The sequence below is a fragment of the Somniosus microcephalus genome, unplaced genomic scaffold (genome assembly GCF_052327205.1).
Source record: "Somniosus microcephalus isolate GS21.2 unplaced genomic scaffold, FLI_Smic_1.0 unresolved_chr4, whole genome shotgun sequence".
In the NCBI taxonomy this organism is placed as follows: Eukaryota; Metazoa; Chordata; class Chondrichthyes; order Squaliformes; family Somniosidae; genus Somniosus; species Somniosus microcephalus.
This window is the reverse complement of record NW_028225182.1, coordinates 13,629,083-13,773,261: the sequence shown is the minus strand read 5'-3', so window position 1 is coordinate 13,773,261 and position 144,179 is coordinate 13,629,083. Positions and strand designations below refer to the sequence as shown.

At 48.8% G+C, this 144,179-nt stretch overlaps 1 protein-coding gene and 3 non-coding genes across 4 annotated transcripts; 3 read left to right on the top strand and 1 right to left on the bottom strand.

The window, feature by feature from the left end:
- The first annotated feature begins 30,598 nt into the window (after window positions 1-30,598).
- Window positions 30,599-119,915, top strand: LOC147089687 (NACHT, LRR and PYD domains-containing protein 3-like). Its single transcript, XM_085977187.1, has 13 exons — window positions 30,599-30,924; window positions 32,213-32,384; window positions 70,607-70,771; window positions 80,076-80,171; window positions 83,684-83,850; window positions 91,460-91,631; window positions 91,737-91,802; window positions 102,796-104,533; window positions 113,112-113,198; window positions 113,341-113,511; window positions 113,654-113,824; window positions 113,960-114,127; window positions 114,275-119,915. Exons 4-13 carry the CDS (start codon window positions 80,108-80,110, stop codon window positions 114,360-114,362), a joined length of 2,892 nt encoding a protein of 963 aa, XP_085833313.1. The 5' UTR covers window positions 30,599-30,924; window positions 32,213-32,384; window positions 70,607-70,771; window positions 80,076-80,107; the 3' UTR covers window positions 114,363-119,915.
- trnae-cuc (transfer RNA glutamic acid (anticodon CUC)) lies at window positions 38,568-38,640 on the top strand. Its single transcript has one exon. It is a non-coding gene; the product is annotated as a tRNA-Glu (tRNA).
- trnaf-gaa (transfer RNA phenylalanine (anticodon GAA)) lies at window positions 39,522-39,593 on the top strand. The gene has a single exon. It is a non-coding gene; the product is annotated as a tRNA-Phe (tRNA).
- Window positions 119,916-139,645: 19,730 nt separating the features above from the next.
- On the bottom strand, window positions 139,646-139,719 carry trnan-guu (transfer RNA asparagine (anticodon GUU)). The gene has a single exon. It is a non-coding gene; the product is annotated as a tRNA-Asn (tRNA).
- Window positions 139,720-144,179: the final 4,460 nt, after the last annotated feature.

Here is a 144,179-nt window from a genome sequence, read left to right as displayed (position 1 = left end):
GATTGTTTAAATAACATTGTAGCCATTGTATCCCTCGCTTTCACCGTCTGCAACCCCCCTGCTGTATAGTTTTACAATTTTACTGTGTTCGTGTGGGATAGTTTGATATTGTGATTATAGTTTCTTTTAGTTAATAAAGCTTGATTTTGTTCTCTCATCCAAACCACTTGTTCCGTTTAATATCATTAATTATAAGTTCCTCCACTCAGAACTAAAGGAGGGGTAGCGAGTTGAAACCGCTGTTTGTAAATTGGTTTAGAGTGCAGCAGCAAAAAGACTGCTGGCCAGGTAGATTACCTTAAACCAGTTAAAGGAAGCCCCTGGAATCCTTACAACAACATCCAGAGAAAAACACAGGAGGAAATCGATTTCAAGTGGATGCCTACCCGCACTTGGTGCCGTGCTTTCGCGAACACATCTGTTGTGTTCTCATTTAAAATATATAATTTTGTCCGAACAGTTTGCCTGGCGCGAAAGGATCTCAATTGCAAAGGAGCAGGCATGAAAAGCTGCGTTGATGTGCTTGCTGCCAGGAATCTGGCTGGAGCTTCCCTGGTGGTCTAGTAGTTAGGATTCGGCGCTCTCACTGCCGCATCCTGGGTTCGATTCCCGGTCAGTGGTAACAGTGCCTTTTGGGGCTGCTTGAATAGCCACCGTGCAACGCACCCTTACAGAGCAATGCTCTGCCCCTGATTCAGCTTTCAACATCACTCTTCATACAGCGATACAAAATACACATACTTGATTTCTGTAAAATGCGTGCTGTTTCAAAGTCAGCAGGAATTGATTTCTGTCATATTTAGACTGGCTGACTTTAAATGTTGCCAACATTTAACTGCAGCTCACAGTGTCAGGGCAGTCACGGTTTTTATCAGTCTTCCGTGTATCTTCTTGCCCACTGCATCTCCCTAACAAACTTAGCTTATCACAGGCACGGCTATCGATTAATTCATTGCCAGTGTGAAAAATGCAAATTTTGAAACTTACCAACGTGTGCAAGCCTGGAATCAGAGAGTCCGTGGCCCGTGATAACTTGAGCATTAAGATGTTCATTAGCCCTTCCTGTATTGCTCAGTAGCCCACTGTGTGAGGAACTAAGAACCACGGGCATTTTCACTTCTGTGTGGGGCTCAGCACCATACCTGAAGATTGAACTTGATTTGGCTCGTGATCAGTGCGGCTCAGTGAGACTTCGGCCCGTCTCTCCCTTCACAACCCATCAGTGTGGAGAAAAGAACAGGGAATTTTACACATGTGTAGTGCTCTGTAACTTTATTTGAACATGTCATTGCATTTCACGCTGTGTCCAACATGGTGAGTTCCCCCGTGCTGTGTCAGCATTGTATCTTTATCAACACTGCAGCTTTACATTAACACAACCTGAGCCCCGAGATCTGGTCGTGTCACATTGCCTGAAGTGAGGAATGAGCGAGAGGGGCAATTCCACCCGGTGATAGAAAATCCTCCAAAAGAACGACAGAATACTGCATTTGATGTGAAGCCGAAATAGCTCAGTTGGGAGAGCGTTAGACTGAAGATCTTAAGATCCCGGGTTTCGGTAGGTTTTAGTTACTTTCTGTCTCCTTCACGACAAGAGGAGCGAATCAGGAGAAATTTTACGCTCCTGATGCCGCGTTTCCCAAACGAATGTGATTGAAACCACATCGGACATGCTGGATCCGGCTCCAACCGTCCGCTGCAGGTTGGAATCCAGTCGGGGTCCCGCCGTCTGCTTTTATACCGGGAGAGTGTTTGTGGGAGGGGCTGTGGTGCGATAATAAATTTTAGAATGAGGATTGTTAGACCATAGCGCTGTCTTTCTTTTACTTTCGATTTACACTCTGCCCAGTTATATATACGAACAGTTAACAATGTTTAAGCGATGTGGTGTGTTCAATGTTTATGCAGTAACTCGGTCACCCAGTGTGAGCCTGAAAAACAATCTCCCAGCCTGGGTTCAAGCCTGGCCAACGGCAGTGTTGTGGCCGGTTAGCGCTAGTTGGTGAGAGCGTGGTGCTAATAATGCCAAGGTCGCAGTTTCGATACCCGTATGGGCCATCAGGATGTTTTCATAATTTTACGCTTTTCCCGCACATTTCCATTACAAACTTTATAAGGAAGCCAATGCACACAGACTCTCACGGGGGATATATTTGGATTAACATCCTTTGCCACCGGGGCTCAGAGACACGTCTTTCTGTTTATTTGTCTTTCTGGGTTTGCTGTTGAATGTTGAACAGGCGGCCTGTTCCCGATAAGGGTCACAGGCAGGTAATAGACAGACAGAGCGGCTCTGATGCCGCAAGATGGGCAAAAGGCTTCAGTTCAGGACAAATGCATCAATGAATTGTTTGCCCAGCACCGAGAGAGATAACATCCAGAGAAAAACACAGGAGGAAATCGATTTCAAGTGGATGCCTACCCGCACTTGGTGCCGTGCTTTCGCGAACACGTCTTTTGTGTTCTCATGTAAAAAATATAATTTTGTCCGAACAGTTTGCCTGGCGCAAAAGGATCTGAATTGCAAAGGAGCAGGCAGGAAAAACTGCATTGATGTGCTTGCTGGCAGGCGGTTTGCTACAGCTTCCCTGGTGGTCTAGTGGTTAGGATTCGGCGCTCTCGCCGCCATGGCCTGGGTTCGATTCCCGATCAGGAAACAGCGTGTTTTGGGGCTGTTTGAATTGCCACCATACAAGGCACCCATATGGAGCAATGCTCGCCCCTGATTCAACTTTCCACAACGATGCTCAACATCACTCTTCATACAAAATACACATCTTTGATTTCGGTAAAATGTGTGCTGTTTCAAAGTCAGCAGAAATTGATTTCTGTCAAATTTAGAACTGGCTGACTTTAAATGTTGCCAACATTTAACTGCAGCTCACAGTGTCAGGGCAGTCACGGTTTTTATCAGTCTTCCGTGTATCTTCTTGCCCACTGCATCTCCCTAACAAACTTAGCTTATCAATTAATTCATTGCCAGTGTGAAAAATGCAAATTTTGATACTTACCAACGTGTGCAAGCCTGGAATCAGAGAGTCCGTGGCCCGTGATAACTTGAGCATTAAGATGTTCATTAGCCCTTCCTGTATTGCTCAGTAGCCCACTGTGTGAGGAACTAAGAACCACGGGCATTTTCACTTCTGTGTCGGGCTCAGCATCATACCTGAAGATTGAACTTGACTTGGCTCGTGATCAGTGCGGCTCAGTGAGACTTCGGCCCGTCTCTCCCTTCACAACCCATCAGTGTGGAGAAAAGAACAGGGAATTTTACACATGTGTTGTGCTCTGTAACTTTATTTGAACATGTCATTGCATTTCACGCTGTGTCCAACACAGTGAGGTCCCCCGTGCTGTGTCAGCATTGTATCTTTATCAACACTGCAGCTTTACATTAACACAACCTGAGCTCCGAGATCTGGTCGGGTCACATTGCCCGAAGTGAGGAATGAGCGAGAGGGGCAATTCCACCCGGGGATAGAAAATGCTCCAAAAGAACGACAGAATACTGCATTTGATGTGAAGCCGAAAAAGCTCAGTTGGGAGAGCGTTAGACTGAAGATGGTCCCTGGTTCGATCCCGGGTTTCGCAGGTTTTAGTTACTTTTTGTCTCCTTCACTACAAGAGGAGCGAATCAGGAGAGATTTTACGCTCCTGATGCCGCGTTTCCCAAAAGAATGGGAGTGAAACCACATCGCACGTGCTGGATCCGGCTCCAACCGGCCGCTGCAGGTTCAAATCCAGTCGGGGTCCCGCTGTCTGCTTTTATTCTGGGACAGTGTTTGAGGGAGTGGCTGTGGTGCGATAATAAATTTTAGAATGAGGTTTGTTAGACCATAGAGCTGTCTTTCTGTTACTTTGGATTTACACACTGCCCAGTTGTGTATACGAACAGTTAACAATGTTTAACCGATGTGGTGTGTTCAATGTTTGTGCAGTAACTCGGTCACCCAATGTGAGCCTGAAAGACAATCTCTCCAGCCCGGGTTCGAGCCTGGCCAACTGGGAGCATTGTGGCCGGATAGCTCAGCTGGTGAGAGCGTGGTGCTAATAACGCTCAAGGTCGCGGGTTCGATCCCCGTACGGGCCCGCGTTACAGGGCCTGCTCTGTGACTTAGGATCAGAAACAGGATCATTGCCCGGGTTACAGGGAACGTTCTCTGTGACTGATGGTCAGATACAGGATCATTGCCCAGGTTACAGGGACTGCGCTCTGTGACTGTGGGTCAGAAACTGGATCATTGCCCAGGTTACAGGGGCCACGCTCTGTGACTGAGGGAACTCTGCTCCATTCAGCACACGGCCCGCAAGCGCGACTGCTCAGCCCGAGTTTAGATCAGAGCGAGGGAGGGAGGGGCTTCACAGTGTCACAGCTCTGGTTTGTAACTCCGCAGAGAAACGGAGGGGAGATTCCTGTCAGCATCAGCTCCCGGGAAATGTGCTGAACTGGCTCACAATACAGGGGCTGGTCCGGGGGTGGAGGGTTAGGTGGATTAATCTGAACCCGGGGAATAAGCTGAACCAGCTCACAATACAGGGGCTGGTCCGGGGGTGGAGGGCGCGGTGGGTTCATCAGGTCCCGGGAAATGAGCTGAGCCAGCTCACAATACCGGGGGTGGAGGGCGCGGTGGGTTCATCATGTACTGGGGAATGAGCTGAACCGGCTCACAAGACAGGGGTTGTTCCGGGGGTGGAGGGTGCGGTGGGTTCATCAGGTCCTGGGGATTGAGCTGAACCGGCTCTCAAAACAGGGGCGGGTGCGGTGGGTTCATCATGTACTGGGGAATGAGCTGAACCGGCTCACAATACAGGGGCTAGTCCGGGGGTGGAGGGCACGGTGGGTTCATCAGGTCCTGGGGATTGAGCTGAACTGGCTCACAATACAGGGGCTAGTCCGGGGGTGGAGGGCGCGGTGGGTTCATCAGGTCCCGGGAAATGAGCTAAACCAGCTCAAAATACAGGGTCTGGTCCGGGGTGGAGGGGGCGGTGGGTTCATCAGGTCCTGGGGATTGAGCTGAACCGGCTCACAATACAGGGGCTGGTCCGGTGGTGGAGGGCGCGGTGGGTTCATCAGGTCCCGGGGAATGAGCTAAACCGGCTCACAATACAGGGACTGGTCCGGGGGTGGAGGGCGCGGTGGGTTCATCAGGTCACGGGGAATGAACTGAACGGGCTCACAATACAGGGACTGGTCCAGGGGTGGAGGGCGCGGTGGGTTCATCAGGTCACGGGGAATGAACTGAACGGGCTCACAATACAGGGGCTGGTCCGGGGGTGGAGGGCGCGGTGGGTTCATCAGGTCACGGGGAATGAGCTGAACGGGCTCACAATACAGGGACTGGTCCGGGGGTGGAGGGCGCGGTGGGTTCATTGGCACTTTGGACAGAAAATGGCACATTTCCGCCCAGAGCAGCGAAAATGGGGAACTCTCAGGCGTCTGGAACTCTACTGTGAGGAAAATCTCCAAATTTAATACACAGCCCCGTAATTGAGAGTTTGGAGAGAGGAGTGAGTTAGAATGAAAATAACAGTGAGATCAGACAGTGATTTACCCGGTGTGGATGGACCCAGTGTGATCAGACAGAGTGTAACCCAGGGAGGATGGGCCCAGTGAGATCAGACAGTGTGTAACCTGGGGAGGATGGGCCCAGTGTGATCATACAGTCTGTAACCCGGGGAGGATGGGTCCAGTGAGATCAGACAGTGTATAACCCGGGGAGGATGGGCCCAGTGAGATCAGACAGTGTGTAACCCAGGGAGAATGGGCCAGTGAGGTCAGACTGTGTGTAACCCAGGGAGGATGGGCCAGTGAGATCAGACTGTGTGTAACCCGGGGAGGATGGGCCCAGTGTGATCAGACAGTGTGAAACCCGGGGAGGATGGGCCCAGTGAGATCAGACAGTGTGTAACCCGCGGAGGATGGGCCCAGTGAGATCAGACAGTGTGTAACCCCGGGAGGATGGGCCCAGTGAGATCAGACTGTGTGTAACCCAGGGAGGATGGACCAGTGAGATCAGACTGTGTGTAACCCGGGGAGGATGTGCCCAGTGTGATCAGACAGTGTGAAACCCGGGGAGGATGGGCCCAGTGAGATCAAACAGTGTGTAACAAGGGCCGGATGGGACCAGTAAGATCAGATTCTGAAACCAGGGGAGGATGTGCCCAGTGAGGTCAGACAGTGTGTTACCCATGGAGGATGGGCCCAGAGAGATCAGGGAGTGTGTAACCCAGGGAGGATGGGCCCAGTGAGATCAGACAGTGTGTAACCCGGGGAGGATGGGTCCAGTGAGATCAGACTGTGTAACCCGGGGAGGATGGGTCCAGTGAGTACAGACAGTGTGTGACCTGGGGAGGATGGGCGCAGTGAGATCAGACGGTGTGTAACCCGGGGAGGATGGGCCCAGTGAAATCAGACAGTGTGTAACCCGGGGAGGGATGGGCCCATTGAGATCAGACAGTGTGTAACCCGGGGAGGATGGGCCCAGTGGGAACAGCCCATGTGTAATCCAGGGAGGATGGGCCCAGTGAGATCAGACAGTATGTAACCGGGGAGGATGGGTCCAGTGAGTTCAGACAGTGTGTAACCCGGGGAGGATGGGCCCAGTGAGATCAGACAGTGTGTAACCCGGGGAGGATGGGCCCAGTGAGATCAGACAGTGTGTAACCCGGGGAGGATGGGCCCAGTGAGATCAGACAGTGTGTAACACAGGGAGGATGGGCCCAGTGAGATCAGACAGTATGTAACCCGGGGAGGATGGGCCCAGTGAGATCAGACAGTGTGTAACCCGGGGAGGATCGGCCCAGTGAGATCAGACGGTGTGTAACCCGGGGAGGATGGGCCCAGTGAGATCAGACAGTGTATAACCCGGGAAGGATGGGCCCCATGAGATCAGGCAATGTGTAACCCGGGGAGGACGGGCCCAGTGAGATCAGACAGTGAGTCACCTGGGTAGAATGGGCCCAATGAGATCAGACAGTGTGTAACCCGGGGAGGATCGGCCCAGTGAGATTAGACGGTGTGTAAACTGGGGAGGATGCGCCCAGTGAGATCAGACAGTGTGCAACCCGGGGAGGATGGGCCCAGTGAGATCAGACAGTGTGTAACCCGGGGATGATGGTCCCAGTGAGATCAGACAATGTGTAACCCGGGGAAGATGGGCCCAGTGTGATCAGACAGTGTGTAACCAAGGGAGGATGGCCCCAGTGAGATCAGGCACTTTGTAACCTGGGGAATATGGGCCCAGTGAGATCAGACAGTGTGTAACCCGGGGAGGATGGGCCCCGTGAGATCAGACAGTGTGTAACATTGGGAGGATGGTCCCAGTGAAATCAGACAGTGTGTAACCCGGGGAGGATGGGCCCAGTGAGATCAGACAGGGTGTAACCCGTGGAGGATGGGCCCAGTGAGATCAGATAGTGTGTAACCCGGGGAGGATGGCCCCAGTGAGATCAGACAGTGTGTAACCCGGGGAGGAAGGGGCCAGTGAGATCAGACAGTGTGTAACCCGGGGAGTATTGCCCCAGTGTGATCAGACAGTGTGTAAGCCCGGGAGGATGGGCCCAGTGAAATCAGACAGTGTGTAACCCGGGGAGTATGGCCCCAGTGAGATCAGACAGTGTGTAACCCGGGGAGGATGGGCCCAGTGAGATCAGACAGTGTGTTACCCGGGGAGGATGGGCCCAGTGAGATCAGACAGTGTGTATCCCAGGGAGGATGGGCCCAGTGTGATCAGACAGTGTATAATCCGTGGAGGATGGGCCCAGTGAGATCAGACAGTGTGTAACCCGGGGAGGATGGGCCCAGAGAGATTAGACAGTGTGTAACCCGGGGAGGATGGGCCCAATGAGATCAGGCAGTGTGTGTCATGATATCAGCAAATAATGATGTTGTTTGCCTGTTTGATTATCATGCCTTACCAGCATAATTGCATGTATTGATTGCTTATGCCTGACCAGCAGAGGGCATGTGACCGAGACAAGCACGGCAGTTGAGTTTAGTTTCAGTTTCGTTATAGATGCATCACTAGCTTGATGTCTCCTGTAAATGCTGTATAAAGAGTTGAACAGACTTTAGATTAAAAGACCTTCTCTTTCATAAATGTCTCGTCATTGAACCCACAAAGAAATCAATACATGGTGTCAGAAGTGATTGAAAGAGATGAAGAGGAAACATCTGAAGTTAAATCAGCTCTCCACAGATTAGCAAGCCAAAAGAGAACATCATTACTTACCATTAGAGAATAGCTAACGAAGTGAAAAATGGAAGGTTTACTCCCACCGGCGAAGCTTTAGTTGACAGGTAATGTGGCTGAAAATTGGAGAAGGTTCAAACAACGTGTGGGGTTGTATTTATCAGCAATCGGAGCTGACGAGAAAAGTATTAAAAGGAAATCGTCACTGTTCTTACATGTCGTGGGTGATGAAGCGCTGGAGGTGTATAATAACTTCACATTCGCTGCTGATGGAGACAAAATGAAGCTAGAGAAAATAATGGAACAGTTTGAGGCCTACTGCATACCTAAACATAACGTGACGTTTGAGAGGCACAGATTTTTCACATGTGTACAGAAAACGGGTGAGCCTATTGATCAGTATGTGACTGAACTGAGAAACAGAAGCAAATCGTGTGAATTTGGGGGACTGACAGACTCGCTGATAAAAGACAGACTGGTGTGTGGTATTCCGGATAATGGTCTAAGGGAAAGACTGCTAAGAGAGCAAGATCTAGACCTTGGAAAAGCCATAGCACTGTGTAGGGCTACAGAGACTGTGAAGTTGCAGGCAAAGGAGCTGTTCAGTGACAATAGCTGCAACGTGGATGCAGTGAGAAAGAACGGATACAAACCGTTTAACAAAACGAGCGCCAATGTGAAAAAAGAGGCGTGGCCAGCAAACGAAAATGAAAGGGACAATCAAAAGTCATGTAGTCGATGCGGTACACAGCATGCACCAAGAAAGTGTCCAGCATATGGTAAAACATGCAATAGTTGCAACAAAAACAACCATTATGCCCGTTGCTGTAAGAACCAAGTGCAACAAAGCAAGGTCCATACAGTAGATGAAAGCGAGATAGAGGAGTTCAATGTAGATGTTGTGTCTGAAAACAAAGAAGAAAAAAGAGACTGGATGTTGACACTAAAAGTGAATGACATACACATTCCATTTAAATTGGATACTGGAGCACAGGTTAATGTGATATCGGAGACTGATTTTAAGAAAATTAGACCCAGACCAAAGACACATGGAATCAAAGTGAAAGTGACAGGATACACAGGTACTGATATACCAGTGAAAGGAAAATGCATTGTCAAAGTAACACACAAGGACAGAGAGCACACGCTAGCATTAATCGTGGTGCCAAAGGATGTGCAAGCCATACTAGGTTTAAAAGCCTGTGCGAGACTGAACCTGGTAAAGAGAGTCCACATTGTGGAAAGCGAAGGAGAGACAGTCTATGATGAACTGAATGTTGCGTACACACCGGGTAAGCTGATGTATACAGCAGACACGTTGTCCAGAGCTGTTGACCCAGGAGAGCCCGCAAACACAGTGAAAAGACTGATTTACAAGGCAAAAGACAGTGGAACTAACTTCTACCAAAGCATGCTTGTATACCGCACAACGGCGCTCGAGTGTGGTAAGTCACCAGCCCAACTCCTGATGGGACGTCGGCTAAGGTCAAACCTACCCATCCCGGAGAACCTCCTGAAAACAAAAGAGGGGGAGAAAGTGAGGAAGTTCAAAGAACAACAGAAAGAAAAGCAAAAGTACTACTATGACAGAGGCACACAAAACCTACCTGAACTCCACACTGGTGACCAAGTAAGGTTCAAAGACAAAACAAACACATGGACTCAGAAGGGAACTGTCCTGAGTGAAGTTCAACCAAGATCATACACCATTCAGACAGATGAGGGTGCTGTTCTGAGAAGAAATCGTCGAGATCCTCTCATGGGACCAGCCACAGCAGGTCAAGAGACTGATACTGTTGAACAACCTGATCACACAGCTGAGAACCAATCATCTGAGGCAACAACTCAGATTCAAGGACAATCAATCAGAAAATCCTCAAGACACGTGAAGCATCCTGAGAGACTCATTGAGCAAATTTATGGACTATTGTTAGAGAAGGAAGTAATGTTATCTTATTCTTTCTCCAAGTTCTAGTGTATTGACATATTTCATGTGAACACACAAAGCAAGGTTAAAAAACCTTGATCATGATAATGATAATGTAAGTTCATTAAGTGTTACAGTAAAAATGCAGATTAATACAAAGAAAACATGTTGTTAGTTAAAAGTAAAATACTTTTGTTTTAAGAAAGGGAGATGTAATGATATCAGCAAATAGTGATGTTATTTGCCTGTTTCATTATCATGCCTTACCAGCATAATTGCATGTATTGATTGCTTGTGCCTGACCAGCAGAGGGCATGTGACCGAGACAAGCAAGGCAGTTGAGTTTAGTTTCAGTTTCGTTCTAGATGCATCACTAGCTTGATGTCTCCTGTAAATGCTGTATAAAGAGTTGAACAGACTTTAGATTAAAAGACATTCTGTTTCATAAATGTCTCATCATTGAGCCCACAAAGAAATCAATACAGTGTGCAACCCGGGGAGGATGGGCCCAGTTAGATCAGACAGTGCGTAACCCGGGGAGGATGGGCCCCATGAAATCAGACATTGTGTAACCCGGGGAGGATGGGCCCAGTGTGATCAGACAGTGTGGAAACCGGGGAGGATGGGCCCAGTGAGATCAGACAGTGTGTTACCCGGGGAGGATGGGTCCCGTGTGATCAGACAGTGTGTAACCCGGGGAGGATGGGCCCAGTGTGATCAGACAGTGTGTAACCCGGGAAGGATGGGTCCAGTGAGATCAGACTGTGTGTAACCCGGGGAGGATGGGCCCGGTGAGATCAGACAGTGTGGAAACCGGGGAGGATGGGCGCAGCGAGATCAGACAGTGTGTAACCCGGGGAGGATGTGTCCAGTGTGATCAGACAGTGTGTAACCCGGGGAGGATGGGCCCAGTGAGATCAAACAGCGTGTAAGCCGGGGAGGATGGGTCCTGTGAGATCAGACAGTGTTTAACCGGGGAAGGATGGGCCCCATGAAGTCAGACATTGTGCAACCCGGGGAGGAAGGGCCCAGTGAGATCAGACAGTGTGTAAACCGGGGAGGATGGGCCCAGTGAGATCAGACAGTGTGTAACCCGGGGAGGATGTGCCCAGTGTGATCAGAAAGTGTGTAACCCGGGGAGGATGGGCCCAGTGTGAACAGACAGTGTGTAACCCGGGGAGGTAGGGCCCAGTGTGATCAGGCTGTGTGTAACCCGGGGAAGATGGGCCCAGTGTGAACAGAGAGTGTGTAACACGGGGCTGTAGGGACCAGTGTGATCAGGCAGTATGTAACCTGGGGAAGATGGGCCCGGTGAGATCAGGCAGTGTGTAACCCGGGGAGGATGGGCCCAGTGAGATCAGACAGTGTGTAACCCGTAGAGGATGGGCCCAGTGAGATCAGACAGTGTGTAACCTGGGGAGAATTGGCCCAGTGAGATCAGACAGTGTGTAACATTAGGAGGATGGGCCCAGTGAGATCAGACAGTGTGTAACCCAGGGAGGATGGGCAATGTGAGATCAGACAGTGTGTAACCCGGGGAGGATGGGCCCAGTGAGATCAGACAGTGTATAACCCGGGGAGCATGGGCAACATGAGATCAGACAGTGTGTAACCCGGGGAGATTGGGCCCAGTGAGATCAAACAGCGTGTAACCTGGCGAGCATGGGCCCAGTCAGATCAGACAGTGTGTAACCCGGTGAGGATGGGCCCAGTGAGATCAGACACTGTGTAATCGGGGGAATATGGGCCCAGTGAGATCAGACAGTGTGTAACCAGGGGAGAATGGGCCCAGTGAGATCAGACAGTGTGTAACCAGGGGAGGATGGCCCCAGTGAGACCAGGCAGTGTGTAATCCGGGGAGATTGGGCCCAGTGAGATCAGACGGTGTGTAACTCGGGGAGGATGGGCCCAGTGAGATCAGACTGTGTGTAACCCAGGGAGGATGGGCCCAGTGAGATCAGACAGTGTGTAACATTGGGAGGATGGGCGCAGTGAGATCAGACAGTGTGTAACCCAGGGAGGATGGGCCCAGTGAGATCAGTCAGTGTGTAACCCGGGGAGGATGGGCCCAGTGAGATCAGACAGTGTGTAACCCGGGGAGGATGGGCCCAGTGAGATCAGACAGTGTTTAACCCGGGGAGATGGGCCCAGTGAGATCAGACAGTGTGTAACCCGGGGAGGATGGGCCCATTGAGATCAGACACTGTGTTAGCTGGGGAGGATGGGCCCAGTGAGATCAGACAGTGTGTTAGCTGGGGAGGATGGGCCCAGTGAGGTCAGACAGTGTGTGACCCAGGGAGGATGGGCCCAGTGAGAGCAGACAGTGTGTAACCCGGAGAGAATTGGCCCAGTGAGATCAGGCAGAGTGTAACCCAGGGAGGATGGGCAACGTGAGATCAGACAGTGTCTTACTCAGGAGGATGAGTCCAGTGAGATCAGACAGTGTGTATCCAGGAAGGATGGGCCCAGTGAGATCAGACAGTGTAAAACATGGGGAGCATGGACCCAGTGAGATCAGACACTTTGTAATCCGGGGAATATGGGCCCAGTGAGATCAGACAGTGTGTAACCCGGGGAGGATGGGCCCAGTGAGATCAGACATTGCGTAACCCGGGGAGGATGGCCCCAGTGAGATCAGGCAGTGTGTAACCCGGGGAGGATGGGCCCAGTGAGATCAGACAGTGTGTAACCCAGGGAGGATGGGCCCAGTGAGATCAGACATTGTGTAACCCTGGGAGGATGGGCCCAGTGTGATCGGACAGTGTGGAAACCGGGGAGGATGGGCCCAGTGAGATCAGACAGTGTGTAACCCGGGGTGGATGGGTCCAGTGTGATCGGACAGTGTGTAACCCGGGGAGGATGGGCCCAGTATGATCAGACAGTGTGTAACCCGGGGAGGATGGGTCCAGTGATATCAGACTGTGTGTAACCCGGGGAGGATGGGCCCGGTGAGATCAGACAGTATGGAAACCGGGGAGGATGGGCGCAGCGAGATCAGACAGTGTGTAACCCGGGGAGGATGGGTCCAGTGTGATCAGCCAGTGTTTAACCCGGGGAGGATGGGCCCAGTGAGATCAAACAGCGTGTAACATTGGGAGGATGGGTCCTGTGAGATCAGACAGTGTTTAACCCAGGAAGGATGGGCCCCATGAAATCAGAAATTGTGCAACCTGGGGAGGACGGGCCCAGTGAGATCAGACAGTGTGTAACCCGGGGAGGATGGGCCCAGTGAGATCAGGCAGAGTGTAACCCGGGGAGGGTGGGCCCAGTGTGATCCGACAATGTGTAACCCAGGGAGGATGGGCCCAGTGAGATCAGAGAGTGTGTAACCCGGGGAGGATAGGCCCAGTGGGATCAGACAGTGTGTACCCCATGGAGAATGGGCCCAGTGAGATCAGACAATGTGTAACACGGGGAGGATGGGCTCAGTGAGATCAGACAGTGTGTAACCCGGGGAGAATGGGCCCAGTGAGATCAGACAGTGTGTTAGCTGGGGAGGATGGGCCCAGTGAGATTAGACAGTGTGTGACCTGGGGAGGATGGGCCCAGTGAGATCAGACAGTGTGTAACCCGGGGAGAATGGGCCCAGTGAGATCAGACAGCCTGTAACCCGGGGAGGATGGGCCCAGTGAGATCAGACAGTGTATAACCCGGGGAGCATGGGCAACATGAGATCAGACAGTGTGTAACCCGGGGAGATTGGGCCCAGTGAGATCAAACAGCGTGTAACCTGGCGAGCATGGGCCCAGTCAGATCAGACAGTGTGTAACCCGGTGAGGATGGGCCCAGTGAGATCAGACACTGTGTAATCGGGGGAATATGGGCCCAGTGAGATCAGACAGTGTGTAACCAGGGGAGAATGGGCCCAGTGAGATCAGACAGTGTGTAACCAGGGGAGGATGGCCCCAGTGAGACCAGGCAGTGTGTAATCCGGGGAGATTGGGCCCAGTGAGATCAGACGGTGTGTAACCCGGGGAGGATGGGCCCAGTGAGATCAGACTGTGTGTAACCCAGGGAGGATGGGCCCAGTGAGATCAGACAGTGTGTAACATTGGGAGGATGGGCGCAGTGAGATCAGACAGTGTGTAACCCAGGGAGGATGGGCCCAGTGAGATCAGTCAGTGTGTAACCCGGAGAGGATGGGCCCAGTGAGATCAGACAGTGTGTAACCCGGGGAGGATGGGCCCAGTGAGATCAGACAGTGTTTAACCCGGGGAGATGGGCCCAGTGAGATCAGACACTGTGTTAGCTGGGGAGGATGGGCCCAGTGAGATCAGACAGTGTGTTAGCTGGGGAGGATGGGCCCAGTGAGGTCAGACAGTGTGTGACCCAGGGAGGATGGGCCCAGTGAGAGCAGACAGTGTGAAACCCGGAGAGAATTGGCCCAGTGAGATCAGGCAGTGTGTAACCCAGGGAGGATGGGCAACGTGAGATCAGACAGTGCCTAACTCAGGAGGATGAGTCCAGTGAGATCAGACAGTGTGTATCCAGGAAGGATGGGCTCAGTGAGATCAGACAGTGTAAAACCTGGGGAGCATGGACCCAGTGAGATCAGACACTTTGTAATCCGGGGAATATGGGCCCAGTGAGATCAGACAGTGTGTAACCCGGGGAGGATGGGCCCAGTGAGATCAGACATTGCGTAACCCGGGGAGGATGGCCCCAGTGAGATCAGGCAGTGTGTAACCCGGGGAGGATGGGCCCAGTGAGATCAGACAGTGTGTAACCCAGGGAGGATGGGCCCAGTGAGATCAGACATTGTGTAACCCTGGGAGGATGGGCCCAGTGTGATTGGACAGTGTGGAAACCGGGGAGGATGGGCCCAGTGAGATCAGACAGTGTGTAACCCGGGGTGGATGGGTCCAGTGTGATCGGACAGTGTGTAACCTGGGGAGGATGGGCCCAGTATGATCAGACAGTGTGTAACCCGGGAAGGATGGGTCCAGTGATATCAGACTGTGTGTAACCCGGGGAGGATGGGCCCGGTGATATCAGACAGTGTGGAAACCGGGGAGGATGGGCGCAGCGAGATCAGACAGTGTGTAACCCGGGGAGGATGGGTCCAGTGTGATCAGCCAGTGTTTAACCCGGGGAGGATGGGCCCAGTGAGATCAAACAGCGTGTAACATTGGGAGGATGGGTCCTGTGAGATCAGACAGTGTTTAACCCAGGAAGGATGGGCCCCATGAAATCAGAAATTGTGCAACCTGGGGAGGACGGGCCCAGTGAGATCAGACAGTGTGTAAACCGGGGAGGATGGGCCCAGTGAGATCAGGCAGAGTGTAACCCGGGGAGGGTGGGCCCAGTGTGATCCGACAATGTGTAACCCAGGGAGGATGGGCCCAGTGAGATCAGACAGTGTGTAATCCGGGGAGGATGGGCCCAGTGAGATCAGAGAGTGTGTAACCCGGGGAGGATAGGCCCAGTGGGATCAGACAGTGTGTACCCCATGGAGAATGGGCCCAGTGAGATCAGACAATGTGTAACACGGGGAGGATGGGCTCAGTGAGATCAGACAGTGTGTAACCCGGGGAGAATGGGCCCAGTGAGATCAGACAGTGTGTTAGCTGGGGAGGATGGGCCCAGTGAGATTAGACAGTGTGTGACCTGGGGAGGATGGGCCCAGTGAGATCAGACAGTGTGTAACCCGGGGAGAATGGGCCCAGTGAGATCAGACAGCCTGTAACCCGGGGAGGATGGGCCCAGTGAGATCAGACAGTGTATAACCCGGGGAGCATGGGCAACATGAGATCAGACAGTGTGTAACCCGGGGAGATTGGGCCCAGTGAGATCAAACAGCGTGTAACCTGGCGAGCATGGGCCCAGTCAGATCAGACAGTGTGTAACCCGGTGAGGATGGGCCCAGTGAGATCAGACACTGTGTAATCGGGGGAATATGGGCCCAGTGAGATCAGACAGTGTGTAACCAGGGGAGAATGGGCCCAGTGAGATCAGACAGTGTGTAACCAGGGGAGGATGGCCCCAGTGAGACCAGGCAGTGTGTAATCCGGGGAGATTGGGCCCAGTGAGATCAGACGTTGTGTAACCCGGGGAGGATGGGCCCAGTGAGATCAGACTGTGTGTAACCCAGGGAGGATGGGCCCAGTGAGATCAGACAGTGTGTAACATTGGGAGGATGGGCGCAGTGAGATCAGACAGTGTGTAACCCAGGGAGGATGGGCCCAGTGAGATCAGTCAGTGTGTAACCCGGGGAGGATGGGCCCAGTGAGATCAGACAGTGTGTAACCCGGGGAGGATGGGCCCAGTGAGATCAGACAGTGTTTAACCCGGGGAGATGGGCCCAGTGAGATCAGACACTGTGTTAGCTGGGGAGGATGGGCCCAGTGAGATCAGACAGTGTGTTAGCTGGGGAGGATGGGACCAGTGAGGTCAGACAGTGTGTGACCCAGGGAGGATGGGCCCAGTGAGAGCAGACAGTGTGAAACCCGGAGAGAATTGGCCCAGTGAGATCAGGCAGTGTGTAACCCAGGGAGGATGGGCAACGTGAGATCAGACAGTGTCTAACTCAGGAGGATGAGTCCAGTGAGATCAGACAGTGTGTATCCAGGAAGGATGGGCCCAGTGAGATCAGACAGTGTAAAACCTGGGGAGCATGGACCCAGTGAGATCAGACACTTTGTAATCCGGGGAATATGGGCCCAGTGAGATCAGACAGTGTGTAACCCGGGGAGGATGGGCCCAGTGAGATCAGACATTGCGTAACCCGGGGAGGATGGCCCCAGTGAGATCAGGCAGTGTGTAACCCGGGGAGGATGGGCCCAGTGAGATCAGACAGTGTGTAACCCAGGGAGGATGGGCCCAGTGAGATCAGACATTGTGTAACCCTGGGAGGATGGGCCCAGTGTGATTGGACAGTGTGGAAACCGGGGAGGATGGGCCCAGTGAGATCAGACAGTGTGTAACCCGGGGTGGATGGGTCCAGTGTGATCGGACAGTGTGTAACCTGGGGAGGATGGGCCCAGTATGATCAGACAGTGTGTAACCCGGGAAGGATGGGTCCAGTGATATCAGACTGTGTGTAACCCGGGGAGGATGGGCCCGGTGATATCAGACAGTGTGGAAACCGGGGAGGATGGGCGCAGCGAGATCAGGCAGTGTGTAACCCGGGGAGGATGGGTCCAGTGTGATCAGCCAGTGTTTAACCCGGGGAGGATGGGCCCAGTGAGATCAAACAGCATGTAACATTGGGAGGATGGGTCCTGTGAGATCAGACAGTGTTTAACCCAGGAAGGATGGGCCCCATGAAATCAGAAATTGTGCAACCTGGGGAGGACGGGCCCAGTGAGATCAGACAGTGTGTAAACCGGGGAGGATGGGCCCAGTGAGATCAGGCAGAGTGTAACCCGGGGAGGGTGGGCCCAGTGTGATCCGACAATGTGTAACCCAGGGAGGATGGGCCCAGTGAGATCAGACAGTGTGTAATCCGGGGAGGATGGGCCCAGTGAGATCAGAGAGTGTGTAACCCAGGGAGGATAGGCCCAGTGGGATCAGACAGTGTGTACCCCATGGAGAACGGGCCCAGTGAGATCAGACAATGTGTAACACGGGGAGGATGGGCTCAGTGAGATCAGACAGTGTGTAACCCGGGGAGAATGGGCCCAGTGAGATCAGACAATGTGTTAGCTGGGGAGGATGGGCCCAGTGAGATTGGACAGTGTGTGACCTGGGGAGGATGGGCCCAGTGAGATCAGACAGTGTGTAACCCGAGGAGAATGGGCCCAGTGAGATCAGACAGCCTGTAACCCGGGGAGGATGGGCCCAGTGAGATCAGACAGTTTGTAACCCGGGGAGGATGGGCCCAGTGAGATCAGACAGTCTGTAACCCGGGGAGGATGGGCCCAGTGAGTTCAGACAGTGTATAACCCAGGGAGGATCGGCCCAGTGTGATCAGACAGCGTGTAATCCGGGAAGAATGGGCCCAGTGAGATCAGACAGTGTGTAACCCGGGGAGGATGGGCCCAGTGAGATCAGACAGTGTGTAACCCGGGAAGAATGGGCCCAGTGAGATCAGACAGTGTGTAACCCGGGGAGGATGGGCCCAGTGAGATCAGACAGTATGTAACATTGGGAGGATGGGCCCAGTGAGATCAGACAGTGTGTAACCCTGGGCGGATGGGTCCAGTGAGATCAGACAGTGTGTAACCCGGGGACGATGGGCCCAGTGAGATCAGACAGTGTGTAACCCGGGGAGAATGGGCCCAGTGAGATCAGACAGTGTGTAACCCGGGGAGGATGGGCCCAGTGAGATCAGACAGTTTGTAACCCGGGGAGGATGGGCCCAATGAGATCAGACAGTCTGTAACCCGGGGAGGATGGGCCCAGTGAGATCAGACAGTGTATAACCCAGGGAGGATGGGCCCAGTGAGATCAGACAGTGTGTAACCCGGGGAGGATTGGCCCAGTGTGATCAGACAGCGTGTAATCCGGGAAGAATGGGCCCAGTGAGATCAGACAGTGTGTAACCCGGGGAGGATGGGCCCAGTGAGATCAGACAGTGTGTAACCCGGGGAGGATGGGCCCAGTGAGATCAGACAGTGTGTAACCCGGGGAGGATGGGCCCAGTGAGATCAGACAGTGTGTAACCCGGGGAGGATGGGCCCAGTGAGATCAGACAGTGTGTTGTAATGATCAGTAAACTGTCATTCTGGAATGGTACACTATGTGGTGCTGTATGTATATAAGAGTGTGCTACCCACAATGCACCAGGCAACCCACAAGGTAGCAGTCATGATGGATGCCTTTACAGATACTGTACCTAGTCCACATGTGCTCAATAAAGTGTCTAGCAAAAGCTAGATGTTCCTAATAAAAACGAATAGTTATTAATGAACATAACATGGTACCAGGATTGGTAAGATCTGTTGAATATTGTGCAACGCAACATGGAGAATTTGAAGCCACCAGAGCATTTGAAACTCACAGGAAATATCGACTACAATTGGCAGACTTTTAAACAACAATTCGAACTCTACATTGCTGCCATCGGGTACGGTACGAAGCCAGACGCAAGGAAAATAGCGTTGCTGCTCACGGCTGCAGGCCCACAGGCGATAGAGGTATTTAAAACATTTCTATTTAATCCAGAGCAGAACAGAGAAAAATTAGATGATGTGCTAAATATGTTTGATACACATTGTTCTCCCAAAAAGAATGAAACCTATGAGAGGTACATCTTCCATTTTCTGACACAGCAGCAAAATGAGACTTTTGATAGCTTTATGACTGATCTGAAACTGAAAGCACAGACATGTAATTTCTCTGAGCTGAAAGCATCCATGATTCGTGACCAGATTGTGTTTGGTATTCATGATAAAAAAGTCAGGGAACGTCTGTTGAGAGAAACCGAACTAACATTGGAGATTGCTGTGAAAATATGCCAAGCCAGCGAGCTAGCTCAAAAGCACGCGAAGACTTTCAGTGAAATCAATAATGATGCGATTGTAATGAGTGATAATGCTGCTGTCGGTGCTGTGTCCTACAAGGGGAAGAAACGTGGGCAGAACAGAAATGAAAAGCAATCAGAGGATGAAATTTTTAATTGTAAACGCTGTGGTTACAGACACCAGTTAAGACAATGCCCAGCGTTTGGAAAAATGTGCACAAAGTGTAATGGAAGGAATCACTTTGCCAAACAATGCTTTTCAAAAGTAAAAACAAAGAAAGGGCAACGAGTTAATGTGATTGAGGACACTGATTTAATTGAGACATGTTTTGTATTAATGGTGTCATGTGACAATATCAAAAAGGATACAGAAAATGTGCAGCCCTCAGGAATAACAATGCTGAACATAAAATTAATGCAGTAGAAGAGAACAAATGGATGATCCCACTGCAGGTAAATGGAGCATTAGTTACATTGAAACTAGACACTGGGGCAAAAGCAAATTTAATCAGTATGAGTGACATTAACAATATGAAAGAAAAGCCCAAAATACAGAAAATGTCAGTACTACTGTGATGCGCTATCAATTACCCAAAAGACTGAGGTTAAGCGAGTAACTAACAGGCTTTTATTAACAAGAGAATGAAGGTGTGCCTCGAGTGGTCGACAAGTCCAGAATACAGAGGGACTGTGGAGCAGTCACCTTTATACCTGGACTTGTGGGGGGAGTCAGCCGAGGCATGTACAGACATGTACACAGTGGAATACAAACACCCATACAGGCAGGTATAACAGTGGTTTACCACATACTGAAGGACTATAATGGACAGAAAATAGATAGCTTAGGTGTATTCAGACTTAAAGTTACAGTCAAAGACAAAGTGCATCATCTCATGTTTTCTGTTGTGGCTGAAGGACGTGATTCACTACTGGGTGACAAAGCTTGTGAGGACGTAGAACTGGTCCAGAGAGTCTACCGTATAAACTGTGCCATAAGCAGGCCAGATGACTAGGTGGATTCTGTAGTGAATAATTTCCAGGATGTGTTCAAAGGATTTGGAGTTCTACCATTCACTTACAAGATCCAGCTAAATGAGAATGCTCAGCCAGTGGTACATGCTCCACGAAGAGTTCCAGCACCCCTGCGTGACCGGCTCAAGAATGAACTGGACAGAATGACCACACTTAGGAGTCATCAGGAAAGTTGAAGAGCCAACAGACTGGGTTAACTCCATGGTATGTGTAAAGAAAAAGAACAATGATCTAAGAATATGCATGGATCCAAAGGACTTAAATGCAAACATAAAACGTGAACACTACCAGATTCCCAAGCGAGAAGAAATCACCAATGAAATGTCAGGTGCCAGATACTTTACAAAGCTCGATGCCTCACAAGGATTTTGGCAACTAAAACTGGATGAAGAGGGCACCAAATACTGTACCTTCAACACACCATTTGGCAGGTATTGTTTCCTATGAATGCCTTTTGGGATAATATCTGCATCTGAAATCTTTCATAGAGCGATGGAACACATAATTGAAGGTCTGGAAGGAGTTCGGGTCTATGTTGATGATATCATCATCTGGGGCTCCACATTGAAAGAACACAATGAGAGACTGACTAAAGTGCTACAGAGCATACGCCGGAATGCACTAAAGCTCAACAAAGCCAAGTGTCAGTTTGGCGTCCAGGAAGTCACTTTCCTAGGAGATAATCTATCTGGTAAATGAATAGAGCCAGATATGGAAAAAGTAAATGCCATACTCAAAATGCCCCGACCCACTGACAAAAAAGGAGTGCTACGCATCATGGGGATGATAAACTTCATTGGAAAGTTCATTCCTAACTTGTCAGCCATGACAGCCTGTCTGCGAGACCTGCTACGTAAAACAAATGAGTTCGCATGGACAGAAAGACATGAACAAGAGTGGATAAACCTCAAAACAGTGCTGACAACCACACCTGTACTCACCTTCTTTGACCCAACAAAAAGAATCAAAGTGTCAACGGATGCATCAAAAGATGGCCTAGGTGCGGTCTTGCTACAAGCAGAGGGTGAAGATTGGAAGCCTGTTGCCTATGCCTCCAGGTCTATGACTGATACTGAGTGTTGATACGCCCAGATTGAAAAGGAATGTCTAGGCTTGGTAGTTGGACTAGAAAAGTTTCATGGCTACATATATGGACTTCCCACCTTCACAGTTGAGACAGACCACAGCCCACTGGTTTCCATCATAAAAAAGAACCTGAATGAGGTGTCTCCAAGGATTCAACGACTCATGATGAAGCTGCAAAGAAATGACTTTGAACTGATCTACACACCAGGCAAATACATAGTGTTAGCAGATGCACTATCCCGAGCACCCACCATGTGAGCTCTACTGAAGAAGACGTGGATGTTCATGTGAGTATGGTCACTGCTGCGCTGCCCGTGTCAGACACAAAATCAAAGCAAATAGCAGAAGAAACAGTAAAAGATACAGTATTACAAACAGTAATAGAGAACATTCATCATGGTTGGCCAAAAGGTTCCTGTCCAAAATATTTTAACATAAGGTCAGAATTGAGTGTCGCAAGTGGTCTATTACTAAAACAGAACAGAATAGTCATTCCACAGGCTTTACGTCAAGACATGCTCAAAAGGATTCATGAGGGACACCTCAGAATTGAAAAATGCAAAAGGAGAGCAAGAGACACTGTTTATTGGCCTGACATAAATAAGGACACTGAGAACATGATAGGCAAATGTGAGACATGTCAGAAACACCAAAACAAACAAGCAAAGGAACCAATGATAGTACCTGACATACCAACAGCACCATGGCAAAAGGTTGGTATGGACCTTATTCATTTAAATGGTAAAGACTATCTAATAGTGATTAACTACTATTCTAACTATCCTGAGATGGTGCTGCTCTCAATCACCACAGCAAGCAGTGTCATAATGCATGTGAAATCCATCTTCGCCAGACATGGAATTCCCAGGATTGCCATTAGCGACAATGGTCCATGCTTCAACTGTAAGGAGTGGCAACAGTTTGCAGCACATTATGAATTTCAACACATCACATCCAGTCCTTTGTATGCTCAGTCGAATGGTAAGGCAGAGAAAGGTGTTCAAGTTCTCAAGCAGCTACTGAAGAAAGCGACAGAAAGCAAGTCTGATCCTTATCTCGCCCTGCTGAGCTACCGAGCCTCACCTTTAGACTCTGGTTCTTCACCTGCTGAACTCCTAATGGGTCACAAGTTGCGTACCACGCTACCCTGCTGTGCAAAAGAAAAGCAGAGTAAGGAACTGAGACAGTGACTTCAACTGTTAAAGCTGAAACAGAAATCATACTATGACAAGTCATCCAAAACTCTGAAATCATTGACAAGGGATGATGTTGTCAGGATTGAAGATCCAGATGCATGGAACAGGAAAGATACAGTTCTTGAGGAAGTAGGACGAAGGTCATACACTGTTAGAACTGAGGAAGGACAGATTCTCAGGAGGAACCACCGTTCCCTCCTAAAAACACAGGAGACTATCGAAGAGCAAATCGATGACAATGCCGCAACTGAATCTTGTCACTCACCACCAAAACAATCTAACACAAATACACATACAGGCTCTCATGAAAACACATCAGACTTACCTGTGCTGAGAAGATCCACACGTGAAGTAAAAAAGCCTGATAGACTTAATCTTTGATTAAAAAGAAAACTACATTGAAAATGTATTGACTGTTGAAGATGTTCATGTTGTTATGATTGATTGATATTGATTGATACTGATTTTGTTTAAGCTCAAAGAAAGGGGGATGTAATGATCAGTAACCTGTCATTCTGGAATGGTACACTAGGCGGTGCTTTATGTATATAAGAGTGGACTACCCACAATGCACCAGGCAACCCACAAGGCAGCAGTCAAGATGGTTGCCTCTACAGATACAGTACCTAGTCCACATGTGCTCAACAAAGTGTCTAGCAAAAGCTAGCTGTTCTTAATAAAAACGATTAGTTATTAAAGAACATAGCATGTGTAACCCGGGGAGGATGGGCCCAGTGAGATCAGACAGTGTGTAACCCGGGGAGAATGGGCCCAGTGAGATCAGACAGTGTGTAACCCGGGGAGAATGGGCCCAGTGAGATCAGACAGTGTGTAACATTGGGAGGATGGGCCCAGTGAGATCAGACAGTGTGTAACCCGGGGAGGATGGGCCCAGCGAGATCAGACAGTGTGTAACCCGGGGAGAATGGGCCCAGTGAGATCAGATAGTGTGTAACCCGGGGAGGATGGGCCCAGTGAGATCAGACAGTGTGTAACCCGGGGAGGATGGGCCCAGTGAGATCAGACAGTGTGTAACCCGGGGAGGATGGGCCCAGTGAGATCAGACAGTGTGTAACCCGGGGAGGATGGGCCCAGTGTGATCAGATAGTGTGTAACCCGGGGAGGATGGGCCCAGTGAGATCAGACAGTGTGTAACCCGGGGAGGGTGGGCCCAGTGTGATCAGATAGTGTGTAACCCGGGGAGGATGGGCCCAGTGAGATCAGACAGTGTGTAATCGGGGAGGATGGGCCCAGTGAAATCAGTTAACGCTGGTTGCTCTAAAGCACAGAGAAATTGTATATTTCCATCCAGATTTCTGGTAATTTTTCAGAAGCCAAAGTGGGCAGGACGAGGATCTGAGGAAATGGAGAAAATGAAACAGAAATACTCGGCCCTGAACTTTTACTTCTCTGAAAAATTGGAGGAAAATTGTACACTACAATCCACTTCACAACATCAATATTGTTCTCATTTTCTGTTCTGTGGTAATTAGATCTCCCGGGAAGTGACAGAGTAATTGAGAAAGGTCCACAGCTGGCGTAAACATGGATTGTAGACTGAGGAACAACAGCAGGTGAAATAGCACAGGATTGTGAGAGTACCAACCAGAGAGAACCCTTGCGATTCAAAGAGCTTCTAGAGATCGACTGGGGAGAAAGGTCAGAGAGAATCCCATTGACTCAGATACACACTGGTTCTGGAGATGGACTGGGGAGAAAGGTCAGAGAGTCCCATTGACTCAGATACACATTGGTTCTGGAGATACACTGGGGAGAAAGGTCAGCGAGAGTCCCATTGACACAGATACACACTGGTCCTGGAGATGGATGGGGGAGAAAGGTCAGAGAGTCCCATTGATTCAGATACACACTGGCCCTGGAGATGGACCGGGGAGAAAGGTCGGAGAGAGTCCCATTGACTCAGATAGACACTGGTCCTGGAGATGGGTTGGGGAGAAAGGTCAGAGAGTCCCATTGACTCAGATACACACTGCTCCTGGAGATGGACTGGGGAGAAAGGTCAGAGAAAGTCCCATTGCCTCATACACACTGGTCCTGGAGCTGGACTGGGGCGAAAGTTCAGGGAGAGCCCCATTGACTCAAATACACACTGGTCCTGGAGATATACTGGGGAGAAAGGTCAGAGAGAGTCCCATTGACTCAAATACACACTGGTCCTGGAGATATACTGGGGAGAAAGGTCAGGGAGAGTCCCACTGACTCAGATACACACTGGTCCTGGAGATGGACGGGGGAGAAAGGTCAGAGAGTCCCATTGACTCAGATACACACTGGCCCTGGAGATGGACTGGGGAGAAAGGTCAGAGAGAGTCCCATTGACTCAGATACACACTGGTCCTGGAGATGGACTGGGGAGAAAGGTCAGGGAGAGTCCCACTGACTCAGATACACACTGGTCCTGGAGATGGACTGGGAAGATAGATCAGAGTCCCATTGACTCAGATACACACTGGTCCTGTAGACAGTATACAAAGGTTACAGGTTAATGCAGGAAATGGTGAGAATGGGACTGGGAGAGTCTGACCACTGAGCACAATTATCCAGCATGAGGCCGTGCAATGGGATGTGAAGTGAGATCAGTTTCTGTCTCTAAACACACAGTCACACTGAATCTTGTGTGTTGTAGAGTACAGGGATTTGATCTAAGAGGTGACTCCAGTCTGAGGCCGAGGCCAGTAGACTTTAACTATCTCCCCGCCCCCAGCACCAACTCAATGAACTGACCTTTATGATGGCCATGATATCAGTATTATACTGCCTGTTAAGGTGATACCAGACATTCAATTATATTTCCTATCCAACTCTCTAAAGTCTTATAATTCTGAACTGGATGCTGGGTTTTACGAAAATGTATTTGCTCTGATTCTTTTGCTGGATTTCACAATTGAAGTTGATTTACATGATTAATTTCTTCATAAACTGGTTATAAAATATATAAATCTTATATTTTAATAAAGATTTGTAAAATTGCAAACAGTTTATTATTTTGTGTGGTCACCTGATCCAGCTCCCTTCCTTGGCCGAGGGTTCTGTTTATTAAACTGAGAGAGGTGTTTGTCCCGATATTTTCTAGATTCCTTTCCCTGCTCGTTCAGCACAGTCCCCTGATTATCGTGGAGCCTAAAAACACCATGTTTCAGCTCTTCAAAGACTGACTGGAGTTTCCAGAATTGTCCTTTACTGAAATTTTGTAACATTTCAGATGTGCAACGGTGACGATCGGATATTTCGCCTTCAAGTTCAGTATATTGTGTAATTTAAATGGTTACTGTTAACAGTAACAGATTTAGATGGCTTAAGACAATCTGATTTTCAGCAGTCACAGGGTGTATCTCCAACAATGTGACTTTTATTGATGTATTTCTGTAGATGTGGTGCTGCTTAATGTTCTGTACAGCTGGAACTGACGGTGGATTCAGTAAATCCGCAGTGTCAGGTCTGGTGGTGTAAAAAATCCGTTATTGGAATCGCAGCTTCATGGTTAGAAAAACTGGCTGAATGTTCAGGGTTAATGTTCTGAACTAAACTCCGAACATGTGATGTTGGTTTTGTTATTTCTGTGTTCAGTTATTTTCGGCAATTGAGTTCCTCTATTTCTAGATCGCAGCACAAGGGGCCTTGGCTCCAATTTATATCCGAAGGACTGTGAAACTTCAGTGTAAACTGCAGTCTATGTATTCGGTAGTCTAGGAGTAGGAACCAGTTGTTTCTGAGCAGTAGGTTATATAGATACATATATTTCGTAATACCTCCTCTTGCTATGATTTATTAACGCTTTGTTCTAAATTTGATAACACCTGTTTCAATACATTTTGTATAGAGAATATTGTTCCACGTTATTCGGTTCTGGGCACTGCTCCCTCGTAAGATATATTGGTCTTGGAGAGGATGCTGCACAGGTTCATTGGAATGACACCAGAGATAAAAGTGTTCAATTATGAGGACAGGTTGCGTAGACTAGGTTTTGTATTCCCCAGAAGATGAAGTGGTGATCTAATTGAGGTTTTTAAGATGATTAAAGGATTCGGTAGGGTGGATAGACAGAAATTATTTCCTCTTGTGGAGGAGTCTTGAACAATGAGGCAGAACCTTCAAATTAGAGCTAAGCTCTAATGATGTCAAAGTATTTCTTCACAAAAAGGGTTGTGGAAAACTGGAACTCTCTCCCCCTAAAAGCTGTTGCGGCTCGGTCAATTGAAAATGTCCAAACTGAGATTAGTAGATGTTTGTTAGGCATTAAGGGTTAACGAACTACAGCGCATGCATTGAGTGAAGACCCAGGTCAGCCATGATCCTTGAATGGTGGAACAGTCTGAAGGGGCTGAATGGCCTCCTCCTGTCGCTATGTTCAGTTGTATTCCTCCCACCACTGGGGGCGATGTAGTGAACATTCCCGCTGTCCACCTTTTCCCAGGAGCGCAGTGAAAAGACATCCCAGTCCCTCTGCCTCAGTCTGAGCAAAGCCATGGAGATTGAGTTGTGATGAATTAAAAGCCTGCTCCCTCTCCAAGGAGAAACTAGACCGCGAGAGGCAGCGACAGCGACCCTCCGCTCAGCAAACTCCAGCCCGGCTTTCACACCGGGAGGCGGAGGGGGATTATCACGCAGGCGCAGTGATGTCACAGTCAGCCTGAAATATCAGAAACAACAACAGGAAATGCTGGAAAAACTCAGCAGGCCAGACAACATCCATGGAGAGAAAAAACAGAGTCAACGTGTCGGGTCGAACCCTTTTTCAAAACTGGAAAGGAAATAGATCGAAAGGCAGTGCTGGGAGAGAACAAAAGAAGCGAAGAGACATTAAGAGGTATTCAAAACGAGACGCGATGGTGATAGGACGAGTGGAGACAAAAGACGGCTCCAGATTAGGTGTGAGATGTTCTGGCAGAATGGGAGACAGCTGCCATGTGGGAGATCTGTTTCATTTCCTTTCCAGTTTTGAGAAAGGGTTCGACCCGAAACGTCGACTCTGTTTGTTCTCTCCACGGATGTTGCCTGGCCTGCTGAGTTTTTCCAGCATTTTCTGTTGTTGTTTCGGATTTCCAGCATCTGCAGTATTTTGCTATCGTACTGAAATATCAGAAATAACAACAGAAAATGCTGGAAATACTCAGCAGGCCAGGCAGCATCCGTGGAGAGAGAAACAGAGTTAACGTTTCAGGTCTGGGACCCTTCATCAGAACTGGAAAAAACTGGAGATGTAACATATTAAGCAGGTGCAGAGACAGGGGTGGGGGGGGCGGTTAGGAGGGGAGGAAGGAATTGAAAGAACACCCTGTACTATTGAAAGAGGCAGGAAAGATAAAATGTTGCAAATGGGAATGGCCTCTTACCCTCTCTAGATCTTATCATTGCTAACTGCCGACGTGACGTCGGCCGTCTCCATTTCTCTGCTCCCCTCACTCACTCCAACCTACCTCCCTCTGAACTTGCAGCACTCCGTTCGCTCCGATCCAACCCTAACATTATCATTAAACCTGCTGATAAGGGTGGTGCTGTTGTTGTTTGGCGAACTAACCTCTACCGTGCGGAAGCTGAACGCCAACTCTCCAACACCTCCTCCTACCTCCGCCTGGACCATGACCCCACTAGCAAACATCAAGCCATTGTTTTCAAGCGTGTCACTGACCTCATCTCCTCTGGAGATCTTCCCTCCATGGCCGCCAACCTCATAGTCCCCCAACCCCGCACAGCCCGCTTCTACCTCCTTCCCAAGGTCCACAAACAGGACTGCCCTGGTAGTCCCATTGTTTCAGCCTGTTCTTGCCCCACGGAACTTATCTCTTCCTATCTCGACTCTATTTTTTCTCCCCTTGTCCCATCTCTTCCCACCTACATTCGTGACTCTTCCGATGCCCTCCGTCACTTTAACAATTTCCAGTTTCCTGGCCCCAACTGCTTCCTTTTCACCATGGACGTCCAATCCCTCTACACCTCCATCCCCCACCAGGACGGCCTTCGGGCGCTCCGTTTCTTCCTTGAACAGAGGCCCAACCAGTCCCCATCCACCACCACCCTCCTCTGCCTGGCTGAACTTGTTCTCACATTGAACAACTTCTCCTTTGACTCCACTCACTTCCTCCAAATTAAAGGTATTGCTATGGGAACCAGCATGGGCCCTAGCTATGCCTGCCTGTTCATGGGATATGTGGAACATTCTTTGTTCCAGTCCTACTCAGGTCCTCTCCCTCACCTCTTTTTGCGGTACATCGATGACTGTATTGGTGCCGTTTCCTACTCTCGCCCTGAACTAGATAAGTTGATTCACTTTACTTCCAATTTCCACCCTTCCCTCACCTTCACATGGTCCATCTCCGACTCTTCCCTTCCTTGACTTCTCCGTCTCCATTTCTGGCGATCGGCTTTCAACAAACATCCACTACAAGCCCACTGACTCCCACAGCTACCTGGACTACACTTCCTCCCACCCCGCTTCCTGTAAGGACTCTATTCCATTCTCCCAGTTTCTCCGTCTACACCGCGTCTGTTCTGACGATGCCACCTTCCATACTAATGCTTCCGACATGTCTTCCTTTTTCCTCAACCGAGGATTCCCCTCTACTGTGGTTGACATGGCCCTTGACCGTGTCTGTTCTAATTCCCGCACTTCTGCTCGCACCCCTTCCCCTCCCTCCCAGAACCACGATAGGGTTCCCCTTGTCCTCACCTTTCACCCCACCAGCCTCCACATTCAACGGATCATCCTCTGCCATTTCTGCCACCTCCAACGTGATCCCACCACCAAACACATCTTCCCCTCACCTCCCCTTTCAGCATTCCGAAGGGACCACTCCCTCCACGACACCCTGGTCCACTCCTCAATCACCCGCAACAGCCCTTCTCCTTCACCTGGCACCTTCTCGTGCAAGCGCAGGAGATGCAACACATGCCCTTTTACCTCCTCCCTTCCCACTGTCCAGGGCCCTAAACACCCCTTCCAGGTGAAACAGCGATTTACTTGTACTTCTTGCAATTTAATATACTGTATTCGCTGCTCACGATGCGGTCTCCTCTACATTGGGGAGACCAAACGCAGATTGGGCGACTGCTTTGCGGAACACCTCCGTTCAGTCTGTAAGGGTGACCCCGAGCTCCCGGTGGCCCGTCACTTTAATTCACCGCTTCATTCCCACTCTGATCTCTCTGTCCTCGGGCTATTGCATTGTTCCAATGAAGCTCAATGTAAGCTTGAGGAACAGCACCTCATCTTTCGATTGGGCACTTTGCAGTCTGCGGGACTCAACATTGAGTTCAACAATTTCAGAAAATTATCCTTGCCCCCATTTTTCATGCAGTATGATTTTTGCCATTCCCATTTGCAACATTTTATCTTTCCTGCCTCTTTCAATAGTACAGGGTGTTTTTTCAATAACTTCCTCCCCTGGCCATCTCTGCACCTGCTTAATATCTGTTACATCTCCAGCTTTTTCCAGTTCTGATGAAGGGTCCCAGACCTGAAACGTTAACTCTGTTTCTCTCTCCACGGATGCTGCCTGGCCCGCTGAGTATTTGCAGCATTTTCTGTTGTTGTTTCTGAAATCTCAGAGTTGCATTGCCTTCCCGCGCAGGCGCAGTCGCGCTCCCTCTGTCTGACGCAGGCGCAGCACCGCTCTCTGACGCAGGCGCAGTACCGCTCTCTGACGCAACCGCAGTACCGCTCTCTGACGCAGGCGCAGTCGCGCTCTCTCTCTGACGCAGGCGCAGTGCCGCTCTCTCTGACGCAGGCGCAGTACCGCTCTCCCTCTCTGACGCAGGCGCAGTCGTGCTCACTGCCGTCATTCTAGCTCAGTTTGCCTCTGGTGCCGGGCCGGGTTGATCGATGACTGAGGGTCAGGAACAGGATCATTGCCCAGGTTACGGGGGCTTTGCTCTGTGACTGAGGGAACTCGGCCCGACAGCGGCTGCTCAGCCCGGAGTTTAAATCATAGCGAGGGAGGGTCACCGCTCCGGTCAGTAACTCCGCACAGAAAATGGCGCATTTCCGTCTACAGCTGTGAGAATGCGGAAGTCTCGCTTCTCATTTTTTATATCACAGGGAGGAAGGGGATTCACAGGATCACAGCTCCGGTTAGTAACTCCCCGGGGAATGAGCTGAACCGGCTCACAATACAGGGGCTGGTCCGGGGGTGGAGGGCGCGGTGGTTTCATCAGGTCCCGGGGAATGAGCTGAACCCAATACAGGGGCTGGTCCGGGGGTGGAGGGCGCGGTGGTTTCATCAGGTTCCGGGGAATGAGCTGAACCGGCTCACAATACAAGGGCTGGTCCGGGGGTGGAGGGCGCGGTTGGTTCATCAGGTCCCGGGGAATGAGCTGAACCCAATACAGGGGCTGGTCCGGGGGTGGAGGGCGCGGTGGGTTCATCAGGTCCCGGGGAATGAGCTGAACCGGCTCACAATATAAGGGCTGGTCCGGGGGTGGACGGCGCGGTGGGTTCATCAGGTCCCGGGGAATGAGCTGAACCGGCTCACAATACAGGGGCTGGTCCGGGGGTGGAGGGCGCGGTGGGTTCATCAGGTCTCGGGGAATGAGCTGAACCGGCTCACAATACAGGGGCTGGTCTGGGGGTGGAGGGCGCGGTGGGTTCATCAGGTCCCGGGGAATGAGCTGAACCGGCTCACAATACAGGGGCTGGTCCGGGGTGGAGGGCGCGGTGGGTTCATCAGGTCTCGGGGAATGAGCTGAACCGGCTCACAATACAGGGGCTGGTCCGGGGGTGGAGGGCGCGGTGGGTTCATCAGGTCCCGGGGAATGAGCTGAACCGGCTCACAATACAGGGGCTGGTCTGGGGGTGGAGGGCGCGGTGGGTTCATCAGGTCTCGGGGAATGAGCTGAACCGGCTCACAATACAGGGGCTGGTCCGGGGGTGGAGGGCGCGGTGGGTTCATCAGGTCTCGGGGAATGAGCTGAACCGGCTCACAATACAGGGGCTGGTCCGGGGGTGGAGGGCGCGGTGGGTTCATCGGGTCTCGGGGAATGAGCTGAACCGGCTCACAATACAGGGGCTGGTCCGGGGGTGGAGGGCGCGGTGGGTTCATCAGGTCTCGGGGAATGAGCTGAACCGGCTCACAATACAGGGGCTGGTCCGGGGGTGGAGGGCGCGGTGGGTTCATCAGTTTGGACAGGAAATGGCGCATTTCTGCCCAGAGCAGTGTAAATGGGGGAGTCTCAGGAGGGTGGAAATTTACTGTGAGGAAAATCTCCAAACTAAACACACAGCTCCGGAACTGGGGATCTGAGGAAAGGGACAAAATCAAACAAATACTCGGCCTTGAAATTGAATTTTTAGTAAGCAGATTAAAAGTCTACATTACATTATTTCACGCTTTCAATATTGTTCTTATTTTCTGCTCTGCAGCAATTAGATCTCCCGGTGAATGATGGTGTGATTGAGGAAGGTGATCAGCTCGAAGTAAACAGGGATTGTAGACTGAGGAACAACAGTCGGTGAACCAACACAGGATTGTGAGCACCAACCAGAGAGAACTCTTCCGATTCAAAGAGCTTCCATCGATGGACTGGGCCGAAAGGTAAGAGAGAGTCCCATTGACTCAGATACACACTGGTCCTGGAGATGGACTGGGGAGAAAGGTCAGGGAGAGTCCCATTGACTCAGATACACACTGGTCCTGTAGATGGACTGGGGAGAAAAGTCAGGGAGAGCCCCATTGACTCAGATACACACTGGTCCTGGAGATGGACTGGGGAGAAAGGTCAGGGAGAGTCTTATTGACTCAGATACACACTGGTCTTGGAGATGGACAGGGAGAAAAGTCAGAGAGAGTCTTATTGACTCAGATGCACACTGGTCCTGGAGATGGACTGGGGAGAAAGGTCAGGGAGAGTCCCATTGACTCAGATACACTCTGGTCCTGGAGATGGACTGGGGAGAAAGGTCAGAGAGAGACCCATTGACTCAGATACACACTGGTCCTGGAGATGGACTGGGGAGAAAGGTCAGAGAGAGTCCCATTGACTCATACGCACTGGTCCTGGAGATGGACTGGGGAGAAAGGTCAGAGAGAGACCCAGTGACTCAGATACACACTGGTCCTGCAGACAGTACACACAGGTTACAAAGTGAGGCAGGTCTTGGTGAGAATGAGAGTGGGAGTGTCTGACCACCGAGCACAATTATCCAGCATGAGGCCGTGCAATGGGATGTGAAGTGAGGTCAGTTTCTATCTCTAAACACACAGTCACAGTGAATCTTGTGCATGTTTTAAAGTAAAGGGGTTTGATCTAAGAGGTGACTCTGGAGCAGAGCCCAGCAGATGGACACGTGTCTGTTTGTTAGGTGGGGCTGAACTCACACCGACACCTTCGGACCTCAGTGTTAAAATATTTCAGATCTGGTGACAAATCAAGGGGAAAGATTGAACAGGGAAACTAATTAAAATCAATTCATTGAACACGATTCAGAGACAAACCTATAGCCTGTGACCAGATATGGAGTATTGTCAGATAGTGAATGCTGAGCACAGCGTTATTATGTCAGAAGTAGGAGCAGAAGTCTGCCACACAGCCCCTAGAGCCTGTTCCACCATTCAATAAGATCATGGCTGATCATCGACCTCAACTCCACTCTCCTGCCCGATCTCCATATCCCTGGATTCCCCTAGAGTCCAAAAATCTATCTATCTCAGCCTTGAATATACTCAATGACTCAGCATTCGCAGCACTCTGGGGCAGAGAATTCCAAAGAGTCACAACCCTCTGAGTAAAGAAATTCCTCCTCACCTGAGTCTTAAATGACCGACCACTTATCCTGAGACTATGCCCCCTAGTTCTCGACACTCCAGCCAGGTGGAACAACCTCTCGGCATCTACCCTGTCAATCCCCTTCAGAATCTTATATGTTTCAATGAGATCACACCCCATTCTTCTAAACTCCAGAGAGTATAGGCCCATTCTACACAATCTCTCATAGAACATTCCTCTCATCCCAGGAATCAATCTAGTGAACCTTCGTTGCACCGCCTCCAAGGCAAGTATATCCTTCCTTAGATAAGGAGGCCAAAACTGTGCACAGTACTCCAGGTGTGGTCTCACCAAGGCCCTGTACAATTGTAGCAAGACTTCCTTACTCTTATACTCCAACCCCCTTGCAATAAAGGCCAACATGCCATTTCCCTTCCTCACTGCTTGCTGTACCTGCACGCTAGCTTTCTGTGTTTCTTGCATGAGGACACCCAAATCTCTGATCACCAACATTTGAAAGATTCTCACCATTTAAAAAGTATTCTTTTTTTCTTCCTCACAATTCCCTACATTATACTGCATCTGCCACCTTACTGCCCACTCACTTAGTCTATCTATATCCCTTTGCAGACTCTGTGTTCCCCTCACAGCTTACTGTCCCACCTAGATTTGTATCGTCAGCAAACTTGGATACATTTCACTCGGTCCCTTCATCGAGGTCATTAATATAGATTGTCAATAGCTGAGGCTCCAATACTGATCCTTGCGGCACCCCACTAGTTACAGCCTGCCAACCTGAAAAAGATCTGTTTATCCCGACTCTGTTTTTTGTCCGTTAACCAATCCTCTATCCATGCTACTTTATTATCCCCAACCCCATGAGCCCACATCTTGTGTAATAACCTTTTATGTGGCACCTTATCGAATGCCTTTTGGAAATCCAAATATACTACATCCACTGGTTCCCCTTTATCTACCCTGCTAGTTACATCCTCAAAAAACTCTAATTAATTTGTCATACACGATTTGCCTTTCATAAAACCATGTTGACTTTGCCTAATCATGTTATGATTTTTAAGTGCCCTGATACAACTTCCTTAACAATCGATTCCAGCATTTTCCGAATGACTGGCCTGTTGTTCCGTTTTCCCTCTCCCTCCTTTCTTGAATAGCGGTGTTACATTTGCGACCTTCCAATCCGCTGGGACCGTTCTAGAATCTCGGGAATTTTGGAAGATCAAAACCAATGCATCCACTATCTCTTCAGCCACCTCTTTTAGAACACTAGGATGTATGTCATTGGGTCCAGGGGATTTGTCGGCTTTTAGTCCCATTAGTTTCTCTAGTACTTTTTCTCGACTTGTATTAATTACCTTAAGTTCCTACCCTTGGTTCCCCACCATTTTTAGTATGCTTTTTGTGTCTTCTACTGTGAAGACAGATACAAAATATTTGTTTAACGTTTCTGCCATTTCTTTATTCCCCATAATAATTTCTCCTGTCTCAGCCTCCAAGAGACCAATGTTTAGTTTTACTACTCTCTTCCTTTTTACATACTTGTAGAAGCGCTTACAATCTGCTTTTATATTTCTTGCTAGTTTTCTCTCATTGTATTTTTCCCTTATCAATGTTTTGGTCAACCTTTGCTGGTTTTTGAATCTTCCCCCAGTCCTCGGGCTTACTATTATTCTCTGCAACATTATAAGCTGCTTCTTTCAATCTAATGCTATCCATAACTTCTTTAGTTAGGGTGGGGGCGGGGGGCTGGGCCAGTGGGTGTGGGGGGGGCAGAGGCCTGGGCCAGTGGGGGAGAGCGGGGGCCTAGGCCAGTGAGGGGGCGGAGGCCTGGGCCAGTGGGGGAGAGTGGGGGCCTAGGCCAGTGAGGTGGCAGGGGGCTGGGCCAGTGTGTGTGGGGGGCGGTTTTAATTACTTTCTGTCTCCTTCACTACAAGAGGAGCGAATGCGGAGAAATTTTATGCTCCTGATGCCGCGTTTCCCAAAAGAATGGGAGTGAAACCACATCGGACATGCTGGATCCGGCTCCAACCGTCCGCTGCAAGTTCGAATCCAGTCGGGGTCCCGCCATCTGCTTTTATACCGGGACAGTGTTTGTGGGAGGGGCTGTGGTGCAATAATAAATTTTAGAATGAGGTTTGTTCGACCATAGAGCTGTCTTTCTGTTACTTTGGATTTACACTCTGCCCAGTTGTATATACGAACAGTTAACAATGTTTAAGCGATGTGGTGTGTTCAATGTTTGTGCAGTAACTCGGTCACCCAGTGTGAGGCTGAAAGACAATCTCCCAGCCTGGGTTCGATCCTGGCTAACGGGAGTGTTGTGGCCAGTTAGCTCAGTTGGTGAGAGCGTGGTGCTAATAATGCCCAGGTCGTGGGTTCGATCCCCGTACGGGCCATCAGGATGTTTTCATAATTTTACGCTTTTCCCGCACATTTCCAATACAAACTTTATAAGGAAGCCAATGCACACAGACACTCACGGGGGATATATTTGGATTAACATCCTTTGCCACCGGGACTGAGAGACACATCTTTCTGTTCATTTGTCTTTCTGGGTTTGCTGTTGAAAGTTGAACAGGCGGCCTGTTGCCGATAAGGGTCACAGGCAGGTAATAGACAGACAGAGCGGCTCTGACCGCGCGAGATGGGCAAAAGGCTTCAGTTCAGGACAAATGCGTCAATGAATTGTTCGCCCAGCACCGAGAGAGACAACATCCAGAGAAAAACACAGGAGGAAATCGATTTCAAGTGGATGCCTACCCGCTCTTGGTGCCGTGCTTTCGCGAACACGTCTGTTGTGTTCTCGTGTAAAAAATATAATTTTGTCCGAACAGTTTGGCTGGCGCGAAAGGATCTGAATTGCAAAGGGGCAGGCATGAAAAGCTGCGTTGATGTGCTTGCTGCCAGGAGGCTGGCTGCGGCTTCCCTGGTGGTCTAGTGGTTAGGATTCAGCGCTCTCACCGCCGCGGCCCGCGTTCGATTCCCGGACAGAAGAACAGTGCGTTTTGGGGCTGTTTGAATTGCCACCATGCAATGCACCCTTTCGGAACAATGCTTCACCCCTGATTCAACTTTCCACACCCATGCTCAACATCACTCTTCATATAGCGATACAAAACACACATTCTTGATTTCTGTAAAATGCGTACTGTTTCAATGTCAGCAGGAATTGATTTCTGTCAAATTTAGACTAGCTGCCTTTAAATGTTGCCAACATTTAACTGCAGCTCACAGTGTCAGGGCAGTCATAGTTTTTATCAGTCTTCCGTGTACCTTCTTGCCCACTGCATCTCCCTAACAAACTTAGCTTATCACTGGCACGGCTATCGATTAATTCATTGCCAGTATGAAAAATGCAAATTTTGAAACTTACCAACGTGTGCAAGACTGGAATCAGAGAGTCCGTGATAACTTGAGCATTAAGATGTTCATTAGCCCTTCTTGTATTGCTCAGTTCATTAGCCTTTCCTGTATTGCTCAGTAGCCCACTGTGTGAGGAACTAAGAACCGCGGGCATTTTCACTTCTGTGTGCGGCTCAGCACCATACCTGCAGCTGAAGATTGAACTTGATTTGGCTCGTGATCAGTGCGGCTCAGTGAGACTTCGGCCCGTCTCTCCCTTCACAACCCATCAGTGTGGAGTAAAGAACAGGGAATTTTACACATGTGTTGTGTTCTGTAACTTTATTTGAACATGTCATTGCATTTCACGCTGTGTCCAACACGGTGAGGTCCCCCGTGCTGTGTCAGGTTTGTATCTTTATCAACACTGCAGCTTTACATTAACACAACCTGAGCTCCGAGATCTGTTCGGGTCACATTGCCCGAAGTGAGGAATGAGCGAGAGGGGCAATTCCACCCGGGGTTAGAAAATCCTCCAAGAAGAACGACCGAATACTGTGTTTGATGTGAAGCCGAAATAGCTCAGTTGGGAGAGCGAAAGGTCCCTGGTTCGATTCCGGGTTTCGGCAGGTTTTAGTTGCTTTCTGTCTCCTTCACTACAAGTGGAGCGAATCAGGAGAAATTTTACACTCCTGATGCCGCGTTTCCCAAACGAATGGGAGTGAAACCACATCGGACATGCTGGATCCGGCTCCAACCGTCCGCTGCAGGTTCGAATCCAGTCGGGGTCCCGCCGTCTGCTTTTATACCAGAACAGTGTTTGTGGGAGGGGCTGTGGTGTGATAATAAATTTTAGAATGAGGTTTGTTAGACCATAGAGCTGTCTTTCTGTTAGTTTCGATTTACACTCTGCCCAGTTGTATATACGAACAGTTAACAATGTTTAACCGATGTGGTGTGTTCAATGATTGTGCAGTAACTCGGTCACCCAGTGTGAGGCTGAAAGACAATCTCACAGCCTGGGTTCGACCCTGGCAAACAGGAGCATTGTGGTTGGTTCGCTCAGTTGGTGAGAGTGTGGAGCTAATAGCGTGAAAGTCGTGGGTTCGATCCCCGTATGGGCCATCAGGATGTTTTCATAATTTTACGCTTTTCCCGCACATTTCCAATACAAACTTTATAAGGAAGCCAATGCACACAGACTCTCACGGGGGATATATTTGGATTAACATCCTTTGCCAACGGGACTGAGAGACACATCTTTCTGTTCATTTGTCTTTCTGGGTTTGCTGTTGAAAGTTGAACAGGCGGCCTGTTGCCGATAAGGGTCACAGGCAGGTAATAGTCAGACAGAGCGGCTCTGACCGCGCGAGATGGGCAAAAGGCTTCAGTTCAGGACAAATGCATCAATGAATTGTTCTCCCAGCACCGAGAGAGACAACATCCAGAGAAAAGCACAGGAGGAAATCAATTTCAAGTGGATGCCTACCCGCACTTGGTGCCGTGCTTTCGCGAACACGTCTGTTGTGTTCTCATGTAAAAAATATAATTTTGTCCGAACAGTTTGCCTGGCGCGAAAGGATCTGAATTGCAAAGGAGCAAGCATGAAAAGCTGCGTTGATGTGCTTGCTGCCAGGCGGCTGGCTGCAGCTTCCCTGGTGGTCTAGTGGTTAAGATTCGGCGCTCTCACCGCCGCGGCCCGGGTTCGTATTCCCGGTCAGGGAACAGTGCATTTTGGGGCTGTTTGAATTGCCACCATGCAACGCACCCTTACGGAACAATGCTCCGCCCCTGATTCAACTTTCCACACCGCTGCTCAACATCACTCTTCATACAGCGATACAAAATGCACATCTTTGATTTCGGTAAAATGCGTGCTGTTTCAAAGTCAGCAGAAATTGATTTCTGTCAAATTTAGACTGGTTGACTTTAAATCTTGCCAACATTTAACTGCAGCTCACAGTGTCAGGACAGTCACGGTTTTTATCAGTCTTCCGTGTATCTTCTTGCCCACTGCACCTCCCTAACAAACTTAGCTTATCAATTAATTCATTGCCAGTGTGAAAAATGCAAATTTTGAAACTTACCAACGTGTGCAAGCCTGGAATCAGAGAGTCCGTGGCCCGTGATAACTTGAGCATTAAGATGTTCATTAGCCCTTCCTGTATTGCTCAGTAGCCCACTGTGTGAGGAACTAAGAACCGCGGGCATTTTCACTTCTGTGTGGGGCTCAGCACCATACCTGCAGCTGAAGATTGAACTTGATTTGGCTCGTGATCAGTGCGGCTCAGTGAGACTTCGGCCCGTCTCTCCCTTCACATCCCATCAGTGTGGAGAAAAGAACAGGGAATTTTACACATGTGTTGTGCTCTGTAACTTTATTTGAACATTTCATTGCATTTCACGCTGTGTCCAACACGGCGAGGTCCCCTGTGCTGTGTCAGCTTTGTATCTTTATTTACACTCCAGCTTTACATTAACACAACCTGAGCTCCGAGATCTGGTCGGGTCACATTGCCCGAAGTGAGGAATGAGCGAGAGGGGCAATTCCAGCCGGGGTTAGAAAATGCTCCAAAAGAACGACAGAATACTGCATTTGATGTGAAGCCGAAAAGCTCAGTTGGGAGAGCGTTAGACTGAAGATCTAAAGGTCCCTGGTTCGATCCCGGGTTTCGGCAGGTTTTAGTTACTTTCTGTCTCCTTCACTACAAGAGGAGCGAATCAGGAGAGATTTTACGCCCCTGATGCCGCGTTTCCCAAAAGAATGGGAGTGAAACCACATCGCACGTGCTGGATCCGGCTCCAACCGGCCGCTGCAGGTTCGAATCCAGTCGGGGTCCCGCCGTCTGCTTTTATTCCAGGACAGTGTTTGAGGGAGTGGCTGTGGTGCGATAATAAATTTTAGAATGAGGTTTGTTAGACCATAGAGCAGTCTTTCTGTTACTTTGGATTTACACTCTGCCCAGTTGTATATACGAACAGTTAACAATGTTTAAGCGATGTGGTGTGCTCAATGTTTGTGCAGTAACTCGGTCACCCAATGTGAGCCTGAAAGACAATCTCTCCAGCCTGGGTTCGAGCCTGGCCAACTGGAGCATTGTGGCCGGATAGCTCAGCTGGTGAGAGCGTGGTGCTAATAACGCTCAAGGTCACGGGTTCGATCCCCGTACGGGCCCGGGTTACAGGGCCTGCTCTGTGACTTAGGGTCAGAAACAGGATCATTGCCTGGGTTACAGGGAACGTTCTCTGTGACTGATGGTCAGATAGAGGATCATTGCACGGGTTACAGGGACAGCGCTCTGTAACAGGGGGTCAGAAACAGGAACATTTCCCGGGTTACAGGTGCCACCCTCTATGATTGAGGGTCAGAAACAGGATCTTTGCCCGGGTTACAGGGGCCACGCTCTGTGACTGAGGGAACTCTGCTCCATTCAGCACACGGCCCGCAAGCGCGACTGCTCAGCCCGAGTTTAGATCAGAGCGAGGGAGGGAGGGGCTTCACAGTGTCACAGCTCTGGTTTGTAACTCCGCAGAGAAACGGAGGGGAGATTCCTGTCAGCATCAGCTCCCGGGAAATGTGCTGAACTGGCTCACAATACAGGGGCTGGTCCGGGGGTGGAGGGTTAGGTGGATTAATCTGAACCCGGGGAATAAGCTGAACCAGCTCACAATACAGGGGCTGGTCCAGGGGTTGAGGTCGTGGTGGGTTCATCCGGACCCGGGGTATGAGCTGGACCAGCTCACAATACAGGGGCGGGTCCGGGGGTTGAGGTCGTGGTGGGTTCATCCGGACCCGGGGAATAAGCTGAACCAGCTCACAATACAGGGGCTGGTCCGGGGGTGGAGGGCGTGGTGGGTTCATCAGGTCCTGGGGATTGAGCTGAACCGGCTCACAATACAGGGGCTGGTCCGGGGTGGAGGGCGCGGTAGTTTCATCAGGTCCCGGGGAATGAACTGAACGGGCTCACAATACAGGGACAGGTCCGGGGGTGGAGGGCGCGGTGGGTTCATCAGGTCCTGGGGAATGAGCTAAACCGGCTCACAATACAGGGGCTGGTCCGGGGGTGGAAGGCGCGGTGGGTTCATCAGGTCACGGGAAATGAACTGAACGGGCTCACAATACAGGGACTGGTCCGGGGGTGGAGGGCGCGGTGGGTTCATTGGCACTTTGGACAGAAAATGGCACATTTCCGCCCAGAGCAGCGAAAATGGGGAACACTCAGGCGTCTGGAATTCTACTGTGAGGAAAATCTCCAAATTTAATACACAGCCCCGGAATTGAGGGTTTGGAGAGAGGAGTGAGTTAGAATGAAAATAACAGTGAGATCAGACAGTGATTTACCCGGGGTGGATGGACCCAGTGAGATCAGACAGTGTGTAACCCGGGGTGGATGGACCCAGTGTGATCAGACAGCGTGTAACCCAGGGAGGATGGGCCAAGTGAGATCAGACAGTGTGTAACCCGGAGAGGATGGGTCCAGTGAGATCAGACAGTGTGCAACCCCGGGAGGATGGGCCCAGTGAGATTAGACAGTGTGTAACCCAGGGAGAATGGGCCAGTGAGATCAGACTGTGTGTAACCCAGGGAGGATGGGCCAGTGAGATCAGACTGTGTGTAAGCCGGGGAGGATGGGCCCAGTGTGATCAGACAGTGTATAACCCGGGGAGGATGGGCCGAGTGTGATTAGACAGTGTGTAACCCCGGGAGGATGGGCCCAGTGAGATCAGACTGTGTGTAACCCGGGGAGGATGGGCCCAGTGTGATCAGACAGTGTGTATCCCAGGGAGGATGGGTCCAGTGAGGTCAGACCATGTGTAATCTGGGGAGGATGGGCCCAGTGAGATCAGACAGTATGTAACCCGGGGAGGATGGGTCCATTGAGTTCAGACAGTGTGTAACCCGGGGAGGATGGGCCCAGTGAGATAAGACACAGTTTATGCCGGGGGGAATGGGCACAGTGAGATCAGACAGTGTGTAACCTGGGGAGGATGGGCCCAGTGAGATAAGACAGTGTGTAACCCGGGGAGGATGGGTCCAGTGAGGTCAGACTGTGTGTAACCTGGGGAGGATGGGCCCAGCGAGATCAGACAGTGTGTAACCCGGGGTGGATGGGCCCAGTGAGATCAGACTGTGTAAACCGGGGAGGATGGGTTCAGTGAGTACAGACAGTGTGTGACCTGGGGAGGATGGGCGCAGTGAGATCACACGGTGTGTAACCCGGGGAGGATGGGCCCAGTGAAATCAGACAGTGTGTAACCCGGGGAGGGATGGGCCCAGTGAGATCAGACAGTGTGTAACCCGGGGAGGATGGGCCCAGTGGGAACAGACCATGTGTAATCTGGGGAGGATGGGCCCAGTGAGATCAGACAGTATGTAACCCGGGGAGGATGGGTCCAGTGAGTTCAGACAGTGTGTAACCCGGGGAGGATGGGCCCAGTGAGATCAGACACAGTTTATGCCGGGGGGAATGGGCACAGTGAGATCAGACAGTGTGTAACCTGGGGAGCATGGGCCCAGTGAGATCAGACAGTGTGTAACCAGGGGAGGATGGGCCCAGTGAGATCAGACAGTGTGTAACCCGGGGAGGATGGGCCCAGTGTGATCAGACAATGTGTAACCCAGGGAGGATGGGCCCAGTGAGATCAGACAGTGTGTAACCCGGGGAGGATGGGCAACGTGAGATCAGACAGTATGTAACCCGGGGAGGATGGGCCCAGTGAGATCAGACAGTGTGTAACCCGGGGAGGATCGGCCCAGTGAGATCAGACGGTGTGTAACCCGGGGAGGATGGGCCCAGTGAGATCAGACAGTGTATAACCCGGGAAGGATGGGCCCCATGACATCAGGCAATGTGTAACCCGGGGAGGACGGGCCCAGTGAGATCAGACAGTGAGTCACCTGGCTAGGATGGGCCCAGTGAGATCAGGCAGTGTGTAACCCGGGGAGGATCGGCCCAGTGATATTAGACGGTGTGTAAACTGGGGAGGATGCGCCCAGTGAGATCAGACGGTGTGTAACCCGGGGAGGATGGGCCCAGTGAGATCAGACAGTGTGTAACCCGAGGATGATGGTCCCAGTGAGATCAGGCAGTGTGTAACCAGGGGAGGATGGCCCCAGTGAGATCAGGCAGTGTGGAATCCGGGGAGGAAGGGCCCAGTGAGATCAGACAGTGTGTAACCCGGGGAGGATGGGCCCAGTGTGATCCGACAGTGTGTAACCCAGGGAGGATGGGCCCAGTGAGATCAGACAGTGTGTAACCCGGGGAAGATGGGCCCAGTGAGATCAGACAGTGTGTAACCCGCGGAGGATGGCCCCAGTGAGATCAGACACTTTGTAATCCGGGGAATATGGGCCCAGTGAGATCAGACAGTGTGTAACCCGGGGAGGATGGCCCCAGTGAGATCAGACATTGTGTAACCCGGGGAGGATGGGCCCAGTGAGATCAGACAGTGTGTAACCCGGGGAGGATGGGCCCAGTGAGATCAGACAGGGTGTAACCCGGGGAGGATGGGCCCAGTGCGATCAGATAGTGTGTAACCCGGGGAGGATGGCCCCAGTGAGATCAGACAGTGTGTAACCCGGGGAGGAAGGGCCCAGTGAGATCAGACAGTGTGTAACCCGGGGAGTATGGCCCCAGTGTGATCAGACAGTGTGTAAGCCCGGGAGGATGGGCCCAGTGAAATCAGACAGTGTGCAACCCGGGGAGGATGGGCCCAGTGAGATCAGACAGTGTGTTATCCGGGGAGGATGGGCCCAGTGAGATCAGACAGTGTGTATCCCAGGGAGGATGGGCCCAGTGTGATCAGACAGTGTCTAATCCAGGAAGGATGGGCCCAGTGAGATCAGACAGTGTGTAACCCGGGGAGGATGGGCCCAGAGAGAATAGACAGTGTGTAACCCGTGGAGGATGGGCCCAATGAGATCAGGCAGTGTGTGTAATGATGCCAGCAAATAGTGATGTTATTTGCCTGTTTGATTATCATGCCTTACCAGCATAATTGCATGTATTGATTGCTTATGCCTGACCAGCAGAGGGCATGTGACCGAGACAAGCATGGCAGTTGAGTTTAGTTTCAGTTTCGTTCTAGATGCATCACGAGCTTGATGTCTCCTGTAAATGCTGTATAAAGAGTTGAACAGACTTTAGATTAAAAGACATTCTCTTTCATAAATGTCTCGTCATTGAACCCACAAAGAAATCAATACATGGTGTCAGAAGTGATTGAAAGAGATGAAGAGGAAACATCTGAAGTTAAATCAGCTCTCCACAGATTAGCAAGCCAAAAGAGAACATCGTTACTTACCATTAGAGAATAGCTAACGAAGTGAAAAATGGAAGGTTTACTCCCACCGGCGAAGCTTCACTTGACAGGTAATGTGGCTGAAAATTGGAGAAGGTTCAAACAACGTGTGGGGTTGTATTTATCAGCAATCGGAGCTGACGAGAAAAGTAATAAAAGGAAATCGTCACTGTTCTTACATGTCGTGGGTGATGAAGCGCTGGAGGTGTATAATAACTTCACATTCGCTGCTGATGGAGACAAAATGAAGCTAGAGAAATTAATGGAACAGTTTGAGGCCTACTGCATACCTAAACGTAACGTGACATTTGAGAGGCACAGATTTTTCACGTGTACCGAAAACGGGTGAGCCTATTGATCAGCATGTGACTGAACTGAGAAACAGAAGCAAATCGTGTGAATTTGGGGGACTGACAGACTCGCTGATAAAAGACAGACTGGTGTGTGGTATTCCGGATAATGGTCTAAGGGAAAGACTGCTAAGAGAGCAAGATCTAGACCTGGGAAAAGCCATAGCACTGTGTAGGGCTACAGAGACTGTGAAGTTGCAGGCAAAGGAGCTGTTCAGTGACAATAGCTGCAACGTGGATGCAGTGAGAAAGAACGGATACAAACCGTTTAACAAAACGAGCGCCAATGTGAAAAAAGAGGCGTGGCCAGCAAACAAAAATGAAAGGGACAATCAAAAGTCATGTAGTCGATGCGGTACACAGCATGCACCAAGAAAGTGTCCAGCATATGGTAAAACATGCAATAGTTGCAACAAAAACAACCATTATGCCCGTTGCTGTAAGAACCAAGTGCAACAAAGCAAGGTCCATACAGTAGATGAAAGCGAGATAGAGGAGTTCAATGTAGATCTTGTGTCTGAAAACAAAGAAGAAAAAAGAGACTGGATGTTGACACTAAAAGTGAATGACATACACATTCCATTTAAATTGGATACTGGAGCACAAGTTAATGTGATATCAGAGACTGATTTTAAGAATATTAGACCCAGACCAAAGATACATGGAATCAAAGTGAAAGTGACAGGATACACAGGTACTGATATACCAGTGAAAGGAAAATGCATTGTCAAAGTAACACACAAGGACAGAGAGCACACGCTAGCATTAATCGTGGTGCCAAAGGATGTGCAAGCCATACTAGGTTTAAAAGCCTGTGCGAGACTGAACCTGGTAAAGAGAGACCTCATTGTGGAAAGCGAAGGAGAGACAGTCTATGATGAACTGAATGTTGCGTACACACCGGGTAAGCTGATGTATACAGCAGACATGTTGTCCAGAGCTGTTGACCCAGGAGAGCCCGCAAACACAGTGAAAAGACTGATGTACAAGGCAAAAGACAGTGGAACTAACTTCTACCAAAGCATGCTTGTATACCGCACAACGTCGCTCGAGTGTGGTAAGCCACCAGCCCAACTCCTGATGGGACGTCGGCTAAGGTCAAACCTACCCATCCCGGAGAACCTCCTGAAAACAAAAGAGGGGGAGAAAGTGAGGAAGTTCAAAGAACAACAGAAAGAAAAGCAAAAGTACTACTATGACAGAGGCGCACAAAACCTACCTGAACTCCACACTGGTGACCAAGTAAGGTTCAAAGACAAAACAAACAGATGGACTCAGAAGGGAACTGTCCTGAGTGAAGTTCAACCAAGATCATACACCATTCAGACAGATGAGGTTGCTGTTCTGAGAAGAAATCGTCGAGATCCTCTCATGGGACCAGCCACAGCAGGTCAAGAGACTGATACTGTTGAACAACCTGATCACACAGCTGAGAACCAATCATCTGAGGCAACAACTCAGATTCAAGGACAATCAATCAGAAAATCCTCAAGACACGTGAAGCCTCCTGAGAGACTCATTGAGCAAATTTAAGGACTATTGTTAGAGAAGGAAGTAATGTTATCTTATTCTTTCTTCAAGTTCTAGTGTATTGACATATTTCATGTGAACACACAAAGCAAGGTTAAAAAACCTTGATCATGATAATGATAATGTAAGTTCATTAAGTGTTACAGTTAAAATGCAGATTAATACAAAGAAAACATGTTGTTAGTTAAAAGTAAAATACTTTTGTTTTAAGAAAGGGAGATGTAATGATATCAGCAAATAGTGATGTTATTTGCCTGTTTGATTATCATGCCTTACCAGCATAATTGCATGTATTGATTGCTTGTGCCTGACCAGCAGAGGGCATGTGACCGAGACAAGCAAGGCAGTTGAGTTTAGTTTCAGTTTCGTTCTAGATGCATCACTAGCTTGATGTCTCCTGTAAATGCTGTATAAAGAGTTGAACAGACTTTAGATTAAAAGACATTCTCTTTCATAAATGTCTTATCATTGAACCCACAAAGAAATCAATACAGTGTGCAACCCGGGGAGGATGGGCCCAGTTAGATCAGACAGTGTGTAACCCGGGGAGGATGGGCCCCATGAAATCAGACATTGTGTAACCCGGGGAGGATGGGCCCAGTGTGATCAGACAGTGTGGAAGCCGGGGAGGATAGGCCCAGTGAGATCAGACAGTGTGTTACCCGGGGAGGATGGGTCCCGTGTGATCAGACAGTGTGTAACCCGGGAAGGGTGGGTCCAGTGAGATCAGACTGTGTGTAACCCGGGGAGGATGGGCCCGGTGAGATCAGACAGTGTGGAAACCGGGGAGGATGGGCGCAGCGAGATCAGACAGTGTGTAACCCGGGGAGGATGGGTCCAGTGTGATCAGACAGTGTGTAAGCCGGGGAGGATGGGTCCTGTGTGATCAGAAAGTGTTTAACCCGGGGAGGATGGGCCCAGTGTGAACAGACACTGTGTAACACGGGGCTGTAGGGACCAGTGTGATCAGGCAGTATGTAACCTGGGGAAGATGGGCCTGGTGAGATCAGGCAGTGTGTAACCCGGGGAGGATGGGCCCAGTGAGATCAGACAGTGTGTAACCCGTAGAGGATGGGCCCAGTGAGATCAGACAGTGTGTAACCTGGGGAGAATTGGCCCAGTGAGATCAGACAGTGTGTAACATTAGGAGGATGGGCCCAGTGAGATCAGACAGTGTGTAACCCAGGGAGGATGGGCAATGTGAGATCAGACAGTGTGTAACCCGGGCAGGATGGGCCCAGTGAGATCAGACAGTGTGTAACCCGGGGAGGATGGGCAACATGAGATCAGACAGTGTGTAACCCGGGAGGATGGGTCCAGTGAGATCAGACAGTGTGTATCCAGGAAGGATGCGCCCAGTGAGATCAGACAGTGTGTAACCTGGCGAGCATGGGCCCAGTGAGATCAGACTGTGTGTAAACCGGGGAGGATGGGCCCAGTGAGATCAGACTGTGTGTAACCCGGGGAGCATGGGCCCAGTGAGATCAGACACTGTGTTAGCTGGGGAGGATGGGCCCAGTGAGATCAGACAGTGTGTTAGCTGGGGAGGATGGGCCCAGTGAGAGCAGACAGTGTGTGACCCAGGGAGGATGGGCCCAGTGAGAGCAGACAGTGTGTAACCCGGAGAGAATTGGCCCAGTGAAATCAGACAGTGTGTAACATTGGGAGGTTGGGCCCAGAGAGATCACACAGTGTGTATCCAGGAAGGATGGGCCCAGTGAGATCAGACAGTGTGTAACCTGGGGAGCATGGACACAGTGAGATCAGACAGTATGTAACCCAGGGAGGATGGGCCCAGTGAGATCAGACATTGTGTAACCCGGGGTGGATGGGCCCAGTGAGATCAGACAGTGTGTAACCCGGGGTGGATGGGTCCAGTGTGATCAGACAGTGTGTAACCCGGGGAGGATGGGCCAAGTGTGAGCAGACAGTGTGTAACCCGGGGAGGATGGGCCAAGTGTGAGCAGACAGTGTGTAACCCGGGGAGGATGGGTCCAGTGATATCAGACTGTGTGTAACCCGGGGAGGATGGGCCCAGTGAGATCAAACAGCGTGTAACATTGGGAGGATGGGTCCTGTGAGATCAGACAGTTTTTAACCCAGGAAGGATGGGCCCCATGAAAGCAGAAATTGTGCAACCCGGGGAGGACGGGCCCAGTGAGATCAGACAGTGTGTAACCCGGGGAGGATGGGCCCAGTGAGATCAGGCAGAGTGTAACCCAGGGAGGATGGGCCCAGTGTGAACAGACAGTGTTTAATCCGGGGAGGTAGGGCCCAGTGTGATCAGGCAGTGTGTAACCTGGGGAAGATGGGCCCGGTGAGATCAGACAGTGTGTAACCCGGGGAGGATGGGCACAGTGAGATCAGACAGTGTGCAACCCGTGGAGGATGAGCCCAGTGAGATCAGACAGTGTGCAACCCGGGGAAGATGGGCCCAGTGAGATCAGACAGTGTGTAAGCTGGGGAGAATTGGCCCAGTGAGATCAGACAGTGTGTAACCCGGGGAGGATGGGCCCAGTGAGATCAGACAGTGTGTAACCCAGGGAGGATGGGCAATGTGAGATCAGACAGTGTGTAACCCGGGGAGGATGGGCCCAGTGAGATCAGACAGTGTGTAACCCGGGGAGAATGTGCTCAGTGAGATCAGACAGTGTGTAACCCTGGGAGGAATGGCCCATTGAGATCAGACACTGTGTTAGCTGGGGAGGATGGGCCCAGTGATATCAGACAGTGTGTTAGCTGGGGAGGATGGGCCCAGTGAGATCAGACAGTGTGTGACCCGGGGAGGATGGGCCCAGTGAGAGCAGAGAGTCTGTAATCCGGGGAATATGGGCCCAGTGAGATCAGACAGTGTGTAACCCGGGGAGGATGGGCCCAGTGAGATCAGACATTGTGTAACCCGGGGAGGATGGGCCCAGTGAGATCAGACAGTGTATAACCTGGGGAGCATGGACCCAGTGAGATCAGACACTTTGTAATCCGGGGAATATGGGCCCAGTGAGATCAGACAGTGTGTAACCCGGGGAGGATGGGCCCAGTGTGATCAGACAATGTGTAACCCGGGGAGGAGGGGCCCAGTGAGATCAGACAGTGTGTAACCCGGGGAGGAGGGGCCCAGTGAGATCAGACAGTGTGTAACCCGGGGAGGAGGGGCCCAGTGAGCTCAGGCAGTGTATAACCCGGGGAGGATGGGCCCAGTGAGATCAGACAGTGTGTAACATTTGGAGGATGGGCCCAGTGAGATCAGACAGTGTGTAAACCGGGGAGGATGGCCCCAGTGAGATCAGACAGTGTGTAACCCGGGGAGGATGGCCCCAGTGAGATCAGACAGTGTGTAACCCGGGGAGGATGGGCCCAGTGAGATCAAACAGTGTGTAACCCGGGGAGGATGGGCCCAGTGTGATCCGACAATGTGTAACCCAGGGAGGATGGGCCCAGTGAGATCAGACAGTGTGTAACATTGGGAGGATGGGCCCAGTGAGATCAGACAGTGTGTAACCCGGGGAGGATGGGCCCAGTGAGGTCAGAGAGTGTGTAACCCGGGAAGGGTAGGCCCAGTGGGATCAGGCAGTGTGTAACCCATGGAGAATGGGCCCAGTGAGATCAGACAATGTGTAACACGGGGAGGATGGGCTCAGTGAAATCAGACAGTGTGTAACCCGGGGAGAATGGGCCCAGTGAGATCAGACAATGTGTTAGCTGGGGAGGATGGGCCCAGTGAGATCAGACAGTGTGTGACCCGGGGAGGATGGGCCCAGTGAGATCAGACTGTGTAACCCGGTGAGGATGGCCCCAGTGTGATCAGACAGAGTGTAACCCGGGGCGGATGGGTCCAGTGAGATCAGACAGTGTGTAACCCGGGGAGGATGGGCCCAGTGAGATCATACAGTGTGTAACCCGGGGTGGATGGGCCCAGTGAGATCAGACAGTGTGTCTCCAGGAAGGATGGGCCCAGTGAGATCAGACAGTGTATAACCCAGGGAGCATGGACCCAGTGAGATCAGACACTTTGTAATCCGGGGAATATGGGCCCAGTGAGATCAGACAGTGTGTAACCCGGGGAGGATGGGCCCAGTGAGATCAGACATTGTGTAACCCGGGGAGGATGGGCCCAGTGAGATCAGACAGTGTATAACCTGGGGAGCATGGACCCAGTGAGATCAGACACTTTGTAACCCGGGGAGGAGGGGCCCAGTGAGATCAGACAGTGTGTAACCCGGGGAGGAGGGGCCCAGTGAGATCAGACAGTGTGTAACCCGGGGAGGAGGGGCCCAGTGAGCTCAGGCAGTGTATAACCCAGGGAGGATGGGCCCAGTGAGATCAGACAGTGTGTAACATTTGGAGGATGGGCCCAGTGAGATCAGACAGTGTGTAACCCGGGGAGGATGGCCCCAGTGAGATCAGACAGTGTGTAACCCGGGGAGGATGGGCCCAGTGAGATCAGACAGTGTGTAACATTGGGAGGATGGGCCCAGTGAGATCAGACAGTGTGTAACCCGGGGAGGATGGGCCCAGTGAGGTCAGAGAGTGTGTAACCCGGGGAGGGTAGGCCCAGTGGGATCAGACAGTGTGTAACCCATGGAGAATGGGCCCAGTGAGATCAGACAATGTGTAACACTGGGAGGATGGGCTCAGTGAAATCAGACAGTGTGTAACCCGGGGAGAATGGGCCCAGTGAGATCAGACAATGTGTTAGCTGGGGAGGATGGGCCCAGTGTGATCCGACAATGTGTAACCCAGGGAGGATGGGCCCAGTGAGATCAGACAGTGTGTAACCCGGTGAGGATGGCCCCAGTGAGATCAGACAGTGTGTAACCCGGGGCGGATGGGTCCAGTGAGATCAGACAGTGTGTAACCCGGGGAGGATGGGCCCAGTGAGATCAGACAATGTGTTGTAATGATCAGTAACCTGTCATTCTGGAATGGTACACTATGTGGTGCTGTTTGTATATAAGAGTGGGCTACCCACAATGCACCAGGCAACCCACAAGGTAGCAGTCAAGATGGATGCCTTTACAGATACTGTACCTAGTCCACATGTGCTCAATAAAGTGTCTAGCAAAAGCTAGATGTTCCTAATAAAAACGAATAGTTATTAATGAACATAACATGGTACCAGGATTGGTAAGATCTGTTGAATATTGTGCAACGCGACATGGAGAATTTGAAGCCACCAGAGCGTTTGAAACTCACAGGAAATATCGACTACAATTGGCAGACTTTTAAACAACAATTCGAACTCTACATTGCTGCCATCGGGTACGGTACGAAGCCAGACGCAAGGAAAATAGTGTTGCTGCTCACGGTTGCAGGCCCACAGGTGATAGAGGTATTTAAAACATTTCTATTTAATCCAGAGCAGAACAGAGAAAAATTAGATGATGTGCTAAAGAAGTTTGATACACATTGTTCTCCCAAAAAGAATGAAACCTATGAAAGGTACATCTTCCATTCTCTGACACAGCAGCAAAATGAGACTTTTGATAGCTTTATGACTGATCTGAAACTGAAAGCACAGACATGTAATTTCTCTGAGCTGAAAGCATCCATGATTCGTGACCAGATTGTGTTTGGTATTCATGATAAAAAATTCAGGGAACGTCTGTTGAGAGAAACCGAACTAACATTGGAGATTGCTGTGAAAATATGCCAAGCCAGCGAGCTAGCTCAAAAGCACGCGAAGACTTTCAGTGAAATCAATAATGATGCGATTGTAATGAGTGATAATGCTGCTGTCGGTGCTGTGTCCTACAAGGGGAAGAAACGTCGGCAGAACAGAAATGGAAAGCAATCGGAGGATGAAATTTTTAATTGTAAACGCTGTGGTTTCAGACACCAGTTAAGACAATGCCCAGCGTTTGGAAAAATGTGCACAAAGTGTAATGGAAGGAATCACTTTGCCAAACAACGCTTTTCAAAAGTAAAAACAAAGAAAGGGCAACGAGTTAATGTGATTGAGGACACTGATTTAAGTGAGACATGTTTTGTAGGAATTGTGTCATGTGACAATATCAAAAAGGATACAGAAAATGTGCAGCCCTCAGGAATAACAATGCTGAACATAAAGTTAATGCAGTAGAAGAGAACAAATGGATGATCCCACTGCAGGTAAATGGAGCATTAGTTACATTGAAACTAGACACTGGGGCAAAAGCAAACTTAATCAGTATGAGTGACATTAACAATATGAAAGAAAAGCCCAAAATACAGAAAATGTCAGTACTACTGTGATGCGCTATCAATTACCCAAAAGACTGAGGTTAAGCGAGTAACTAACAGGCTTTTATTAACAAGAGAATGAAGGTGTGCCTCGAGTGGTCGACCAGTCCAGAATACAGAGGGACTGTGGAGCAGTCACCTTTATACCTGGACTTGTGGGAGGAGTCAGCCGAGGCATGTACAGACATGTACACAGTGGAATACAAACACCCATACAGGCAGGTATAACAGTGGTTTACCACATTCACCCCTTGTTTAAAAATGAGTCCGGCGGGGTGAAGTGTATTAAAAGTTTGTGTATTGGAGTCTCTCCGGAGGTCTTGTCTGCCGCTGTGATCGACGTGGCGACGGCAGGGGTAGTGAAGCTTCCGGTGTCGAGTGCCGCGTAGGCTGGGGCACTGGTGTGTAGTCCTCGTGGGTGTCGAGCGGGTCGCGGGGCCCAGGCATGCCGTCTGCTGGGGTTGGATATTGGATCGTGGGGGGGGTGGTAGTGGGTAGTGGGTTACTGGGGCCCCGGAGGGTGCGAGGTCTCGTATGGAGACTGTGTCCTCCCGCCCATCCGGGTACGCAATGTAAGCATACTGGGGGTTGGCGTGGAGGAGGTCGACCCTCTCGACCAGGGGGTCCGTTTTATGGGTCCTCATGTGTCTTCTCAGTAGGACCGGCCCTGGGGACGTCAGCCATGGCGGTAGCGATGTCCCCAATGTGGACTTCCTTGGGAAGACAAACATTTTCTCATGAGGGGTGGCGTTAGTGGCAATGCAGAGCAGTGACCGAATAAAGTGGAACGCATCGGGGAGCACATCCTGCCAGCGGGAGGTCAGAAGGCCCCTAGACTTTAAGGCTAGCAGGGCGGCCTTCCAACCTGTCGCATTCTCTCTTTCCACCTGTCCGTTCCCCCGGGGGTTGTAACTGGCGGTCCTGCTTGTGGCAATACCCCTAGCGAGCAGGTACTGGCGGAGTTCGTCGCTCATAAACGATGAGCCCCGGTCGCTATGGATATAGCTGGGGAAACCGAACAGGGTGAAGAGGTCGTTCAGACATATAATGACCGTGGCAGTGGTCATGTCTGGGCAGGGGATGGCGAACGGGAAACGGGAGTACTCATCAATAATGTTGAGGAAGTACACATTGCGGTCGGAGGAGGGGAGAGGCCCTTTAAAATCAACGCTCAGCGCTCGAAGGGGCGAGTGGCTTTTATCAGGTGAGCCCTGTCTGGTCTAAAAAAGTGCGGTTTGCACTCAGCGCAGACTTGGCAGTTCCTGGTCATGGTCCTGACCTCCTCAATGGAGTAAGGCAGGTTGCGGGCCTTGATGAAGTGGAAGAACCTGGTGACCCCCGGGTGGCAGAGGTCATTGTGGAGGGCCCGCAGTCTATCGATCTGCGCGCTGACGCAGGTGCCACGTGATAGAGCATCCGGGGGTTCATTGAGCTTCCCGGGCCGGTACAAGATCTCGTAATTGTAGGTGGAAAGTTTGATTCTCCACCTCAAGATCTTCTCGTTTTTGATTTTGCCCCTCTGCTTTTTGTTAAACATAAAAGCAACTGAACGCTGGTCAGTGAGCAGGGTAAATCGTTTTCCGGCCAGGTAGTGCCTCCAATGACGCACAGCCTCCACAATAGCCTGGGCCTCCTTCTCAACAGCGGAGTGTCTGGTCTCCGGGCCATGGAGGGTTCGTGAAAAGAAGGCCACGTGTCTCCCTGTCTGATTAAGGGTAGCAGCCAGGGCAAAGTCGGACGCGTCGCTTTCCACCTGGAAGGGGATGGATTCGTCCACTGCGTGCATGGTGGCTTTGGCAATGCCTTCCTTGATACGGTGGAAGGCTAAGCGGGCCTCTGCTGTCAAGGGAAAAGAGGTGGACTTGATCAGCGGATGGGCCTGGTCCGCATAGTGGGGGACCCACTGGGCGTAATAGGAGAAAAACCCTAGGCACCTCTTCAGGGCCTTGAGGCAATGGGGCAGTGGGAGTTCCATAAGGGGACGCATCCAGTCGGGGTCGGGACCGATGACTCCGTGTTGCACAACACAGCCAAGGATGGCGAGGCGGGTTGTGCGGAATATGCACTTCTCCTTGTTATACGTCAGGTTCAGGAGTTGGGCGGTGCAGAGGAATTTTTCGAGGTTTGCGTCATGGTCCTGCAAGTCATGGCCGCAGATGGTCACATTGTACAGATATGGGAAAGTGGCCTGCAACGCATTTTGATCGACCGTCCGGTCCATCTCCCTTTGGAAGATGGAGACCCCGTTGGTGACGCCAAAGGGAACCCTAAGGAAGTGATAGAGACGGCCGTTTGCCTCAAAGGCAGTATACTGGCGGTCCTCAGGGTGGATAGGGAGCTGGTGGTACGCTGATTTCAGGTCAATGGTCGAGAAGACGCGGTACTGCGCGATCTGGTTGACCATATCAGCTATGCGGGGGAGTGGGTAAGCATCCAGCAGGGTGTAGCGATTTATTGTCTGGCTGTAGTCGATGACCAAGCGCTGCTTCTCGCCGGTCTTAACGACCACAACCTGGGCTCGCCATGGGCTGGTGCTGCCCTCAATAATCCCCTCCTTCAGGAGCCGCTCCACTTCAGTTTTAATGAAAACCCTGTCCCCGGCACTGTATCGCCTGCTCTTTGTGGCGATGGGCTTACAGTCGGGGGTGAGGTTAGCAAAAAGTGGGGGGGGGGTGACTCTGAGTGTGGAGAGGTTGCACCTGGTGCGCGGTGGGCAGTTTGGAAGCTGCTGGCTGTGGACTGTGAGTGGGGGGAGGGGTCCACCATACGCCATCGTAACACTTTTAAGGTGGCACTGAAAATCTAACCCCAGTAGAACGGCAGCGCAGAGGTGGGGCAGGACCAGAAGTTTAAAATTATCGTACACAGTCCCGTCTACTAAGAGTGTCACCGCGCAGTAGCCGCCAATGTCCGCCGACTGGGACTCGGAGGCCATAGAAATCCGATGGTGCACAGGCAGGACTGGGAGAGAGGAACGCCGCACTTGGTCGGGGTGGATGAAGCTCTCCGTGCTCCCAGAGTCAAAAAGGCAGGTTGTTTCATGACCATTTACCTTAATGTCCATTGTGGACCGGGCCAGTTGGTGCGGTCTCGCATGGTCCAGCGTAACGGAGGCCAGCGTAGGGGTCGGTGTGTCGCTGCGGGTATCAGATGAGGCGGTGTTGGGGGCCTGCTGCGTCCCGGCTGGCGTCCAAGATGGCGGCGTCCATGATCCCCATGTGGCTGGAGACGTCCAAAATGGCTGCTGTTCCGGTGGTTCGCACATGGCTGGGGAGGCCCAAGATGGCGGCCCGCACGGCCCACACGCGGTGCTGCTGTGGTTCGGGGTGGCTTTGGCCCTGCAGACGCTGGCGTAGTGTCCCTTCTTCCAGCAGCCTGAGCAGATCACATTTTTCACCGGGCAGCGCGCTCTGGGTTGTTTGGCCTGGCCACAGAAGTAGCATTTCTGACCTTGGGACACTGCTGCGGTAGTTGGGCCGTTGCTGGGATGCGGCTGGGGTGGCACGGCGCTATGAGACGGTCCTACCGTGTCCCAGGCTGTCATTCCCCGCGGCGTCCACGGTGCAGAGGAGTAGGCATCCATGCCCCGGTAGGCTGCGTCCAATGATAGCGCGAGTTCAGAGGCCTTGTTGAGGTCGAAGTCACTCTGCTCCAACAGTCGCTGTCGGGTGTAATTGGACCTGTGGCCCGCTACAAAAGCGTCCCGGATGAGTTCCTCTGTGTACACAGCGGCCTTTACATCCTTACAACCACAGGCCCGGCCAAGCACAGACAGTGCCTGAAGGTATTCCTCGGTCGGTTCCCCAGGTTGTTGTTTACGACTCCCCAGGAGGTGCCTGGCGTACACCTCGTTCACTGGGCGCGTGTACTGGTCCTTGAGTAGCTTGAGAGCAGCCGTGTACGAGGTCGCATCCTGGATGACCGAGTACGCTCGGTGGTTCACTTTGGAGGTCAGGACATCCAGTTTGTCCTCATCCGATTTGACCGTTGCAGCGGAGGCAATCAGGAATTTTTCAAAGCACCTAAGCCAGTGAGCAAACTTGGTGGATGCGTCCGCCTCCCGATGGTCTAAGTCCAGGCATGCTGGTGTGAGGATCTTCTCCATTATAAAAAATCTTGTTAATAAAATTGATGCGCTATCAATTACCCAAAAGACTGAGGTTAAGCGAGTAACTAACAGGCTTTTATTAACAAGAGAATGAAGGTGTGCCTCGAGTGGTCGACAAGTCCAGAATACAGAGGGACTGTGGAGCAGTCACCTTTATACCTGGACTTGTGGGGGGAGTCAGCCGAGGCATGTACAGACATGTACACAGTGGAATACAAACACCCATACAGGCAGGTTTAACAGTGGTTTACCACATACTGAAGGACTATAATGGACAGAAAATAGATAGCTTAGGTGTATGCAGACTTAAAGTTACAGTCAAAGACAAAGTGCATCATCTCATGTTTTCTGTTGTGGCTGAAGGACGTGATTCACTACTGGGTGACAAAGCTTGTGAGGACTTAGAACTGGTCCAGAGAGTCTACTGTATAAACTGTGCCATAAGCAGGCCAGATGACTCGGTGGATTCTGTAGTGAATAATTTCCAGGATGTGTTCAAAGGATTTGGAGTTCTACCATTCACTTACAAGAGCCAGCTAAATGAGGATGCTCAGCCAGTGGTACATGCTCCACGAAGAGTTCCAGCACCCCTGCGTGACCGGCTCAAGAATGAACTGGACAGAATGACCACACTTAGGAGTCATCAGGAAAGTCGAAGAGCCAACAGACTGGGTTAACTCCATGGTATGTGTAAAGAAAAAGAACAATGATCTAAGAATATGCATGGATCCAAAGGACTTAAATGCAAACATAAAACGTGAACACTACCAGATTCCCAAGCGAGAAGAAATCACCAATGAAATGTCAGGTGCCAGATACTTTACAAAGCTCGATGCCTCACAAGGATTTTGGCAACTAAAACTGGATGAAGAGAGCACCAAATACTGTACCTTCAACACACCATTTGGCAGGTATTGTTTCCTCAGAATGCCTTTTGGGATAATATCTGCATCTGAAATCTTTCATAGAGCGATGGAACACATAATTGAAGGTCTGGAAGGAGTTCGGGTCTATGTTGATGATATCATCATCTGGGGCTCCACATTGAAAGAACACAATGAGAGACTGACTAAAGTGCTACAGAGCATACGTCGGAATGCACTAAAGCTCAAAAAAGCCAAGTGTCAGTTTGGCGTCCAGGAAGTCACTTTCTTAGGAGATAATCTATCTGGTAAATGAATAGAGCCAGATATGGAAAAAGTAAATGCCATACTCAAAATGCCCCGACCCACTGACAAAAAAGGAGTGCTACGCATCATGGGGATGATAAACTTCATTGGAAAGTTCATTCCTAACTTGTCAGCCATGACAGCCTGTCTGCGAGACCTGCTACGTAAAACAAATGAGTTCACATGGACAGAAAGACATGAACAAGAGTGGATAAACCTCAAAACAGTGCTGACAACCACACCTGTACTCACCTTCTTTGACCCAACAAAAAGAATCAAAGTGTCAATGGATGCATCAAAAGATGGCCTAGGTGCGGTCTTGCTACAAGCAGAGGGTGAAGATTGGAAGCCTGTTGCCTATACCTCCAGGCCTATGACTGATACTGAGTGTTGATACGCCCAGATTGAAAAGGAATGTCTAGGCTTGGTAGTTGGACTAGAAAAGTTTCATGGCTACATATATGGACTTCCCACCTTCACAGTTGAGACAGACCACAGCCCACTGGTTTCCATCATAAAAAAGAACCTGAATGAGATGTCTCCAAGGATTCAACGACTCATGATGAAGCTGCAAAGAAATGACTTTGAACTGATGTGCGGGTTAGGTTGATTGGCTATGATAAATTGACCCTTAGTGTTAGGGGGATTAAATACGTGGGGTTACGGGGATAGAGTGGGATATGTGTTGGTGTAGGGGTTACGGGGATCGGGTGGGATATGTGTCGGTGCAGGCTCGATGGGCTGAAATGGCCTCTATCTGCACTGTGGGGTTTCTGTGATTCTGTGTGATCTACACACCAGGCAAATACATAGTGTTAGTAGATGCACTATCCCGAGCACCCACCATGTGAGCTCTACTGAAGAAGACGTGGATGTTCATGTGAGTATGGTCACTGCTGCGCTGCCCGTGTCAGACACAAAATCAAAGCAAATAGCAGAAGAAACAGTAAAAGATACAGTATTACAAACAGTAATAGAGAACATTCATCATGGTTGGCCAAAAGGTTCCTGTCCAAAATATTTTCACATAAGGTCAGAATTGAGTGTCGCAAGTGGTCTATTACTAAAACAGAACAGAATAGTCATTCCACAGGCTCTACGTCAAGACATGCTCAAAAGGATTCATGAGGGACACCTCAGAATTGAAAAATGCAAAAGGAGAGCAAGAGACACTGTTTATTGGCCTGACATAAATAAGGACACTGAGAACATGATAGGCAAATGTGAGACATGTCAGAAACACCAAAACAAACAAGCAAAGGAACCAATGATAGTAGCTGACATACCAACAGCACCATGGCAAAAGGTTGGTATGGACCTTATTCATTTAAATGGTAAAGACTATCTAATAGTGATTAACTACTATTCTAACTATCCTGAGATGGTGCTGCTCTCAATCACCACAGCAAGCAGTGTCATAATGCATGTGAAATCCATCTTCGCCAGACATGGAATTCCCAGGATTGCCGTTAGCGACAATGGTCCGTGCTTGAACTGTAAGGAGTTCGTGTCATCTGCAAACTTACTGAGGGGGCTCTGACCCAAATTTTCAGAACCTCTCTGGCCACAGGGGATGTACCAGAGGACTGGAGAACAGCTAATGTAGTACCATTATACAAGAAGGGTAGCAGGGATAAACCAGGGAATTACAGGCCAGTGAGCCTAACATCTGTGGTAGGGAAATTATTGGAAAAAATTCTGAGGGACAAAATTAGTCTCCACTTGGAGAGGCAAGGATTAATAGGGGATAGTCAGCATAGCTTTGTCAAGGGTAAATCATGTCTGACAAATCTGATTGAATTTTTCGAGGGGGTGACTAGGGAGGTGGATGAGGGAAATGCTGTGGATGTGGTTTACATGGACTTCAGTAAAGCTTTTGACAAAGTCCCGCATAGGAGACTGGTCAAGAAGGTAAGAGCCCATGGGATCCAGGGTGCCTTGGCGCGTTGGATCCTAAACTGGCTGAGTGGCAGGAGGCAGAGGGTGATGGTCGAAGGTTGCTTTTGTGACTGGAAGCCTGTGTCCAGTGGGGTACCTCAGGGATCGGTGCTGGGTCCCTTGTTGTTTGTGATCTACATAAATGATTTGGATGAGAATGTAAAAGGGATGATCAGTAAGTTTGCAGATGACACGAAAATTGGTGGGGTGGTAAATTGCAAGGGGGAAAGCCTCAGGCTACAGGACGATATAGACGGGTTGGTCAGATGGGCGGAAAAGTGGCAAATGGAATTTAACCCTGAAAAGTGCGAGGTGATGCATTTTGCATGGACAAATAAGGCAAGGGAATACACAATGAGTGGTAGGACCCTAGGAAGTACAGAGGGTCAGAGGGACCTCGGTGTACATGTACATAGATCTCTGAAGGCAGCGGAACAAGTAGATAAGGTGGTTAAAAAGGCATATGGGATACTTGCCTTCATTAGCCGAGGCATAGAATATAAGAGCAGGGAGGTTATGATGGAGCTGTACAAAACGCTGGTGAGGCCACAGCTGGAGTACTGTGTGCAGTTCTGGTCGCCTCACTATAGGAAGGATGTGATTGCTTTGGAGAGGGTGCAGAGAAGATTCACCAGGATGTTACCTGGGATGGAGCGCCTCAGCTATGAAGAAAGACTAAACAGGCTGGGGTTGTTTTCCTTGGAGCAAAGAAGGCTGAGAGGGGACCTGATTGAGGTGTACAAAATGATGAGGGGCATAGATAGGGTAGACAAAGAGGAACTTTTCCCCTTAGTAGGGGGGTCAATAACAAGGGGGCATAGATTCAGGGTAAGGGGCAGGAGATTTAGAGGGGATTTGAGGAGGAACTTTTTCACCCAGAGGGTGGTTGGAATGTGGAACTCAATGCCTAAAAGGGTGGTGGAGGCAGGAACCCTCACAACATTCAAGAAGCATTTGGATGAGCACTTGAAATGCCATTGCATACAAGGCTATGGACCAAATGCTGGAAAATGGGATTAGACTGGACAGGGATGGATGGGCGGCGCAGACACGATGGGCCAAAGGGCCTCTTTCTGTGCTGTAAAACTCTATGACTCTATAACAGTTTGCAGCACATTATGACTTTCAACACATCACATCCAGTCCTTTGTATGCTCAGTCGAATGGTAAGGCAGAGAAAGGTGTTCAAGTTCTCAAGCAGCTACTGAAGAAAGCGACAGAAAGCAAGTCTGATCCTTATCTCGCCCTGCTGAGCTACCGAGCCTCACCTTTAGACTCTGGTTCTTCACCTGCTGAACGCCTAATGGGTCACAAGTTGCGTACCACGCTACCCTGCTGTGCAAAAGAAAAGCAGAGTAAGGAACTGAGACAGTTACTTCAACTGTTAAAGCTGAAACAGAAATCATACTATGACAAGTCATCCAAAACTCTGAAACCATTGACAAGGGATGATGTTGTCAGGATTGAAGATCCAGATGCATGGAACAGGAAAGATACAGTTCTTGAGGAAGTAGGACGAAGGTCATACACTGTTAGAACTGAGGAAGGACAGATTCTCAGGAGGAACCACCGTTCCCTCCTAAAAACACAGGAGACTATCGAAGAGCAAATCGATGACAATGCCGCAACTGAATCTTGTCACTCACCACCAAAACAATCTAACACAAATACACATACAGGCTCTCATGAAAACACATCAGACTTACCTGTGCTGAGAAGATCCACACGTGAAGTAAAAAACCCTGATAGACTTAATCTTTGATTAAAAAGAAAACTACATTGAAAATGTATTGACTGTTGAAGATGTTCATGATGCTATGATTGATTGATATTGATTGATACTGATTTTGTTTAAGCTCAAAGAAAGGGGGATGTAATGATCAGTAACCTGTCATTCTGGAATGGTACACTAGGTGGTGCTGTATGTATATAAGAGTGGGCTACCCACAATGCACCAGGCAACCCACAAGGCAGCAGTCAAGATGGTTGCCTCTACAGATACAGTACCTAGTCCACATGTGCTCAACAAAGTGCCGAGCAAAAGCTAGCTGTTCTTAATAAAAACGATTAGTTATTAAAGAACATAGCCTGTGTAACCCGGGGAGGATGGGCCCAGTGAGATCAGACAGTGTGTAACCCGGGGAGAATGGGCCCAGTGAGATCAGACAGTGTGTAACCCGGGGAGGATGGGCCCAGTGTGATCAGATAGTGTGTAACCCGGGGAGGATGGGCCCAGTGAGATCAGACAGTGTGTAACCCGGGGAGGATGGGCCCAGTGTGATCAGATAGTGTGTAACCCGGGGAGGATGGGCCCAGTGAGATCAGACAGTGTGTAACCCAGGGAGGATGGGCCCAGTGAGATCAGACAGTGTGTAACCCGGGGAGGATGGGCCCAGTGAGATCAGACAGTGTGTAACCCGGGGAGGATGGGCCCAGTGAGATCAGACAGTGTGTAACCCGGGGAGGATGGGCCCAGTGTGATCAGATAGTGTGTAACCCAGGGAGGATGGGCCCAGTGAGATCAGACAGTGTGTAACCGGGGAGGATGGGCCCAGTGAGATCAGATAACGCCGGTTGCTCTAAAGCACAGAGAAATTGTATATTTCCATCCAGATTTCTGGTAATTTTTCAGAAGCCAAAGCGGGCAGGACGAGGATCTGAGGAAATGGAGAAAATGAAACAGAAATACTCGGCCCTGAACTTTTACTTCTCTGAAAAATTGGAGGAAAATTGTACACTACAATCCACTTCACAACATCAATATTGTTCTCATTTTCTGTTCTGTGGTAATTAGATCTCCCGGGAAGTGACGGAGTAATTGAGAAAGGTCCACAGCTGGCGTAAACATGGATTGTAGACTGAGGAACAACAGCAGGTGAAATAGCACAGGATTGTGAGAGCACCAACCAGAGAGAACCCTTGCGATTCAAAGAGCTTCTAGAGATCGACTGGGGAGAAAGGTCAGAGAGAGTCTCATTGACTCAGATACACACTGGCACTGGAGATGGACTGGGGAGAAAGGTCAGAGAGAATCCCATTGACTCAGATACACACTGGTTCAGGAGATGGACTGGGGAGAAAGGTCGGAGAGAGTCCCATTGACTCAGATAGACACTGGCCCTGGAGATGGACTGGGGAGAAAGGTCGGAGAGAGTCCCATTGACTCAGATAGACACTGCTCCTGGAGATGGACTGGGGAGAAAGGTCAGAGAGAGTCCCATTGCCTCATACACACTGGTCCTGGAGCTGGACTGGGGCGAAAGTTCAGGGAGAGCCCCATTGACTCAAATACACTGGTCCTGGAGATATACTGGGGAGAAAGGTCAGAGAGAGAACCATTGACTCAAATACACACTGGTCCTGGAGATGGACTGGGGAGAAAGGTCAGAGAGAGAACCATTGACTCAAATACACACTGGTCCTGGAGATATACTGGGGAGAAAGGTCAGGGAGAGTCCCACTGACTCAGATACACACTGGTCCTGGAGCTGGACTGGGGAGAAAGGTCAGAGAGAGTCCCACTGACTCAGATACACACTGGTCCTGGAGCTGGACTGGGGCGAAAGTTCAGGGAGAGCCCCATTGACTCAAATACACACTGGTCCTGGAGATGGACTGGGGAGAAAGGTCAGAGAGAGTCCCACTGACTCAGATACACACTGGTCCTGGAGATGGACTGGGGAGAAAGGTCAGAGAGAGTCCCATTGACTCAGATACACACTGGTCCTGGAGCTGGACTGGGGAGAAAGTTCAGGGAGAGCCCCATTGACTCAAATACACACTGGTCCTGGAGATATACTGAGGAGAAAGGTCAGAGAGAGTCCCATTGACTCAAATACACACTAGTCCTGGAGATATACTGGGGAGAAAGGTCAGGGAGAGTCCCACTGACTCAGATACACGCTGGTCCTGGAGATGGACTGGGGAGAAAGATCAGAGTCCCATTGACTCAGATACACACTGGTCCTGTAGACAGTATACAAAGGTTACAGGTTAATGCAGGAAATGGTGAGAATGGGACTGGGAGAGTCTGACCACTGAGCACAATTATCCAGCATGAGGCCGTGCAATGGGATGTGAAGTGAGATCAGTTTCTGTCTCTAAACACACAGTCACACTGAATCTTGTGTGTTGTAGAGTACAGGGATTTGATCTAAGAGGTGACTCCAGTCTGAGGCCGAGGCCAGTAGACTTTAACTATCTCCCCGCCCCCAGCACCAACTCAAAGAACTGACCTTTATGATGGCCATGATATCAGTATTATACTGCCTGTTAAGGTGATACCAGACATTCAATTATATTTCCTATCCAACTCTCTAAAGTCTTATAATTCTGAACTGGATGCTGGGTTTTACGAAAATGTATTTACTCTGATTCTTTTGCTGGATTTCACAATTGAAGTTGATTTACATGATTAATTTCTTCATAAACTGGTGATAAAATGATATATAAATCTTATATTTTAATAAAGATTTGTAAAATTGCAAACAGTTTATTATTTTGTGTGGTCACCTGATCCAGCTCCCTTCCTTGGCCGAGGGTTCTGTTTATTAAACTGAGAGAGGTGTTTGTCCCGATATTTTCTAGATTCCTTTCCCTGCTCGTTCAGCACAGTCCCCCGATTATCGTGGAGCCTAAAAACACCATGTTTCAGCTCTTCAAAGGCTGACTGGAGTTTCCAGAATTGTCCTTTACTGAAATTTTGTAACATTTCAGATGTGCAACGGCGACGATCGGATATTTCGCCATCAAGTTCAGTATATTGTGTAATTTAAATGGTTACTGTTAACAGTAACAGATTTAGATGGTTTAAGACAATCTGATTTTCAGCAGTCACAGGGTGTATCTCCAACAATGTGACTTTTATTGATGTATTTCTGTAGATGTGGCGCTGCTTAATGTTCTGTACAGCTGGAACTGACGGTGGATTCAGTAAATCCGCAGTGTCAGGTCTGGTGGTGTAAAAAATCCGTTATTGGAATCGCAGCTTCATGGTTAGAAACACTGGCTGAATGTTCAGGGTTAATGTTCTGAACTAAACTCCGAACATGTGATGTTGGTTTTGCTATTTCTGTGTTCAGTTATTTTCGGCAATCGAGTTCCTCTATTTCTAGATCGCAGCACAAGGGGCCTTGGCTCCAATTTATATCCGAAGGACTGTGAAACTTCAGTGTAAACTGCAGTCTATGTATTCGGTAGTCTAGCAGTAGGAACCAGTTGTTTCTGAGCAGTAGGTTATATAGATACATATATTTCGTAATACCTCCTCTTGCTATGATTTATTAACGCTTTGTTCTAAATTTGATAACACCTGTTTCAATACATTTTGTATAGAGAATATTGTTCCACGTTATTCGGTTCTGGGCACTGCTCCCTCGTAAGATATATTGGTCTTGGAGAGGATGCTGCACAGGTTCATTGGAATGACACCAGAGATAAAAGTGTTCAATTATGAGGACAGGTTGCGTAGACTAGGTTTTGTATTCCCCAGAAGATGAAGTGGTGATCTAATTGAGGTTTTTAAGATGATTAAAGGATTCGGTAGGGTGGATAGACAGAAATTATTTCCTCTGGTGGAGGAGTCTTGAACAATGAGGCAGAACCTTCAAATTAGAACTAAGCTCTAATGATGTCAAAGTATTTCTTCACAAAAAGGGTTGTGGAAAACTGGAACTCTCTCCCCCTAAAAGCTGTTGCGGCTCGGTCAATTGAAAATATCCAAACTGAGATTAGTAGATGTTTGTTAGGCATTAAGGGTTAACGAACTACAGCGCATGCATTGAGTGAAGACCCAGATCAGCCATGATCCTTGAATGGTGGAACAGTCTGAAGGGGCTGAATGGCCTCCTCCTGTCGCTATGTTCAGTTGTATTCCTCCCACCACTGGGGGCGATGTAGTGAACATTCCCGCTGTCCACCTTTTCCCAGGAGCGCAGTGAAAAGACATCCCAGTCCCTCTGCCTCAGTCTGAGCAAAGCCATGGAGATTGAGTTGTGATGAATTAAAAGCCTGCTCCCTCTCCAAGGAGAAACTAGACCGCGAGAGGCAGCGACAGCGACCCTCCGCTCAGCAAACTCCAGCCCGGCTTTCACACCGGGAGGCGGAGGGGGATTATCACGCAGGCGCAGTGATGTCACAGTCAGCCTGAAATATCAGAAACAACAACAGGAAATGCTGGAAAAACTCAGCAGGCCAGGCAACATCCGTGGAGAGAAAAAACAGAGTCAACGTTTCGGGTCGAACCCTTTTTCAAAACTGGAAAGGAAATAGATCGAAAGGCAGTGCTGGGAGAGAACAAAAGAAGTGAAGAGACATTAAGAGGTATTCAAAACGAGACGCGATGGTGATAGGACGAGTGGAGACAAAAGACGGCTCCAGATTAGGTGTGAGACGTTCTGGCAGAATGGGAGACAGCTGCCATGTGGGAGATCTGTTTCATTTCCTTTCCAGTTTTGAGAAAGGGTTAGACCCGAAACGTCGACTCTGTTTGTTCTCTCCACGGATGTTGCCTGGCCTGCTGAGTTTTTCCAGCATTTTCAGTTGTTTCGGATTTCCAGCATCTGCAGTATTTTGCTATCGTACTGAAATATCAGAAATAACAACAGAAAATGCTGGAAATACTCAGCAGGCCAGGCAGCATCCGTGGAGAGAGAAACAGAGTTAACGTTTCAGGTCTGGGACCCTTCATCAGAACTGGAAAAAACTGGAGATGTAACAGATATTAAGCAGGTGCAGAGACAGGGGTGGGGGGGGGCGGTTAGGAGGGGAGGAAGGAATTGAAAGAACACCCCGTACTATTGAAAGAGGCAGGAAAGATAAAATGTTGCAAATGGGAATGGCCTCTTACCCTCTCTAGATCTTATCATTGCTAACTGCCGACGTGACGTCGGCCGTCTCCATTTCTCTGCTCCCCTCACTCACTCCAACCTACCTCCCTCTGAACTTGCAGCACTCCGTTCGCTCCAATCCAACCCTAACATTATCATTAAACCTGCTGATAAGGGTGGTGCTGTTGTTGTTTGGCGAACCAACCTCTACCGTGCGGAACCTGAACGCCAACTCTCCAACACCTCCTCCTACCTCCGCCTGGACCATGACCCCACTAGCAAACATCAAGCCATTGTTTTCAAGCGTGTCACTGACCTCATCTCCTCTGGAGATCTTCCCTCCATGGCCGCCAACCTCATAGTCCCCCAACCCCGCACAGCCCGCTTCTACCTCCTTCCCAAGATCCACAAACAGGACTGCCCTGGTAGTCCCATCGTTTCAGCCTGTTCTTGCCCCACGGAACTTATCTCTTCCTATCTCGACTCTTTTTTCTCCCCTTGTCCAATCTCTTCCCACCAACATTCGCGACTCTTCCGATACCCTTCGTCACTTTAACAATTTCCAGTTTCCTGGCCCCAACTGCTTCCTTTTCACCATGGATGTCCAATCCCTCTACACCTCCATCCCCCACCAGGACAGCCTTCGGGCGCTCCGTTTCTTCCTTGAACAGAGGCCCAACCAGTCCCCATCCACCACCACCCTCCTCTGCCTGGCTGAACTTGTTCTCACATTGAACAACTTCTCCTTTGACTCCACTCACTTCCTCCAAATTAAAGGTGTTGCTATGGGAACCCGCATGGGCCCTAGCTATGCCTGCCTGTTCATGGGATATGTGGAACATTCTTTGTTCCAGTCCTACTCGGGTCCTCTCCCTCACCTCTTTTTCCGGTACATCGATGACTGTATTGGTGCCGTTTCCTGCTCTCGCCCTGAACTAGATAAGTTCATTCACTTTACTTCCAATTTCCACCCTTCCCTCACCTTCACATGGTCCATCTCCGACTCTTCCCTTCCTTGACTTCTCCGTCTCCATTTCTGGCGATTGGCTTTCAACAAACATCCACTACAAGCCCACTGACTCCCACAGCTACCTGAACTACACTTCCTCCCACCCCGCTTCCTGTAAGGACTCTATTCCATTCTCCCAGTTTCTCCGTCTACACCGCGTCTGTTCTGACGATGCCACCTTCCATACTAGTGCTTCCGACATGTCTTCCTTTTTCCTCAACCGAGGATTCCCCTCTACTGTGGTTGACATGGCCCTTGACCGTGTCCGTTCTGTTTCCCGCACTTCTGCTCACATCCCTTCCCCTCCCTCCCAGAACCATGATAGGGTTCCCCTTGTCCTCACCTTTCACCCCACCAGCCTCCACATTCAACGGATCATCCTCTGCCATTTCTGCCACCTCCAACGTGATCCCACCACCAAACACATCTTCCCCTCACCTCCCCTTTCAGCATTCCGAAGGGACCACTCCCTCCGCGACACCCTGGTCCACTCCTCAATCACCCCCAACAGCCCTTCTCCTTCACCTGGCACCTTCTCGTGCAAGCGCAGGAGATGCAACACATGCCCTTTTACCTCCTCCCTTCCCACTGTCCAGGGCCCCAAACACCCCTTCCAGGTGAAACTGTGATTTACTTGTACTTCTTGCAATCTAGTATACTGCATTCGCTGCTCACGATGCGGTCTCCTCTACATTGGGGAGACCAAACGCAGATTGGGCGACTGCTTTGCAGAACACCTCCGTTCAGTCTGTAAGGGTGACCCCGAGCTCCCGGTGGCCTGTCACTTTAATTCTCCGCTTCACTCCCACTCTGATCTCTCTGTCCTCGGGCTATTGCTTTGTTCCAATGAAGCTCAGCGTAAGCTCGAGGAACAGCACCTCACCTTTCGATTGGGCACTTTGCAGGCTGCCGGACTCAACATTGAGTTCAACAATTTCAGATAATTATCCCTGCCACCATTTATCATGCAGTATGATTTTTGCCATTCCCATTTGCAACATTTTATCTTTCCTGCCTCTTTCAATAGTACAGGGTGTTTTTTCAATAACTTCCTCCCCTGGCCATCTCTGCACCTGCTTAATATCTGTTACATCTCCAGCATTTTCCAGTTCTGATGAAGGGTCCCAGACCTGAAACGTTAACTCTGTTTCTCTCTCCACGGATGTTGCCTGGCCTGCTGAGTATTTCCAGCATTTTCTGTTGTTATTTCTGAAACGGTGGCATAGTGGTTAGCACTGTTGCCTCACAGCGCCAGGGACCCGGGTTCGAATCCGGCCTCGGGTGACTGTGCAAACTCCACACAGACACTCTCCCCGTGTTTGCGTGGGTTTCCTCCGGGTGCTCCGGTTTCCTCCCACAGTCCAAAGATGTGCGGGTTAGGTTGATTGGCTATGATAAATTGACCCTTAGTGTTAGGGGGATTAAATACGTGGGGTTACGGGGATAGGGTGGGATATGTATTGGTGTAGGGGTTACGGGGATCGGGTGGGATATGTGTCGGTGCAGGCTCGATGGGCCGAAATGGCTTCTATCTGCACTATGGGGTTTCTGTGATTCTGTGAAATATCAGAGTTGCATTGCCTTCCCGCGCAGGCGCAGTACCGCTCCCTTGCCTTCCCGCGCATGCGCAGTCTCACGCTCCCTCTGACGCAGGCGCAGTGCCGCTCTGTCTCAGACGCAGGCGCAGTGCCGCTCTCTCTTTGACGCAGGCGCTGTCGCTCTCTCTGACGCAAGCGCAGTACCGCTCTCTCTCTGACGCAGGCGCAGTACCCCTCCCCCTCGCTCGCTCTCTCTCTCTCTTTGACGCAGGCGCAGTGTTGCTCGCTGCCGTCATTCCGGGGATTGCCGGTCCGGCTCAGTTTGCCTCTGGTGCTGGGCCGGGTTGATCGATGAGTGAGGGTCAGAAACAGGGTCATTGCCCAGGTTACGGGTGCCGCGCTCTGTGACTGAGGGAACTCTGCTCCATTCAGCACTCGGCCCGACAGCGGCTGCTCAGCCCGGAGTTTGGATCACAGCGAGGGAGGGTCACCGCTCCGGTCAGTAACTCCGCTCAGAAAATGGCGCATTTCTGTCTACAGCAGTGAGAATGCGGAAGTCTCGGTTCTAATTTTTTATATCACACGGAGGGAGGGGATTCACAGGATCACAGCTCCGGTTAGTAACTCCCCGGGGAATGAGCTGGACCGGCTCACAATACAGGGGCTGGTCTAGGGGTGGAGGGCGCGGTGGGTTCATCAGGTCCCGGGGAATGAGCTGAACCGGCTCACAATACAGGGGCTGGTCCGGGGGTGGAGGGCGCGGTGGGTTCATCAGGTCCCGGGGAATGAGCTGAACCGGCTCACAATACAGGGGCTGGTCCGGGGGTGGAGGGCGCGGTGGGTTCATCAGGTCTCGGGGAATGAGCTGAACCGGCTCTCAATACAAGGGCTGGTCCGGGGGTGGAGGGCGCGGTGGGTTCATCAGGTCCCGGGGAATGAGCTGAACCGGCTCACAATACAGGGGCTGGTCCGGTGGTGGAGGGCGCGGTGGGTTCATCAGGTCCCGGGGAATGAGCTGAAGTGGCTCACAATACAGGGGCTGGTCCGGGGGTGGAGGGAGCGGTGGGTTCATCAGGTCCTGGGGAATGAGCTGAAGCGGCTCACAATACAGGGGCTGGTCTGGGGGTGGAGGGCGCGGTGGGTTCATCAGGTCCCGGGGAATGAGCTGAACCGGCTCACAATACAGGGGCTGGTCCGGTGGTGGAGGGCGCGGTCGGTTCATCAGGTCCCGGGGAATGAGCTGAAGTGGCTCACAATACAGGGGCTGGTCCGGGGGTGGAGGGAGCGGTGGGTTCATCAGGTCCTGGGGAATGAGCTGAAGCGGCTCACAATACAGGGGCTGGTCTGGGGGTGGAGGGCGCGGTGGGTTCATCAGACCCCGGGGAATGAGTTGGACCGGCTCACAATACAGGGGCTGGTCCGGGGGCGGAGGGCGCGGTGGGTTCATCAGCAGTTTGGACAGGAAATGGCGCATTTCTGCCCAGAGCAGTGTAAATGGGGGAGTCTCAGGAGGGTGGAAATTTACTGTGAGGAAAATCTCCAAACTAAACACACAGCCCCGGAACTGGGGATCTGAGGAAAGGGACAAAATCAAACAAATACTCGACCTTGAAATTGAATTTTAATAAGCAGATTAAAAGTCTACATTACATTATTTCACGCTTTCAATATTGTTCTTATTTTCTGCTCTGCCGCAATTAGATCTCCCGGTGAATGATGGCGTGATTGAGGAAGGTGCTCAGCTCGAAGTAAACAGGGATTGTAGACTGAGGAACAACAGTAGGTGAACCAGCACAGGATTGTGAGCACCAACCAGAGAGAACTCTTCCGATTCAAAGAGCTTCCATCGGTGGACTGGGGAGAAAGGTAAGAGAGAGTCCCATTGACTCAGATACACTCTGGTCCTGGAGATGGACTGGGGAGAATGGTCAGAGAGAGACCCATTGACTCAGATACACACTGGTCCTGGAGATGGACAGGGGAGAAAGGTCAGAGAGAGACCCATTGACTCAGATACACACTGGTCCTGCAGACAGTACACACAGGTTACAAAATGAGGCAGGTCTTGGTGAGAATGAGAGTGGGAGTGTCTGACCACCGAGCACAATTATCCAGCATGAGGCCGTGCAATGGGATGTGAAGTGAGATCAGTTTCTGTCTCTAAACACACAGTCACAGTGAATCTTGTGTATGTTTTAAAGTAAAGGGGTTTGATCTAAGAGGTGATGCTGGAGCAGAGCCCAGCAGATGGACACGTGTCTGTTTGTTAGGTGGGGCTGAACACACACCGACACCTTCAGATCTCAGTGTTAAAATATTTCAGATCTGGTGACAAATCAAGGGGAAAGATTGAACAGTGAAACTAATTAAAATCAATTCATTGAACACGATTCAGAGACAAACCTATAGCCTGTGACCAGCAGATATGGAGTATTGTCAGATAGTGCATGCTGAGCACAGCGTTATTACGTAATAAGTAGGAGCAGAAGTCTGCCACACAGCCCCTAGAGCCTGTTCCACCATTCAATACGATCATGGCTGATCATCGACCTCAACTGCACTCACCTGCCCGATCTCCATATCCCTGGATTCCCCTAGAGCCCAAAAATCTATCGATCTCAGCCTTGAATATACTCAATGACTCAGCATTCGCAGCACTCTGGGGCAGAGAATTCCAAAGAGTCACAACCCTCCAAGTGAAGAAATTCCTCCTCACCTCAGTCTTAAATGACCGACCACTTATCCTGAGACTATGCCCCCTAGTTCTCGACACTCCAGCCAGGTGGAACAACCTCTCGGCATCTACCCTGTCAATCCCCTTCAGAATCTTATATGTTTCAATGAGATCACACCTCATTCTTCTAAACTCCAGAGAGTATAGGCCCATTCTACACAATCTCTCATAGAACATTCCTCTCATCCCAGGAATCAATCTAGTGAACCTTCGTTGCACCGCCTCCAAGGCAAGTATATCCTTCCTTAGATAAGGAGGCCAAAACTGCACAGTACTCCAGGTGTGGTCTCACCAAGGCCCTGTACAATTGTAGCAAGACTTCCTTACTCTTATACTCCAGGCCCCTTGCAATAAAGGCCAACATGCCATTTCCCTTCCTCACTGCTTGCTGTACCTGCATGCTGGTTTTCTGTGTTTCTTGCATGAGGACACCCAAATCTCTGATCACCAACATTTGAAAGATTCTCACCATTTAAAAAGTATTCTGTTTTTCTTGCTCACATTTCCCTACATTATACTGCATCTGCCACCTTACTGCCCACTCACTCAGTCTATCTATATCCCTCACAGCTTACTGTCCCACCAAGATTTGTATCATCAGCAAACTTGGATACATTTCACTCGGTCCCTTCATCGAGGTCATTAATATAGATTGTCAATAGCTGAGGCTCCAATACTGATCCTTGCGGCACCCCACTAGTTACAGCCTGCCAACCTGAAAAAGATCTGTTTATCCCGACTGTTTTCTGTCCGTTAACCAATCCTCTATCCATGCTGCTTTATTATCCCCAACCCCATGAGCCCTAATCTTGTGTAATAACCTTTTATGTGGCACCTTCTCGAATGCCTTTTGGAAATCCAAATATACTACATCCACTGGTTCCCCTTTATCTACCCTGCTAGTTACATCCTCAAAAAACTCTAATTAATTTGTCATACACGATTTGCCTTTCATAAAACCATGTTGACTTTGCCTAATCATGTTATGATTTTCAAGTGCCCTGATACAACTTGCTTAACAATCGCTTCCAGCATTTTCCGAATGACTGGCCTGTTGTTCCGTTTTCCCTCTCCCTCCTTTCTTGAATAGCGGTGTTACATTTGCGACCTTCCAATCCGCTGGGACCGTTCTAGAATCTAGGGAATTTTGGAAGATCAAAACCAATGCATCCACTATCTCTTCAGCCACCTCTTTTCGAACACTAGGATGTATGTCATTGGGTCCAGGGGATTTGTCGGCTTTTAGTCCCATTAGTTTCTCTAGTACTTTTTCTCGACTTGTATTAATTACCTTAAGTTCCTACCCTTGGTTCCCCACCATTTTTAGTCTGCTTTTTGTGTCTTCTACTGTGAAGACAGATACAAAATATTTGTTTAACGTTTCTGCCATTTCCTTATTCCCCATAATTTCTCCTGTCTCAGCCTCCAAGAGACCAATGTTTAGTTTTACTACTCTCTTCCTTTTTACATACTTGTAGAAGCTCTTACAATCTGCTTTTATATTTCTTGCTAGTTTTCTCTCATTGTATTTTTCCCTTATCAATGTTTTGGTCAACCTTTGCTGGTTTTTGAATCTTCCCCCAGTCCTCGGGCTTACTATTATTCTTTGCAACATTATAAGCTTCTTCTTTCAATCTAATGCTATCCATAACTTCTTTAGTTAGGGTGGGGGGCGGGGGGCTGAGCCAGTGGGTGTGGGGGGGGCAGAGGCCTGGGCCAGTGGGGGAGAGCGGGGGCCTAGGCCAGTGAGGGGGCGGAGGCCTGGGCCAGTGGGGGAGAGCGGGGGCCTAGGCCAGTGAGGGGGCGGAGGCCTGGGCCAGTGGGGGAGAGTGGGGGCCTAGGCCAGTGAGGTGGCAGGGGGCTGGGCCAGTGTGTGTGGGGGGCGGAGGCCTGGGCCAGTGGGGGAGAGCGGGGGCCTAGGCCAGTGAGGTGGCGGGGGCCTAGGCCAGTGAGGGGGCGGAGGCTTGGGCCAGTGTTGGGGCGGTGCGGAGTGCTGGGCCGTAGGGGGCGGGTATCTGGGTCAGTGAGGTGGCGGGGGGCTGTGCCAGTTTGGGGGAGGGGGTGCTGTGCCCGTGGGGGGACAGAGGAACAACATCACTTGAATTGTACAGGATCGGTCAGAAGGTAAGTTCCATGTTGCTGAGCCTCTGCAAGTAAAATATGCATTGAATGAGGTGTTTGATAGAAACATAGAAGATAGGAGCAGGAGAAGGCTATTCGGCCCCTCGAGCCTGCTCCGCCGTTCAATTAGATCATGGCTGATCATCCAATTTCAGTACACTGTCCCTGCCTTCTCCCCATATCCCTTGATCCCTTTAGCCTTTAGAACTATATCTAACTCCTTGAATATATTTAATGAATTGGCCTCAACTGCCTTCTGTGGTAGAGAATTCCACAGGTTCACCACTCTCTGGGTGAAGAAATTCCTCCTCATCTCAGTCCTAAATGGCTTACCCCTTATCCTTAGACTGTGACCCCTGGTTCTGGACTCCCCCACCATCAGGAACTTCCTTCCTGCATCTAGTCTGTCTAGTCTTGTTAGAATTTTATAAGTTTCAATGTGTCCTCCTTTGTGAAGACAGAACCAAAGTATGTATTTAATTGGTCTTCCATTTCTTTGTTCCCCATTATAAATGCATGAGGGAGAAAGGAATCTCAGGCTATGCTGATGGGGTTAGATGAAGAGCGCTGGCAGCAGGCTCGTGTGGACCATCAAGTGGCACAGACCACTTGGGCTGAATAGCTTGTTTCTCTGCTGTTAATTCCATGTAAAACAGGAGGTGACGATGCCGCATTTTCTGAGACAGTTTGGTATAAAGAGAACATCAGAAGCTTGGCTCTAATTCTGTAACGTGCAACAAGCAAACTCCTCCGGTGGAACTGGGAGATTCCAGTCGCCCAGCCAGAGCACGTGGAATATTCTGTAAAAGTGAAATGAGTTTAACTGTTTCTATAACATTGAATCACAAATAAGGTTTGTGTATTTCACAGAAGAGGGTTTGATCAGAGACTCGTCCCGTTTGCCACGTGGGTGAAGAGTCAGGCAGGTGCATCTCCATCTCCAGCCTCCCTTTCCTCAATGTTTTGCCGCCTCCCGAATTTCTGCCCATCTTTTTCACAGCCTCATGTTTGAATCTCTCCAATCAGGTTTCTGCTCCTGCCACAGCACTGAAATGGCAGCAACCAAAGTCCCAATCGACACATTCTGAGACTGTGACCATGGTAAACGATCCCTCCTCATTCTTCTCGACCTCTGCCGTCTTTGACACGGTCGAGCACGACATCCTCCAAGGCCTCTCCCCCGTTGTCCAGCTCAGTGGGACTGCCCTCACTTGGTTCCACTTTTACCTACCCAGTCGTAGCCAGAGAATCTCCATCAATGGCTTCTCTTCCCGCTCCCGCACTGTTAACACTGGAGTCCCCCATTGATCGCCCCTCGCCCCCTCCTGTTTCTCATCTCCGTGCTACCCCTTGGAGACAGCCGAAGACAAGTGGTCGGCTTTCACATGTACCCTGACCCCACTCTGCTCCACATCTCCACCAGCTCTCTCGAACCCGCCACTGACTCTGCTTTCTCAAGCTGCTTATCCGACATCCATCTGTGATTAGCTGCACATTTCTCCAATTAAACATTGGTAAGACCCAAGACATGGTCTTTGGCCCCTGCCAGGAATTCTGTTCCCTCCTTGTACCCAATCAGTGTCTCAGATTTAAACATACCATTCACACGTGATATCAAGAAATGGCTGCCTGCACTGGATACAGGAAAGGGTATGGGCCCCGACAACATCCCAGCTGTCGTGCTGAAGACTTGTGCTCCAGAACTAGCCGTGCCTCTAGCCAAGCTGTTCCAGTACAGCTACAACACTGGCATCTATCCGACAATGTGGAAAACTGCCCAGGTGTGCCCGGTCCACTAAAAGCAGGACAAATCCAACCTGGCCAATTACCGCCCCATCAGTCTACCCTCAATGATCAGCAAAGTGATGGAAGGTGTCGTCGACAGTGCTATCAAGAGGCACTTATTCACCAATAACCTGGTCAGTGATGCCCAGTTTGGGTTCCACCAGGACCACTCAGCTCCCGACCTCATTACAGCCTTGGTCCAAACATGGACAACAGAGCTGAATTCCAGAGGTGAGGGGAGGTGAGAGTGACTACCCTTCACATCAGGGCAGCATTTGACCAAGTGTAGCACCAAGAAGCCCTAGTAAAACTGAAGACAATGTGAATCGGGGTGGGGGGGGGAAACGCTCCACTGGCTGGAGTTATACCTAGCACAAAGGAAGATGGTTGTGGTGGTTGAAGGTCAATCATCACAGCCCCAGGATATCACTGCAGGAGTTCCTCAGGGCAGTGTCCTAGGCCCAACCACCTTCAGCTGCTTCATCAATGTCCTTCCCTGCAACATAAGGTCAGAAATGGGGATGTTCGCTGATGACTGCACAGTGTTCAGCGCCATTCACAACTCCTCCGATAATGAAGCAGTCCATGCCCGCATGCAACAAGACCTGGACGACGTTCAGGCTTGGGCTTATAAGTGGCAGGTAACATTCGCACCACAGAAGTGCCAGGCAATGACTATCTCCAACAAGCGAGAGTCTAATCACCACCCCTTGACATTCAATGGCATTACCATCACAGAATCCCCCACCATCAGCATCCTGGGGCTTACCATTGACCAGAAACTTAAACTGGACCAGCCACATAAATACTGTGGCAACAAGAGCGGGTCAGAGGCTGGGTATTCTGCGGCGAGTGTCTCACCTCCTGACTGCCCAAAGCCTTTCCACCATCTACAAGGCACAAGTAAGGAGTGTAATGGAATACTCTCCACTTGCCTGGATGAGTGCAGCTCCAACAACACTAAATAAGCTCGACACCATCCAGGACAAAGAAGCCGTTTGATTGGCACTCCATCCACCACCTTAAACATTCACTCCCTCCACCACCGGCGCACCGTGGCTGCAGCGTGTACCATCTACAAGATGCACTGCAGCAACTCACCAAGGCTTCTTCGGCAGCACCTCGCAAACCCGTGACCTCTTCCACCTAGAAGGACAAGGGCAGCAGGCGCATGGGAACACCACCACCTCCAAGACCACCTCCAAGTTCCCCTCCAAGTCACACACCATCCTGACTTAGAAGTATATCACCGATTCTTCATCATCGCTGGGTCAAAATCCTGGAACTCCCTACCTAACAGCACTGTGGGAGTACCTTCACTATAAGGACTGCAGCGGTTCAAGAAGGTGGCTCACCACCACCTTCAAGGGCAATTAGGGATGGGCAATAAATGCTGGCCTTGCCAGCGACGCCAGCTGCCATTAGCGAATAAAAAAAAAAGAAAAAGTTTTATGGGATGGACAATGGCGACGTGGAACATAGAAAAGGATACCAGATGAGAATATATCGAATGCTGTTGGAAGGTGAATGATGGACAAGGAAGGGTTACACACCATGGTCACAGTCACAGAGATTGGAGTTTGTGACTGTTCAGGGCAGATTAGATTTACATCGATACTGCAGCAGAGAAACAGTCCATTCGGCTCTAGTGGTCTATGCTGTGTTTATACTCCACGGGAGCCTCCTCCCACTCTAATTACATCTTGACACCGTATCCACTTACATTCGAGGGCGTTAGACTCGCGACACCAATATTAAATAACATTCAGAATGCCGGAGAACCCATCCTCCTGGAATGGATTGAGCCAGTTTGTCGCACTCCCCTCACTTCAGGAAAAATGAGCTCATTCACGTTGGACCTAAAAAGGATCGATCAGAGAATTTTCTAAATGGTTAGAAGTTAGGAACTATGGATGATCAGAGAGAACTTGGGGGCCAAGTACAGAAATCACTAGAAGCTAGTTGATGGGCACCAAAATAAGTAAAAGTCTGATGGAATGTTGGGCTTTATCGCGAGGGCTGGAATACAAAGGGGTAGAAGTTCTGTTCCAGCTGTACAGAGCTCTGGTTAGACCCATTTAGAGAACCGCACCTTGGGAACAATATCTTGGCTTTGGAGGTGGTGCAGCTCAGATTCACCAGAACGATACCGGGACTAAAAGCTTTAAATTATGAGGATAGATTGCACAGACGAAGCTTTTATTCCCTTGATTATACAAAGTTAAGGGGTGATCTAATTGAGGTGTTTAAGATGATCAAAGGAATTGCTAGGACAGAGAGTTAAACTATGTCCTTTGATGGACCAGTCCAGAAAAAGGGGGCATAACCTTAAAGGCAGAACGAGGCCGTTCAGGGGTGATGTTAGAAAGCACTTCTTCAGACACAGTGTAGTGGAAATCTGGAACACTCGCCCTCAAAAAGCTGTTGAGTTTCGGTCAATTGAAAATGACAAAACTGTCATTGATAGATTTGTGTTAGGCAATGGTATTTAGGGTTATGGAACCAAGGCGGGGAGATGGAGCCATGATCAAATTGAATGGCGGAACAAGCTAGAACGAGTGAGTGGCCTACTCCTGTTCCTATGTTCCTGGGCCTCTATTTATAAAGCCAATGTTCCCATATATGTTTCTAAAAGCCGTATCGCCATGCCCTGCCACCTCATTGAAACTTATAAAATTCTGATAGGACTGGACAGACTTGATGCAGGAAGGGTGTTCCCGATGGTCGGGGAGTCCAGAACCAGGGGTCACAGTCTAAGGATAAGGGGTAAGCCATTTAGGACAGAGATGAGGAATTTCTTCACCCAGAGAGTGGTGAACCTGTGGAATTCTCTACCACAGAAGGCAGTTGAGGTCAATTCATTAAATATATTCAAGAAGGAGTTCGATATATTTCTTAAGGCTAAAGGGATCAAGGGATATGGGGAGAAGGCAGGGACAGGGTACTGAATTTGGTTGATCAGCCATGATCTCATTGAATAGCGGAGCAGGCTCGAGGGGCCGAATGGCCTACTCCTCCTATCATCGATGTTTCTATGTCAAAGATTTCTGTATCTATACCCCAAAGTACTTCTGTTCCTGCAACCTCTTTAAATTGTACCAGTTGGTTTAAATTGCATCGCCTCATTCTTCCTTCCAAAATGAAGCATTTCACCTGCCATGCGTCTGCCCATTTCACCAGTGTCTCCATTTCCTCCTGAAGTCTTCTGCTATCCTCCTCGCGGTTTACGACTTTTCCGAGATTCGTGTCATCGACAAACTTTTAACTTATGCCCCGTATACCTAAGTCCATGTCATTGAAATATATCAAAAAGAGCAGTGGTCCTAATCCCGCCCCCTGGGGACACTGTATACTTCCCTCCAGTGTGAACAATATCGGTTCACAACTACTGTCTGTTTTCTGTCCCTTCACCAATTTAGTATCCACGCTGCCACTGCTCCTTTAATATCATTGGCTCCAATTTTGTTAACCAGTCTATTATGAGGTACTTTATCAAATGCCTTCTGAAAGTCCATATACAGAACATCAACTGCACCACCTTCATCAACCCTCCTATTTCATCGATTCGTTCATTCAAGTCAGCCAGATTTGATTTGCCTTTTAAAACAAATCCATTTTGGCTGTCACTAGTTAACCCATGTTCTTCCAAGTGACGGTTAATTTTGTTTTGGAAATGTTGTCCCGAGGAGTTTCATCAACACCGATGTTAAGCTGAGTTGCCTGTGGTTATTTGGTTCATCACTCTCTCCTTTTTTGAACAATGAAGTAATGTTTGCAGCCCTCCAGTCCTCTGGCACCTTTCTCAGATCCAAGGATTGGAAGACTGTGGCAGAGCGGGTGACATTTCTGCTTTGAGCCCAATCAACCGTTTTAATACATCGTCCTAATCGATTTATATCCTGTCCAATTTCTCTACCACCTCCTCCTTCACTGTACGATTGGCAGCATCCTCTGCTTTAGTGAATGCGGAGGCAAAGTGCTAATTTATTACCTCAGCTGTGTCCTCTGCTTCCACAAGATGATTGCCTTTTTGGTCATTAATCGGCCCCACCTTTCCTTGGACTATTCTTTCACGCTTTATATGTTTATAAAAGGCGTTCGTGTTCCCTATTATGTTACCACTAATCATTTCTCATACATTCTCCCTGCCCCTCTGTTGCTGTTGTGTGTTTATTACACTAGTGGCAGCGTTTATAAAATTCAGTACGTTGCCGTTTCATTAAGTCTCAAACTGGTACTGAATTAACTGAATCGCTTTGACATTTCCACAGTGGGGAAAGGAAAGACCGCTGATTGATAGTTTCAATGGACACACGTGCGCGGGCTCACACACAAATGGAGAATTATGATTGTAAAACAGCAGTCACATCTACCATTTGTATATTCATGGTGTTTTCTGAGATCCCAGAGCTGCCAGCTGCTGCACTGTTGAGGGAGGAGGGCCTTGATATCATGTTTAACAAGGCAACGTTCTCCTCATCATTTTAACATTTCCCTCGAACCCTCCTATTAATATTATATTTGTTACAGAGCATCAGAGCCTGGGAACGCCTGTCACCGCCATGGCCGAAGGTCCAAACAGGGAAGAAGATCCAACATCTTCAAAAAGAATGAGAATGGACACAGGTAGGTTCACAAAATACTTCAAGTACAATTGCTGTCCTGATAAAATGTCCAGAACTAGTTCAAGAACCTGCAGCTCTCACAGGTCGAGGGAACAGGACAGGGGCTGAGTACGAAGAGGGAAACGAGTGACCATCTAGAGGGACACTGCAGTCTTGGGTGGAGGCAGTCTCTGAGTACTGAAACTCTCCAATGGATGCCTGGTATTGGGGACTGTAAGGTGGAGAGAGTGATCAGAGGAGGGTTTTCCTGAGCAAACAGTGTGACTCCAGAGAGCAGGAGGCCACCCAGCAGGGTGAGAGTGAGAGGTAGGTGGGGCCCAGGAATAGGAGAGCGGCACTGGTGGCAGATTGTATAGTCAGGGGAATAAACAACCTCATCTGCGGCCCTGAGCATGCCCCGAATGGTTAGTTGCCTTCCTGGTGCCAGAGGGAATAACATCCTGGAACAGGTGGGGCCACCTCTGGGAAGGAAAGGAGAGCAGAAAATAGCCATGTTCAGAACCCGTAACACGGATAGAAATACGTTTATAGAGGGACTATTGAGACTGAGGCACTAAACTAAGAAACCAGGCCTCAAGCTGTTGAGCTCCGGATTGTTTTGCACTGGGCTGCTTAAGGCGGGAAATATGAGGCTGGTCAATGTGCGGCTGCAGGGCTGGAGCAGGAGGGAAGTGTTCACGTTCTTGGGGTGTTAGTGAGTTCCGATGGAAGGGAAGCGACGGCCGCCATCTGTACCGACCAACAATAACGGTTTTACAGAAAAGGTGAATGGAGCAGTGGGAGGGTATCGGGATGTGACTGGAGATTGGGAAATATCCGGATCGGAGACAAGAGAGCGGAATTAATAAAAATGTAGGAGCTGAAACAGAAGATTTAAGAAATAGTGAAAAAGGTATTAGCAAGAAAAAGGAAGGAGGATTTGAAATAGTGAGAAACAAATTCACTTGGTTTTTAAAAAAAAAGAAACTGGGACAAGTCAACATTCCCAGTGTTGGAGCTAGTATTGAGTGTTGTGTGTGTGTACAAATCATTCCAAACATTCAGAAGTATGAGATATGTGATCAGGTATCTATAAGACAGGGCCTTGGTTTTCACAGGACTCAGAGGGAGATGTTCCTGGTGATAACATTTTGAGGGAAGAGTGAAAGTTTGTGACTGCCAGTATTAATAAAGCATTCGATGACAGCTTAGAACAACAACATGGACACACTTACGTTTATATAGCACCTTTAAAGTAGTAAAACATCTCAAGGTGCCTCACAGGAGTGTTAGCAATCAAAGTTTGACACCGAGTCACATAAGGTGATATTAGGACAGGTGAGCAAAAGCTTGCTCAAAGAGGTAAAGTTTAAGGAACGTCGAAAGGAGGAGAGCGAGCAAGAGAGCGAGGCGGAGAGGCTTAGAAGATAAGGGTGTTCCAGGGAGCTATGCTAAGATGGAATCCATATGTACACAGTTCAGCAATAGGAAGGGAGTTAGCACAATTCTCAGTGGGTTTTACAGGTCAGCGAGCAGTGGAGCTGAGATAAAGGTGGGACTGGGGAAACTAGCTGTGAAGGATGCAATTTTGGGGAGATACCAAATATTTCCTTAACTTTCTAAAAATGATGGTTGAAGTGAGAATGTTGATGTACTGGAGGAGAATGTGGGTCCATAGTTAGAGATCACTGTAGAGAAGGATTTGGATCTGAGTAAAATAGCCAAGGTGGAGAAGTCACTGGGCTCAGAAATAATGCAGCCCAGACTGTTAGAGGAAGTCAGAGAGGCAATAGGAGGGACTGCCCCCAGCATTTCAACCCACGTTTAATATCAAAAATATACTGGTGTACTGAAGAAGCCCAAGTGATGATTCTGTTCTAATGTGGAGAGTGGATTAACCTGGTAACCAGAGACCATTGTATAGAAACTCCACCAAATCTGTTAATCCAGGTCGAATTAGTGAGCATTTAGCGAGAAAGAGTATGCTGAGGGGTGGCTGGAACGGATTGGATGTAGAAAAGTCGTATATGACAATTTTACGAACAATGACGGACAGGTAAAGATCCATTGGTCCATCCAGACTCTCCCAGGCAATTGCGATGCTTTGCCATACTTTGTTCTAGCCATCCCAAACCAAACCATGGGTGAGGTGAAAAAAAACAGGTAAAAACACAGGCCAATTTGGGGGATTAAAATAGGGGAAATTCCTCTCCGACCCTCTAGGCAATTGAAACTAGTCCAGCAGATCAGTCTTACACTGAATTCCCGGAAGTGTCTTCCTGTTGTAAGAGGTGATGTCCACACCAAACAGGAACAGGTCCAGCTCTTGCCTGAAGGAATTCACCGAGTCACTGTCCACCGCCAGAGAAGGTATCCTGTTCCAGAGGTCGACTATCCTCTGGGAAAAGAACCACCTCCTGACACCTAACTTAAATCTGGCCTTGCACAACTTAAAATTGTGACCCCGGCCCTCCGTAAGCTATGTAATTGGAACAAAGTGTCAAATGGAACACAATCGATTCCCTCCATCATCTTATAAACCTCAATCAGATCACCGCTAAGTCTTTGCTTCTCTAAAGTGTAGAGTCCAAACTCTTAGCCTATCTTGATAACTAAGTTGCTTTATACAGGAAACTTTGTGCTATCCGGCACCCATGGGACCGAGCTACTGCCGTTTTTTTAAAAGCTCCGGATAGACCAGCGTCAATGTTATCAGATAGGAGCTTTTCATCGCAGTATCTGACCACAAACACTGTTGCTCAGCAACAGCTTGTAAACACTCGGCCCAGCAGCTTGGAAGCGTCTCTGAAGCTGTTGCTAAGCAACAAAGATGCTTTCCAGAGCCTGCCTGTGAAAAGAATGCTAGGAGAAAAAAAAACACCTAACCAAAACGGCTGCTGATTTCTGCCATTCGATCAAAGTTGCCGGACATTCAGCTTCCGGATAGTACAGTTTCCTGTACTGGAAATTAGTCTAATGTCCCTCCTCTGCAACAGTTTAAAAGCCTCAATCTCACCCACCATGTGAGGAGACCAAAACTGGACACAGTATTGCAAGTGAGGCCTTTACCAAGGTCTTGTACTAAGAGAAAATAGGTTGTCTTATACCCAACTGTCCTATGAATGCACCCTAATACCCCCTTTGTTCTAACTATCGCTTCACGGCATTGCTCCTGTACTTTTAGAGATGTATGTACTAGAATGCCCGGATCTTCCTTTCTCCCCCTTATTTAATGCCATGAAGGGTGTATGAATGTTGAGCACTCGCCCTGCCCACAGGCATAACATGGCACTGATCCAAGCTAAACATCATTTGCCAGTCATGTGCCCAATCTCCCAACACATTAAGATGCAGTTTTGTGGAGATGTGACTATACAGGGTTTTGGAATGTTGCCCATGCGGTGTGAAAGTGTTATCAGAAGGTGATTGATAATGTGGCTCACAGGAAGCTGCAGCCGTTTGGTATACGATGAAATGTAGCCGCCTGGGTAGAAAGTGGATAATGTGTTTAGTTTTCTCCATTTGTGTTCACAGATCCGGACTCTACAATCACTGAGTTCTTGACAAAGTGCGACGATTACCAGCTGTTCCAGTTCACGAAATTCTACCAGGACAGACTGGAACAGGCGATTGAAGGAGGGGTGGACGGAGTCAGCTCGTTGTTAACATTGGAGTGGCATTTCAGTGGACAAGAACATCGGGTGAGTGGGAGGCACACAGAATGAGTTTGGAATATTTAAACATCACAGAACTGACAGGATATCAGAACTTAGAATCACAGAATGTTACATAAGAGAAACATGTCAAATAGGAAAGAAATGGATAAAACGGAAAATATTTATAAGGCCCAGAAATTCGGGTCTCCACGGGTGACTACGCACGGGGTATTCACCCGTAGGCCCAATGGAAGTGCCGGTTTCCTGCATGCACGGGAAACCGGCACTTCTGTTCCCCTGAAAGATGGGGTTAAGAGGTCGAACACGTGCGCAGGAGAGGCTGTGCGTGCGCATCGAACTTGTGTTCTTTTTGCAGGTTTTCCCGGGAGGGTAAGTCTCCAGAAGTTACACATTTAAAAAGCAGGCGTAAGGCCTGTTTTTTTTTACAAGGTAAGTGGTGAATTAATTAAAATTAAAACATTTTTTCCACAGGTTTATTATTTTTAAATACTTTAAAGCAAGGTAAGTTTATTTTTAGCCCCGTTAGAAAATAAAATTATTTTTTCAAATTTAAATTATTGTATAAAAGTTATTTCATGTAATTTATAGTTTATTTAAAAAATGTGATTTTTAAAAAATTTATTTGAAGATTTAGTGATGTTTTGGGGCCCGTAGTATTTATAAGTTTTGACAGCTCTTCCTGTCAAACTTATGAATGATGCATACCCTGCTCCCCATGGCCCACGTGATCCCAGGGGACGCATCGAACTAACTGCGCCCCTGGGATACGCAAGCACTGCGTGCCGGCAGTTGGAGGAGGCCCAGGATCGGAATCCCACACGGGCCCACAGCTCAACGGTCGGCGCGCCAGGTAAGTGCAGGTCGGGGGCTTGCACCCGCGGGAAGCCCCCGACCCGAATTTCTGGGCCATCGTGAATCTGAAACGATACGAAGAGGTGAAAATACCCAGCGGATCCATCCCTATCTGTACAAGGGACAGGGGAACGGTTTGGGTATAACTCTTTGTGGACTGAAAACAAAGGGAAACAGTTTTAGTGGGACTGGGAAAAGGAGAGACCAGAGGCAACAGACAGCAGTATTTTGCTATCGTGTTAGAGGGAAGGTCATGAGTTTACTGACTTGCAAACGACTTAACGTAAATTAAGGAACTGGGAGATGACAAAAATCACCTGTAGAGTAAATGAGAGGTATTTCAAGAACAAAAACAAAATGGTAAAATGGTTAAAATGTAGAGACCCGAACAAGAAATCTAACGCCCAAAAAATGGGAATTGAAAACCCAAGGCAGTGCAGGTTTTTCCTCCCCCTGCATCACCAGGAGTCAATTCCAACTTCGGCAAGAGACTCAATACGAGCGCTAGAACCTGTTGTGGAGCGTCACTCCCCGGGACAGCACTTCAGGAAATTACAGCAAGCAGCCTGTAATGTTCTATCAATTACCTGTAATGAAACAGAACTAAATGGAAATTATAATCGGGCAGGGTGTATAATGGACGGTTGATCTGCGACCACATTTCCAAGTTAATAATCTGGGAAACTTACTCTCATCCCAACCTCCTGCTCACTACGCATTACTGTTAATATCCCACCTAGTCTAATCCCAACCTCCTGCTCACTACCCATTACTGTTAATATCCCACCTAGTCTAATCCCAACCTCCTGCTCACTACCCATTACCGTTAATATCCCACCTAGTCTAATCCCAACCTCCTGCTCACTACCCATTACTGTTAATATCCCACCTAGTCTAATCCCAACCTCCTGCTCACTACCCATTACCGTTAATATCCCACCGAGTCTAATCCCAGCATCCTGCTCACTACCCATTACTGTTAATATCCCACCTAGTCTAATCCCAACCTCCTGCTCACTACCCATTTACCGTTAATATCCCACCTAGTCTAATTCCAACCTCCTGCTCACTACCCATTTACCGTTAATATCCCACCTAGTCTAATTCCAACCTCCTGCTCACTACCCATTACCGTTAATATCCACCTAGTCTAATCCCAACCGCCTGCTCACTATCCATTACCGTTAATATCCCACCTAGTCTAATCCCAACCTCCTGCTCACTACCCATTACTGTTAATATCCCACCGAGTCTAATCCCAACCTCCTGCTCACTACCCATTACCGTTAATATCCCACCTAGTCTAATCCCAACCTCCTGCTGACCGCATAATGTTTAGAATTCCAATTAGTCCAGGTGTATTCTTCTGTTCAGCCCCCATACTCCAGCATTACCTTCTATCCACGCAGCAATAGAAATAGATTTTATCAAAAAAATGTTGACTTGCTTCCACAATAGTCTGTGGTTGAATTATGCTTTCTTTCTTACCACCTCATGTGTAAATACATTTATCAACCTTCACCTCAATTCTTCAAATTAGCCTAAATATGTACCTGCTGGGCAATCAGTGGAAACTATCAGTAACTTTTTTGATCTTAGCTATTCCAAATCTGAAGACTTGCAGCAACTCCTCACTTAATCTGCTCACCTCTAGTGGAATGAGCCCAATGTTCTCAAATCGCACTCTCTGACAGTAACTCCACATCCCTGGGAACATCCTAGTGCAATTACACGCCAGTTTTTCCATTGCTTTTACATCCTAAACATGGAGTGTCCAAACCTGGACATAACTGGTTAAATTACCTGCCCCTGTGCTCTTGGTGTGGAACGTCACTCCCCAGGGGGGAACATGAGGAAATTGAGATTTCTCAGTCTGTAATTACCTGCCCCTGTGCTCTTGGTGTGGAACGTCACTCCCCAGGGGGGAACATGAGGAAATTGAGATTTCTCAGTCTGTAATTACCTGCCCCTGTGCTCTTGGTGTGGAACGTCACTCCCCAGGGGGGAACATGAGGAAATTGAGATTTCTCAGTCTGTAATTACCTGCCCCTGTGCTCTTGGTGTGGGACGTCACTCCCCAGGGGGGAACATGAGGAAATTGAGATTTCTCAGTCTGTAACATTCCGTCCACTCACTTTAATGGTTTGGTTTCTGCACCATTTTTTTCACTGGGTGAGTGACTGGTAGTTTCATATTTTCGCAATAGGACAGATTTTGCGGTAGAAATAACGATGGGGCTAACAGCGCTCACTTATTAAAGTGTAAATTGGACAGTAACTTCCAACGACTGCACATGCGGAGTTAAACACGAAAATGGTGAAGGTCCTGTCCGAGTTGCCCTGCTGCTCCCAAAGCTGCACGAGGATGGTATCTCGCCGAGAGACTCGCCATTGAAATGCATGGAACGGCGTAAAATGACTGTACTTACCTGATAGATACACAGGAAACTCACCAGGAAAAGTCGGGGCTTGCCTATTCCAGTGTAATTATTTGTTTAACAGCGTGATCAGTCTTAACTAATGCCAAGCAACCTCTCTGGTGCAGAAAATTAACTTTTACAAGTGTGGAGTCTCATTCCTTTGGATTTTAATTATTGTTGAGCTGTATAAACAAAAATTCAATAATGTTTGTATCTTTTCTATCTGACTCTTTTTTCGCTCCCTCTGAACATAAGAGGATAAGAAATATTAGCACAAGTAGGCCATTTATCCCTTTGAGCCTGCTCTGCCATTCAGTAAGATCATTGCTGATCTATCTCATCTCCCCTTTCCTGCAATATCCCCATGTCCCTTGATTCCCTTAATATTCAAAAATCTATCGATCTCTGTCTTGAATATACTCAACGACTGAGCCTCCACAGCCCTCTGGGGTAGAGAATTCCAAAGATTCACCACCCTCTGAGTGAAGAAATTTCTCCTTACCACAGTCCTAAATGGCCGACCCTTTTTTCTAAGACTGTGACCCCTGGTTGCAGACTCCCCAGCCAGGGGGAAACATCCTCCCTGCATCTACACTGTCAAGCCCTGTAAGAATGTTGTATGTTTCAGTGAGATGCATTCTGAATCCAATCTTTCTTTCCCTCTCTTTATTTCACTTTCTGCAGGTGATTTGACATTGCATTCTATATTCTAACTAAGACTTCCTGGTTCAGACTTTGCGTAAAGATTCTTCAAACTGATTGGTTAAGGAAGCATACAGTCGCTTCTCCTGTTCCCTCTGTAGAGGGTGCTGGGCGTTTTGGCTTTAATTTACACTGACGATGAAGGAACGGCGATACATGTTCAAGTCAGGATTGTATGTTACTTGAAGTGGAACTTGGAGGTGGCGGTGTTTCCATGCGGATGCTGCTCTTGTCCTTCTAGGTGGCAGAGGGCGCGGGTTTGAGAGGTGCTATCAAAGAACCTTGGCGAACTGCTGCAGTTCTCTCTGTAAATAGCACACACTGCATTGATGGTGCACCGTTGGTGGAGGGATTGGATGTTTAAGGTGGTGGGTGGGCTGCTGATGAAGCGTATTTCTCTGTCCTGGATTGCGTGGAGCTTCTTGAGTGTTGTTGCAGCTGCACCTATCCAGGCAAGTGGAGAGTTTTCCATCACACGCCGCAGTTGTACCTTATAGGTGCAGGAGAGGCTCCTGGGTGGCCAGGAGTTGAGCCACTCGCCACAGAATCCCCAGCCTCTTACCTGCTCTAGCAGCCACGAGTTTTTTTGTGGCTAGTCAATGGTAGGGATTTGACGATGGCAATGCCAGTTAATAACAAAGGGACATGGTTGGACTCTCTTGTTGGAGATGGGCATTGCCTGACACTTGTGGGACGCGAATGTTGCTTGCCACTTGTCTGCCCAAGCCTAGATTTTTGTCCAGGACTTGCTGCATGCGAGCATGAACCGCTTCATTATCTGACAAATTGAAAATGGAGCTGAACACTGCAATCATCAGAGAACATCCCCACTCCAGGCTTTATGATGGAGGGAAGGTAATTGGCGAAGCAGCTGAAGTGGTTAGTCTGAAGACTCTGCCCCGAGGAACTCCTGCAGTGATGTCCTGGTGCTGAGACGATTCTCCTCCAATAACCACACTCCATGGTGCCACACACGTCGAATACTGCCCCGAGGAACTCCTGCAGTGATGTCCTGGTGCTGAGACGATTCTCCTCCAATAACCACACTCCATGGTGCCACACACGTCAAACACTGCCCCGAGGAACTCCTGCAGTGATGTCCTGGTGCTAAGACGATTCTCCTCCAATAACCACACTCCATGGTGCCACACACGACGAATACTGCCCCGAGGAACTCCTGCAGTGATGTCCTGGTGCTAAGACGATTCCCCTCCAATAACCACACACCATGGTGCCACACACGATGAAAACTGTCCCGATGAACTCCTGCAGTGATGTCCTGGTGCTGAGACGATTCGCCTCCAATAACTACACTCCATGGTGCCACACACGTCGAACACTGCCCGAGGATCTCCTGCAGTGATGTCCTGATGCTGAGATGATTCGCCTCCAACAACCACACTCCATGGTGCCACACACGACGAACACTATCCCGATGAACTCCTGCAGTGATGTCCTGGTGCTGAGACGATTCGCCTCCAACAACCACACTCCATGGTGCCACACACGTCGAATACTGCCTTGATGTGAAGCACAGTCACTGTCACCTCACAGCTGGAATTCAGTTCTTTGGTCCTTGCTTGGAGTCGATTGGTCCTGGTGGAACTTAAATTGAGCCTCGGTAAGCAGCTTTTTTGTGATTAAGTGCTGCTTGTTAGCAGTGTTGATAACTCCTTCCAACACTTTGATGATGATTGCGAGCGGGCTGATAGGGCGGTAATTGACCGGGATGGATTTGTCCTGCTCTTTGTGGAATGGACATATTTGGACAATTCTCCATCTGTGTTCACTATGGAGAAGGACGATGTAGGCATAGAAATCAGGCGGGGGGTTGTGATATACTTGAACACATTAGTATTGAGAGGGAGGAGGTACTAGCAGTTTTAGCGGGCTTAAAAGTGGATAAATCCCCAGGCCCTGACAAGATGTATCCCAGGCTGCTGTGTGAGGCAAGGGAGGAGATTGCAGGGGCTCTGACACATTTTTAGAACCTCTCTGGCCAAAGGGGAGGTGTCAGAGGACTGGAGAACAGCTAACGTAGTACCATTATTCATGAAGGGTAGTAGGGATAAACCAGGGAATTACAGGCCAGTGAGCCTAACATCAGTGGTAGGGAAATTATTGGAAAAATTCTGAGGGACAGAATCAGTCTCCACTTGGAGAGGCAAGGATTAATCAAGGATAGTCAGCATGGCTTTATCAGGGGGAGATCATGTCTGACCAATTTGAATGCATTTTTCGAGGGGGTGACTAGGTGTGTGGATGAGGGTAGTGCAGGTGATGTGGCCTACATGGACTTCAGTAAGGCTTTTGACAAAGTCGGGCATGGGAGACTGGTCAAGAAGGTAAGAGCCCATGGGATCCAGGGCAACTTGGCACATTGGATCCAAAATTGGCTTAGTGGCAGGAGGCAGAGGGTGATGGTCGAAGGTTGTTTTTGTGACTGGAAGCCTGTGTCCAGTGTTGTACCGCAGGGATAGGTGTTGGGTCCTTTGCTGTTTGTAGTGTACATTAATGATTTAGATATGAATGTAGGAGGTATGATCAGTAAGTTCGCAGATGACACGAAAATTGGTGGGGTGGTAAATAGCGAGGAGGGAAGCCTCAGGCTACAGGACGATATAGATGGGTTGGTCAGATGGGCGGAACAGTGGCAAATGGAATTTAACCCTGAAAAGTGTGAGGTGATGTATTTTGGATGGACTAACAAGGCAAGGGAATACACAATGAATGGTAGGACCCTAGGAAGGACAGAAGATCAGAGGGACCTTGGTGTGCATGTACATAGATCCCTGAAGGCAGCAGGACAGGTAGATAAGGTGGTTTTAAAGGCATATGGGATACTTGCCTTCATTAGCCGAGGCATAGAATATAAGAGCAGGGAGGTTATAATGGAGCTGTACAAAACGGTAGTTAGGCCACAGCTGGAATACTGTGTGCAGTTCTGGTCGCCACACTATAGGAAGGATGTGACTGCATTGAAGAGGGTGCAGAGGAGATTTACCAGGATGTTACCTGGGCTGGAGTGCTTCAGCTATGATGAGAGACTGGACAGGCTGGGGTTGTTTTCCTTAGAGCAGAGAAGGCTGAGGGGGGACCTGATTGAAGTGTACAAAATTATGAGGGGCATAGATAGAAAGGAACTTTTCCCCTTAGTAGAGGGGTCAATAACAAGGGGGCATAGATTCAAGGTAAGGGGCAGGAGGTTTAGAGGGGATTTTAGGAAAAGCTTTTTCATCCAGAGGGTGGTGGAATCTGGAACTCACTGCCTGAAAGGGTGGTAGAGGCAGGAACCCTCAACATTCAAGAAGCATTTAGATGAGTACTTGAAACGCCATAGCATACTAGGCTACGGACCAAGTGCTGGGAATTGGGATTAGAATAGACAGGGCTTGATGGCTGGTGCGGATGCGATGGGCCGAAGAGCCTCTTTCTGTGCTGTATGACTCTATGACTCTAAATTTCTTGGCCATTAATGAGTGAAACAAGATACTTACAGAATATTCAGCCCATGTTCAGAATGGATCGGAACCCGGCCCAGTGATTACTTTTTGTGCTCAAGAAATAGGAGATCCCATCACTGAGCAGATTCTTTCCTTCTCATTCTCCGTGTTTATCTTTCACTTCGCTCCTCAATATATTCATTATTATTCTTTACAGAAAGTCACTGATCTCGCGGAGAAGGGAAACCGGGCGGACAGTTCCAAACTTCTCCTAAATCTGGTGATGGAGAAAGGAAACCGGGCCCGAAGGGTGATGTGGGAATCCTTTGTGAAAATGCGCCATGGGGTGCCAAAGCTGGAAAAAAAACTGAAAGAAATACAGGAACGTGGTACGGTAAACTCCGACACTGCATTCAATTTCAGATTCAAACACTGCAGATTTTACTGTAATATTACACAGATCTGAGTTCATGAACTCTCATTGATTTAAACAGGTTTTGACCAATATGATTACATGAACATCGCACACGGTTTATCCGAAGTACCCAGTCAACTGAAAGGTAAGTGATGAAGTGGAGATTTCAATACATTTATCTCACTTCTGAAAATCCGAATATTTGACTGGATCCGATTGTTTAAAGATTGTCAGAAGCTGGGAATGAGAAGTTCAAAGGCTAAGGAAATAGGATTGACCATTGTTTGGATTCTTGATTAATCCACAAAAGTTCAGCATAGATTCAATTTACAATTAACGCCGATTTTTGATTTATTAAATTTAAGGGTCTTGTATGCTCCAGTTATTGCAACACACAACACATAGACGTGGCAGGATCCTGATACACTGTGAAACCCCATACACACCAGGCAGGATCCTGATACACTGTGAAACCCCATACACACCTGGCAGGATCCTGATACACTGTGAAACCCCATACACACCTGGCAGGATCCTGATACACTGTTATACCCCATACACACCAGGCAGGATCCTGATACACTGTGAAACCCCATACACACCTGGCAGGATCCTGATACACTGTTATACCCCATACACACCAGGCAGGATCCTGATACACTGTGAAACCCCATACACACCAGGCAGGATCCTGATACACTGTGAAACCCCATACACACCTGGCAGGATCCTGATACACTGTTATACCCCATACACACCAGGCAGGATCCTGATACACTGTGAAACCCCATACACACCTGGCAGGATCCTGATACACTGTTATACCCCATACACACCAGGCAGGATCCTGATACACTGTGAAACCCCATACACACCAGGCAGGATCCTGATACACTGTGAAACCCCATACACACCTGGCAGGATCCTGATACACTGTTATACCCCATACACACCAGGCAGGATCCTGATACACTGTGAAACCCCATACACACCTGGCAGGATCCTGATACACTGTTATACCCCATACACACCAGGCAGGATCCTGATACACTGTGAAACCCCATACACACCTGGCAGGATCCTGATACACTGTTATACCCCATACACACCTGGCAGGATCCTGATACACTGTGAAACCCCATACACACCTGGCAGGATCCTGATACACTGTTATACCCCATACACACCTGGCAGGATCCTGATACACTGTGAAACCCCATACACACCTGGCAGGATCCTGATACACTGTTATACCCCATACACACCAGGCAGGATCCTGATACACTGTGAAACCCCATACACACCTGGCAGGATCCTGATACACTGTTATACCCCATACACACCTGGCAGGATCCTGATACACTGTGAAACCCCATACACACCTGGCAGGATCCTGATACACTGTTATACCCCATACACACCTGGCAGGATCCTGATACACTGTGAAACCCCATACACACCTGGCAGGATCCTGATACACTGCGAAACCCCATACACACCTGGCAGGATCCCGATACACTGTTATACCCCATACACACCTGGCAGGATCCTGATACACTGTGAAACCCCATACACACCTGGCAGGATCCTGATACACTGTGAAACCCCATACACACCTGGCAGGATCCTGATACACTGTGAAACCCCATACACACCTGGCAGGATCCTGATACACTGTGAAACCCCATACACACCTGGCAGGATCCTGATACACTGTTATACCCCATACACACCAGGCAGGATCCTGATACACTGTGAAACCCCATACACACCTGGCAGGATCCTGATACACTGTTATACCCCATACACACCAGGCAGGATCCTGATACACTGTGAAACCCCATACACACCTGGCAGGATCCTGATACACTGTTATACCCCATACACACCTGGCAGGATCCTGATACACTGTGAAACCCCATACACACCTGGCAGGATCCTGATACACTGTTATACCCCATACACACCTGGCAGGATCCTGATACACTGTGAAACCCCATACACACCTGGCAGGATCCTGATACACTGCGAAACCCCATACACACCTGGCAGGATCCCGATACACTGTTATACCCCATACACACCAGGCAGGATCCTGATACACTGTGAAACCCCATACACACCTGGCAGGATCCTGATACACTGTGAAACCCCATACACACCTGGCAGGATCCTGATACACTGTTATACCCCATACACACCTGGCAGGATCCTGATACACTGTGAAACCCCATACACACCTGGCAGGATCCTGATACACTCTGAAACCCCATACACACCTGGCAGGATCCTGATACACTGAAACCCCATACACACCTGGCAGGATCCTGATGCACTGTGAAACCCCGGCTACCGACCATAGAGCACATATACCAGAAACGCTGTTTACGGAGGTCACGGACCATCATCAAAGACCCTACCCACCCCAGCCACAGTCTGTTCACCCTCCTGCCATCTGGGAGACGCTACAGATGCATTCGCACCCGAACGACCAGATTTAGGAACAGCTTCTTTCCCAGGGCTGTCATCCTACTGAACTCGACAAACAAACTCTAAAGCCTGCACATCTGCCAATGCACTTTATAATGTTTATGTTAATGTATTACAAGCCAAATGAATGTTGTATGTTTAAATGTCTCCAAATGTACACACTCGGGAGCCGCAAGCCTACGTTTCGTTGTACTGCACTTGTGCACTAACAATGACAATAAAGTTTATTATTATTATACCCCATACACACCAGGCAGGATCCTGATACACTGTGAAACCCCATACACACCTGGCAGGATCCTGATACACTGTGAAACGCCATACACACCTGGCAGGATCCTGATACACTGTGAAACCCCATACATACCTGGCAGGATCCTGATACACTGTTATACCCCACACACACCTGGCAGGACCCTGATACACTGTGAAACCCCATACACACCTGGCAGGATCCTGATACACTGTGAAACCCCATACACACCTGGCAGGATCCTGATACACTGTTATACCCCATACACACTTGTGTATTGTGGGGTGGATGAGGGAAATGCTGTGGATGTGGTTTACATGGACTTCAGTAAAGCTTTTGACAAAGTCCCGCATAGGAGACTGGTCAAGAAGGTAAGAGCCCATGGGATCCAGGGTGCCTTGGCGCGTTGGATCCTAAACTGGCTGAGTGGCAGGAGGCAGAGGGTGATGGTCGAAGGTTGCTTTTGTGACTGGAAGCCTGTGTCCAGTGGGGTACCTCAGGGATCGGTGCTGGGTCCCTTATTGTTTGTGATCTACATAAATGATTTGGATGAGAATGTAAAAAGTATGATCAGTAAGTTCGCAGATGACACGAAAATTGGTGGGGTGGTAAATTGCGAGGAGGAAAGCCTCCGGCTACAGGACGATATAAACGGGTTGGTCAGATGGGCGGAAAAGTGGCAAATGGAATTTAACCCTGAAAAGTGCGAGGTGATGCATTTTGGACGGACAAATAAGGCAAGGGAATACACAATGAGTGGTAGGACCCTAGGAAGTACAGAGGGTCAGAGGGACCTTGGTGTACATGTACATAGATCCCTGAAGGCAGCGGAGCAGGTAGATAAGGTGGTTAAAAAGGCATATGGGATACTTGACTTCATTAGCCGAGGCATAGAATATAAGAGCAGGGAGGTTATGATGGAGCTGTACAAAACGCTGGTGAGGCCACAGCTGGAGTACTGTGTGCAGTTCTGGTCGCCTCACTATAGGAAGGATGTGATTGCTTTGGAGAGGGTGCAGAGAAGATTCACCAGGATGTTACCTGGGATGGAGCGCCTCAGCTATGAACAGAGGCTGGACAGGCTGGAGTTGTTTTCCTTGGAGCAGAGAAGGCTGAGGGGGGACCTGATTGAGGTGTACAAAATAATGAGGGGCATAGATAGGGTAGATAAAGAGGAACTTTTCCCCTTAGTGGGGGGGTCAATAACAAGGGGGCATAGATTCAGGGTAAGGGGCAGGAGATTTAGAGGGGATTTGAGGAGGAACTTTTTCACCCATAGGGTGGTTGGAATGTGGAACTCAATGCCTGAAAGGGTGGTGGAGGCAGGAACCCTCACAACATTCAAGAAGCATTTGGATGAGCACTTGAAATGCCATTGCATACAAGGCTATGGACCAAATGCTGGAAAATGGGATTAGACTGGACAGGGATGGATGGGCGGCGCAGACACGATGGGCCGAAGGGCCTCTTTCTGTGCTGTAAAACTCTATGACTCTATGACACCTGGCAGGATCCTGATACACTGTTATACCCCACACACACCTGGCAGGATCCTGATACACTGTGAAACCCCATACACACCTGGCAGGATCCTGATACACTGTGAAACCCCATACACACCTGGCAGGATCCTGATACACTGTGAAACCCCATACACACCTGGCAGGATCCTGATACACTGTGAAAACCCATACACACGTGACAAGATCCTGATACACTGTGAAACCCCACACACACCTGGCAGGATCCTGATACACTGTGAAACCCCATATACATCTGGCAGGATCCTGATAAGCTGTGAAACCCCATACACATCTGGCAGGATCCTGATAAGCTGTGAAATCCCATACACACCTGGCAGGATCATGATACACTGTGAAACCCCATACACACCTGGCAGGATCCTGATACACTGTGAAACCCCATACACACCTGGCAGGATCCCGATATACTGTGAAACCCCATACACACCTGGCAGGATCCCGATACACTGTGAAACCCCATACACACCTGGCAGTTTCCTGATACACTGTGAAACCCTATACACACCTGGCAGGATCCTGATACACTGAAACCCCATACACACCTGGCAGGGTCCTGATACATTCTGAAACCCCATACACACCTGGCAGGATCCCGATACACTGAAACCTCATACACACCTGGCAGGACCCTGATACACACGGAAACCCCATACACACCTGGCAGGATCCTGATACACTGAAACCCCATACACACCTGGCAGGATCATGATACACTGTTATACCCCACACACACCTGGCAGGATCCTGATACACTGTGAAACCCCATACACACCTGGCAGGATCCTGATACACTGTGAAACCCCATACACACCTGGCAGGATCCTGATTCACTGTGAAACTCCATACACACCTGGCAGGATCCTGATACACTGTGAAAACCCATACACATGTGACAAGATCCTGATACACTGTGAAACCCCATACACACCAGGCAGGATCCCGATATATTGTGAAACCCCATACACACCTGGCAGGATCCCGATACACTTTGAAACCCCATACACACCTGGCAGGATCCTGATACACTGTGAAACCCCATACACACCTGGCAGGATCCTGATACACTGTGAAACCCCATACACACCTGGCAGGACCCTGATACACTGTGAAACCCCATACACACCTGGCAGGATCCTGATACACTGTGAAACCCCATACACACCTGGCAGGATCCCGATATATTGTGAAATCCCATACACACCTGGCAGGATCCCGATACACTTTGAAACCCCATACGCACCTGGCAGGATCCTGATACACTGTGAAACCCCATACACACCTGGCAGGATCCTGATACACTGTGAAACCCCATACACACCTGGCACTTTCCTGATACACTGAAACCCCATACACACCTGGCAGGGTCCTGATACATTCTGAAACCCCATACACACCTGGCAGGACCCTGATACACACGGAAACCCCATACACACCTGGCAGGATCCTGATACACTGAAACCCCATACACACCTGGCAGGATCCTGATACACTGTGAAACCCCATACACACCTGGCAGGATCCCGATATACTGTGAAACCCCATACACACCTGGCAGGATCCCAATACAGTGTGAAACCCCATACACAACTGGCAAGATCCTGATACACTGTGAAACCCCATACACACCTGGCAGGATCATGATACACTGTGAAACCCCATATACACCTGGCAGGATCCTGATACACTGTGAAACCCCATACACACCTGGCAGGATCCCGATATACTGTGAAACCCCATACACACCTGGCAGAATCCCGATATACTGTGAAACCCCATACACACCTGGCAGGATCCCGATACACTGAAACCCCATACACACCTGGCAGGATCCTGATACACTGTGAAACCCCATACTCACCAGGCAGGATCCTGATACACTGTGAAACGCCATACACACCTGGCAGGATCCTGATACACTGTTATACCCCACACACACACCTGGCAGGATCCTGATACACTGTGAAACCCCATACACACCTGGCAGGATCCTGATACACTGTGAAACCCCATACACACCTGGCAGGATCCTGATACACTGTGAAACCCCATACACATCTGGCAGGATCCTGATACACTGTGAAACCCCATACACACCTGGCAGGATCCTGATACACTGTGAAACCCCATACACACCTGGCAGGATCCCGATATACTGTGAAACCCCATACACACCTGGCAGGATTCCGATACACTGTGAAACTCCATACACACCTGGCAGGATCCCGATACACTTTGAAACCCCATACACACCTGGCAGGATCCTGATACACTGTGAAACCCCATACACACCTGGCAGGATGCTGATACACTGTGAAACCCCATACACACCTGGCAGGATCATGATACACTGTGAAACCCCATATACACCTGGCAGGATCCTGATACACTGTGAAACCCCATACACACCTGGCAGGATCCCGATATACTGTGAAACCCCATACACAACTGGCAAGATCCTGATACACTGAAACCCCATACACACCTGGCAGGATCCTGATACACTGTGAAACACCGTACACACCTGGCAGGATCCTGATACACTGTGAAACACCACACACACCTGGCAGGATCCTGATACACTGTGAAACCCCATACACACCTGACAGGATCCTGATACACTGTGAAATCCCATACATACCTGGCAGGATCCTGATACACTGAAACCCTACACACACCTGGCAGGATCCTGATACACTGTGAAACCCCATGCACACCTGGCAGGATCCTGATACACTGTGAAACCCCATACACACCTGGCAGGATCCTGATACACTGAAACGCCATACACACCTGGCAGGATCCTGATACACTGTGAAACCCCATACACACCTGGCAGGATCCTGATACACTGAAACCCCATACACACCTGGCAGGCTCCTGATACACTGTGAAACCCCATACACACCTGGCAGGATCCAGATACACTGTGAAACCCCATACACACCTGGCAGGATCCTGATACACTGTGAAACCCCATACACACCAGGCAGGATCCTGATACACTGAAACCCCATACACACCAGGCAGGATCCTGATACACTGAAACCCCATACACACCAGGCAGGATCCTGATACACTGAAACCCCATACACACCAGGCAGGATCCTGATACACTGAAACCCCATACACACCTGGCAGGATCCTGATACACTGTGAAACCCCATACACACCAGGCAGGATCCTGATACACTGAAACCCCATACACACCAGGCAAGATCCTGATACACTGAAACCCCATACACACCTGGCAGGATCCTGATACACTGTGAAACCCCATACACACTTGGCAGGATCCTGATACACTGAAACCCCATACACACCTGGCAGGATCCTGATACACTGTGAAACCCCATACACACCAGGCAGGATCCTGATACACTGTGAAACCCCATACACACCTGGCAGGATCCTGATACACTGAAACCCCATACACACCTGGCAGGATCCTGATACACTGAAACCCCACACACACACCTGGCAGGATCCTGATACACTGTGAAACCCCATACACACTTGGCAGGATCCTGATACACTGAAACCCCATACACACCAGGCAGGATCCTGATACACTGAAACCCCATACACACCTGGCAGGATCCTGATACACTGTGAAACCCCATACACACTTGGCAGGATCCTGATACACTGAAACCCCATACACACCAGGCAGGATCCTGATACACTGAAACCCCATACACACCAGGCAGGATCCTGATACACTGAAACCCCATACACACCTGGCAGGATCCTGATACACTGTGAAACCCCATACACACCAGGCAGGATCCTGATACACTGAAACCCCATACACACCAGGCAGGATCCTGATACACTGAAACCCCATACACACCTGGCAGGATCCTGATACACTGTGAAACCCCATACACACTTGGCAGGATCCTGATACACTGAAACCCCATACACACCTGGCAGGATCCTGATACACTGTGAAACCCCATACACACCAGGCAGGATCCTGATACACTGTGAAACCCCATACACACCTGGCAGGATCCTGATACACTGTGAAACCCCATACACACCTGGCAGGATCCTGATACACTGTGAAACCCCATACACACCTGGCAGGATCCTGATACACTGTGAATCTGAATACAAACCACCTCTGTGCCACGCAGACATTCTGGGATCGCCAAGTGCCTTGGGCCAGTTATTCAGGTTTTCCTGCGACCCTAGAAATCTGTTCCACCATAGAGTGCAGGGAAAGATCGTGACATGCGTAATAGTAAAATGTTAGCACATCTCAGCACAAAATAAGGTTTTGGAAATTGCCATACCTGATCTGAGAAGATGTGCAGGTGTTCACACAATGGAACCTTATTCCGTGTCGAAATGTGAGAAGTGTACTATGTTCAGTTTGACTAGGAAGTTATTGGCTTTCTTCATTATGGTATTGAACGAGAGACCCTCATTCTACTCCAAGAATAGTCCTTTAAATCACGTGTATTTTAACCCAATGTAACGACTAACAGAAACACGTTTGTAATTACCCAAACCAACACTTTAGGAAACTTATAACAAATTGAAAAAACAACAGAACAGTTCAAATCGACGGTGAATGTTTTCTGCTCCAACATTAAACTGGGTGAAGTGGGCGGCAGTTCTATTTCTAATTCTAAAGCAAGATACTGCGGATGCTGGAAATCTATTTCTAATTCTAATCGGTGATATAACAGGCTTGTTATAAAAACATATTTAGTGATTTTATGTTTAAAACTGCTGAAACATTGTTTGTGATTTCAGAGATAAAATGTAAGCAGAGAATGATTAGGGACAGGAAAATACCGGTCGGGTCAATCCAGTCTGTCCCTGTTAGAGAGATGAAGCCACCGAAGATTCCTCTGAGTATCCACAGAAACACCTTCAATTGTCTCTAGACCCCACTTACACTGCCCTTTAGTGCCCTTCCCTGGTAACTGGTCTCCCTGCTGTATTACCCTGTGGGTGAAAAAGTGCCCTGATTTCCATTCTTACTTTTGATTTTCAATTTTCTCCATTATTAATTATTTTGCTACTTGTTTCCTGCACTAATGTTGTGAATTCCATTAAAACATTTCATAACTATATCTCTTGGCCAAAACACCCTCAAGCTAAACTCCTAAAATCTTAAATCATCTTCCTAATTCCCCTCTGTACCATCAGAATGCCAGTAACCTTTACCTGTGTTCAGGTAACTTTAGCAGTGCAGGTAATACCCCAGATAACTGCGGTCAATTCACAGTCTGCCTCTCTCTCTATGCACAACACACCAGATAACCTGCCCGAGTCCTGATTTAATACCAGTGGAACTTCTGTTAAGAGAAGGAGAGGATTCGGGAGGGATTTCCAGAGCTTCGGGCCCAGGAAGCTGATGGGGCGTCCGCCAATGGTGGAGCGATGACAATCGGAGATGCACAAGAAGCTAGAATTGGAGTAAGGCAGAGATCTCTGAGGATACTAGGGCTGGAGATTACAGAGATAGGGAGGGACAAGACCATGAAACAATTTAAAAATAAAAATGTGAAAATTAAAACCAAGGCGTTGTTGCGTCAGGAGCAAATGCAGCTCCGCGAGCGCATGAGGTGATGGATGAACGGGAGTTGGTGCAAGTTAGAATATGAACAGTAGAGTTCTGTATTAGCTCAAGTTTATGGCAGGTACATTGTGGGAGGCCGACCTGGACAGTATTGGAATAGTCGAGTCTGGATGTAACAAATGCATTGATGAGAGTTTCAGTAGCAGATGAGTTGAGGCGGACAGAGATGAGCAATGCTTTGGAGGTGGAAGTAGGCGGTGTTGGTGGTGAACAGATATACAGTCGGAAGCTCAGCTAAGGGTCAAATAAGCCCCCGATTAGAACTTCTGACCTCTTAGTCTGTTTCACACCCAATTCACACAATACCCCAGCTGCCATGCCTACGGTCCGATATAGGAAGAGTGGACCAGCTGAACATTTCGAGTTTATCCCACTCCCAGTACACACAATCCTCCAGATAACCATCCCACGGTCTGATACAATGAGAGTGGGACTCCTGGCCATTCACAGTCCATCCATCTCCCAATATGCGCAATCCTCCAGATACCCTTCCCACGGTCTGATACAATGACATTGGGACCCCTGGTCATTCACAGTCTGTCCCTCTCACAGTACACACAATCCTCCAGATAAAATTCCAACGGTCTGATACAATTACTGTGGGACTCCTGGCGATTCAATCTGTCCCTATCCTCCTCCTCATGTCTTCTAGCTGCTCCCTTTGAAGATTGATCAATGAGAACCACTACTGTTGTATAACCAGGATCATGTGTGGATTTATAATGAGATGTCTGTTATAAATCTCCTCATCATCAAGAAACTACTCATGAAATAACACAGGACGGCCAGCTGGTGGTGCCGTCCAAGGAGTAAAAATACTCGGGCATGGGCCCAGCTTATCCAGGGACATTTTGTAAGACAAGGAGCTAGTGAAATACAACTAGACTTCCATGTTCTGAAACAAGTTGATTCAGGCCTTGCTTTATGCTCAAACCAAGTGTGTAGTGAGTTTTATTACATCAATGTTTCCAGTACAAAGCAGGGCTGATGGCATTAACCGTCCGAGGGAAAATATCACTCGTAGAAATCTCCATATTCAGTGAATATTAGAATCAAGAGGATTTGAAACTTTTCTCGGCCATTGTTAACTTTCCAACAACGTTTCCATTAACTGAGTTTTAATTTCTACACGCAACTCTATTGAAGTTGTGAATTAAATTTTGCAATATTTTACTGAATAGTGAAATGGTATTGAGAAGTTGCTTTATGTCAATGCAACTAACATTGAGACCACTTTCTATCTGTTTTATTGAAGATGTTCAACAGAAACACAAGGAAACACTCCGGGTACAAACTGAAACACTGAGCGTGAACACGATCCTAATAAAGGAGAAGGTTCAGATTTTCCAGCTGGTTGATCGATACGCTGAGCTAACGATCATTTCTAATGTTCGAGATCGGACACTTGTAGAACATGAACTGCTGGCAAGAGGCCGAGACCATGAAGAGTTGAGAGAGAAACATCTCCGGAAAGAACTGGAAAAAATCCGAACTGATCAATTGTTCCAGAGCAGTTTTTCCCAGAGAAAATCCAAATCTGGGAGTTCAGCAGCAGTGAGCGGAGTCCCTGGGATTGGAAAAACAACAATGGTACAAAAGATTGTTCATGACTGGGCCACTGGGAAAATATACCCACACTTTCAATTTGTTTTCTGTTTTAAATTCCGGAATTTGAACGCTATTAACTGTAAAATAAACCTGTGGAACCTGATAATCATTTTCTATCCTTACATCGGGAATATTCTGGGAGAGCTCTGGAAGAACCCGGAGGGATTGCTGTTTATATTCGATGGTCTGGATGAATTCAAGGACGGGATCGATTTTGCTGACAATCGGAGAAAGACAGAACCTCAGCACATGTGCACAGATCCCGAATTCCGGTGTGAAGTGTCTGACATTGTGTACAGTTTAATACAGCACAAGCTGCTCCCAGGATGTTCAGTGCTAGTGACCAGCCGCCCCACTGCATTACATTTATTGGAAAAGGCTGAGATCAGTGTCTGGGCTGAAATCCTGGGATTTGTTGGTAAAGAACGGAAGGAATATTTCAACAAGTTTTTTGAAGATCAGACGGTGGCAGCAGCTGTTTTCAAACACGTGGAAGAGAACGAGATTCTGTACACCATGTGCTACAACCCTTCCTACTGCTGGATCCTCGGTCTGTCACTGGGCCCCTTCTTTACACTTAGAGACAGGAATCAGCAACAAGTTCCCAAGACCATCACCCAACTATATTCCTACTATATTTACAACATTCTGAAAAACCATGGCCGAGAGATTGAAAGCCCCCGTGATGTGTTACTGAAGCTTGGTGAGATGGCCTTCACAGGAGTCTCCGAGAAGAAGATTGTGTTTAGAAATGGAGATTTGATCAAGTACAATCTGCAACCTTCCCAGTTCCTGTCCGGGTTCATGATGGAACTTCTGGAGAGAGATGATTCTGTCCAGAGCGTGGTGTACACATTCCCGCACCTCACCATCCAAGAGTTTGTAGCCGCACTCGCACAATTCCTGACTCCAGATCCCGGGGACATCCTGAAACTCCTCAATGAAGCCCACAGCGAGGAAGATGGGCGATTTGAGATATTTCTCCGTTTTGTTGCTGGTCTCTCCTCCCCACAGGCAGCTCGGCCCCTGGAGGAGTTTCTGGGCCGATTTCTTCATCAAACCACCTGCCGAGTGATTGACTGGGTGAAGGAGAAGGTGGAAGGACAGATTGGGAACACAGAGAGTGAAATTGGTAAAAGGAACCTCCTGAACACATTCCACTACCTGTTTGAGTCCCAGAATAAAGCACTGGCTCGGATAACAGTGGGGTCTGTGGAAACACTGACATTTAGCGGATTGACATTGACCCCGATTGACTGTGCAGTCCTGTCTCACATCATTGGTCTGTGTGATACAATAAAAGAACTCGATCTACAATACTGCCACATTCAGTGTGAAAGACTGCAGCGGCTGGGACCCGTACTGCACAAATGCCAGGTGTTGAGGTAACTGTTTATTTTTCTGTAACTGTTGGGCGAGTTGTAGACCAGTCACGGAACATAAAAACTGACTGTAAAAGCTTCTACAGATATGTGAAGAGAAAAAGATTGGTGAAGTCAAGCATAAGTCCCTTGCAGTCAGTATCGGGGGAATTTATAATGGGGAACAAAGAAATGGCAGACCAATTAAATACATACGTTGGTTCTGTCTTCACAAAGGAGGACACAAAAAACCTCCCACAGATGTCGGGGAGCATAGGGTCCAATGAGAGGGAGGAACTGAATGAAATCAGTATTTGTAGGGAAATGGTGTTAGGGAAATTGATGGGATTGAAGGCCGATAGATTCCCAGTGCCTGATAATCTACATCCTAGGGTACTTAAGGAAGTAGCCCTAGAAATAGTAGATGCATTGCTAGTCATTTCCAAAATTCTATAGACTCTGGTACAGTTCCCATGGATTGGAGGGTAGCTAATGTTACCCCACTATTCAAAAAAGGCAGTGGAGAGAAAACGGGGAATTATAGACCGGTAAGCCTGACATCGGTAGTGGGGAAAATGCTAGAGTCCATTATAAATGATGTAATAGCAGAGCACTTGGAAAACAGTGACAGTATCAGACAAAGTCAACATGGATTTACAAAAGGTAAATCGTACTTGACTAATCTACTGGAATTTTTTGAGGATGTAACTGGTAGAATAGATAAGGGAAAACGAGTGGCTGTGGTGTATTTGGATTTTCAGAAGGCTTTCGATAAGGTCTCACATAAGAGATTAGCATGTAAAGTTAAAGCACATGGGATTGGGGGCAAGGTACTGACTTGGATAGAGAACTGGTTGGCAGACAGGAAGCAAAGAGTTGGAATAAATGGGTATTTTTCAGAGTGGCAGGCAGTGACTAGTGGGGTACTGCAGGGATCGGTGCAAGGACCCCAGTTATTCACAATATATATTAATGATCTAGACGAGGGAACTAGATGTAATATCTCCAAGTTTGCAGAAGACACATAGAAACACAGAAGATAGGAGCAGGAGTAGGCAATTCGGCCCCTCGAGCCTGCTCCACCATTCAATGAGATCATGGCTGATCATCCAAATTCAGTACCCTGTCCCTGCCTTCTCCCTATATCCCTTGATCCCTTTAGCCTTAAGAAATATATCTCACTCCTTCTTGAATATATTTAATGAACTGGCCTCCACCGCCCTCTGTGGCAGAGAATTCCACAGGTTCACCACTCTCTGGGTGAAGAAATTCCTCCTCATCTCAGTCCTAAATGGCTTACCCCTTATCCTTAGACTATGACCCCTGGTTCTGGACTCCCTGGCAATCGGAAACATCCTTCCTGTATCTAGTCTGTCCAGGTCTGACAGAATTTTATAGGTTTCGATGAGATCCCCTCTCAATCTTCTAATCTCCAGTGAGCATAAGCCCAGTCAACACATTCTCTCCTCATACGTCATTCCTGCCATCCCAGGTATCAGCCTGGTGAATCTTCGCTGCACTCCTTCCATGGCAAGAACGTCCTTCCTCAGACAAGGCGACCAAAACTGCACACAATACTGAAGGTGCGGTCTCACCAAGGCCCTGTACAATTGCAGCAAGACATCCTTGTTCCTGTACTTGAACCCTCTTGCTACGAAGGCCAACATACCATTTGCCTTCTTAACTGCCTGCTGCACCTGCATGCTTACCTTCAGCGACTGGTGCACAAGGACACCCAGGTCTCTTTGCACTTCCCCTTCTCCCAATCTATTGCCATTCAAATAATCTGCCTTCCTGTTTTTGCCACCAAAGTGGCTAACCTCACATTCATCCACATTATTGTGCATTTGCCATGTTTCTGCCCAAGCACCCAACCTGTCCAAATCGTACTGGAGTTTCACGACATCCTCCTCACAGCATAGCCTCCCACCCAGCTTTGTGTCGTCTGCAAATTTGGAGATATTGCATCCAATTTCCTCGTCCAGATCATTAATATATATTGTGAACAGCTGGGGCCCTAGGACCGATCCTTGTGGTACCCCACTAGTCACTGCCTGCCACTCAGAAAACGACCCGTTTATTCCAACTCTTTGCTTTCTATCCGCCAACCAGTTCTCTATCCAAGTCAATACCTTGCCCCCAATCCCATGTGCCTTAATTTTGCCCGCTAATCTCTTATTGACACAAAGCTGGGTGGGACTGTGTGCTGTGAGGAGGATGCCTAGAAACTCCAGTATGATTTGGACAGGTTAGGGGACTGGACAGATGCAGTATCATGTGGATAAATGCGAGGTTATCCACTTTGGTGGCAAAAACAGGAAGGGAGATTATTGTTTGAACGGCAATAGATTGGGAGAAGGGGAAGTGTAACGTGACCTGGGTGTCCTTGTGTACCAGTCACTGAAGGTAAGCATGCAGGTGCAGCAGGCGGTTAAGAAGAAAAATGATATGTTGGCCTTCGTAGCGAGAGGATTCGAGTACAGGAACAAGGATGTCTTGCTGCAGTTGTGCAGGGCCTTGGTGAGACCACAACTTGAGTATTGTGTGCAGTTTTGGTTGCCTTATCTGAGGAAGGATGTTCTTGCCATCGAGGGAGTGCAACGAAGATTCACCAGACTGATACCTGGGATGGCAGGAATGACATATGAGGAGAGATTGGGTTTATACTCGCTGGAGTTTAGAAGAATGAGGGGATCTCATTGAAACTTATAAAATTCTAACAGGACTAGACAGACTAGATGCAGGAAGGATGTTCCCGATGGCGGGGGAGTCCAGAACCAGGGGTCACAGTCTAAGGATAAGGTGTAGGCCATTTCTGACAGAGATGAGGAGGAATTTCTTCACACAGAGAGTGGTGAACCTGTGGAATTCTCTACCACAGAAGGCAACTGAGGCCAAGTCAGTAAATATATTCAAGAAGGAGTTAGATATATTTCTTAAGGCTAAAGGGATCAAGGGATATGGGGAGAAGGCAGGGACAGGGTACTGAGTTTGGATGATCAGCCATGATCTCATTGAATGGTGAAGCAGGCTCGAGGGGCCGAATGGCCTACTCCTGCTCCTAGCTTCTATGTTTCTATGTCTATGTTTCTATTGGGCTGGATTTTAATTCAGGGGCTGGTTGGAGTCGTGTAATCCGCATTTTGTGTTATCCACACAAATCCAAATCGATGTGGGAGATTGATGCGATTTTAACTTAATTGGCCAATTGATTTCCAGCATGTGGCAACCCATGGCAAATGATTTTTTCCAGTCTGAAATTCGCCGCTGATGACGTCATCATTGCTGCTGCATTTAATGTCTGCAACAAGCCTTGCTTCTTCCGCAGACTGCCAACATTTTGGCCTTTCATGCTACAGGGACCTGGAGGCAGAATGGCCTGTGAAAGACCAAGGTCTGCTCCAAGGTTTGACGACGTTGCCCTGCAGACTTTAGTTGAGGGAGCAAGAGCTCACAAGGAGGTGCTCTTCCCTTCTTCATGGAGGAAAAAGCCTCCCCAGCAGACCAAGGCTGTGTGGCTGCAAGTGGCAGAGGAGGTCAGCTCATTCTCAGTTACCTGCAGAACCTGGACACAGTGCAGGAAGAGATTTCACGACCTTCTGCGCACTGGAAAAGTGAGTATGAATTTCCCATCACCCTCAATCTAATCCCCATTGCTCCTCCTCACCAGCACTCGGCTTTAGCAATTTCTTCCTCCACATCCCACTTGACACTGCCATCCATGCACCCTTACCCATTCCCTCGCTCTCTATGGTCACATTCACCTAACTATTCCAATATGCAGCCCTCACACTCCCTATCACTGTGATGCTATGAAAACAACTAACAACACACAGGGAGGGCCCTTGGTCTTGCCACCTCATTCCATCTTTGTCTCCTTCTAAGTATCTATGCTATGGAATCTCTACACTCACTCCTTCATTCTCACTCACCCTCCACTTGTCTCCGTCTTTACAGGAAAAGGGAGCTCACAATAAGCGCGAAAGAGCGAGGACAGGAGGAGGGCCACCCTCAGTAGCCCACCTCACCCGCTGGGAGGAGGTGGTCCTGGAGATTGTAGGAGTGGAGGAAGTTGCGCAAGTGGCGACGGACAGAGGGGTGCATCACAACAAGCTGGTGACAGAATAGTTTTCCATCTCTCTCACTGACATTGCATGAGTCACTGATAATGATTCTGAAGCTCTAATAGATGGACTTATGATTATCTGCAATGTGCATATAACCTTGGCATCACATCTCTGACTCTTTCCTTTACTCCCCCACAGGACCATCGCAAGCACCCGTCCCCACTAGCCTGGAGGAAGGGCATGAGCCTCAAGACTCCTCAAAGGAAGCTGCAACATCTGAGGGCGTAGCATCAGCAGAATTAAGCGCATCCAGCACCAGCACAGACACTCTCACCTCAGTGGGACCTTCCGGACATAGAGTAGTGTTGTCACCTGGTGTATCACAGCTCACAAGTGAGCATCAGCAAATTGTGGAGACAGGAACAGCAGTGGAGAGTCCTAGTCGGAGGGCGCAGGACTCTGCCAGCTCGGCTCAGCTGCATGGCAACCCTCTGCCTCTGGGTCCATCCATAAGATCAGCAGTGCTGGAACTCCAGGAACAGATGCAAGAGTCTCTGGCAGGTTTTGTCTCCAGGGTCGCTGTGAGTGTGGAGCGAATGGAGGAGTCCATAGCAAACATGAACAGAGCCTTTGTGAACGCATCAGCATGGAAAGGATGGCAGCCTCCATGGAGGTGATAAGTCACCAGAATGCAGAAAACATGGTGAGTGTTCAGAATAGAATGACATCTCTGGAGGAGCGATGGTGATCTATTGAACAGAGAAACCAGACCTTCATGGAAGTCCTCCTGAGTAGGACTGCCAGTGCAGATACGGGTCCCTATGGCCCCCCGATATGCAGCAAGGTGCTCTCAAGCCACTTACAAGTGCTGAGGGGGACCTGACCCATGAGAGGGAAGTTGGTGGCAGACATCAAGGAATTGGGGGCTCCTCTCCAAACATTCACACTTCCATGCCACTGCAGAGCCCTCGGTCGCAGAGCCCTCGGTCACAGCCCCACCAGAGTCCACACCCAACTGAGATCGGCGACTCAACCCCTGCACAGCCGCAGGAGCAGCAGGCTGTTGACGAGCCCTCACAGGTTCGCAACCCAGAGGACGATCGCCAAAGGTGTCGAGACAGGAGCAGCAGGAAAGTGAGCAAGGGGCCTCCACATCTGCTGAAGCCACAGGGGAAGCACCACGTAGGAGCACGCGTAAGAGAATGATACTGCACAAATAGTCACAATGGTAGTCACTTGGGTGAAATTTGATGTTTTCTGTGAAAAAGCCATCAGATGAATAATGTAAAGAAAAAATCTGATGGCTACTGCTGTAGTTGTGGCGTGTGTCTTTTCGCAAATGGGACTTTCACATTGAGGGCTTAGGATTACTTGCAATTGCCAGTATGGTGGTGAAATTGCTTGAAATCCGCTGGTCCTTGGCCATTGTCGATGCTCAGGTAAGAAGCTGCGAGGCAAAAGTGCTTAATTGGCTAGGCTAAGCAAATTTGGACAAGGTGAGTGCGTTCCTTGCATCCTGGCCAGCAATGTGGTCGCGCGCTGGCGCCTTCTGGCCTGTGCAGCTTCAGGTGGGTGAGCGGGAGCTTGGCGCACCTGCTGTTGCTGCTGCTGTTGGTGGTGCTGTTGTTCATGGTTCTGCTGGTGCCGTGGCTGGTCTTCGTCCGAATCTGATGTCCAGGAGGAAAGGAAATAAATGGTTCCCATGCTTCTGGTATATGCCTCAGTTGAGGAAGCGCTCCGTGAAGGTGGCGAGAGGGGTTTCCCAGGAGGTCACACTGGAGATGGGTGTCAGGCTCGAAACTTCCACAGCTGTGGTTAAGCCTTCTAAAAGTTACCCCAGACCTGAGACTACAAAGTCCTGCCACCTGCAAATGATGGCTGATCAAATCTCCTCTTTCATGGTTGACCTGCAGCTGATAGTCAGCAATCCAATTGTGCTCCCGCCAGTTTTCACCGTCGTGTTTCAGAACAGGCGTGTTTCATGTGGGAAAAGGGTGAAAATCGCAAAGGCCTTTCAAAATGGCATTTTAGAGCCAATTTAGTGCTTGTTAAGGGCCTTAACGGCCTCTCCCGCCTCCTGGAGGTGGCACGGAGACAGGACCACTAGACATGAATGATTTAAAATTGATTGGAAACGGGATGGAGGCGGGGTTGGGCCCGCCTGCCAGTTTATGCAATTTTAACCCCCCACAAGCCTCCAATCCCACCTCCATGGCCCAATGAAAATCCAGCCCATTAATTCTGTTTTTCTCTCTAGATGCTGCCTGACCTGCTGGGTATTTCCAGCATTTTCTGTTTTTATTTCAGCATAAATTCTCCTTATATAAAATCCTGGGGGACGGATTTTACAGCAGCAGTTACCGTTTCACAATATAACTCACCCCGATATATTATACAGATTAATATAACGCAGAGAGTATAAATTACAGGGAAGCACCGCTTTATCATTTAATTCTGGGAAAATCATCCCATTTCCATAAAGTCCGGGACTTAAGGAGCAGCAAAAATGAGACAAGTTGCTCCAACCATGACGAGGCCGGTCACTGAGCTCCAGGAGCTAATTCTGATCATCAGGGAATGAGACCGGACTGAGGGACATTTAAAGGCTTCGCACAGACAGCACTTTATTTAATTAATACATTTACGGACAGTCCCTGAATATATGGGAAGTTGGACAGAGTGAGATTAAATCCCAGTGACAGGAATAGTGGTGAATTTCGCAGGGGTCAGCGGGCGTGATCGGTGCCAGGTAGGATGGGCAACTGGATTTATTCCCAGCGGGTCGGGACCCCACTGTCAACCCGCCGCCATGCCCCCGCCCCCACCCCCAGACCTGACCTGCAGTGGCAGGGGAGGCAATTCAGGTCATTATGACCTTGCTAACAAAGGATTAACAACTATTTTCAGCTCACCTTCAGAGTTTATCAGGTCACCCGTGTGGTCTGCGCTGCTCGGGGATCACGTCAGGTAAGCTGGGCGGGAGTTGAAAGGCCATGGAACCATTTCATTACTTGACAGCTGGAAATGTGCTATAAAAGCTCCCATCTCACAGCTGTTCACTTTCCAAGCTCAGAAGCTGTTGCTTCCTGCATTTGGAAGACGGATTGAGCTTTATGCAGTTTGCAAGTGTTTGGAGCAAACCCTCTATCCAGTGACCCCTCAATGGATCAACCTCTTTCACCTTTGACCGTTTGCTTCTGTAATCTCAAGTTCACCTGCCATCTATTACATCAGAATGTGTACGGTTTATACTGTCTCACCTTGGGCCTCAGAGTCACACCACGATCAGCCCCAACACCTGCAGGACCAGGCACACCAGCAGCACCAACACCAACCTTCACCATAACTCCTGATTCTGCACAGCACAGATGGCATCAACACCCGATCACATTGCTGACCGGGTCACCAGAGATAGCCTCAACATGGTCAGATATACTTCACATAACGCTGGATGCCACATGATGTGCCAGGTTAACACCAGCCCACACCAACAACACAAAGCATCCCATCAATGCCCAAACCATTCCTGTCACACTCATCATCATTGCGGGGGCAACGTTATGTCTCACCAGTCAATGAAACTCACTAAGCCATTTCCGAAGGTGCACACAAATCTGTCAAAGAACGGAAAGTGTTGAAAAGAAAGATTTCAATGTTTGACAAAACATTAACAGAAAGATCACATGAACATTGGCTAAAACACACAATTGCCTACCCTTGTGTGTTGTTAGTTGGTTCAATTGGACTAGGATGAGGGTGAGTGTGATGGCTGTCTAGTGAGATGGGGATGTGATAATATAGACAGAGGGATGGGTGGAGGTTCAAGGTAAGTTGGTGTGAGTAAGAATGTGCAGGAGTATGGTAGGGAAGGCAGAGTGAAGGGGATGTGATGAGTAGCACAGCAGGATGAGGTTGAGGATGCCTTTGCAGTAACGTTTCGTGATCTACTGAGATCATTGAAATGTTTGCGCCACTGCAGGCTGGTCCTCCTGACAACATTCCTGCTTGAGCCCCACTGTGCAATGTGCAACCAGGCTGTGTTTGTCTTTTCCACCCCTTGGAAGTGACGCGAACCTCCTTGCATGCTGTGGCTCCCTCCATACGCATATAGAAGGAGTTATGGGAGATCCTGGGTGCAGCCCTGCTCCTCTGTGCTGATGTTGTCAGTGTTTGTAGCACCTCAATACTGTAGAACACTGACATCACAATGGTCAAACTCATGTTGTCAGTGTTTGTAGCACCTCAATACTGTAGAACACTGACATCACAATGGTCAAACTCAATGTGTGAGTCATCAAATGAGGTCATCAAACCCGCTTCCCCCAATTCTCCAGAGCGAGGCCGCGACCCGGCCCCACCCCCACCCGACCCGACCCCGGCCGCACCCATCCTGCCCAGGGAGCGAAATCGCGGGAGGTAATTGGTTTATTAATTTCCTGAAATACTTTCAGTGATTAATGTAATATCCAAGAGAGAAAAATATATCAGATCCGGGCTTTGATTCAGTTTGTTTCCCTCTCTGTGTTTGTGTTTAGACTGAGTTACAATAAACTGGGAGATTCAGGAGTGAAACTATTGTCTGCGGCTCTGAGGAACCCGGACTGTAAAATACAGACACTGTGGTAAGTACCAGACTCTGTGAGATTGTGTTTATAATAACTGGATGTCTGACACTGAACATTATTATTAGTATCAGTAACAGTGTTAGTGTCAATCCACAGAGTTTACTCTGATTCCTGTTATTTCTCTCTCTCTGGTCCCCAGGCTGAGTGATGTTGGTCTCACAGATTCTTGCGCCGGGGATCTCGCCTCCGCTCTCAGTACAAACCGGTCATTGATGGATCTGAACCTGGGTAATAATAAACTGGGAGATTCAGGAGTGAAACGACTGTCTCCAGCTCTGAGGAACCCGGACTGTAAAATACAGACACTGTGGTAAGTACCGGACAGTGTGAGATTGTGTTTATAATAACTGGGTTTCTGACACGGTACATTATTATGAATATCAGTGATAGTGTTATTAATAAACACTGGGGATTTACTCTGATTCCTGTTATTTCTGTCTCTCTGATCTCAGTCTACGGGCTGTCGGTCTCACAGATTCTTGTGCCGGGGATCTCGCCTCCGCTCTCAGTACAAACCGGTCATTGATGGATCTGAACCTGGGTAATAATAAACTGGGAAATTCAGGAGTGAAACTACTGTCTGTGGCTCTGAGGAACCCGGACTGTAAAATACAGAAACTGGAGTAAGTACCAGACCGTGTGAGATTGTGTTTATAATAACTGGATGTCTGTGACACTGTACATTAGAATCAGTAATAGTGTTATTAATAAATACTAGGGATTTACTCTGATTCCTGTTATTTCTCTCTGATCCGCAGGCTGTATATTAACGGTCTCACAGATTCTTGTGCCGAGGATCTCGTCTCTGCTCTCAGTACAAACCGGTCACTGATGGTTCTGAACTTGGTAGCAAACTCCTTCACAGACCCATCTGTCCCCACTCTCTGCCGCATCATACTGACCTGCAGGAGTCTGGAACGGATCGTGTGAGTGTGTTAATGTTAATAGGATTCAGTCACATTTTTGAGTAATATTTGTCTATAATTATTATTGAAAAATTAACCCCAGGCTCTCTGTTATTTACACTGTTGTTCAATCTGTTTATTTCCTGTTTAATCTTTAATCTGTTTCAGGCTGTTGGGGAATCAGTTCAGTTCAACCGGAAAGAAACAGCTGGAGTCGCTGCAGGGATCCAGACCCGGACTGAGTGTGGATGTGTGAACATTTCAATTGATGACGTCACTGCTCTCATTATTTGACTATTTTTGGCCGATGACTTGATTTTAATTTAATTTAAGGGTTTCCAGCTCGAGCTGATCGCGTCATCTCCCATTGTGAGGTCAGAGGCCCAGCCACAGGGTCACGAGCCTCAGCCGGCCAGCCCCACAGCACTGCTTCTGCAGAATATCCAGGGCTGAATGTTCCCCAATGGGGCACTGGGCAAATGCACAGACAGGAAGTGCCCAGGGTGGGGCTCAGTCTGGGCTGCAGTGGGACACTGACTATTCCACTCAGTGTTCCTGGGTGTCTCTCCCAGTGAGGAGTGAGGCTCTGTAACCAGTGTCCCTGTGTACAGTGTGTATCTCTCCCAGTGAGGAGTGAGGCTCTGTAACAAGTGTCCCTGTGTACAGTGTGTATCTCTCCCAGTGAGGAGTGAGGCTCTGTAACAAGTGTCCCTGTGTACAGTGTGTGTCTCCCCCAGTGAGGAGTCAGGCTCTGTAACAAGTGTCCCTGTGTACAGTGTGTATCTCTCCCAGTGAGGAGTCAGGCTCTGTAACAAGTGTCCCTGTGTACAGTGTGTATCTCTCCCAGTGAGGAGTCAGGCTCTGTAACCAGTGTCCCTGTGTACAGTGTGTCTCTCCCAGTGAGGAGTCAGGCTCTGTAACCAGTGTCCCTGTGTACAGTGTGTGTCTCTCCCAGTGCGGAGTCACACTCTGTAACAAGTGTCCCTGTGTACAGTGTGTGTCTCCCCCAGTGAGGAGTCAGGCTCTGTAACAAGTGTCCCTGTGTACAGTGTGTATCTCTCCCAGTGAGGAGTCAGGCTCTGTAACAAGTGTCCCTGTGTACAGTGTGTGTCTCCCCCAGTGAGGAGTCAGGCTCTGTAACAAGTGTCCCTGTGTACAGTGTGTGTCTCCCCCAGTGAGTCATAGAGTTATACAGCACAGAAAGAGGCCCTTCGGCCCATCGCGTCCGCGCCGGCCATCAAGCCCTGTCTAATCTAATCCCATTTTCCAGCATTTGGTCCGTAGCCTTGTATGCTATGGCATTTCAAGTGCTCATCCAAATGCTTCTTGAATGTTGTGAGGGTCCCTGCCTCTACCACCCTTTCAGGCAGTGAGTTCCAGATTCCAACCACCCTCTGGGTGAAAAAGTTTTTCCTCAAATCCCCTCTAAACCTCCTGCCCCTTACCTTGAATCTATGCCCCCTTGTTATTGACCCCTCTACTAAGGGGAAAAGTTCCTTTCTATCTAACCTATCTATGCCCCTCATAATTTTGTACACCTCAATCAGGTCCCCCCTCAGCCTTCTCTGCTCCAAGGAAATCAACCCCAGCCTGTCCAGTCTTTCTTCATAGCTGAAGCACTCCAGCCCAGGTAACATCCTGGTACATCTCCTCTGCACCCTCGCCAAAGCAATCACATCCTTCCTATAGTGTGGCGACCAGAACTGCACACAGTTCTCCAGCTGTGGCCTTACCAGCATTTTGTACAGCTCCATCATAACCTCCCTGCTCTTGCCTTCATTAGCCGAGGCATAGAATATAAGTATCCCATATGCCTTTTTAACCACCTTATCCACCTGTTCTGCTGCCTTGAGGGATCTATGTACATGCACACCAAGGTCCCTCTGATCCTTTGTCTTTCCTAGGGTCTTACCATTCATTGTGTATTCCTTTGCCTTGTTAGTCCGTCCAAAATGCATCACCTCACACTTTTCAGGGTTAAATTCCATTTGCCACTGTTCCGCCCATCTGACCAACCCATCTATATCGTCCTGTAGCCTGAGGCTTCCCTCCTCGCTATTTACCACCCCACCAATTTTAGTGTCATCTGCGAACTTACTGATCATACCTTTTACCTTCACATCCAAATCATTAATGTAGACCACAAACAGCAAGGGACCCAGCACCGATCCCTGCGGTACCCCACTGGACACAGGCTTCCTGTCAGAAAAACAACCTTCCACCATCACCCTCTGCCTTCTGCCACTAAGCCAGTTTTGGATCCAATGTGCCAAGGCACCCTGGATCCCATGGGCTCTACCTTCCTGACCAGTCTCCTATGTGGGACTTTATCAAAAGCCTTACCGAAATCCATGTAAACTGCATCCACTGCACTCCCCTCATCCACACACCTCGTCACCACCTCGAAAAATTCAAGCAAATAGGTCAGACATGATCTACCCTTGACAAAGCCATGCTGGCTATCCCTAATTAATTCTTGCCTCTCCAAGTGGAGACTAATTCTGTTCCTCAGAATTTTTTCCAATAATTTCCCTACCACTGATGTTAGGCTCACTGGCCTAATTCCCTGGTTTATCCCTACTGCCATTCTTGAATAATGGTACTACGTTAGCTGTTCGCCAGTCCTCTGGCACATCCCCTGTGGCCAGAGAGGTTCTGAAAATTTGTGTCAGAGCCCCTGCAATCTCCTCCTTTGCCTCACATAGTAGCCTGGGATACATCTCGTCCAGGCCTGGGGATTTATCCACTTTTAAGCCTGCTAAAACCGCTAGTACCGCCTCCCTCTCGATGCTAATATGTTCAAGTATATCACAGTCCCCCTGCCTGATTTCTATGTCCACATCATCCTTCTCCATAGTGAACACAGATGCAAAAAATTCATTTAAAACCCCACCTACATCTTCTGGCTCTACACACAGCTTGCCACTTTGGTCCCTAATGGGCCCTACTCTTTCCCTAGTTATCCTCTTGCCCTTAATATACTTATAAAACACCTTAGGATTTTCCTTTATATTGCTCACCAGTGTTATTTCATGGCCCCTCCTCGCTCTCCTAATTTATTTTTCAAATATCCCCCTGCACTTTTTATACTCCTCTAGGGTTTCCTCTGTCTTTAGTCCTTTGTATCTGCAAAAAGCCCCCCTTTTTTTCCTAATCCATTCTTGTATATCCCTTGACATCCAAGGTTCCCTGGGCTTGTTGGTCCCACCCTTGACCTTTACGGGAACATGTTGCCATTGTACTCTCTCAATTTCCTTTCTGAAAGACTCCCGTTGCTCCGATGTGGATTTTCCTTCAAGTAGCTGATCCCAGTCCACATTGGCCAGATCCTGCCTTATCATATTAAAATCGGCCTTCCCCCAATTTAGAACCTTTATTTCCGGTCCATCCTTGTCCTTTTCCATGACTACCTTAAATCTCACCGAATCATGGTCACTGTCACCAAAGTGCTCACCTACTAACACATCTACCACTTGCCCGGCCACATTCCCTAGAATTAGGTCCAGTACCGTCCCCTCTCTTGTAGAACTTTCTACATGCTGGCTCAAAAAGCTCTCCTGGATGCACTTTAAGAATTCTGCACCCTCTAAGCCTTTTGCACTCTGACTATCCCAGGTAATATCCCAGTGAGGTGTCGGACACTGTAACAAGTGTCCCTGTGTACAGTGTGTCTCTCCCAGTGTGGAGTCAGACTCTGTAACAAGTGTCCCTGTGTACAGTGTGTCTCTCCCAGTGATGAGTCACACTCTGTAACAAGTGTCCCTGTGTACAGTGTGTGTCTCTCCCAGTGAGGAGTCAGCCTCTAACAACTGTCCCTGTGTACAGTGTATGTATCTCCCAGTGAGGAGTCGGACTCTGTAACAAGTGTCCCTGTGTACAGTGTGTGTCTCTCCCAGTGAGGAGTCACACTCTGTAACAAGTGTCCCTGTGTACAGTGTGTCTCTCCCAGTGAGGAGTCGGACTCTGTAACAAGTGTCCCTGTGTACAGTGTGTGTCTCCCAGTGAGGAGTCGGACTCTGTAACAAGTGTCCCTGTGTACAGTGTGTCTCTCCCAGTGAGGAGTCAGACTCTGTAACAAGTGTCCCTGTGTACAGTGTGTCTCTCCCAGTGAGGAGTCACACTCTGTAACAAGTGTCCCTGTGTACAGTGTGTCTCTCCCAGTGAGGAGTCACTCTGTAACAAGTGTCCCTGTGTACAGTGTGTGTCTCCCAGTGAGGAGTCAGACTCTGTAACAAGTGTCCCTGTGTACAGTGTGTCTCTCTCCCAGTGAGGAGTCAGACTGTGTAACAAGTGTCCCTGTGTACAGTGTGTCTCTCCCAGTGAGGAGTCAGACTCTGTAACAAGTGTCCCTGTGCACAGTGTGTCTCTCCCAGTGAGGAGTCACACTCTGTAACAAGTGTCCCTGTGCACAGTGTGTCTCCCAGTGAGGAGTCACACTCTGTAACAAGTGTCCCTGTGTACAGTGTGTCTCTCCCAGTGAGGAGTCGGACTCTGTAACAAGTGTCCCTGTGCACAGTGTGTGTCTCTCCCAGTGAGGAGTCAGACTCTGTAACAAGTGTCCCTGTGTACAGTGTGTCTCACCCAGTAAGGAGTCAGACTCTGTAACAAGTGTCCCTGTGTACAGTGTGTGTCTCCCCCAGTGAGGAGTCGGACTCTGTAACAGGTGTCCCTGTGTACAGTGTGTCTCTCCCAGTGAGGAGTCACACTCTGTAACAAGTGTCCCTGTGTACAGTGTGTGTCTCCCAGTGAGGAGTCGGACTCTGTAACAAGTGTCCCTGTGTACAGTGTGTCTCTCCCAGTGAGGAGTCACACTCTGTAACAAGTGTCCCTGTGTACAGTGTGTCTCCCAGTGAGGAGTCGGACTCTGTAACAAGTGTCCCTGTGTACAGTGTGTCTCTCCCAGTGAGGAGTTGGACTCTGTAACAAGTGTCCTTGTGTACAGTGTGTCTCTCCCAGTGAGGAGTCGGACTCTGTAACAAGTGTCCCTGTGTACAGTGTGTCTCTCCCAGTGAGGAGTCACACTCTGTAACAAGTGTCCCTGTGTACAGTGTGTCTCTCCCAGTGAGGAGTCACACTCTGTAACAAGTGTCCCTGTGTACAGTGTGTCTCTCCCAGTGAGGAGTCGGACTCTGTAACAAGTGTCCCTGTGTACAGTGTGTCTCTCCCAGTGAGGAGTCACACTCTGTAACAAGTGTCCCTGTGTACAGTGTGTCTCTCCCAGTGAGGAGTCACACTCTGTAACAAGTGTCCCTGTGTACAGTGTGTCTCTCCCAGTGAGGAGTCAGACTCTGTAACAAGTGTCCCTGTGTACAGTGTGTCTCTCCCAGTGAGGAGTCACACTCTGTAACAAGTGTCCCTGTGTACAGTGTGTCTCTCCCAGTGAGGAGTCGGACTCTGTAACAAGTGTCCCTGTGTACAGTGTGTCTCTCCCAGTGAGGAGTCACACTCTGTAAATGTGTCCCTACAACCCTCCGAGATTTCTCCACTCCTCTGACCTGTTGCACATCCTCGATTTTCGTTGCTTTGCATTGTTGCCATAACTTCAGCTGCCAAGACACTGAACTCTGGTATTCCCTCCCTAAACCTCTTCGCTGCTCTACCTCTCCATCCTCCTCCATTAAACGCTTTTTAAAACCTACCAGATACCCCGAGTTTTGGGCCATCTCTGATAAAATCTCTACGTGGCTGTGTGTCAGATTTTGTCTGCTAATTGCCTTATGTCGGTTCATTTCATTAAAGCTGTTATATAAATACAAGTTATTGTTGTTGTCCCTGTGTTGTGTTAATAAAACTCCACCGCTTCAGCTCATGCCTGGTCTCCTCGACATTCTCAATAACTGGTTTCACTGTTTTAATATATTAAATAAAGGTTTCTCTAAAGTACATCCCAACTACTCCCCCTCTGAAGAAGGCCTCGGTCGGTCCCCTCTGAAGAAGGTCTCGTTCAGTCTCCTCAGGACCAGGCCTCGGTCAGTCCCCTCTGAAGAAGGTCTCGTTCAGTCTCCTCAGGGCGAGGCCTCGGTCGGTCCCCTCTGAAGAAGGTCTCGTTCAGTTTCCTCAGGACCAGGCCTCGGTCGGTCCCCTCTGAAGAAGGTCTCGTTCAGTCTCCTCAGGACGAGGCCTCGGTCAGTCCCCTCTGAAGAAGGTCTCGTTCAGTCTCCTCAGGACCAGGCCTCGGTCGGTCCCCTCTGAAGAAGGTCTCGTTCAGTCTCCTCAGGACGAGGCCTCGGTCAGTCCCCTCTGAAGAAGGTCTCGTTCAGTCTCCTCAGGACCAGGCCTTGGTTAGTCCCCTCTGAAGAAGTTCTCGTTCAGTCTCCTCAGGACCAGGCCTTGGTTAGTCCCCTCTGAAGGACATCTGACAGTAAAAGCTGCTGTGGAATCTTTGCATTATTCTACTTCCCCTCTACTCAAATCAAGACAAGACAGGCAGGCAGACAGACATATGAAATTAAGACAACATGCAGAATAGAAATCAAAACAGAAAATGCTGGAGATACTCAGCAGGTCAGGCAGCATCTGTGGAGAGAGAAACAGAGTTAATGCGTCAGGTTGACGACCTTTCGTCAGAGCCTTGACAGAATCTGACGAAAGGTAATGGAGATGATACGTTAACTCTGTTTCTCTCTCCATTGATGCTGCCTGACCTGCTGAGTATTTACATCATTTTCTGTTTTTATTCCCATTTCCAGCATCTGCAGAATGTTGCTTTTGATGCCGAATGGAGAGCCTGTAGCTGTAGGACGCAAAAATTAAAAGACAAGATACTGAAAAGTGTATTTTTGCTTATAAACTGCCAAACACAGCAGAGCAACGAGAGAAATCAACTTTCTTTCATTGCTGATAGTGTTGTGTGCCAATTTTACAGGCTGGCCTGTGTGAAAGAGAGCGAGAGACAGCATTAGCTGGTGTTTATGCAGGGCTTGGCTGAGTTCAAGTTACCTGCCGTGTGCATTGGTATTGCATCTCATGTCTGAAAAAACAACGTATACACCATTAGATCATACTGATTTAATTCCAGACTGCAATGCTGTGGGATGTTACTTTGCCTTTCTTTCAAGACTTTTGTAAAAAGCAAAGCTACACATATACATCAAGCAAATTGATTTTTTCTGTACTTTATCGAGGAATGTATGTGGGCTGTTTCAGAGCATATCTTGCAGTGGGATCTTACTCTACCATTAAGCCCAACCCAACCAAACCAAGTCAAGACTTTTGTAAAAACAAAGCATATATATAAAAAATATTTTCAGAATAATCCATTTGATGTTTTTCGGGACTGGTCTTTATTGGGGAATGTGCTTGGGGTGTTTTCAGAGCAAAAGCTGCTGTGGGATTATTCCATTCATTTTATTCCATTCCACTCAAATCACAGACTAGCAAACATTTAGTTAACAAAATTAAAGTCAATATATTATTATTTATCCCTGATTGTATTTCCTTCTTTTCACCCTCCCGGTCTTTAATTTCCTTGTGGTGAACTGGATTTCTGGGGCCTCGGCTTCTTCTCTTCCTGTTGGATTCTCCTCATCAAACATGGCCGCAGAGCCAGAAAGGGACATCATCAAAAATAGACACTCCCAGGCTGCAGCCCTTTCAAAATGGAAGTGTGAGTTTCTGCAAATTGCAGAGTCTGTGTGAGTGTGTCTATATGGGCGTGGGTGTCTGTGTTTCTGCAAAGTGCAGAGTCTGAGTGTGTCTATATGTGCGTGGGTGTCTGTTTCTGCAAATTGCAGAGTCTGAGTGAGTGTCTATATGGGCGTGGGTGTCTGTGTTTCTGCAAATTGCAGAGTCTGTGTGAGTGTGTCTATATGGGCGTGGGTGTCTGTTTCTGCAAATTGCAGAGTCTGTGTGAGTGTGTCATGTTACTGTAAATTTTAGTTCAATGTAGGATGGAGGGAGACTGAGTGACACACAGACAGTCAGTGCGAGCGAGAGAAACATGAAATCAAAAGGCAAGTTGCAGAATAAAGCCTGTGTCTGTAGGCCACAAAGTGAAAAGATAAGATACTGAAAAGTGTCTTTTTGGTTTTAATCTTCCAACATGGCAGTCATCCCTCTGCAGGCTGGCCAGGCTATGAGTGTGTGTGAGAGAGAGATAGAGAGGGCAAAAGCTGGTGTTTGTGTGAGATGTGGTCTGCTGTCTTATTACCTGCTGTTGTTGTATTGAACCCTATTGATGTCATTCTGGTCTGGCCCACATGTGATGCTGCTGTGTATCACTTCATTGCACTTTATTTCACTTTACTTCAAGACAGACAGTCAGTCAGTGAGATACTGAAAAATGCCTTTGAGGACTATCTGACAATAAAAGCTGCTCCGGGATCTTTTCATTATTGTTATTCCACTCCACTCAAACCAAGACAAGGCAGACAGGCAGTGAGAGTCACCTGAAATCAAGACAACAGGCAGAATAGAAATGAAAACAGAAAATGCTGGAAATACTCAGTAGGTTATACAGCATCAGTGGAGATACAGAGAAACAGAGTAAACGTTTCGGCTCAATGACCTTTAGTCAGAACCTTGCCACAATCTGACAAAAGGTAATCGAGCTGAAACATTAACTCTGTTTCTCTCTCTCTCTCTCCACAGATACTGCCTTACCTGCTGAGTATTTCCAGCATTTTCTGTGTTTATTTCAGATTTCCCACACCCACAGCATTTGCTTTTGATGCAGATTAGAAAGCCTGTTCCTGTAGGCCAGAAAATGAAAAGATAAAGGCCTAGAAATTGGGTTGGGGTGCCAAAGTCGCCTGAGCGCAGGATTTAGCGCAGCGTTCAAGGCTTTAGCGATCGTCAGATATTCAGTTTCATTGCCCCTAGAGGGAGACGGGGCGAGGCTCCAGGTGCTCCGCGTCCCTCTTAGGGTGCTGAAACTGAATATCGCAGCGCAACGTGCCGCAGTGCCACACGCTGCGGCACGGCACGCTGCGGTACTGCAGGCCTTCCTCCCATCGTTAAGGGGGAGGGGCCTGCAACAGCACGGTCCCCGCTCACGAGTGCCGGCAAACGAGCCCGGCACCAAGGAGAAGTGCCAGGCTCTCAGGAAACAGTCGGCAATGCCGCGGGGGGCTGGTTAGGAGGCCGGGGACGGAGGTGCTGGCAGGCGGCCGCCAAAAAAGGCGGCCGCCCCGCACCTCCACCTTAACTTGCGCCGCTGCCGGCACAGCAAGGCCCCGTGAACCGGGCGCGGGTAGCGAACGGCGCAACTGCGGCGTTCGCTACCAAATATCGCGAAAGGGGCGCTAATGGGGTGCGGCGCACACCGATGACATAATCGGTGGCGGCGCAGCGCAACAGGCTAACGCCACCATTATCGCCCTAACTCAATATCGTAGGTGGCGCAGCCAGTGGCGCTAAAGCCACTGACTGCCTCTTTAGGCGCTAACAGGTGGCGCTACTCACCCAATTTCTCCCCCAAAATACTGAAAACTGTCTGTTTGCTTTTGAACTGCCGAACACAGTGGAAGAATAATAGAAATCAACTTTCTTTCATTTCTGACAGTTTTGTGGCAGTTTTAAAGCCTGTTTGTGTGTGTGACAGACAGACAGACAGCAAAATCTGGTGTGTATGCAGGGCTTGTCTGTGTTCAAGTTATCTGCTGTGTGCATTGGTACTGCATCTCATGTCTGGGAAAAAAACCAAAGTATATACCATTAGATCATACTGATTTAATTCCAGACTGCACTGTTGTGGGATCTTACTTTGTCTTTCTTTCAAGAATTTTGTAAAAAGCAAATCTACATATACACATCAAGCCATTTGATATTTTTCTGGACTGTACTTTAGAGGGGAATGTTTGTGGAGTGTTTCATGGCACATCTGCAGTGGGATCTTACTCTCCCTTCAGCTCAACCCAAACAAGACAAGACATTTGTAAAAAAAAAGTATGTATTATTCCTATTTAATTATTTTCAGAATAATCCATTTGATTTTTTCTGGACTGGGCTTTATTAGGGAATATGCTTGGGATGTTTTCAGAGCAAAAGCTGCTGTGTGATCTTTCCATTCATTTTATTACACTCCGGGCAAACCACAGACAGGCAGATTGTTAGTTAACAAAAGTAAAGTATATATATTATTTATTCCTGATTGTATATACTTCTTTTCACCCTCCCGAGCTTTCATTTCCTCTCGGGGACCTGGATTTCTGGGACCTCGGCTTCACTTCTTCCTGTTGGATTGTCCTCATCAAACATGGACTCACAGCAAGGAATGGACATCATCAAAAATAGACACTCCCAGGCTCCACATCTTTAAAGATAAATGTGTGTGAGAATTTCTGCAAATTGCAGAGTCTGTGTGAGTTTGTCTGTATCTGCGTGGATGTCTGTGTTTGTGCAAATTGCAGAGTCTGTGTGAGTGTGTCTGTATGTGAGTGGGTGCCTGTGTTTCTCCAAGCTTCAGAGTCTGAGTGTGTGTGTCCTGTTAATGTAAATTTTAGTTCAATATGGGTGGGAGGGAGACTGTGTTAGTGAGAGCCCAGACAGACAGTCAGTGAGAGACATGGGCCTCGATTTTCATTGGGCCGTGAGGCGGGCTTTTCGGTGTGTGGGGTGTTAAAATCACAAAAAAAATGGCGGGCGGACACCCCCCACCCAGCCTGGTTCCCAACTCCAAGCAATTTTAACTCAGGCGTGTCTGCTGGTCCTGACTCCGTCCCGCATCCAACAGGCGGGACTGGTCTTGAAGGCCCTTAATTACCACTAAATGTCCTCTATAATCCTATTTTAACAGGCCCTTGCAACTTTAACCCTTTTCTCACATAAAACACGCCTGGTGGGAATCAGGAATGTGAAACCTGGCGGGAGCACTATTGCATTAGTGACTTTCAACTGCAGGTCAACCACTAAAGTTGAGTTTTGATCAGCCATCATTTGCAGGTGGCAGGACTTCGTGGTCTCCGGTCTGGGGCAACTTTTACAAGGCTTAACCACACCTGTGGAAGGTTGGTGCCTCACACCCATCTCCATTGTGACCTCCTGGGAAACCCCTCTCGCCACCTTCACTTAGCGCTTCTTCAACGGAGGCATATACCAGAAGCATGGGAGCCATTTACTTCCCATCTGGGCATTAGAGGAGCTCGAGCACCAGCCACGCTACCAGCAAAACCAAGAACAACAGCAGCAGCAGGAGCACCAGGCTGCTGCTCACCCATCTGAAGCTGCACAGGCCAGAAGGGGCCAGCACCTGGAAGCCCGTCGGGGCAGGAGATACCCCCCAAACAGGGTCTACAGACGCAGGGTCTACTACCTCAACATGTCTGGGCAGCAGTGCCAAAAGCGGTTCTGACTTTCACGAGAGGTAGTGACTGACATCTGCGCAATGCTACAGCAAAACCTGCTGCCCCGAGGACCAGGTGGACTACCATTACCAGTGGCCGTCAAAGTCACCAGCGCACTCAACCTTTTTGCCTCAGGCTCATTCCAGGGATCAGCAGCAGATATCAGTGGCATCTCCCAGGCGGCCGCACACACTTGCATCACGCAGGTAACCGATGCCCTCTTTGCCCTCGCGCACAATCACATCCATTTCACCAAGGATCGAGCAAGTGTCACTGCGCGAGCGGTTGGATTAGCTCATCTGGCAGGCTTTCCAAGGGTGCAGGGCGTGGTTGACTGCACACATGTGGCCCTTAGGGTACCCCATCGTAATCCAGGTATTTTTGGCAACCACAAGGGCTTCCACTCCCTCAACATTCAGCTGGTGTGTGACCACAAGAAGGAAATTTTGCATGTTTGTGCCATGTACCCTGGCAGTTGCCATGACTCCTTCCTACTGCGCCAGTCTAGTGTGCCTCCACTATTCAGTCCGCCAGACCAACTTAACAGATGGCTATTTGGAGACAAGGGCTATTCCCTCAGGACATGGCTAATGACGCCATTGAAGAGGCCAGCCAACGAAGCGGAGGAGCGCTGCAACTCCAGCCACATTTCCACCAGATCCAGTATCAAGCAAACCATCGGTTTACTGAAGATGCGCTTCAGATGCCTGGATAAATCAGGTGGAGCCCTACAGTACTCAGCAGCCAGGGTCTCCAGAATCGTCGTGGTTTGCTGTGTACTTCACAACATGGCAGCGTCGTGGCTTGCAGATTCCTGAGGACCAAGTGGCTCCTCACGCATCCTCCTCCTCAGAGGAGGAGGAGGGCGAAAATGAAGATCCTGCAGAGGCCCATCAACCAGCGGCAGCATTACGCGACAACATTGCTGCCCGGGATGCAAGGAACGCACTCATCCTGGCCAGATTTGATTAGCCTAGTCAATCAAACACTTTTGCTTCGCAGCTTCTTACCTGAGCATCGACAATGGCCAAGACCCTGCGGATTACTAGCTATTTGACCAGCATACTGACAAGTGCAAGTAATCCTAAGCCCTCAATGTGAAAGTCCCATTCGCGAAATGACACATGCCAGAACTGCAACAGCTGCCATCAGAATTTTTATGTACAAGAACCAACTGATGGCATTTTTACAGTAAACTCATTTCACCCAAGTGACTACCCTTGTGACTACGTGTGCAGAATTTTCCTGTTACGCATGCTCCTACGTAGTGCTTTCCCTGTGGCTTCAGCAGATGTGGAGGCCCCTTGCTCACTTTCCTGCTGCTCCTGTCTCGACACCTTTGGCGGGCCTCCCCTGGGGTTGCGAGCCTGTGAGGGATCATCAACAGTCTGCTGCTCCTGCGGCTGTGCAGGGGTGGAGATGCCTATCTCACTTGGGGGTGTGGACTCCGGTGGGGCTCTGACCGAGGGCTCTGCAGTGGCATGGAAGTGTGAGCGCTTGGAGAGGAGCCCCCACTTCCTTGAGGTCTGCCACCAACCTCCCTCTCATGGGTCAGGTCCCCCTCAGCACCTGCAAGTGGCTGGAGAGCACCTTGCTGCACATCAGGGGGCCATGCGGACCCGTATCTGCAATGGCAGTCCTACTCAGAAGGACTTCCGTGAAGGTCTGGTTTCTCTGTTCAATAGATACCCATCGCTTCTCAAGAGATGTCATCCTATTCTGAACAATGACCATGTTTTCCATACCCTGGCAACTAAGCTCCTCCATGGCCATAGCCCTCCTCGCCTCTACCGTAGCCATCCTCTCCTGCACGGTAGCCAGCCTTAACACGGAGGTCGCCATCCTTTCTGTGTTGATGCGTTCATTTGCCAATGACTCCACAAAGGCTCTGCTCATGTTCGCTATGGACTCCTCCATTCGCTCCACAATCGCAGCAACCCGAGAGACAAAACCTGCCAGAGACTCCTGCATCTGTGCCTGGAGTTCCATCACCGCTGATCTCATGGATGGAGCCAGAGGCAGAGGGTCGACATGATGCTGAGCCGAGCTGGCAGAATCCTGCGCCCTCCGAGTTACAGATGTGATGCCAAGGCTACATGCACATAGCTTTTTGCAGATGCTCATAACTCCATCTGTCACAGCTTGAAAATCATTATCAGCGACTCATGCAATGTCAAAGAGAGAGATGGGAAACTTGTGTGTCACCAGCTTGCTGTGTTGCACCCGTCTGTCCGTCCCCCATGCGCGAATCATCCCCAATACCAATGATTTCCAGGACGGCCTCCTCCCAGGGCGTCAGGTGGGCTATTGAGGGAGACCCTCCTCCTGTCCTGGCTCGCTCTCTTTTGTTGTGAGCTCTCTTTTCCTGCAATGAAGGAGACAAGTGGAGGTTGAGTGAAAATGAAGGAGTGAGAGTAGAGATTGCATGGCATAGATACTTAGAAGTAGACAAATATGGAGTGCGGTTACAAGACCAAGGGCCCTCCCTGTGTGTTGTCAGTTGTGTTCAGAGCATCAGAGTGAGAGGGAGTGTGAGGGCTGCATGGTGGAATAGTTATGTGAATGTGAGCATAGAGAGAGAGGAAATGGGTAAGGGTGCATGGATCTCAGTGTTAAGTGGGATGTGGAGGAAGAGAGTGCTGAAGCTGAGTGCTGGTGAGGAAAGGCAATGGGGATCAGATTGAGGGTGATGGGAAATTCATACTCACTTTTCCAGTGCGTTGAAGGTCATGAAATCTTTTCCTGCACTGTGTCCAGGTTCTGCGGTTGACTCCCAAGGAGTTGACCTCCTCAGACACCTGCATCCACACTGCCTTGTTCTGACTGGGAGGCCTCTTCCTGATGAAGGGAACAAGACCTCCCTGTCGGCCCGAGCCCCATCCACCAATGCCTGAAGTGCCGCCTCGTCAAAGCGAGGAGCTGCTCTTGCCCTCCCGCTTGCCATCTCTCCTGCAGGTCCCTCTGACACCAAATGGAGGAAGCTTGGCAGCCTGCAGAAGAAGCAAGGCTTGCTGTGGACCTTAAATGTAGCAGCAATGATGACGTCATCGGAGGGGACATTCAGTCATGAAAAAAACATTTGCAAAGGCTTCCCACACTTTGGAAATCAATTGGCCAATTGAGTTAAAATTGCATCAATCTCCCACATCCATTTAGATTCGTGTGGGAAACACGAAATTCGGATAACATGACAACAGCCCGCAACTGAGTTAAAATCATGCCCACAGTGTGTGAGAGAGTGAATCTGAGAGAGTGAGTCTCGGATAGATAGTGTGTGAGAGAATGAGTCTGAGAAAGACAGTGTGTGAGAGAGAGTCTGAGGGAGACAGTGTGTAACACATTGCGACAGAGAGAGAGAGTGTGTGAGAGCGAGTCTGAGAGAGACAGCGTGTGAGAGAGTGAGTCTGGGAGAGTTGTGTGAGAGAGTGAGTCTGAGAGGGACTGTGTGAGAGAGTGAGTCTGAGAGGGACTGTGTGAGAGAGTGAGTCTGAGAGGGACTGTGTGAGAGAGTGAGTCTGAGAGAGACAGTGTGAGAGAGTGAGTCAGAGAGACAGTGTGAGAGAGTGAGTCAGAGAGACAGTGTGTGGGAGAGTGAGTCTTTGAGAGAGACAGTGTGTGAGAGTGAGTCTGAGAGACAGTGTGTGAGAGTGAGTCTGAGAGTGTGTGAGAGTGAGTCTGAGAGAGACAGTGTGTGAGAGTGAGTCTGAGAGAGACAGTGTGTGAGAGAGAGTCTGAGAGAGACATGTGTGAGAGAGGGGGAGTTTGAGAGATGAAAGTGTGTGAGTGAGACTGAGAGCGACAGTGTGTGAGAATGAGACTGAGAGAGACAGTGTGTGTGAGTGTGAGTCTGAGCGACAGTGTGAGGGAGTGAGTCTGAGCGACAGAGTGTGTGAGAGTGAGTCTGAGAGAGACAGTGTGTGAGAGAGTGACTCTGAGAGACAGTGTGTGAGAAAGAGTCTGAGCGAGACAGTGTGTGAGAGAGTGACTCTGAGAGACAGTGCATGAGAAAGAGTCTGAGCGAGACAGTGTGTGTGAGAGTGAGTCTGAGCGAGACAGTGTGTGAGAGAGTGACTCATAGAGAGACTGTGTGTGAGAGACAAAGTGAGAGTGACAGAGTGAGAGAGAGTCTGAGAGAGTGTGTGTGAGTGAGTCTTAGAGAGACAGTGTGTGAGAGACAGTGTGTGAGAGAGAGTCCAAGCGAGACAATGTGTGTGAGAGTGAGTCTGAGAGAGACAGTGTGTGAGTGAGAGATTCTGAGAGACAATGTGTGAAAGAGAGAGAGTCTGAGAGAGACAGTGTGTGAGAGAGTGAGTCTGGGAGAGAGTGAGTCTGAGAGAGACAGTGTGTGAGAGAGAGAGTGAGTCTGAGAGAGAGTGAGTCTGAGAGAGACAGTGTGTGAGAGAGTGAGTCTGAGAGAGACAGTGTGTGAGAGAGTGAGTCTGAGAGAGACAGTGTGTGAGAGAGTGAGTCTGAGAGAGACTGAGTCTCAGAGGCTGTGTGTGATTGTGAGCATGTAAATGAGGGAGGGAGGGTGAAAGATGTTGTTGATACAAGAGTGAGAATGAGACAGACTACGGGCAACAAAGGGGAGAAACAATTTTTATTGAGAAGGACAGAGAAATGTGGTAAAGAGTCTGTTTGTGTCCGAGAAATAAGGGATAAAGAACGTGAGAGGATGGAAAGGAGAGAGGCAGAGAGACAGGGAGACAGAGACAGAGATGTTAACAGCTGTTTTTTGCACTGGAAGGATTTAAACAGTGGTGATCCCCAGGGGTCAGTGTGGGTGCCATTGCTTTTCTCAGTATATGTGGTTATGATTGACCTGAATTTGGGTGTTAGGAGCACAATATCAAACATTGCAGCTGCCACAAAGTTGAGGAGTGCGGTTAACCATAAAGAGGACTGTAGGCAACTTCAGGAGGAGAGAGAGAGACAGGTGAGCAGATTAGACAGGTAGATGTCAGATGGAAGTTAATGCAGAGAGATGTGAGGTGAGAAGAATAAGGAGAGGAAATAGACACTATACGGTAACACTGTAAATGGAGTGGAGGAGCGGAGAGATTCAGGCATTCAGATGCACAAATCTTTAAAATTAGGAGGCAAGTTGATAAAGCTGTTCTACAAAATTCCACATGAGATCCGAGGATTTATAACATAGAAACAGAGAAGATAGGAGCAGGAGTAGGCCATTCGGCCCCTCGAGCCTCCTCCGCTATTCAATGCGATCATGGCTGATCATCCAAATTCAGTACCCTGTCCCTGCTTTCTCCCCATATCCCTTTAGCCTTAAGAAATATATCCAACTCCTTCTTGAATATATTTAATGAATTGGCCTCTACTGCCTTCTGTGGTAGAGAATTCCACAGGTTCACCTTTTTCTGGGTGAAGAAATTCCTCCTCATTTCTGTCCTAAATGGCTTACCCCTTACCCTTAGACTGTGACCCCTGGTTCTGGACTCCCCGACCATCGGGAACATCCTTCCTGCATCTAGTCTGTCCAGTCCTGTTAGAATTTTATGAGTTTCAATGAGTTCCCCTCTCATTCTTCTAAACTCCAGTGAGTATAAGCACAATCGACCCAATCTCTCCTCATACGTCATTCCTGCCATCCCAGATATCAGCTTGGTGAATCTTCGCTGAACTCCTTCCATGGCAAGAACATCCTTCCTCAGATAAGGCGACCAAAACGGCACAGAATACTCAAGATGTGGTCTCACCAAGGCCCGATACAACTGGATCAAGACATCCTTGTTCCTGTACTCAAACCCTCTCGCTACGAAGGCCAACATAGCATTTGCCTTCTTAATCACCTGCTGCACCTGCATGCTTACCTTCAGCGACTGGTGCACAAGGACACTCGGGTCTCATTGCACTTCCCCTTCTCCCAATCTATTACCATTCAGATAATAATCTGCCTTCCTGTTTTTGACACCAAAGTGGATACATACGGGCACAGATTATAAATGGAGATTTAATGCTACACCTGGACAAATCATTGGTTAGGCCACAGTCAGAATATTGTTCCCAGTTTTTGGTGCATTACTTTAGTAAGAATGTGAAGGCCATGGAGAGGTGCAGAAGAGATTCACTAAGATGATCCCAAGGACGGGAGTCTTCATGTAACATTCCTTAATAGATACGTTGAAAAGGAGATCAATTAGAGGGGTTCAAAATTTTGAGGGGGTTTTTGATCAAGTAACTGATAAAAAAATTATCCCCACTGGTTAGTGAGTCGGGAACCAGAGGATATTAATTTAAGACCAAAATAATTAAGTGGAAGGTTGATTTTTCCTTTTATAACAATGTCTTCCTGAACACATTTACAGTCTCATGACTGTTTGTCAAATCTGCTACTTTTGTGCCATCAGCAAATGTTCAGCTTGTGCTCCTGATTCCCAAATCCGGACAGTCTCTGTATAGGGAGAAGAAAAGTGGGCCCAGCACTGAGCCCTGGGGTAACCACTTCCAACCCTTCACCAATCTGAGCAACTCCCATTAACACTGAGCCTCTGTTTCCGATCCTCAGCCAACTTTCTCCCCGCACTGTTCCACTTCCTTTTAAACTGCCCACCTGAACAGAGTGGCCATTACCCCGGGGATCCCCAGTTACCTGAACAGAGTGTCCATTACCCCGGGGATCCCCAGTTACCTGAACAGAGTGGCCATTACCCCGGGGATCCCCAGTTACCTGAACACCGTTGCTCGCCATGTCCCTGATTTCACTTTACGTCCTTCACAGTCTCATCAAATTGTCTCGGTGCCTTCCGGCCATGTGATCATCCAAAGCGGTTTCCAGTGGGAATGAAGTTTTCTCCGGAACATTTCTTCAACCCCAGGGCCGCCCTCCCTCTAATCTCAGGGGCCGCCCGCTCGCTCTCTCTGGCCGGAGACTGGAGCCGCCCCCTCACACCTGACCCTCGGCCCCGGGGCAAACCACCAATCAGCGGCCCTCTGACATCAGCCAGCATTGTGGCGTCACCCGCCGCACGGCCACCATCTTGGTGCGACCCAGCTCACTGCGCATGCGCGCTGTTTACGGCCATAAAACCGCGCGCGATTAAAAGGAAAAGTGACGTCAGCTTCCAGCAAAATCAGCGCTCGCTCTTAACCGAGAGACTGAAAGTTTGTCCCGCGCCGCAGAGAGAAAGCGGCGGCTCATCGGGTGCCTCAGGTGCGCATGTGCGAACTCTGCTCCCAGAGTGCCGCGCGGCCTGTCACAGACATAGGGTCCTTTCACTGGCGCTCGGCATTGTGGGAGCTGCAGCCCACCATGGCGCCCCGGCTACAAATCAAATCGAAAGCTTTCGACTGAAGATATAATGGTCCCTGGTTCAATCCCGGGTTTCACTAATTTTGTTTCATTTGTTTTTCCTTCACTATAAGGGGAGAGAATCAGGAGAGATTTTCGGATCTTGAACCCATGCCTCCCAGGCCAATAGGAATAAATTTGGTCCACCAATCTATGATTCGGATGAGGGGACCAAATGTATTATATCAAAGTCGGCTGATGATACAAAGCTGGATGGGAATGTAAGTTGTGAGGAGGATGCAAGGAGGCTTCAAAGGGATTTAAACAGGTTAAGTGAGTGGGCAAGAACATGACAAATGAAATATAATGTAGAGAAATGTGAAGTTATCCACTTTGGTAGGAAAAACAGAGTATTTTTGAAATAACAACAGAAAATGCTGGAAAAACTCAGCAGGCCAGGCAACATCCGTGGAGAAAAAATAGAGTCAATGTTTCGGGCCAAACCATTTCTCAAGACTGGAAACGCACAGGAAATGAAATAGATTAAGAGGCCAGGCTGGGAGAGAACAAAAGAGAAGTGAAGAGACATTAAACGTTTCAAAATGTTGGTCTTTATTACAAGATGATTTTGAGTATAATAGTAAAGACTTCTTCCTGCAATTATATAGGCCCCTGGTGAGACCATACCTGAAGTATTGTGTACAGTTTTGATCTCCTTACCTCAGAAAGGATACACTTGCCATAGAGGGAGTGCAACGAAGATTCACCAGACTGGTTCTTGCGCTGGGTTGATGCTCCTATGAGGGGAGATTGAGTAGACTAGGCCTATATTCTAAAGAATTTACAAGAATGAGAGGTGATCTCATTGAAACATACACAATTCTTACAGGGCTTGACTGGTTGGATGCAGGGAGGATGTTTCCCCTGGCTGGGGGAGTCTAGATCCAGGGATAACAGTCTCAGAGTAAGGTGTTGGCCATTTAGGACTGCGATGAGGAGACATTTCTTCACTCAGAGGGTGGTGAATCTTTGGAATTCTCTACCCCAGGGGGCTGTGGAAGCTCAGTCGTTGACTATATTCAAGACAGAGATCGATAGATTTTTGAATATTAAAGGAATCATTTATGTTCTTATGATATGGGGATAGTGCAGGAAAGTGCATATGAGGTAGAAGATCAGCCATGAACTTATTGAATGGCGGAGCAGGTTTGAAGGGACAAATGGACGACTCCTGCTCCTATTTCTTATGTTCTTATATGTAAACCACATCTGACCCTCTGGATCCGGCTCCAGCCACCCGCTGCGTGTTCGAGTCCGGTTGTGGTGACAGCGGCTCAGGGTCGCGCTGGCTGGTTTTGTATCAGGACAGTGTTTGAGGGAGGGACTGTTCAGCGGTGGTGTGATAATAATTTTCAGAATTAGGTTTGTTATATTAAAGAGCTCTTTTTCTGTTACGTTCGATTTACACTCTGCCCAGTTGTATAAATGAACAGTTAACAATGTTTAAGCATTGTGGTGTGTTCAATGTTTGTGCAGTAAATCTGTCACCCAGTGTGAGCCTGGAATACAATCAACCAGCCTGGGCTCGAACCTATCCAAGGGGCGCTTTGTTGCCGGTTACCTCAATTGCTGAGAGTGTGGTGCTGATAACGCCAAGGTCACGGGTTCGATCCCTGTCGGGGTCATTAGAAGATTTTCAGCATGTAACGGTTTTTCATAGCATTTAAAATACAAACTTGATAAGGAAACAAATCCACAGCGAATCTCAATGGGGCATTATTTGGATGAACATCCATTGCACCTTTGACACCGGGGCGGAGAGACACATAGACCATAGAATCATAGATTGATACAGCACAGACGGAGGACATTCGGCCCATTAAGTCTGCACTGGCACATTGAAAGCGCTCTCCAATTAGTCCCACTCCCCTCCTCTTTCCCCACAGCCCTGGAAATTTGTCCTTTTCAATATTTATCCAATTCTCCTTTGAAAGTTATGACTGAATCTGCTTCCACCGTCCTTTCAGGCAGCGCATTCCCAATCACAATAACTCGCAGCGTAAAAAAACTCCTCATCTCCCCTCTGGTTCTTTCGCTGGTTATCTTCAATCGGTTTCCTCTTGTTACCGACCCTCCTGCCACTGGAAACAGTTTCTTCCTTATTTTGAAAACCTCAATTAAATTTCCTCTTAACCTTCTGAGGAAAACCATCCCAACATCTCCAGTCTCTCCACATAACTGAAGTCCCTCTCTCTCTGTGTCTCTATCTGTGTCTCTCTTTGTCTCTGACTCTCTCTCTTTGTCTCTGACACTCTCTCTTTGTCTCTGACTCTCTCTCTGTGTCTCTATCTGTGTCTCTCTTTGTCTCTGATACTCTCTCTTTGTCTCTGACTCTCTCTCTTTGTCTCTGACTCTCTCTCTTTGTCTCTGACTCTCTCTCTTTGTCTCTGACTCTCTCTCTTTGTCTCTGTCTCTCTCTCTCTTTGTCTCTGACTCTCTTTGTCTCTGACTCTCTCTCTTTGTCTCTATCTGTGTCTCTCTTTGTCTCTGACACTCTCTTTGTCTCTGACACTCTCTCTGTCTCTGACTCTCTCTCTCTGTCTCTGACTCTCTCTCTTTGTCTCTGACTCTCTCTCTCTGTCTCTGACTCTCTCTCTTTGTCTCTGACACTCTCTCTTTGTCTCTGACTCTCTCTTTGTCTCTGACTCTCTCTTTGTCTCTGACACTCTCTCTCTTTGTCTCTGACTCTCTCTCTGTCTCTGACTCTCTCTCTGTCTCTGACACTCTCTCTTTGTCTCTGACTCTCTCTTTGTCTCTGACACTCTCTCTTTGTCTCTGACTCTCTCTCTCTGTCTCTGACACTCTCTCTCTGTCTCTGACTCTCTCTCTTTGTCTCTGACTCTCTCTCTCTGTCTCTGACTCTCTCTCTTTGTCTCTGACTCTCTCTCTGTCTCTGACACTCTCTCTTTGTCTCTGACTCTCTCTCTTTGTCTCTGACTCTCTCTCTTTGTCTCTGACTCTCTCTTTGTCTCTGACTCTCTCTCTCTGTCTCTGACACTCTCTCTCTTTGTCTCTGACTCTCTCTTTGTCTCTGACTCTCTCTCTTTGTCTCTGACTCTCTCTTTGTCTCTGACTCTCTCTCTCTGTCTCTGACTCTCTCTTTGTCTCTGACTCTCTCTCTTTGTCTCTGACACTCTCTCTCTGTCTCTGACACTCTCTCTTTGTCTCTGACTCTCTCTCTCTGTCTCTGACTCTCTCTCTTTGTCTCTGACTCTCTCTCTTTGTCTCTGACTCTCTCTCTCTGTCTCTGACACTCTCTCTCTGTCTCTGACACTCTCTTTGTCTCTGACACTCTCTCTTTGTCTCTGACACTCTCTCTCTCTCTGTCTCTGACACTCTCTCTTTGTCTCTGACTCTCTGTCACTGTCTCTGACTCTCTCTCTTTGTCTCTGACACTCTCTGTCTCTGACACTCTCTCTTTGTCTCTGACACTCTCTCTCTGTCTCTGACTCTCTCTCTTTGTCTCTGACTCTCTCTGTCTCTGACACTCTCTCTTTGTCTCTATCTGTGTCTCTCTTTGTCTCTGACACTCTCTCTTTGTCTCTGACTCTCTCTCTCTGTCTCTGACACTCTCTCTTTGTCTCTGACTCTCTCTCTTTGTCTCTGACACACTCTCTCTGTCTCTGACTCTCTCTCTTTGTCTCTGACTCTCTCTCTTTGTCTCTGACTCTCTCTCTGTGTCTCTGACTCTCTCTCTCTGTCTCTGACTCTCTCCCTTTGTCTCTGACTCTCTCTCTTTGTCTCTGACTCTCTCTCTCTGTCTCTGACTCTCTCTCTTTGTCTCTGACTCTCTCTCTTTGTCTCTGACTCTCTCTCTCTGTCTCTGACTCTCTCTCTTTGTCTCTGACTCTCTTTGTCTCTGACTCTCTCTCTTTGTCTCTGACACACTCTCTCTGTCTCTGACACTCTCTCTTTGTCTCTGACACTCTCTCTGTCTCTGACTCTCTCTCTCCGTCTCTGACTCTCTCTCTTTGTCTCTGACTCTCTTTGTCTCTGACTCTCTCTCTCTGTCTCTGACTCTCTCTCTTTGTCTCTGACTCTCTCTCTTTGTCTCTGACTCTCTCTTTGTCTCTGACACACTCTCTCTGTCTCTGACACTCTCTCTTTGTCTCTGACACTCTCTCTTTGTCTCTGACACTCTCTCTCTGTCTCTGACACTCTCTGTCTCTGACTCTCTCTCTTTGTCTCTGACTCTCTCTCTCTGTCTCTGACACTCTCTGTCTCTGACACACTCTCTCTTTGTCTCTGACTCTCTCTCTTTGTCTCTGACACTCTCTCTCTGTCTCTGACTCTCTCTCTTTGTCTCTGACACTCTCTCTTTGTCTCTGACACTCTCTCTCTGTCTCTGACTCTCTCTCTTTGTCTCTGACACTCTCTCTCTGTCTCTGACTCTCTCTCTCTGTCTCTGACACTCTCTCTCTGTCTCTGACTCTCTCTCTCTTTGTCTCTGACTCTCTCTTTGTCTCTGACACTCTCTGTCTCTGACACTCTCTCTCTGTCTCTGACTCTCTCTCTTTGTCTCTGACTCTCTCTCTCTGCCTCTGACTCTCTCTCTTTGTCTCTGACTCTCTCTCTTTGTCTCTGACTCTCTTTGTCTCTGACTCTCTCTTTGTCTCTGACTCTCTGTCTTTGTCTCTGACTCTCTCTCTCTGTCTCTGACTCTCTCTTTGTCTCTGACTCTCTCTCTCTGTCTCTGACTCTCTCTCTCTGTCTCTGACTCTCTCTTTGTCTCTTGACACTCTCTCTCTTTGTCTCTGACTCTCTCTTTGTCTCTGACACTCTCTCTCTTTGCCTCTGACACTCTCTCTTTGTCTCTGACACTCTCTCTTTGTCTCGGACACTCTCTTTGTCTCGGACACTCTCTCTGTCTCTGACTCTCTCTTTGTCTCTGACACTCTCTCTCTGTCTCTGACTCTCTCTTTGTCTCTGACACTCTCTCTCTTTGTCTCTGACTCTCTCTCTTTGTCTCTGACACTCTCTCTTTGTCTCGGACACTCTTTGTCTCTGACTCTCTCTCTGTCTCTGACTCTGTCTCTGACTCTCTCTCTTTGTCTCTGACACTCTCTCTCTGTCTCTGACTCTCTCTTTGTCTCTGACACTCTCTCTCTCTGTCTCTGACTCTCTCTCTTTTCTCTGACACTCTCTCTCTGTCTCTGACTCTCTCTCTTTGTCTCTGACTCTCTCTGTCTCTGACACTCTCTCTCTGTCTCTGACTCTCTCTCTTTGTCTCTGACACTCTCTGTCTCTGACTCTCTCTCTTTGTCTCTGACACACTCTCTCTTTGTCTCTGACACACTCTCTCTCTGTCTCTGACTCTCTCTCTTTGTCTCTGACTCTCTGTCTCTGACTCTCTCTCTCTGTCTCTGACACACTCTCTCTTTGTCTCTGACACTCTCTCTTTGTCTCTGACACTCTCTCTCTGTCTCTCTCTCTTTGTCTCTGACACACTCTCTCTTTGTCTCTGACACACTCTCTCTCTGTCTCTGACTCTCTCTCTTTGTCTCTGACTCTCTCTCTTTGTCTCTGACACTCTCTCTCTTTGTCTCTGACTCTCTCTCTTTGTCTCTGACTCTCTCTCTTTGTCGCTGACACTCTCTCTCTGTCTCTGACACTCTCTCTCTCTGTCTCTGACACTCTCTCTTTGTCTCTGACTCTCTCTCTTTGTCTCTGTCTCTCTCTTTGTCTCTGACTCTCTCTCATTGTCTCTGACTCTCTCTCTTTGTCTCTGACTCTCTCTATGTCCGACTGTTCTGTCTCTTTCTCACTCTGTGCACAGCTCGACTGCTGCTCTGACAGTTTCGGTATCTGTTCGTTCCTCGTTAGTATAGTTGTGAGAATCCTCGCCTGTCACGCGGGAGACCGCGGTTCATATTTCCCAATGGAGAGGAGCTTTTTAACATCCCCAATGTTTAACCTTTGGGCAGCTTCTTATATTGCTCCTTGGAACAGTTGAACAGAAAAAAGAATTCGGGACACAAATTTGAGGTGTTGGGCAAGAGATAAAGAGGGGATGTGAGGAAAAACTTTTTTACGCAGCGAGTGGTGAGGATCTGGAACTCACTGCTGACGGAAGTGGTGGAAGCGGAGAAACTCAATATTTTCAAGGGGAGAATGGATAGGCACTTGAGGGCAATAAACTTGCAGGGCTACGGGGATAGAGAGGGGGAATGTGACAGACTGGATTGCTCCACAGATAGCCGGCATGGACTCGATGGTCCGAAAGGCCTCCTTCTGTGTCTTGTGACTCTGTGATTCTATGACACTGTTACCTGCATTTGTAGAACGCCGTTCTCTTCTGTGATGTTCTTACTACAGCTCACGGAGATGAGTTTCCGTCGTGTAGTGGTTACCACATTCACCTAACACGTAAAAGGTCCCGTTAGAAACCAGGCGGAAACATTTTGTAGAACATTCCCCATTAAAATTGAATTAATATGATAAAGTTGAATAAATTTTCTGATTAAACATGAATAAAATAAAATATCACATAAAACACGTGTATTTTCTCTGTACAATTCTGGAGCATCAGCAGCAGCAGAATTGTATTCAACCACAATCTGTAGCCTCCTAGCCTGGCAGATCCCTCACTCTACCATTACCGTCAAATCAGGAGACCAAACCTGGTTCAATGAAATGTGTAGAATAGCAGGCCAGGAGCGGCACCAGGCGCACCTAAAAATGACGCCATTCCAAACTGGTGAATCTGGATATGGAACCAAGGCGGGCCAATGCAGTAGAGATACAGATTATCCAGGATCTAATTGAATGAAGGAACAGGGCTGAATGGCCTCCTCATGTTCATATTAGTTGGTCACCATTAAGAAAATGCTTATCTCGGATCCCAGTGGAAGACCTCATACTCACCGACATTGTAACCAGTGCTACAGTTTATCCCATTATCTTGCAGCCAAAATACACATTTTGATAAACCTAGAAATGTTAAAACACCGTCCCTGGGTGGGCTCGAGCCACCAACCTTTCGGTTAACAGCCGAACGCGCTAACCGATTGTGCCACAGAGACCTGCTGGAATACTGATTACAACATATACTAAAGCCGGAGAGTACCGAGATAAAACCTCAGGTCACAGAGAGCAAGACAATAATTGTCCAGTCTCTGTTTACTTGTCCAAATTAAAGAAATGTAACATTCATTGTCGGAACATGGAAATAGTCGCTGAAAGAAAATCTATTAAAAGAATTGTTTTGAAAACCCGCTTTGAGCCATTAGATCGGTTCATCAACCAATGGTGTCGGTGAGATATTAACATGGTGTCTGGGTTTCTCACAACTGTTGGAATCTTCCCACGAGTTCTTTTGCTGTTATATTTGTTCATCAATGTGGAGATCAGATATACACGTGGTCGCGTCACTGGGTGCCCCGGGAACCAGATACAACAGAGCACAGGCAAATGATGGGACTCTGCCCTGTCTGCTCTATGTGGGGGTCAGTAGAAACCGAATGAGAACAAAGAACGACAGGCCTGGACTGGAGCCTTGGCCCATCCATCTGTGTGGGGCTCAGCACCATTCTGGATGAGATCAGCAAACTGAGCGCAGTCCGGGAACGGATCCTGATAACACCCTGCTCTTAGTGGCTCCACTGTGTGAGAACATCAGCACAGGCCGGATATGAAGCCTGGGCCCTTCCTGCTCCATGGGGCTCAGTAACACACTGCTTGAGATGGAGTAACATACCACAGGCCGGGGATGGAGCCTGGGCCCTTCCTACTCTGTGGGGCTCAGTAACACACTGCTTGAAATGGAGTAACACACCACAGGCCGGGGATGGAGCCTGGGCCCTTCCTACTCTGTGGGGCTCAGTAACACACTGCTTGAAATGGAGTAACACACCGGGGATGGAGCCTGGGCCCTTTCTACTCTGTGGGGCTCAGTAACACACTGCTTGAGATGGAGTAACACACCACAGGCTGGAGATGGAGCCTGGGCCCTTCCTACTCTGTGGGACACAGTAACACACTGCTTGAGATGGAGTAACACACCACAGGCCGGGGATGGAGCCTGGGCCCTTCCTACTCTGTGGGGCTCAGTAACACACTGCTTGAGATGGAGTAACACACCACAGGCCGGGGATGGAGCCTGGGCCCTTCCTACTCTGTGGGGCTCAGTAACACACTGCTTGAGATGGAGTAACACACCACAGGCCGGGGATGGAGCCTGGGCCCTTCCTACTCTGTGGGGCTCAGTAACACACTGCTTGAGATGGAGTAACACACCACAGGCCGGGGATGGAGCCTGGGCCCTTCCTACTCTGTGGGGCTCAGTAACACACTGCTTGAGATGGAGTAACACACCACAGGCCGAGGATGGAGCCTGGGCCCTTCCTACTTTGTGGGGCTCAGTAACACACTGCTTGAGATGGATTAACACACCACAGGCCGAGGATGGAGCCTGGGCCCTTCCTACTCTGTGGGGCTCAGTAACACACTGCTTGAGATGGATTAACACACCACAGACCGGGGATGGAGCCTGGGTTTCCCTGTTCTTCGTGGGACTCAGCACCACACCGCCTGCAATAAACTAACAGGCCTAAGGCCGAGGAAGGAACCTGATCACATTCTGTTGTGTGGGACTCAGTAGCACACCAGGTAAGATCTGAAAACTCTGCTCACAAGCGGAGCCCCTGGGGCAGAGCCACCAGCTGCCTCCCTGCAATAACAGACAGGGAGGAGGGAGTGAGGCTGTTATTTCAATGTTTTAAGCTGATTTCACAGGCGATCCCCAGCTGTGAATCTCCCAGCAGAGAATTCAAGGAGAGTTTGATATAAATGAGATCCAAGAACAGTGTCCGAACATTACTCCTTGATTCGGGACTCTGATCTCTCTCCAGCATCTCGCTGCTGAAGATTGAATTTGCTATAATTTCACCTTGTCTCGTGATCAGTGCGGCTCATTGAGACTTCGGCCCGTCTCTCCCTTCACAACCCATCAATGTGGAGAAAAGAACAGGGAATTTTACACATGTGTTGTGCTCTGTAACTTTATTTGAACATTTCATTGCATTTCACGCTGTGTCCAACACGGTGAGGTCCCCCGTGCTGTGTCAGCATTGTATCTTTATCAACACTCCAGCTTTACATTAACACAACCTGAGCTCCGAGATCTGGTCGGGTCACATTGCCCCGAAAGTGAGGAATGAGCGGGAGGGGCAATTGCGCCCGGGGTTAGATTTTCCTCCAAGTGGATGATACAACATTTAATTTACTGTGAAGCCGAAATAGCTCAGCTGGGCGAGCGTTAGTCTGAAGATCTAAAGATTCCGGGTTTTGGCATTTCTTGGTTAGTTTATGTCTCCTTCACTATAAGAGGATAGAATCAGAAACGACTTTCAGCGCGTGGACCCGCATCCACCAAACGAATGGGAGTGAAACCACTTCTGACCCGCTAGATCCTGCTCCAATCGCTCGCTGCTGCTTCAAATCCAGTTGGGGTCCCGCAGGCTGTTTGTACACCGTGACTGAGGTAGGGGCTTTTCAGTGGTGGTGCATTCATGATTATTAGGATGAGGTTTGTTAGATTAAAGATTTCTTTTACTGATTCTTTCGATTTACACTGTGCCCAGTTGTATATAGGAACAATGTTTAAGCGATGTGGTGTGATCAATGTTTGTGCAGTAACTCGGTCACCCAGTGTGAGTCTGAAAGACAATCCTCCCAGCCTGGGTTCGAGCCTGTCCAATGGTCGCTCAGTTGGTGAGAGCATGGAGCTAATAACACCAAGGTCATGGGTTCGATCCCCGTATGGGCCATCAGAATGTTTTCATAATTTTAAGCTTTTTCGAAATACTTAAAATGCAAACTTTATAAAGAAACAAATCCATACAGAATCTCACGGGGGAATTATTTGGATTAAAATCCATTGCACCTTTGACACCGGGGCGGAGAAACACAAACTTTTTGGGTTTGCTGATGAACGTTGAACAGGCGGCCTGTTCCCGATAATGGTCACAAGCAGGTAAGAGGCAGACAGAGCGGCTCTGACCCCGCGAGATGGGCAAAAGGCTTCAGTTCAGGACAAATGCATCAATGAATTGTTCACACAGCACCGAGAGAGACAACATCCAGAGAAAAACACAGGAGGATACAGATCAATCTAAAATGTTATAAATAATTCCCATTCTTGATATCTGTCTATTCAATCGCCACACCTTCACTGCCGGAAAGTAATTCCAGATTAAATCGTTCAGTTCGAGAATGGCAGCGGAAAGTAACTCGAATGAATTGAAAACTGCTGAATCCCGGGATTGAATACGGGACCATTATTAAATCTGTGGAGAGAAAAACAGAGTTAAGGTTTCAGGTCGATGACCGTCCGTCTGACGTTAACTCTGTTTCTCTCTCTACAGATGCTGCCTGACCTGCTGAGCATTTCCAGCAGTTTCTGTTTTTACTTCCAATTTCCAGCATCCGCAGTATTTTGCTTTTGTACTTTTATAAATCTTCAAGTCGCTCCTCCCCACTGAGCTATTGTGGATACGGAGCAACCTACAGTGCGTCATCCTCTCGGAGGGAAAGGGAAGGGTTTGTGTCCTGAACCCGCTGCGTTTACATCAAGCATCTAATTCACCTGCAGGCTGGAGGAGCAGAGGAAGCTGGAGGGAAAGAAGTGACAGGAGCCGAAGCAGAAGACATTTGAAAATGGCAGAATCTTGTGTCTGTCTGTTGTTTCAAATGATGCAGGACAGCCCTGCGTGGATTTGCAGTTTTCCCAGGAGCTGCATTGTTCGGTGTATGCATTTTAGACATGGAAACATGTACATCTGGAGCTTGTGCTAATATTTCACCTCACTGTGTATTTCAAGTTGATGCCTACCCGCACTTGGTGCTGTGGTTGCGCGAACATGTCTTTTGTGTTCTCACCTGAAATGTCATTTTGTAGACACAGTTTGCCTGGCGTGATATATTTAAAAAGTGGACTTAGACTGAAATGGACGGGGTTGCTGCGGTGGGTGAAATATGGTGACGATCTATTGTTATTATCCAAGGCAACGCTGCAGGATCCTTTAACGAGCTCCCATGGATCCACTGAAACCAGCCGAATGTGCAGCTTTGAGAGTGGCTTTCTGCACCGTCAGGGCAGGAAACGGGAGTGAGGGCGGGACACTGTCGGCATCTGTGCTGAGTGTGAGTCTGTGCAGCATTGTACAGAGAAAATATACGGGTTCTGCGAGATTTTTCACTTTATTGAAATTTAACCACAAGATCAGTTGTTCCTTTTTTATATATTAATTCAATTTTAATGGGGAACGTTTTCAAAATGTTTCCTTCCGGTTACAAACCGGGTAATTTTCCCGTGTTATGCGACCGTGCTAACCATTACACTACGGAAACTCTGCCATTGGTTGGGCCAAGAACATCACAGAAGAGAACTGCGATCTGCAAACGCAGGTCCGGGATTAACTTTTGCATTAATATACTTTATTATCTGAATTTGACAAAGCTCAATAAACTCTTTAAAAAGGTG

What these genes read in the sequence shown, in the direction of transcription:
- LOC147089687 (XM_085977187.1), top strand. Translation starts at nt 80,108, where the DNA reads ATGGCCGAAGGTCCAAACAGGGAAGAAGATCCAACATCTTCAAAAAGA. An exon ending in AGTACCCAGTCAACTGAAAG is followed by an intron (nt 91,803 to 102,795) that starts GTAAGTGATGAA and finishes GTTTTATTGAAG; the next exon opens with ATGTTCAACAGAAACACAAG. An exon ending in AGGAGTCTGGAACGGATCGT is followed by an intron (nt 114,128 to 114,274) that starts GTGAGTGTGTTA and finishes AATCTGTTTCAG; the next exon opens with GCTGTTGGGGAATCAGTTCA.